Genomic DNA, 144179 nt, shown 5'->3' with positions numbered 1-144179 from the left:
ATTTATAATTTTTTTTTCATTATTTCTATTTTTTGTTTATTAATATCTAGTTGTGTTGTATATACTGAGTGGTTCCCAAAATATTAATATCGAGTCAAAATATTCACTTAAAATTTGACCTACAGAAAAATAGGAACAATACTACAGTCAAAAATTTAAAATAGTGAACTTCTGGAATTATGAATGGAAGTCACATCATTTCCATCAGTGTGAATTTTCTGTTGGGTTAATTTTTATCAAGTTACTATTAAAGAGTAAATGTTTTAAAAAAAATCATGAACAAAATTTGTAAACAATGAAAAAATCTACAAAAAAAAAATATCGTTCGATATTTGTATTTACATAATGAGTTCCTAATATTCGACAAATTTAAGGTTTTACCATCATAAGGAAGTAAATATTCTATAATTGGTTATTCGAAATACTGATTTGAAGGTTCTTTTAGTAGGTCCTGAAGAAAATTGAGGTTTTAACCGGATTTTGATTTATACTGAAAGATTGAAAAATGGATTTTGTTACAATATCCACTCTATATAGCATATCTTTTTGGCTACGTATTGTAATACCAATGACTTTTTTTAACATTTATGGCTGAACTGAATCCGTTGAAAAATTCAAAATCGAAATTCCAAATTTCCATAAATTCGAATCGAAAGTCGTAGAAGAAATTTTCATTAATATCAAATATATATTAAAACATATTTAAATTTAACTTTATAAATTCTACAAAAAGTGTAAGATTAAATATAAAACGATATATAAAAGCTGCATTAGAGCTTTAATATCTATTTAATAAGGTGGCTTACAGTTTATGTATTTTTCTGTAACGTCAAAGCTTCTTAACACATAGGCCGATTTTATTTTGTAAAATATTATTTGATGACTGGCTTAAACAGGATGTTATTACTTGTTTGCAGAAATTCAATAAGCCATTTGAAAGATGGTAAAAATGTGGCAGAGCGGGTATGTATTTGTGGTTATGGTACGAGAACTGGGGACATTTTAGAAAATTTTAGACAAAGGAATTTCGAATATTTTTTTCTTCTTGAAATTTAGTTTGGATTAGCATGTCATGTACGTGATTAACTACTCCTTAATGCGAGCTGGTAAACCAACCAAATTTAATTTAAAAACTGTCTTTGAATTATTTTAAAATCACCAATTTTCACAGCTTTTTTCGGCGATGTGCACTTATGAACGCAGTAAACACAACCGCTCCAGGGGGATAGATGCAATCACCTTTACCTTAAGCAAATAAATTATAAAAAGAACGAGATATGCCGTGGAATACCAAGTAGGAACTATATTCCTTTCGCACCTTGTTACATTATAAATGTAGCGCTTACATTTTTTATTTACAAGATATTTTTTTGAAGTTTTAATGTATTCATTTTAGATGTCAAATACTTATATAGCTCTTATAGCTACTTTTTGTTTTTACTATATTTACTATATTAATTGTAATATTTTTTTAAAAAAGACTTCTGATTTAGTACACAACCCAATATGTGGGTACATTACGATTGGCTTGATCAGGATATTTATTATGATATAACATAAATTATCTCTGTTATCTTTAACTTCTGATAACTTTCACAAGTCAATTTTTTCAAATGACATAAAAATTAGACAAAAAATACAAATTGACAATTATGAAATATTTTTGAATTTTCTCAAAGTTTTAGGTTCCTAGGTAATCTAGATAAGATAGTTTTTGGTATCATTTTTTTTTTGTTTTTTTTGTTTCACTTTTTTTGGTTTTTCCTCCCAACCAACAAACAAATCAGAACAATAACGTGCAATAAAGAACATAGTCACCTTGAAATTCGCTTTTGCGTGACTCTTATACCATTTTCAACGATAATTCCCAGTGTTTTGATGGATTGCCTAAGTACTCCGAAGATTTCTAAATTAAAATTCATGAAATAAATACTTAATTTTGTATAAAAACTTTGGGCAACAACCTATATGTAGTTTATGTTGTAGTATGTCAGTCAATGAGTAGGACGTAACTCTACCCAGTCTGTCTAGAATGATATGACTGTCTATCCTGTTGTAAAGGTATATAATACACACATATAGGAGGTACATAACTTTGTTGAAAAGTGTCAATTGATTGATTTATGTGCGTTCGTTCGCATACTGAAGGCGGAAAATTTTTTTTTTGTCAACTATAATTGATATGAATTTTTTAAAACATATTATTATGATTATTATTATTTTGAAAATCGGTTCTAATGTTTCATTAATGAATATGTCTATTAAACTAATGATGTGTAAATCAAATTCTATGTCAATGTGGTTTATTTATTAATATTCATCATGTCAAATTTTATATTCATGTTTTTTTTGGATGTAAGATTAAACGCAAATTATCAAAAATATAGTTTTAAATTGTCAAAAAAAACATTATTTTTCATTTATGGGCTAAAAAATAATATTCATAATTATGTAAAATTTATTCAAAACGCAAGGAGTTCATGTATTCTTATAATTAGTTTAGTAGAACAGATATCGAGCTATTAAAACGCATAATTTATACGAAAACTAAAAGAACTTGAGTATTACTAACTCAATCTATATTTTGAAAGTTTATGTAAGTTTAAGTCTAAAATAAATAAAAAAATTAATGAAAATAAAAAAAAATTTGAAACTATTGTTTTAATTAAATTATTTCTAATTATAAAATGGAAAAATATATTACTTCACACCAGGGGAGGGGTTTTCACAAATATGACCACCTGTGACAAAGACGGTAAGGAGGAGTCAAGAAATCATAAAATTTTTGTGACATAATTTATAGGTGGCCCATTTATAGGTGGTTTATCTTTATTAGTCTAAATTTTAATTGAAAAATTGTATTAGATCTTTCTATTTAAATAGTAAGTAACTAAAGTTTTAAGTTCCATAGATAACGCTGGTCAAACGAATATATCAAAAATTGAATTTTGAAAAAGTAATATTGAATAAAGCTAAAATTCTATGATTAGGTTTTTCTCTCTTTTCTTCGATTGTTTCTTCACTTTTAAGATTATGTTTTTCAATCTTCATGTTTTTCGGTTTTTGCAGCAATGCTAAAAATTCATTGACACAATACTTTTTTTTTCTTAATTTAAAAAAAAAATTCATCCAATTGTAGTACAATTTTAGCGCTACTAAGTCAGCTATAGACCAATTGAGCAAAATATCAAATTTACATTGTATTTTTTGTTATCATCACGGTGGTTGTGGTAGACTTGGAAGAGTGTTGGACTTCTAATCCATAGGTTTAGGGTTCAAAGCTCATGCAAGTCGGTCACTTTCAATTGTTCAATCAATACACAACATAATCTGGAATTGGTTATCTGAGGAACGCATTACTAAGGGCACTGATGGCACAGTTTCGATTCGTCTCGACGGTAGTACAAGTACGCTAAGAATAACCCGCATCAGATCATTCTGTGGCCCGGTTGAACAGCTGAATTGAATAACAGTTGACGAGCCGTTTAAGCGACTGTCTGATGTTGATAACTTCAACATCACATATAGTTTTAATTTTTTGAAAAAAATATTTGAATTATCAAAATCATTTAATATAAAAATTGAATAATTAACATTATTTATTGAATCAAGAATAAACATGTACAAAGTAGAAGCCCTTACGTTATAAAAGACAACGAAAATATTTATTCAATTATTCACGTAATCGATACTATTTTATTTATAGCCTTAGATACTAAAATATAAAAAAATACAGCAGTCAAAAATATCACCCTCAAGCACTTTTTATTTAGTTCGTATTACTTATAAATTATTGAAACTATAATTTTACTATAATTTATGTCAATAATACTACCTATTACCTGTACGCACAAACAGAAATACTGGTCACGATATAGTATAAATAATCAGGTATAGAATTCGAAATAAGCATGTATATCGAATTTTCTAGATAGAATAAAGTGTGGATTTATGTTTCAAAAATATTAAAATATCTCTTGCAGTTCAATACTTTAAAATATACATTTTTGCTACTATTATTCAAAAAGTGCGTAATTTATTTCACTATTAACATAAAAATTGTGTAGTTGAATTTGAGCCAACGAAAGGACCTGCTAAAAATGTAATGTGAATCAGACAAAATTCAATTTGATTAAATTGTGCAAAACAAAACAAGAATGTTTAATATTTATTATAAGGGTGAAGTATTTATCTAAGAAAACAAATATTTTGTTTGTATTTGAAGTGGAAAAAAAATCTGAGTAAAAATTGATTATTGCAATCAATCTACAATACATTCTAAGAATTGTATCGGTTTCTCCAGTACTATGTCGATTTAACGTTACTGAAGAAAAACAAAAGAAGAAGGAGAAATTGTACAGAATTAAAATACCTTTTAAAAGAAAATTTGATGATTTAGGTGAAAAATTAGATAATTTATTATGAATATAGATTCAATACAAAATAAAAATTTTTTTCCCAGGATCAAGTACTAAAGGAGCATAAAATTCACAGTAATAATAGACTATCGTTGAGTGTCTCATTTTCTGGCTAGCTTAATAATATATATGATTTAAAAAATTAATTCAAATTATATTTCTAAATTTTAACAAACATTAGAAATTTTTATTGCCCGTTAAAAATTAGAGTTTAAGGCAAAAAACTGCTAATTCTAACATTTGGTTTACATATAGTTTTCAAGGCTGACATTATTGACATAAATATTATAGAATTGTGTTTAAAATACTTCGAAATTTTTATCTAAATAACTAAATTTTCCGATAAAATTGCTTCTCAACGTTATAAGTACAAAAACATTTTAATACCTAACTTTTTACATTAATTAATTAGTTGCTAGACCCAAAATAAATAGATTCGACCTTGCCAAGTATATTGTCAAATATAGATCTTGTTTCTATCATCCCCCATACCAGAAAGAGATTTAGTCAAGAAAGCTTACGACACCACTGTGCACTTTTTCCATACTTTACTCAGTTCTTTTGAATTTATAAATAATTATAAAAAGGGGCATTAATTTCATACAAAAGAACATCTAATGAAAAATTTTTCTAAAACATAATTTTTTCTAAAAATAGTTACACAAAAAACTTAAGTCCATTGAAATATTATAATATCTTATTTTTTATTTTTATTCCACAAACGTTACGTAAAAATATATATTAGACTTTGTGAAAAAGAAAAAACTTTTTTTTTTTATAAAACTTTCTTAATGTTATGAAAATGAAATTACTTATCTTCAATTATGGACTTAAAAAGTTATAAATCTTTTTATGTGTATAATGTCATTTCTGTCATTTTTTATGCTTGAAAAAAATGAAAAAGATATCATATTTTTCCGTATATTAACTAGTTATTAGTTAATTAATTATTCTACTCATGTTCAAAACAAAATTGATCTTATATATGCATAACTGCGTAAAATTTCTTTGTTCTTCTAATTTGATTGCGTTTGTATAATTTGAAATGGTATTAAATAATCATTGAGCAGACACTATCGCAAATGAAATTTAAATTAAAATTTTATTTTAATTTGACTGTTATATATCGAATAGGCTCAAAAAAAATTTTTTTGTAATAATGGTTTTGATGAAAAACTCTAGGCAAATACTCAGCACTTACATCATTAAACTTACTTGTATCAACGAAAGAATCGCGGATAAAAGCCTTTATGGGTAGTGTTTTTTTTCTTATCCCTACATAATATTCATTAACTTGAAAATCAAAGAAATCATTACAAAATTCGTCCCAAAGAAGTTACATAATCTAGGTGAATTCCCTCTTTAGCATAAATAAAAAGTAAGTGACCACTTATTGAGAAATTTTTTAATTAAATTTTGTAATTAAGATTTCTCTTTTAATTAAATTTGACTAATTTTTTTATTCTACTATTTATTATGAATATTTAAATTTTACTAATATTATCTTTCCGGGATCGAGGATTATTTTCGAAATCTCATGTTAATTCGATGGACATTAAAACAAATATTTGTGATTTTCCTCAAATCATCGGTAAGAAACCCAAAACGCATTTTCCTTAAAATGAAAATTCAGTAAAGCTGAATTTTAATTAGAATCACATTTTTTTATAATTTTCTTTTAAAGTCGAATAGTTTATGCAAAAGAACCAGTAACCTTCTCGGGCGTTAATTGAAAGAATTTTCCTTTCCTTGATGTATCGATGGCTAGCAAATTTTAACAATATTAATTGTAAAGATGCAACCTCCTCTTTTCTATAAATTATGATTCAAATTTTAAAAAAGCAGTTAAATATGTACTATTTTTGCAGAGATCACTGAAAAGGAGTTTGCCATAGTCGACTTCTTACAAATTACCAAAAGATATCAAAAACTCACCATACGTATTTCATAAAATTTCTACAAACAGATAATCCAATAATTTCCGAATTGATAAAAATAAAACTGTTAAAAATGATAAGAGAAAACCTTCACAATTTTATAGGTAAATACATAAAGAAAACCCAACAATATTTTCCGTCAAAAAAGAACCCACTTTAAATACATTCCACAAAATAAGATTTTTCATTAAAATTCCAGTATATTTTTCACGTATACCAAACATATTTTCTTTTATAGGCATTATTATTCGACTCTTACCTCTATTTATTCGTAAACTTTTCTAACATATGGTAAACTCAAAACTTCTTATTAAAATAAAGCTCAACAATATTATTCTTTCTCATAAAAAAAAAATAATAATAATAATTTTTAATAACACAAATATTATTTTATAAATATTTTCACCAGAATATTATTTTTAGAAAACTTTGAAATTCATCACTTAAAAAATTTCCATCAATTAACAAACAAAAAAAAAAACTTATATTTCACCAAAAAAAAATTAAATGAATTCACCTTAAATTGTACCAAAGTATCAAAAAGCTGTACACGTTTTTTAATTTATATGAATTACACACTTTTTTATATTTCACATAATCACTTTAAATGTAATTAAATGTGTAATTTTATAAGTTTAAATATACAACAACACACACTAAATTTATTTATATTAAAAACAAGCTCCGTACCGTTCGGAGCTTTATATTTTTCAGAGTAAATAAAAAATAAGGTCAAATTTAACTACCGCACGGAAAAAACACACGTAAAAATAGGTAGAACAAGAGTAAAGACTATATTTATTCATATAATTTTGTAGTATATTAATATATACTACACACTTTTGGTGTGTACGAAATGAGAGAATACGATATGATTATATGAAACGTCGCGACGTCTATACAGTGCCGTGGCGCGCACACGAATGTTAACAACGATACAGGATTGCCGGCATATTAACCCTGAACCCAAGTTGGACGTTCATTCGTCGCGTTCGTATTATACGCGTGTATGTATGTATAAATACGTTCGAGTTTGCCTACTTATCGATAGTATACTACTAGCAGGATAGTATGTATATATATGAATGTTACTATTATAATCATACTAGCAGTATTTTTTGGAATTACTATACACAAAAATATAAGTGTAGCTATAAACACTACTATCATAGGCCATCATCTACCGTTCATTATACCCGGAAGAATTTTTACTTTAAAAAAAATTTTATTTCCCGTACAATTGTAAAAAAAAGAATATGTTTTACAGAGAAAAACATTTTCTTTACTTTATCATTGAAATTAATGAGTAAAAAATTTTTATTTGAATAGTTTTTGTAATTTAGAGTTTTACTATAAGTATCTCTAAGTATTTGTGAAAGAAATTATTACTAAATCGTTAGAGATTGAAAAAAAATTTTTAATTGCAATAATTTTCCCAAGCAGAGACTATCCGAAAACGTCCCTATATAGACATAAATTTTTCACACACTTCGATTTTCATTTGTACATTTAGTACGCGTACCAATTAGTTCGTAGACATCCTCAAAAAAAGTCGTTTCTAGTTTAGTTATTTCGAGGGGATTTTTCACAAGCCATGTGTGTTTAAAGAAAAATTTAAAAGGCGGTTTTTTTTTAAAGGTTTTGCTAAAAAAGAGGTCATACAAATAAATCCAACGTTTCGCCCAAAATAATGACACTATTTTTTAACTTCTCAGTATAGAAAATTATTGTAATAGGTTCCATTTTCGAAATCGAAATTTCCAACATATCTTTACGTTTCATGACTAAAGTATTTTATTATTAACGATAATATATTATAATTTTAGTTTCTAAACTAATATAAAGTATTAGACGAAAGTTAGAGCTTGAATAACAATAAACCTGAATGAAATTTCCCTCTACTGATAATATTCTTGTGTCATTTTTGTGCCAGAGTCAAATTTTTGGTTATACTCTTTTGGGAAAAAAAACAAATATAGAGTAGATCGTAAATCGCAATAGCTTACCAGATCTTATAAAACAAAAATTACACTATATAATTTATTAAATTCTCAAATATTACTAAAAATTATTAATTAAAAAGTAATATCTATATTCATATCCATATCCACATAATGTATTATTTTGTTTGTTATTAAATTGATGAATGATTTATGGAATAGATCAGAAAATTCAATCATTGTGTTGAACAAAACTTTTAGGTATATACAAAAGCATCATCATAGTATATTTTAAAATACTATATAGTATACAAATACATTACATTAGTATAGTTTCATTTTGGTAAAGAAAGTTATTCGATTTTCACATTTATAGATAAATATATGTTCAGGAGTTTGTTCTATCTATACATATGTGTACAAAATGATTTAAATGCATTGATTTCTTTCACCTAAATTACATCTACGTACCACTTTAACCCGTGGAAACACTTCGAAAGACCCTTGAGAAATGTAAAGCACAGGCATATTTTAAGAGAAGACAACGCTTTGCGCTCGATTTCGATCTTAGAACCTGGAAATGAAAATTTCTGCATTGTAATTATTATTAATATATTTGATGTTCATTAAAAGGTATCAAAAAAAACCATATTGGCAATTTTGATAAACCCAGTATGTAATCCTACTAAATTTGGTCATACTTTTCAAATTTGTGATCAAAATTAACCTAGCTCTAATAGGTTTCAAGAATGTGGAGTCCTGGTACCGGAATTAAGCAAATAAGTGATAGCCAGCTAAAAATTGACATCACCGCTGAAAAGAATGACTCAAAATTAGTGGGTTTCAAAAAAAATTCAAATAAAATCGGATCAAAATTGCCTGTGTTAACAAAAAATCGAATTTTTTAACTTTGTGACGTCATCAGAATCCAAAAATTTTAATTTTGCTCTTTCACATTCAAATTTTATCCAATTTTGATAAACCAAGTATGTGATCCTACTAAATTTGGGTCATACTTTTCAAATTTGTGATCAAAATTAACCTATCTCGAATAGGTTTCAAGAATGTGGAGTCCTGGTACCGGAATTAAGCAAATAAGTGATAGCCAGCAAAAAATTGACATCACCGCTGAAAAGAATGACTCAAAATTAGTGGGTTTCAAAAAAAATTCAAATAAAATCGGATCAAAATTGCCTGTGTTATCAAAAAATCAAATTTTTTAACTTTGTGACGTCATCAGAATCCAAAAATTTTAATTTTGCTCTTACACATTCAAATTTTATCCAATTTTGATAAACCAAGTATGTAATCCTACTATATTTGGGTCATACTTTTCAAATTTGTGATCAAAATTAACCTTGCTTTAACAGGTTTCAAGAATATGGAGACTTGGTCCCAAAATTAAGCATATTAGTGATAGCTGGCGAAAAATTAACTGCACAGTTGAAAATAATAACCCAAAATTAGTGGGTTTCAAAAAAAATTCCAATAAAATCGGATCAAATTTGCCAATATTATCAAAAAAATCAAATTTTTTAACTTTGTGACGTCATCAGAATCAAAAAATTTTAATTTTGCTCTATCACATTCAAATTTTATCCAATTTTGATAAACCAAGTATGTAATACTAATAAATTTGGGTCATACTTTTCAAATTTTTGATCAAAATTAACCTAACTCTAATCGGTTTCATGAATATGGAGTCCTGGTCCCGGAATTGAGCACATAAGTGATAGCTAGGGAAAAACAGACGTCACAGCTGATAAAAATGACCCAAAATTAGTGGGTACAAATTAATTTTCTTTCCTTTAAAACGTGTTAGTACTTTTGGATCAAAAAATGCACCATTCACAAAAATTGATAACCAAACAACAAAAATTGGTAACAGTTTAATGAATGACTTTCCAATTATAACGGATATTTTAGTAATTCATAAACTTTGCCTAAATTAAGTACTTTAATCATCTTGTAAGTGTTTATGAAGACAGTTTAGTTAGATTCGTAGCATTAGAATAATACTGTACCATCCCTATATTATGTAGTATCAATCCGTTCTTGTGGTTGCCTAATGTATATAGTTCGCACAATGGTCTAACAATAGTTATATGAGCAGGGTTGACCACTGATAGTTTTCCGAGAAAAAATTTTGTTAAGAAACTTATACAATGCAAGAATCTAAGAGGAACATTCCTGTAAATAGTTCTTAGACTGTATGACATGTGGTATTTTGCATTTACTCATTTGTACATAAATAATTCATAAAAACTATGGAAAGAAAAAAATATTTAAAACTATGGAATCAAGTTTACAAATTAATATTTTCGGCTGTCAATGCACTTCGAAAAATATAAATTTGCATAATTTCATAAATAATTGATTTAATATTTATTGACAACCCTGATTACTTAAATCGATGCATGTGGTCAATTTCATTGAAAACTATCTAAATAACTATCCATGTAATCCTTCTACACAATTTTATTAACTATCGTAGGTTTAGTTTAACATAAGGATTATTGATTTAACAAAATTATTTCTTTATTAAATTTTATGAAAGATATATTATGCAATTTGAAACTTTTATATTAAAAAAATGTTAATACATATTATATACAGTTCGAATATTCAAGAACCGTTTCATTTAAATTTAAGAATTTCTAAATAGCATACATAAAAATACTGTTATTTCTTTGACAGACAAATACAAGACAATATTTGTTTATAGCTCCGCACCAATTTTCAGAGAGTTTCTTAAAAAATTTACAATATACATGCCGTTCTTATATGCCTATAAACAAAAAGAAAAATTCGGGGTTTTCTAAAGGAAAATTTCACTTGAAATCGAAAATTTTCGCTATTGTTATATATGCACAAGGAAATATTCACAATCGAGTCGCCTTGAAATCAATTTTTTTGTGACATTGCCAGCTTATATTGCATTGCTCTTATAACATAACATAAAATATAACTAGCCAAAATGGATTCAGGTATGTTCAAAGTGTATTATACTTAATGTTATTACGGGATGTAAAAAATAATTTAACATCAAATTTTTTCTACTAAGTCCATTTTAGAAAGAAATTAGAAAATTTACGAATATTTGTTCAAAAAAGCTGGAAAACACTTTGTAAATTTTTCTGTGCAATTTTTTTCTTTCAAGTAATGAGGGTCACTTCCTGCGTAAGACATTCAACATATTCTTTCGGGACATTAATCGCTTGGAGGTTTGTGAGCGTTCTTACTGTTTCCCTTTTATATAGCCCTAAAACCCTACCATGTCACAAAGGGTCATTCTCACCATGGCTTATTTATTATTGACTTATTATTTATTTATACCTACATATATTTTAATCTAAAATTTTAAATAATATTATGTGTAAATTAATATAAATTCTTTATACAAAAAAGTAATTTATTACATATAAAATGACGTATAATCATTATAATATGCATTGCATATGGGTAGTTCCACAAACAAAAGAATTTTCAGTGTCTCAGCTATTTATATAACATACTTTAATTTTCACTTGTTTCTAGTTTATCCCCAAAAATAATTTAGAATTATCCTACAGTCTCCTCGAACAAAATCAAGCAATCATTTAAGCATTCTCCGAAAACACCATGCTTCGAAAGCCAGAAGCTTTTGTAACCCCCGAACCAAAAAAGGGGTAAAAGGAATGTTATAAGTTTGACCCAATTTATTAGAGAGTGTTCTTAGACATGTTTCAAATGCGAGTTTAGGGTTCCGTGCCCGAAATAATTTGTCGGGGGTTTTAAAATTTCTAAGTTTCACTTGTTATATTTGAATTTTTTTAAACCCAGGTCTCACATGCATATAACAGAGAGAGCCACATATACGATTTTAATACTTTTAGCCGTCTTTTAAAGTTAAGTTTTCTATTCGAAAGGAATACTTTTAACAGGCTGTACTGTCTCTTTACTGAAAACCCTGCAGACAGTTTTTGGTGGATTTATCTTTAAGCCGAATTTATCTTTAAGTACGCAACTAGATTGAACAAAAAATTTGGGCCAAAATCAGTCTCAGTTTTTACTTAGTTTGTAGAACAACTCATATAAGAGTAGAGCGTCGAGCGTTACGTATTACCTTCATTCATATACATACATAGACCATATACATACATAGACCATATGTAGACAGTTTATAGGTAATACATACAGTAAGTAGTATATGGTGTGTGTTTGTGGTCCTTAATATGACCATGTGGTGATACATATAGGAATATAACCCTCAATATAATATTATTACCACTGGATAAATATCTTATAATATATGGAGACAAAGGACATAAATATTTTTGGTTTCTATAATATAAAATATAGGACATTTTATTACAAATCAATATAATGTTTATATTTTGAATGTTTATATTTTAATTAAATAATCAAATCAAAAGTTTCCAAAAATTGTTATTAAAAATATTCTTGCAATAAATCTAATAAAATTAGCAAATATACTAGTATTTAGCCCGAAAAGTGAGCTAGGACTTCGATCAAGACGCCACTGACATCAATATCTACAATCTCTTCAAGAAGCACTAGCCTACTCCAATTATTCCCAATCATGATAATTCGAAAAAAAAAAATGAAATTTTAACAATTGTTTTTTACCACATGCAAGTGAAATTTACAAAATTTAAAAACCCCCGACCAATTTTTTGGTACAAAACCCTTAGCTCGCATTTGATATCTAAAAACACTCTTCATTAAATTTTCTTTCAAACAAAATCAAAAAAATTAAATTCGGTTCATCCGTTTAGGAGCTACGATGCCACAGACAGACACGCACATAGCGGTCAAACACCCCTTTTTTATAGTTCGGGAGTTAAAAATGAATTTTGTAATTGGATCTGATAAATGGCAACATAATTTTATACATACTCCATATACAAGATGGAGTAGCTTTTGAATTTGCATTTGTTTTTCAAATACTTGATATGAAAGTTAACAACAGAGAGGTTTACGTACGCCTTGAGGAAACTCTTGGAGCATAAAATTTACAGTTTTCGTACTCTACATTCAACCTCGTCTTTTTAACTCTGTGTATCAGAATAAAAGGTCAATAATTTAGAGGTCGTTAGGTACATCAAAAAATCATTTTAGTATATGTGTCCGGAAACGTCTCCTTCCGGAAAGAAATTTTACATGTCGAATTTCTGCCAAATCCGTTGGGTTTTCTGAAAATTATTTCGAACAAAAGTTGTTTATATTATTATGAGAAACATTTTTGCTATACAAAGTTTTACACGTTTTGTTAAATTTAACTTATGATCTTTCTTCAATAGTTCTTTAAAAGTTTTCCTATATTCCATACCGTCTGTTAAAGTTACAATAAAACTTTAAATAGCAAAAATGTTTTTCGTAAAATACTAACACCTATTGTACAAAATTCCAAAAGATTTCGATAAAAGTTAATCGATAGTTTTCCTATTTTAACTGTAACATTTACATCTACATCATAATATCCCGAGTAAAATAAGTAAATAAAGAATATTAGAGTTTTAGGTAACAAAATATTTGTTGTAAAACAAAACAGCAATTTGTAAAACATACATATTTATATTATATTTATATTATTAATATAATATGAACATTATATTATATTATACATACCTACCTATACACACTTATTACATGATCCTTATAATAAGTAGAAGGATGAGGACATTGTTGTTATTATTATTATTATTATTATCATCTCACTATGGTGTTGTTACGAGCATCAAAGATGAAATTCCATTGTTGTTGTTGTTACGATCCTAACATGATAGTAGTACCTACTAAGAAGAAGTGCTAGTTAATAATATAAGAGTATGGTTTTTTACAATCAATGTTAAAAAGACTCATCAAAGACGCATTGTCTTAATTCCATTTTTTAGCAAATTTTCACATTTTCATTTTTAGAAAATATAAATATATAGTAGCAATATTGATAATCAGTAGGGAGGGGAGGAAGTGTGTCCTTTTCAATGCCCTTCACCTACGATTTCTTCATTTGTTTCAGTATATATGTCTTATCTTTTATAGTTTTGGAAAGAACGGACACCAAAGTTTTCTCCTTATTTGTGCCCTCGCGAGTAAACAGTGATTTTTACGAAAGTGTAGTTTTTTTATGGGGCACATTACTTACACGTTGCTCATTCACGAACCCAAACTCAATTTTGCTTGATATATCTTTTTGTTTTTGAATTATTAAGATGACAGATGGACGTAAGGATGGACAATCAGACATACTGGGCTTATTATTTTATTGAAAATGTACTAATTAGGAGATTTTATGAACACCTATACCAAATTATGTTCTTATCATCAATATTTCTAAACGTTACAAAAGTGGGACTAAAATTAGTGTGCCTTGATATGATTTCATATATACAGAGTAGGAAAAGAAGAGGAAATATGACCTTAGTGAAACTGGACCTCTGCTAGTAGAGGTTTACTTGAAATATTTCTATCGCCGGTGTTTTTTTAAGGTATCGTTAGTCTTTTTAGGCACGTATGTATCAATTTTATTATTAAAAATGAGAGCAAGTTATATCTGGAGTCTGCCTAATATTTTGAATAGCATTGCTACTTCACCTCGTGTTCGGAGCTTCAGACACTGATTATAAAGTTTTTTGACTTCACTCATTGTAAACAATGCTTTAGACCATCGTAATATATAGAGCGTATGTAATAAATATATTGCAGACAGATAAAATTCCTTACGTTCCAATCTTGTTACACGTTATGGAACAACAAGCTCCCTATAGGCCATCTTTATAACCATCTATCTCTTGGTCACCCAACAAACAACATGACGCACCATAATCTATTTAGCACACACACACACTTTTATTGCAAATAGCATACAAGTTTTTCTTTTTTTTTTGCACATAATAATATCATAGCGAATAAATATTTTATTAATGGAAATATTATGTGCAATCTAATTCAATTAATTTTTATCTTCTAAATAAAATTTTATACTGATTCTTTTTTCATTGTGAGATACAACAGGAATGAAAAAGTATGGTAGTTTAAAAACTCTAAGAAGAACATAAAATTTATATACAAATAAATATATTTGAATAGGAGAAATTCAAATGGTAAAATGCCAGTCAAAAACCTCTGGAGGAAGAACTTTCAAAGTTGAAAATAGCGTACAAATATTTTCGATCCTAAGTACTACCTTAAAAAAATTTCCTCTGGGGTTGCAACTTTTCGAGCAATTGCCAAAATTCTCCGATACGCCACTGCCTCTCTTATTTATTATAAAAAAATTAAAAGAATATTTTTGAACAAATAAATTTACTACCATTAAATTATTGTAATATTTTTACAACTTTAAACACACATGTGCTTAAAAAAGAAATTGTATATTAGTTATGTAGGTATAACCTATCAAATATATTATCAAACGTGGTGGTATTAAAAAGTAAAAAAGCAATGACACGTGTGACTAAAGAGGCGTTAACTTTGTTTTTTTTTTTTTTAATACTGACGACGATGACAGTAAACAAACACAAAAACATGATCCATGTCCTCAACTATACTGAAACTTTACATATACGACTTGACTCCTCATATCTCACATGTTACAACAAACCTTGTCAATTTTTAAAGTTTCTTTGTACAATACCAAATAGAAATATATATTCACACATCTCTCAAAATATTGTAATAAATATGATATATATTATTAAAAACATATGTGCAGTTTTAACACTATACAAAATTTAAAAGAGTATTATACAGCAAATGCAAAAAGTATGTTTACGAATCATCTACACTCTTTTATTAACACAACATTTGAGTAGACTTTAATGCAAGAAGGAGACTCTCCTCCGTTAAAAAAACAAAGCAAAGCATTAAGCAAAATTCAAAAAGAGTTTCGTATGGCATAATCTATAGATATAAAAAGGAACCCCTATTTCTTCTGGTCATCGAATCACACGTGAACGGATGTAACAATTGCGCTAATTTATTTTTTTCTTGTGTTATTGTGTTAACTATTAAGCGGAACATTAGAAAATTTAAGAAAAAATATTAAATGCAATAAATGGTGGAAACGCATATAACAAAATTCATTATATTACCTTACTATATCCTTATGTATTTATTTGCGCTTCCACCATATTTATCTAGAATTCTGAACAGGTATTTGAATAGTATTGAGTTATTATTTATTATTTTTCAGGTATTGTGAATAAGTATTTCTTAGAACTATATGCGAGTGGAGCAAGCTCTACTATAAAAGACTTCAGCCAGGCCGACGGCCTAAGGTCTATCCAAGATATAGTAGTAAAATTTGTGTTTAAAGGACGGGCTAAGCAGCAGGTGAGCTTGCGGGTAGGCTTATAGACTTAGTATAGTTGCTAATAAATTGGAGCTGCAGGTTAATGTATATTAATTATCGTTGATCGATAGTTACAATCAAATAAATTGTAGGTGAAACGAAGTTCACCGTGTCATCTAGAGGTATCGATATCGAATTCAATAACTATTCAACAAATAAGATATCAAAAAGTTCAATGGAAGGATTACCTTTATAGATTAATATTGTTATCTGTCATAACTTCCAATTTGCTAGAACATCATACTTCACTGATAGTCTTACATTATCGAGTGTCGGCATTCGTCTGATATTGGAAAATAAACGCAATATTAGACATATTATAAACATATTGGCAAAAACTGGTGCTGTAGAAGATATTTTAATCTAAACGATCTTTGTCTTGCACAAATTATGCGGATTTATCTTACATGCTTTATTTGCTTCTTTCTTAATATTTCCTTTACTTTTGGAACATTTTGTATACAAAATATTAAAAAAATGAGTTGAAAAGAGGTACAATATTTCATATTTAATAATATATGTATGACAATAATTTAATTTTAACACATAAATTATTTCAAATTTAGAAATAACTAAATGTACATAACTAAAGTACATACATATTTGTACATATGGTTATAAAGTATTTTGGCAATGTATTTCATTAAAAAATGTTCTATTTGACATTTTTTCAAATGAAATGCTTTAATTATTTAACCCTCTGATAAATTCTTTCAATTTTCTTGTTTATAAATATTAATATCACAACAAATCAAATGTTAAAATATTCATGTTAGTAAGCAGTGCAGGTTCCACTAACTTTGGTAGCTTTAGGCAAAGTTTTAACAAAATCCTGTTTGAAAGCTTATTACACTGATTAACATTAATATATTTTTAATCACTTTTGCACTTACAAGGGCTTAGATTTTCGTGTCAAATATGGTAAAACTATGTTAAAATATATCCATGTCAGTAGACAGTGCAGGTTTTAATGCCTTTGAATGAATCGGTTTTTAACCCCCGAACTAAAAAAAGGGAAGTTTGATCTCTATGCGTGTGTTCTGTCTGATGAACCGATTTTAATTTTTTTGGTTTCGTTTGAAAGGTAATTTAACGGAAAGTGTTCTTAGCTATGCTTTCAAGTGCAAGTTAGCGATGCTTTCAAGTGCAAGTTTAGGGTCCCGCACGTGAGAAATTTGCTGGGGACTTTTTAAATTTTGTAAATTTCACTTGTGATGAAATTTGTTTTGAAAACACTTTGTATTCTGGAAATCTTATGCTAATTATATGCTTACTTTTTCTAATAGTTTCTTTCGATACATGTAACTATCTCTGACGCTAGACAAAATATTAAGAATCAGCCCTATTTGGCAATGAATATAAGGCTGAGTTTAAAGTTCAGTTTTCGGTCCAGTACCTTAAAAAATGTTACCCATCAGCCTGTATGACTGTGCAAAACTTCAAATCGATATCCGATATACTTAGAAGTAACGAACATATGAGAGTGTCTTCGTCTTAAATGCGACACAGTGTATATTGGTCATTATAACCCATATTTAGGCTATTATAATTACAATAAATATTGATCGATATGTGTTTATATAAGGACCTAGTTAACCTTCCATTTTATCGTTATAGCTGATGTCATTATAATCGGTTTTCACTCAAATCATTATATTAATTTTGAGAACTGTTTATTAAGAAAATTTGAATCGTACAGCAAAGAAGGCGTGTAACGGCTGATATTGTATAAAACCATTCCTATTTTCAGTGTTTTTGTTTACAACCCGTACAACATATACTATAAACATATCGTTATAATAATATTCGTCTCCAATTACAATATTCAAGCTCCCTCGTCTCTGATGATGTTCGCCCACCCATCATCAGTAACCAACATAGCCCATCATCATAATTTCATGATTATGTACATATATAACAAATATAATATGCATGATAAATAAACACTAGTTTAAATCCGTTTATATGGTGTTTATTACATATAATTATTATTATTATTATTATTATTATTACTATTGAACATATTATATGTTCACCATTTTCGTAAGCCATTGATCAAGTTTGAAATATTTATGTATAAAGTAATGTATTATTTTATCATAGCCAATGTGCGCGGGCATGGGGAGTAAAAATATTATCCAGGTAGCCTAAAAATAAGCCCCGGTGGATATGATCTTTAGACCTTGCAGGCAAGCTATTTTTAACATACACTGATCATCGATTCTCATAGATTCCCTCCATGCATCAAAACTTAAAAAACTCTCCTAAAATGACAAATTTGTCTCTGTAAATTAGAACTAGACTTATACAGAAAAAATAGCACAGTTTGAAAATGTCAATATTAGACGAAACATGCCATGTTTAAATTATTAAATTATTAAAATAAGTAATCTGCAATCAAACTGTCTCAGTTTGAAAATATCTATATTAGACTAAATATATCATTTTTTAATTATTTATATATTAAAATAAAATACAAATGGGCTAAACAATAAAAGTTTTTTCTTCAAATCTTAAATTATGGAATTCGACAAAGTAAAACTCTCTTCAATTAATGATCTTTAAATTCGTTATAATTGTACTTCAGATGATATCGAAGTTTTAAAGATTACCTACTTATTATCATAATTCAAAATTTCAAAACTATTTCATTGCCAGGGATTCTACCAAAAGCCAGAAATAATATTAAAAGTTAGTAATTATTAGTAACTGCACTCCTAAAGGCGAACTAAGAAAAAAAGAAACTAAAAGATTCATTTCCGTCTGTAAAAGCAATTTCCTACAACGGAATAGTCCTAAAATTCATAGCTAGTGGTCATGGCAAAATATTTTAGAAACAGAAAATGAATCGTCTGTTATGATCCAGTGTAGTCTGCGCTGAAACCAAATTTGTCAATATAAATATAGGCAGTAGATTTGAATTAAGGGTGTCGAGGCCATATATATATCTACGGGATCAGATGAAGTTTGCGATTCTCGGAGGCTTTTAACTACTAAATTCACAGTTTAACTGCAGCTAAAAATAGGAAGTTAGACACTTACATTTATCAAGAAAAGTAATCGTGCTAATCGTGCTATATCTTGGTGCCGCTACGGGAAAGTTAATGTTTTAAGATTGAATTTGTGAACAAGTTTCGTTTTGTAAGAAATTCGATCGAACCTCAGATTCAGTGGGAGATAGACCACTTTATCGAGGCAAAATCAACAGCTATCACCCTACAGACGTTTAAAAAATAATAATGCCTAAAGGCATCTTTTTAATCTATCATAATGAACATTAACAATGACTAATATCAGTTTTTTTTATACACAAATTAAATAATAAATATTTTGATATGACAAATATGTATTTACATCCCACAAAATAGTTAAAAAGAACTAAAAGCAGGACCACAACCCCTCTGAATAAAAAAAAAAAACGCCTATGGCTACTAACTCCATATAAATATATTATGTAGAACACCAACAAGACAGATAGTTTATTTTGTATATTATATGTAGTATGATGACGTAGTTAAAATATATGAAATTCAGGCGGGTAACAGTTTCATTTGACAGATGAAGTGATTCAATACCGCAACATATAACAATGACAGATTGTCCACAATGATTGATCTTTGTCAATATATATATAATAAATACCAATAATATTATATAATAGACCGGTTTCAAGGTCTAAAAATGAGCCGCGACTCCAATCCACTAATATGCCAATTTTGTGGAATTGCTTTAATTATTGTCTAATACTTGAAAAGTTGTCCCACAATTTTCAATTGCATTTACTTCTAGATAAAATAACTTCTGAAAAACACCATTCCTCTTTGTCGCCCGTGTTTTGTACAGTTATCTGTTCTTCAGCTTCGATCATAAGATGTATCCAGAATATTTCCACTGACTCTTCTTTGAACTGTATTCCTCGCACATCTACTTGATAATCTTTACGATTACTACATCTATTGCCTGGTTTATTTCACGAATTTCGATATAAATTGCTGTAACTACTATCGCAGTTTTTGCCTGGCTTATTTCGCTTATTTTTCTTATGTAACGCATTTAAAATCAAACACAAGTTGTTCTAAGATAAGCGCGTAGTTTTTTTAATTTATTATTCATATAAACGTTAGCTTGAGTCCCGAAAGCTAAGAGAAGCTACACATATATGTCTAGAACTTAAATTTTAAAAGCCACGGTCAAAGGTAAAAATTCAAAAATTTTTGTGCAGCCTATTCACACTTGATCTTCCTTATAGTTTTGATTCCCAAAATACTTAAGTCAAGGGCAGAACTTGACTTTGAATGATTTTATCCGTATTTAGCTGTCATCTCATTTTGTTAATCAGTTTTGCTGAAAGTTATTTCATCAAACACCAATGAAATGATTCTCAGTCATTGATATTTATGATATAAAAAACTGCCACGATCCATTCCTCGAGCTAGAAACCGGTCTGTAAACTCATCTCATCACCCTGAAGCCATTTCAAAAAAATTATTTAACTAAATTATTTCTTCTAATTTGATATCCATCTCTATTTAGTTTATATATTCTACATAATATACCCATCTTTATTTGATATAAAATATATTAGAAAGTTGACCAAAATGTAATTAATAAAACTGTCAATTTAGTCTTTTTTTGTAAACGTTTTTAGCTGCGGTTTATTTTATTTTATACGGATTGGTCTTTCTTGTTACATAAAATATTTCAAATGATAAATTTTCCCTATGAACGCTATTCTTACAAAAAAAAAATCTTTACTAAATTTAATAAGATCCGAAATGAAATGTGATCTCCCCCCCCCCGACTTTTTTAGATTTCCGATTATCTGTTTCCCTGTACACACAGTAAATATCTAACCAAGCAATGATAAAGTATTGCACTAGATCTTAGTTTACATAATATAAATTCATCCATTTTCAGTGCTCATCTTTGAATCTTTAACTGTTGTTACATAATTTACTCTAATGTGAAGAGTAAATAATATACATCTGTATGTAAACCCACGAGAGTGCATGGGACTTAGTTCTTGTATAAATATCTTCGTACGGCATTAAATATAGCATTACAAGTCTCTTATTCATTATCGAAAAATAAATCAATTTTATCTAGAAAATTTTTTCCTATACTATATCTATATTCAGATAATAGTTGCGTTTTTAATACAGAGAAAAAAGCTGTGAAAAGATAAGGGTTTATAATTCAAACAAAGTTGGCCTCTGTTTGGGGCATAAAAACGGGCAGGTAAAAAATATACTATATTTACTCATTCTCGGATACTTTTTTTTTAATCAGCCTGTATAATTTAATATTTACTCAACAGCTAATATCCTTAATAAGATGCTGCAAAAAAAGTCGATTGGAATACTTAGTTTTCGCGAGACGAGAACTTGGACCCTTTACATATTTATATTTTCAATCGAATTTCTTATACTGTCTACGACTACGATTTGTGTAGATTTCAAGTTGCCTTCGTTTTCAACTAGAAATAATGTATGTTATTCGCTTCGCTTTCTCAATTCTTATTACGATTATTATTGTATCCCACTAGCTATATACAGGGCGTCGTGAAAACACTTAAATTTTTTAGGGCCGATGTTTGATTACTGATTCTATTTTTATTGATAAAGTAATTTATGTATGTAGATTTATACTAATTTCGTGAAAGTCAACTTATGTTATCCTGCTACGTAATTTCTGCAATTAGCCTGCTAAGCTCAAAAAAGGCAGTAATTCATACAGAAAAGTTTAGATACAAAGAATTTTTTACACATTTTGAATACAAATAATCCTTCTTTTAATATAACATAAAGCAGCCAAAAAAAAATTGTAAAAAAAAACAATAATTTTGATTTCCATTTCTGTGGCCAAGTTTCTCCCGCACTTTTTTGGAAGTTGTAAATCACTTTTGATTGACCTCAATGTTTGAGCACAAAATCACTGTTTCTTAAGTCAAAATATTCGTAGAAATTTTGTCTAAACTCAACCAATTTGAAGATATCGAAACCAAAATTTAAAAATACAAGGAAAATTTTCCTTGCTATGAATTACAAGCAGTACAAACTTTGGGATGTAATGAAATTCCTCAGGTAGTATCTATATGCCAGATGAAAAATTTACCAAATCACGGATGTAAAATATTATATATTCAATAGCTAAAGAAGAATGTTTGAAAATTCTCTCGGTGACTTTTTTGTCTTGATGATGACTTTCAAGCAACATCTGGCTCAGTTTAGAAGAATCCTTCTGATCTAATTACCAAAAGTGGGAGGGGAGGGGTAAGTTAATCACTTCTCAAATTTCTCATTCGCTGTCCGTTGCTTGAACTGAAAGATAATACTATGATGAGTTTATAGTGTCTCCTATAATTTAAAAAAATTGAAAACTCAAAGAATTTACTTACACGAAATTCTAGTCAAACTGATAAGCCGTGTTTATTACTAATTTACTAATTTTTCACAAGTTTTCAATCACAACTTGATTTCACACTTGATTAACATCTGACTACTTCTTTCTTAATCAGAAATGATAATAAATTATTTTTGGTTTGTTCATATGAATTTTTTGCTTATTCTATCCAAAAGAAGATTCACCTTAAAAAGTTCCGCGTAAACATCCTGTATATTATAAAGCAGTATTTTATACGATGGGTAGGTATATTGCTTACGACTACCGATGAAGATGATAATGATGCAAATGTTGAATGCCTCCACAATAATTATAATCTATAAGAACTTAAAGTTGTTGTAGAAAATAAGTAAAGTTTATTTTCTAATCCTCTGCTATTGCTTGCATGCCTGCGTTCGTTTTCTTTCTTCTTGATACAATTCAACTTATTGTTACTGTATATTTTATTACATAGACATTTTACTGCGATTTAAATAATAATGACATTATTGTGAGTTACATTATCCGCTTATATTGTTATTTAAACCACATTAAAGCATATCTGATTCTTAGGATTCCGTAATTGAAAAGAAGTAAGAATTGTTATAAATGAAAAGATATAAAAATCGTTTTAAAACGCACAATGTATTGTTTTACGACCTGATAGACATATAACCGACTCCACAAGTTTGTTAAAGCAACTCTCTCTAGTAATAACAATTATTTTCAATCTATTGTGTTAATTTATAATTAATGGTCACCCACATCATAAATTTAATTGTATATATGAATGTAGTTAAATAAATAAAGATTAACAAATAACGATGTGGGTGGGCTCTGTTATAGGCATATATGTCAGAGAAACGGAGGTTAAATCCCATTATTATTATTATTATTATCAATATATTGTGTTTATTATGGAAATATGAGTAGGTTAAGGATTGGAATGAAAAAGTATGAATAAAACTTTTGGATATCTAAGCTTAAGTTTAAAACTCCGGATACTGAAATTTTCAATCTTTGATAATTTCGAAAAATAAAAAAAATATTGAAAAATTTTACTCTTACTTTTCATCTAATTTCGTCGTCGAAGTTATGTCACAATTTATCATAAATTGAAAGAAAATATACGAGCAGATTGCAACCTTGCTTGGTACTTTTTTGGATACGGAACCCTAAACTCACACTTAAAAAATATCTAAGAACCCTCTCCATTAAATTACCATTTTCCGTAGAATCTTCTACAAACTGAACCGAATTTGAGGATCATCGCCTTTTGTTTAGTTGTTCCGGGTACGAAACAAGTTCATCCGTTTAGGAGCTACGATGCCACAGACAGACAGACAGGCACACATATATAGCGCTCAAACTAATAATATCCATTTTTCTGGTTCGAGGGTTCAAAAGAGTTTCTTCAAGATTTTATCGAACTGTCACAATCAACTTTGCTAATGAAAAACTTCGTAAACTATACAGACAGCTATAAAGAAGTTCAGTTTGATTTGTGTAAATTGCATCGAAGTGTAAACCTAGCTTAATTTGATATTTTGTTCTTTAGTTTTCAATTTTTACATCAAATGAATATTTTCTTAAATTAGACTAAAATGAAAATTTATACAAAGAAAAAAGTACAATGTATTATTTATTAACATTCTTTATTGTCATAAAATATGAAAATATGAATTTTCTTTTTTCAAACATTAACAAAAACCAATAATTTGATGGGGGTAAAATATATATTTGTACGAGACGAAAGAATATGCTAAGAGCATGCTGACAAAAGAACGTCTGGCGCATTCTCCGATATATAATATGTATAATATACAAATTTAAATATATGCATGTATATGTATGTATTCCATAGATAACAGAAAAGTTTTATGCTTGCATTTTCTAATTACTGCAACATCGGGGAATTCCATTCAGTAAGAAAATTAAAATCACTATCATTCACCATCAGTAAGCAAGCAAGGCTCACTCACAAACATTCATCCATCCATCCATCGCATTACTGCGACCGACAACAACTAACTGTCAAGAGAACATATAAATACAGATTATATTCTTGAGAATCGAATATAGAAATCGATACGAATGTTGAAATTTTCCTTCGGCCAACGTACACCCTATTTTTCTGACTAGGGCTCAAAAACGGCTACCAGGAAAGTTTAGATGAGAATAATAATATTAGAGAAAACTCAAAAGAACAGCCTAAAAAAATATAATAAAAGTATCTATGAAAAGTAATAAAAAGTTACCAAAGATCATAATTAATAATTTGGGATTCCGACCTTTTGTAAAAAATTAAAATTTTTAAAGTTTTTTGCTATGGCAACTCAAATATTTTCGAATTTTGATTGTATTTTCAATAAACAGAAAAAAAAATTTGTTAAGGTCTGAGCAATATTGAAAAAATTGCATTTGTGTTCCATAAAAATCACAACTTTCTCAATAGAAATCTTTAAATGTTGGTGGATCGTCTTAAAATTTCTTCAGAAAATCGCTTAGGAAAGCTAAAATTCGAAGTGCATATCGAGTTTTTAAAAATTTTTCTCATTGACGTTTTATTGGCAAATGACAAGTGAAATTATTTGAAACTAGAGTGATACTCACCCACTTCGCTGGGTTTAAAAGTAAAGATTGCTCTCGCTTATCCCCTTTCTATAACACTCGAAATAAGGATAAGGATTGTTTTACACAGGTAAAATACATGTATGGTTTTCTATTTTTTTAAATAGAAAAATAGTTGTAATTATTCATTGAATATATCAGAAAAGATGGCCGTGAAATATCTTATATTGACTATTTTTACAGAAATCTTTAATATATGGTAATGTCAAATTAAATTAATTTAAAATTTTTTTTTATTAATATATCTTTAGTATGAGCTATATTGCTGTACAGTTTCATTAAAAACCATTCGCTTGTTTTAGCGTGAAAGCGTAACAAATAAACAAACAAACAAACATGCTTACTTTCGCATTTATAATATAATAGAGATGACAAGTAAAATTATTTGAAATATTAAATTATGGTGGGAGCGCAATTAAATTATCTAATATATCCATTCTTAACATATACTAAACATTTATTTGCGCTTCCACCATATTTTTGTAACTGACTTGTTTATAAGATACTAAAATTCAATGCTAATTATTTTAATATCGACTATCGAATTGTTTAACGCTTTTTTGCATCAAAATATTTCGATAATACGTACAATACCGAAAATCGTACTTATGTCATAAAACTGAAAATTATAAGTGATCTAACAGACAGTTTTTTTACATCTATTTGCTAAGCTTATAAACAGTTTTAAGAACTACATCCGGTAATATTGAACAAGAAGTAAAAGTATTTGCTTGTTTGATAATACCAGGAATGGGATAGAAGTTCTTATTAATAACTTACATAAGCATCGACAATAGAGATTTGTTGTTATAACACCCCCGTATTACAAATTCATATTATTAATAATATATTTTCTATTATATGTATGTAAGTATGAATATTGAAAAAATCTGATCGATGCATCATGTGACATATGTATGAAGACTATAAAAAATGAAAATAATTAACATCAAACAAATGAGTTTGAAACATTTGTAAAATACTATGGGAATTGGTTTTCCTTTTCATTAACCGTTTTTTATAACTACAAATCACGTTTTTTCTTGTTACACGTTTTCTTTTAGGCGAGGAAAAAGGCCGCTAAAGTAAGTAATCCAAAACAAAACTGCTGCTTGTGCAAGCACAATTGGATCGTGTGGTATCGATGGAAAATTGAGTCCACTTATATAAAATGATGGATCAAGTATACTTGTTAAGTTTGCATGAACGGGTGTAGCTACTTAAAGGTACATCCATATCATGTAATATGCTAGTATATGGACGTAAACATAAAATGTATTTCCAACTTTTATCTTAACTATAATATTAATAATTAGAAAGTAGATAGTCTTTTTTATGTAAGTTTAAAGATATAAGTTTTAAACTTATTTAACAGCGTAACTTAGGTACAAGATTCAGAGAAAATTATGGTCCTTAGGAAAATTGTAATATTAGAATTAAAAAATTGTAATTCAATATTAGAATAGACAATGTAGTATTTGTTGTAAAACAATGTTAGAAATAGAAATATTGATACAAATTTCTGTGATGTTAAAGCTTTCTGGAAGTGTTTCTTGAGATAACTAAAATCGAATGTGACTGACGAGTACGCACAAATAGAGGTACTAGCTAGAATTAGACACTTATTTTGCTTCAAGTAGTTACCAACGTTAATATTAAAATTTTTTCTATTCTGACATAGGAAAAAAACAATTCGAAAATTCGAATTTTTTCAATTAATTGGTATTTAAGTTTTTCTAATTTTGCATTTCTCTTCGAAATTCTTACTAGAAATTTAATTTATTTAAATTATAAATATGTATTTAAATTATTCCAAAGATGCTTCCCTTTTATACCAATATGTTTCATTTTCGAATTGAGTATTTCTCTGGTAAAATGTTAGGAGAAATAAATTAAAATGAGACAATTAAAATCAACGAATTTCTACCGAACCCAATTCAGTTTATGAAAAAATATTTCAAACAAAAATTGCTTGTCTTTTGCAATGAACAATTTTCTAATTTAATGTCGCACTGTATCAGTTGTGAAATAGATGCGGCTTTTCAATGACCCCGAAGGCTCAAGGTCAAAAATGGGTTTTCTATCAAAAACTTTCATTAAAGTGACTTTTTTTTTACTTAAAAATGACACTTTGTATACGGAGTATACAGGAGTGTAAGAACTGGGTAGTTAAATTATATGTATTATAATATGTAGGGAAAATTCGCAGTTAAAAATAGTAAATAATATTTGTAATAATAATACAAGTAGCACATCATTTTAATTTAATAATATTTCAAGTATTTAGTTATAAAATATATGTAACAGTAATTGATCTCAATTTTATATGTCAATTGAAATACATGGTTAATAATTATAGTTTTAGAAATATAAAACCCTAAATCAATGTTCCATAACTACCTATAACCCATTAATAATTTTCTATATAACCTAACCTATACAGATATTTTATACCAACACTATTTTGTAAATTATACAGAGTGGATCATTTTATTCGATATGTGAAAAAATTTTCAACAAAAGATGTTGAGCTAAAAGGGTGGCATCTTTTAGATGCCATGAATTTGGACTTGATTTTCACAATTACCTAAAAGTCATTTTTGGTTCCTTACAGATAAGAGTAAAATTCTAACTATACATGAAAATACAAAGCAAAGGAGTAAGCGATTTTGAAAAAGCTGTTAAATAAAATAATATTAATACTTCCAAATTAGTTTTACCGTCTTAAATAACATTAATAAGCATTTCCAAGAACTTCTACGAGTTAACTTTTCAATTAAATTGTAAATTGTGTTTGTAAATTGTGAATTTTTCTTTTGGGTCGGCCGGAAAAGGGGAGTATTAGGATAGTGAGGAAGACAGAGCGTGAAAGAAACTTTGCCAGAAAAATGACAAACTACAGTTGGAGCACGGAAAGACAATAGGTGGTTCGAATTCTGCGCCTGAAACATCAAAAATATGTACGCCTGAACATCAGTTACAATTAGTTAATTTTTTTGAATGATTTTTTATTTTAGTTAAAAATGGAATTTGTAATTCACTGGAAAATATAATTTATACATGCCTCAACCTTCATTATTATTTGTTTAATTTCTGATGGATTCTGTCAACTGGTGAGATATGAAGGAAGCTGGTTATAAAAGACTAACAAAACTTGCTGGAAACATTATATCTCCTCTGACTATCACAATTTTTTAAATTATAGATTAATTCGTCTACTTTCGCATAAACTTTCTGCTGATACCATTTGATTATCGAAAAAATGTTTCTAATTTAAATTGTTATTCGATATATTACCATCCATGAGGGAGAGGGAAGTTTCAGATGGTTGAGGTCAAATTCAAAGCGTCTATAAAAAGTTCCTCTTTGAGCCCAACTTTTTTGTTACCCATAAAAATTTTTCTGTATTTTAATTATCTTACACAGTTTTTTAACTTATCAATTAAAATAAAAAACTACCCACTCTGTATAGCTAGGTAGTTTTGTTATATTGATAGAGATATTAAATAAATTTTAATTAATTTTATCACAACAAAACAAATAATTTATTTAATATAATAATAAATGACATAATTTTATTAATAATAAATCTAAATTAGTTTCGATATTGACATATGTAATAATATTGAAATTTTCATTTTAATAATTTTTAATGTATTCTTGATATCCGTTGATCAGCTTAAAATAAACGCAAAACATTTGCAACCCTAAATTTTGCTAAATTTTACAAACTTCAAATAAATTATGGAAATCGACAGACAGTTGTAGATTTCTACATTGTCATTAAAAAAGTACAAAAAAAATGAATATGAATATATGCGAACGCCTACAAGAGTATCTCAACCAAAGGCCATGATCGAACTCCGTGACCGAAGGCCGTATCCGATATGAGAAGCCAAAAATCTAAACCTATATAGATATCCTAATATGAATATTCGTGTAGCGGAAAAACCAAAACCATTATGTATCAAAAAGCACTTCAATAAGCATAATATACAAATGAACACCCGTTTTCTTTATGTGGCATCGAAACACATGACTGGATTCAGCTAATTAAAAATAAAAACACGTAATGTAAACTTAGGAAATTGGTAAATGTTTGCACATCAATAACTCCGAAAATAAGTATACAAAAGCAATGAAATTTTCAATGCTCCATCTGAATATACAAGTGAAACAAAATTTAAAAAACAGCCTGCCAAATTTTTCGGGGACGGAACCCTAAACTTGCACTTGAAACACATTTAAGAACACTTTCCATTAAATTACATTTTTCGTTAGAATCTTCTCCAAATTGAACCAGTTTTGAGAATCATCGCCTATTTTTTAGTTGTTCCGGGTATGGAATCCTAAACTCGCACTTGAAACATAGCTAAGAACACTTTCCATTAAATTATCTTTGAAAGAAAAAAGAAACAAAAAAAAATCAAAATCGGTTCATCCGACAGACAGACGCACGCACACACACATAATATTTTCTTGGTTCGGTGGTTAAAAAATGGAAGGCCTGGTGAATATTCTCAAATAAATAAATTGTTTTTACATCTACTATACTTATTTTCAACGTGGTTTTCAAAACCCTTTAATGCTTTCGTTTTATCAATACTTTAGTTTTAAATAAAATTTTTGTTAAAATATTTGTGTAATCTAAATGTAATCCAAACTATTCCCACGATTAAAAAAATTTGTTTGTATGTACAAGATGTTCCAAAATAACAAAGACATTTTATAATTCATACCATTCTGTACGTTTTGTGGCTTCTAAACTTTGTCTTCATATAATTACTCCTATATAAAGAAATATTTTTGGAAAAATCAGAATATGGAACCATCAGTATTCATTATACTCTTGGTATTCTTTCCAACTTGACTCCCCCCCTCGCCTCCCTTAATGCAATCCTGGTGGCACCCATGCTCCCTACATAATCCCTAACGATTCAGTGTTTTCGTGATTATGTCGATGGCACGTATGAATAAAGACATTGGTTCTGTAAATTTTGGAACACTTTCATATTATTATAAAAACTAAAATAAAACAAGTGAAAACAAACAAATGACTGAGTTAATTGTTGAAATACCATGTATAGGCAGTGTTGATTACTCTTTCACATTACACATACATACATGTCACACATATACGACTAGTTCGATTTACATCTAGGCATATAAATATCGCGAGTATGACAAAGTACATGAGATTTGGATAAAACTTAGTATATAAGGTAATTTTGACCCAAAAAATTCAAAAATCGTATTCATTTGATGATTGAAAGCATAGTTTTAGAAATATCACTCATTTTCTCATATTTTGGATCGATATCTCCGAAACTAGTTTCCTAATCGTTATATAAATACGATTTTTGTAAATTATGGGTCAAAATTACCTTATAAACAGAGTTTTATCGAAATCGGAGCCAACATTTTTTTTTCGATTTTTTCGATTTTTGTAAAGGGGTACCCCTTAAAAAAATTCCAAAAAATCGAAAAAAATTTATGGTTTCTGATTTGGATAAAACTTAGTATATAAGGTAATTTTGACCCAAAAAATTCAAAAATCGTATTCATTTGATGATTGGAAGCATAGTTTTAGAAATATCACTCATTTTCTCATATTTTGGCTCGATATCTCCGAAACTAGTTTCCTAATCGTTATATAAATACGATTTTTGTAAATTATGGGTCAAAATTACCTTATAAACAGAGTTTTATCGAAATCGGAGCCAACATTTTTTTTTCGATTTTTTCGATTTTTGTAAAGGGGTACCCCTTAAAAAAATTCAAAAAAATCGAAAAAAATTTATGGTTTCTGATTTGGATAAAACTTAGTATATAAGGTAATTTTGACCCAAAAAATTCAAAAATCGTATTCATTTGATGATTGGAAGCATAGTTTTTGAAATATCACCCATTATCTCATATTTTGGCTCGATATCTCCGAAACTAGTTTCCTAATCGTTATATAAATACGATTTTTGTAAATTATGGGTCAAAATTACCTTATAAACAGAGTTTTATCGAAATCGGAGCCAACATTTTTTTTTCGATTTTTTCGATTTTTGTAAAGGGGTACCCCTTAAAAAAATTCCAAAAAATCGAAAAAAATTTATGGTTTCTGATTTGGATAAAACTTAGTATATAAGGTAATTTTGACCCAAAAAATTCAAAAATCGTATTCATTTGATGATTGGAAGCATAGTTTTTGAAATATCACCCATTATCCCATATTTTGGCTCGATATCTACGAAACTAGTTGCCTAACCGTTATATTAATACCATTTTTGAATTTTTTGGGTCAAAATTATCTTATAAACAGAGTTTTATCAAAATCAGAGACAAAAAAATTTTCTCGATTTTTTCGATTTTGTATAAAGGGGTACCCCTTAAAAAAATTCCAAAATATCGAAAAAACCAATACTTGTAATTTTGGAATAATTAATAATTTTGAATGGAATACGCAAAGTAGAGCTGCCTATTCGTTTAAATAAATTTTACGAACGGACGGACGGGCGGACGAACGGACGGGAGGACGAACGGACGGACGGACGGACAACCGGAAATGGACTAATTAGGTGATTTTATGAACACCTATGACAAAATTTTTTTCCTAGCATCATTATTTTTAAGCGTTACAAACTTGGGACTAAACTTAATATACTATGTATATTTCATATATACATGATATAATGAGCATAGATATAAATATAAATAAGTATTATAAACTATTTTATAAATGAAATAATATAGATATTGAAATTAGTGAAAACTGTTTGTTTTCAATCAAAATGCTTTAAATATTATATTACATACATAATATGAATAAATTTCATGCTGATAAAATACAATTTGAATGAACAGAACAGAACATATTATATAATATAATATAATAAATATACATGCATCAAAATTTGATTCAACATCATTCAATTTACATAACAAACTATACAAAACAATTAATACTGTCATAAATATCTACTGTACTGCACTGCTCAATACTATAGAATCTACAAAGTATTTCAAAATTGTTAGTAATACCATTTTTTTTAACTTCCCTAAAGGAATATTCATGGAATATGATTCTTAGGTGTCAAATATCATAAGTTAGTGGTGCAAATGTTTCTAATTGTTAATAAATAATATATTGTTAATTCAATGAAACGATCAATGTTAAAATTGATTTAACAAATTAATAAATAGGCAACTTGAATTACGTATAGATTATAATACATGTATGATAGTTTTCGATTATTTGACAAACACTTAGCATTTACGTCATACAAGTTGCCTATTTACCAATTTTTTAAGTGATGAACTTTAACATTGATAAAGATATTGCAAATATTTAATGTGTTCAAAGAAATGACAAAAAATTAATGATTTTCAATTAATGAAAGTACCTATTGAGGGGGAAATATAGCATTAGTGATAAAGCTCTGTTGCTTATGAGTTTTTTCCTCTAAAATTTTTAGAGATATTAAGCATGGACCATAGATAATAAATATTTATATTGTCTATGCATTGGACTACTGAAGGAATACATTGGAATTTTTTCTGCCAGGATATTATACCCAATGATCCTGTTACCATACTAGTAAGGAAATTTCCCCCAAAGCCAGCATGGCCAGCAGAATAAAATTTCTGTTTGTATAACAAAATGTTTTGTACGCTATCTTACCGACAAAATTATAAATAAATCAGTAGCAGCATGCCAAAGGCAAACTTTGTTATCAGTACAGAAATGTCATCAGTTAGTTGAATAATAACAAACCTAGATGTCAGTAGTTTGATAAAAATTAATAGATGTCAAATTATTTTTATCAATATCACATGTTGTTTGTAAAATAACATAACCTTATTAATCAACACGATGAATTTTCAATTTACTTAAATTTAGAAACTAAATAAATATTACTATTGAAAAGTTTATAAAAAATATTAAAAATGACCATCAACAAAAAGTTAAACAAACGAAAAAAATTCAGTAAATCAAAAAATGTTAAAAAAACGCGTAAAGAAATTCGGAAAGAAAATCGAAAACAGAAAAAATCAAAACGGAACGAATATTACATGAAAAAGAAAGGAAAATCAAATGAACATGATGAGAAGAACGGATCAGTAAAAAATACCGAACAAAAGAATAAAAAGGCACCGGTAAGCTAGTTTATGAATGCGCGTTTTAGGCGCTCTTTAAAGTTAGTTAACTAGAACTTTCGCATATTTGAACAAGATTTGTATCTTTTTTCTAAAAGACTCAAAATATGCGCTATTACCTCAACTGTAGCAAATTTCTCTACAATCAATCTTTAAATTTAAAAAATGCGTTTCAGAGATGCAAATGAGATAATTGCAAACAGATCAATGATACTGATAATCATCAAAAACTAGTTGAAATTTTCATAAATTTTATTTTTAGATTGAAATTAATGCTATAGATATGGTAACGAAGCAACGTAAAAAAGAGGAAAAAGAAAAGCAAAAATTGAAAAAACAAATGCAAAAACAACGTACAAAACAACTTTTGGAAGCGAATGAAAGTGAAGATAAAATCATTAAAAAATTAGAAAAACAATTAAAATTAAATAAAAAGAAATCTTCCGATTCTATAACAAAATCATTTGCTGGAGACGGTTTAGATTGTATCCTTTTCTACAAAGCATAACTAATATTTTTATTCTATAACTCAAAAAATCCATTTCTAAAAAAGTCTTTAAAGATTAATTTAATTTTCATTACTAATACTAATCGTCCTTTGAAAAAATCGGAAAAAAAAATTTCATTTACAAATTGGATGAAACTAAGTTTAGAAGATAATTTTAATCCATAAAATTCAAATATCTGGTCCATTTGATAATAAGAAATATAGTTTCGGAAATATATTCCAAATTATCTTATTAGCAGCACTTTTTCGAAATGAAACTTCACGTAGCCACTTGATTTTATTTATTAGTTTTTTTAGCTTTCTAGTATTGAAATCATATTATAAATATAAACATAAATGGGTAAAATTATAAAAATAAAACTTCATTTCATATGTCAGATTATAGTTAAAATGAATATACGTCTCTTGTACTAAGGATTTTTGTTGTATTTTGCTATTGGGAACTAATATGGAGGCGTGGCTTAAAAAACATGTCGGAAACTAACTTACACTTTTAAATGTTTAACCCATGTGATAGTTAAAAAACATTTTTCGTTTTCTATTCGTCTTTTGTTGATGAAAATTTATGTATAGTTAATGTGGACTTTAATGAAAATGACATAAATATTATGCTCAAAGCTTTAAAGTTGGCGTTTTTTGAACGTTTATTACATGAAGCGTGTTTACTCAAAAACAATGATCCATCAACTTCAGAATAATTATAAGTTCCTACTAGGTTTCCATGGAAAAAAGTTGCGACTTAACTTGACTGAATCCATATAGCAACATAAAAAGAAATAAACAAATTGAAGGCTTAAGTTGATACTTCAAACACATTCCTTGTCAGTTAAAAGATAGCTAAATAACGTAATTATATACTAGTACTTCCAACTGAAAAACGTTAGTAAAATTTAACTCGAATGGATTTTTTTAATTTAAACAATAATCAAATTAATCGTGATAAAAGTTTTTGTTTAAATTATCTTTTTATCAAGATATTTTTCTTAAAATGATTTCAAGATATTCTTGAAATGTGCGATTCAGAAACACGAAAAACAGTTGCCAGTGCACATAAAAGTTTAAGTCAACAAGATATTGAAGCAGAATTTGAAAACGATTTAATGGCTGTTGATAGATACCAAACTTCTCTTTCTACAATATATGAAGAAAGCGAAGAAAGTTACGAAGAATATAACCAAGAATCGGATGATGATGTAGATGTATCATCTTTAACACAGCCAAAAGACAATGATTCGGAACATGAATCTAATCCAGAATTAGGCCAATTGCCTGGTAAGTTTTATTGATTTTTTTTTTTAAAGTAATTTCAGCCATTTGCAAATTTTTTCGAAACGGGTTTGATTTTGAGTACCGTACGACTGGCTTAAATCGAAAAACATTATTTTTTTATTTAGGCGAATCTGATTCTGCTTCCGATGATGAATTGGAACCAAAAAAGAAAAAACAAAAGTTGAAGAAAAAGAAGAATCAAACAAATTATGATTCCGATGATGAATCCAAATCAAAAAAGAAAAAACAAAAGTTGAAGAAAACGAAGAATCAAACAAATTATGATTCCGATGAAGAATCAAAACCAAAGAAGAAAAAACAAAAGTTGAAGAAAACGAAGAATCAAACAAATTATGATTCGTATGATGAAGATGAAATTAATTCAGAATCGAACAAAAATGAAGATTTCTTTGATTCCGACGGATCTGATCATGAAGTCAATAAAAGAAATTTGAAAAACAAAAAATCAAGTAAGTCAGATTCCGATGATGAATGGAAACTCGAAAAGAAAAAACTAAAGTTGAAGAAAAAGAAGAATAATAAAAACACTAACAAAAATTATGATTCGAATGAGTCTGATTCCGATGAATTAATCCCAAATGATAGCAGTCATGAAAATTCTGAATCAGAAACAAAAGACGAAGCACCTAATGAATGGGAAGATATTTATGGTCGAAAACGTGATAGAGAAGGGAATATTATCTCACAGAAAAGTGCATATGTTCCACCAGCTTTACGAAATGAACCGTCTGACAAAGAAAAGACAGCAATTTTACGATTAAAACGAGAAATGAAAGGTTTAATGAATCGAGTTACAGTTAGCAATATGATCAGTGTTAGCCAACAAATGGAAAATTTATACAATCGTGGTGACCATAGTCGTCATAATTTAAATAACACTTTCTGTGATTTAATTAATGATGCGATTATACAATCAGTGATTACTCCAATACGAATTATAATCGATTATGCAATACTGATTGCTATACTGCATGCAAATATTGATACGGAAATTGGGGCAATTTATTTGGAAAAAATTATTCAAAAGTATGATCAAACTTTAAAAAATGGAATAGATGATGGTAATAAGGAGCTGGATAATATTGTACACATTATTTCAGTACTTTATAATTTAAAAGTAATCCATTGTACAATGATTCACGATATTTTACGTAATTTAATTACAAATGGTTTAACTGAGCGAAATCTAGAATGTATTTTATTAATGTTAAAAACGGTGGGACCCGTTTTACGTAAAGATGATCTGGTGTTAATGAAAGCAACATTGGAGTGTATAAATGATACTATTAATTCACCACCTGAGGATATTAAAAAGAAACAATCGTAAGTGTTAATTATTTTTTCGTATTGCACATATTACCATGCTTTTATGAGAGGTGGGAAGGTTCTAAATAATCGTTTAACAAAAATACTACTTAGCAGACTTTCGATTCCTTTACTGTGTTGTATTTTTATCTTGCTGTAGCCAGCTTAGACGGCGTAGCTAGGTAATCAAAAGCCCTGGTTCAAAAAACCTTGGGGGCCTAACTGAACTATATAGATTTTTATCAATTTGAATTCACTGAAATATATTAATTTTTCGATATTATTTTAAATTAAAAAAATTTTGTTTCAGTTCACGTTTGAAATATTTAGTTGACGTTGTAACTTCAATAAAAAATAATAACTTTATGAAAATTCCAAATTATTCACCAGATGATGTGCCCCAAATGCGGCAAGTTTTACGTACTGCACTTCGTCCAGGAAATCAAGTAGTACAATTAAATATTTCATTAGATGATTTATTAAATGGTAAGATAACAAATTAGCACAATATTTGAATCATTTTTTATCATTTTACTTGTACATGAAAACTAAGAGACCTTAAAAATAATTCAATTATTTTTATTGCAGTTAATAAACGTGGAAAATGGTGGATAGTAGGATCTGCATGGACCGGTATCAATGACGACGAAAATTCTAAAAAGGAAAGGTTAAATGAAAATACATCAAATACCGATCATGAAATAACTGAAAATGATCGTCTTTTAAAACTAGCCAAGAAATTTAGAATGAATACAGATAGTCGTAAACGTATTTTTGTAACGCTGATGGGTGCTAATGATTGCGATGAAGCCTATGAAAGATTATTACGTTTAGGACTTTCACATGGTCAAGAACAAGATATTATGAATGTTATATTACTTGGTTGTCTTCACGAACAAACTTTTAATCAATATTATTCTGTGTTGGCGTTGAAATTCTGCGACTACGATCGTAAATATAAGGTAATTTTTTTAAAATTTACTTCGATATTATTTTATTCGATTAGATTCGGAAATGAATCTTTAGGCTTCGCTCACACGAGCAGCGATTTAAACTCACATTTTGCGAACTTTAAAGTCACATTAGAATTACATAATGTTAAATAGAGCTGCAAGGTTATTTTACGTCCATGTAAAAAGATCTATTTTATACAATGGCTGTATTCGCTTTCGGCATCTCTTCATCTTATCTCTTAAACTTTTATTTTCGACCTATGTCAGAATCACAACCTTCGAACATCAATGATCTCTACCTGAATTTTTTTTAATTTCAGATATTTTTGAGGAACTCACTTTGGGATAAATTTAACGAACTCGACGATTGGCCGGTACAAAAAATCCACAATCTTGCTTTATTTTTAGTACAAATGTTTTTAAATAATGGTCTAACAGTATCTGTTTTAAAAACCATTAATTTAAGTGATTTAAATGTTCCATTACTTCGATTTTTACGAGCAACCCTTCTTGGTATTTTAATAGTGGAAGATACTGATATTGTAGCACGTATCTGGTCACGCGCAGGTGACGATATGAAATTTAAAGATGCACTTCGTATATTTATTGAGCAATTTTTATTACGTGCAAATGTTCTTAATGGATTAAAACCGGACAAAAGAGGATTGTTGGAGAGTCGTGGTCGTATTGCTTTAAAACTTCTGCAAAGAGATCGCCGTAATGGATTTAGTTTGTAAATATTAAATAATTTCAATAAAAACATAGTTTTTGAGTGCCAAGAACCTACCATCGAGATGTATATATGTGATGTACGAAATAATATAATATTTTTATTATAACTAAGATTTTACCGCTGTTAATTGTATATAGTCACCACTGGCGGATCGATTGAACGGTAATTTTAACGTTTCTATTCAAGTATTTTTAATAATCAATTTTAATTATAAAAAGTTTTCTAATCATGCATACTATTTTTCAAATTAATAGTTTCTAATTCCTATCGAAAATCTTACTATTTCTATTTCACCCCAGATTTTCATATTCTAGTGTCTAAATATTATTTTCTAGTATTTGAATTTCTTTCGAACTCTTTCATCTTCCAATAGTCTATTTTTGTTTTCCAATGAATTTTATGTTGGGAATTTTACAGTGTCAATCCAATTGTATTAATTACCATGTAACAATAAAAAATGAATAATCCTAATGCGCATATCATCAATTATATTTTTAGAAATTGATATTTTCCTCTATAATTTGCAAAAACAAAATGCAAGTCGTTGAATTAAGTGAATTCATAATAAGTTATTGAATTCCTATAGTTATTGCAAGTATTTATTTCGAGATAACAAATAAATTTTGCAAACAAAATTAAAATAAAAATAATTATTTCCATGTCTACATGTATACATAAGGGGGCGTAAAGAAATTTAATACTTTATTTGATAACAATGGTTTGTAATAATTGTATTGAATTCAATTAATTCATAAAGTTAATCATAGTTTGTTATAACAGTAACAATGGCTAAAAAATCGGTTCGTGGTTCTCGAAAACGTAGAAATATTAATGATGTTTTATATAGTGGTAAAAATTATAAAAAGGTAAGTTGATCTTTATTTAAATTTCAATTGATATCAAGTTCTATTAACATAATATTATGATACGACTTAGACCAAATGGTCGAATTTTTTTTAAAAGAGAGTATTGGAGTTGGAAATTATTGCAGGTTTATACATACCGTAAATAAATAATAACCTTGATAAATTTAGGAATTTTTGCACATTAATAATTCGAAAAATAACTATTCAAAAGAAATTAAATTTGGCAGGCCATCTAAATATGAAAAATAATTGTCCATGCGTGGAGTTTTTTGAGAAAAAATGTTCTAAATCCAAAATATATTTTTGTTTGTTTGTTCCATAAAGAGGGGGACTGCAAAATTTTCTACCTTCCTCCGATTTTTCCTCAACTTTATTCCCTTATGTCCCACGGTAAAAGCATCCCTATACTTTTTTGTAGAGCCATAAATTGATTATTAAAACATTTTTAACATCTATGATTCTATGGCCTAAATAAAAAAAAAAAGTACACCTGAGTTTTTATTATGAGCCTAGTATATATTAGGCATTGTTGTATTTCATATTTACTAAAATATAAAATTTGATACAAGGATTGTAAACCGGGTCTTTCTTAGATCTTTTCTAAATTTAATTGAAGAAAGCAGTGAGCATACAAAACTGTCATTAAATTGTCTGCTAAGATTCTCCCTTGAATACTGATTGAAAATGTCTAAGCGTCTTAACAAAGATTTTAAACAATTTAAGATCAGTTCTCAATATATACTATTCATTTTTGAGTGTTTGGTTCTTTCATTTTTCGAATTAATATACTCTCCTAGTTTTGCCATGTAATTTGAACTACTAAGAGGTCGCAAGCTCCATCTCAACTTTAAGACCATCTGAAACACCTGCATGAGATGTATATATTGAAACAAAAAATTGTTTAAATCAAAATGAGGTACACTGTATATTGATGTGAAAAATTTTATAACCTCCACTAGAATTTCGTGGTCTTGTTGTTGTAAACAACCTTATTATTAGCAATGCAAAATTAAATAACATAAAATAGTGATAAAAGTCTAGTTCACTTTATTGGTGAAAATGGTTTGTCAAACTAATACATTCAGAAACAGGCGTAACATAAAGAAAAAAAGGTCTGTTTTGCTGTTTTGGATTTTTCATCGATTTATGATTAAAAACAAAGACTATATCAATAAATAAAAATGTTTAAGGAGCATATTTATATTTTTGTATACCTACGTTTGTTTGTTTAAGTTTATATAATTATTATTTTGTATTTACTGAAACTGGACGTCCTTCAAATAAAACTATGTATACAATACTATATACTAATATATTACCTCTTACCTAATAAGTAAAATGCATTTTGTAAACAAAAATATGCAAAACTTAATAATTATTAATTAATTAATACAATTCGAGTTGGTGTTGAATCACTTGCATGCTGGCAGTGGCGTAGCTATCATAGAGTTAGGTGGTGCAGTGCACCGGGACCCCGAAGCTCGGAGGGTCGTCAAAGCATTGAAAATAAAGGAGCTCCCGAAGCAACTAACTCATGATATGTGACATCTAAGAAACATATTCCATTAGTTTTTAGCAAAAAGTGAGCGATTTATTTAATTTCCGTAATTAGACGATTTTTGTTACATCTTTTACTGTACTAATTCTAATAGTGAGTGTGTGATGTTCGTGCAAGGTACACGCGCCTCTAGATAAAATAAAAAAATCAATCCATTTATCTAATAAATTTATATTAGTGAGAAGCTTCATTACTTATTTATTAATATTAGTAAAGAACAAATGGCATATTCGTTTGGAAAAATTTTCGGACTTAAATTTTTTTTGTTCTTCTAGAAAAGGTTATCGAGTGTACATTTATGCAAAGATGTATTAACCTTTGGAAATGTGAAAGGTTAACCCAGACCTATTTTTAGATTAGTGCAATAACTCATTACACTCGATCGATCTAATATAATTTCGCACACACTTCCGTGCATAATTATATTTAGTGGCATTTCCTCTTTAATTTGCGATTATGGTTTAATATTGGTAGCTCTTTTAAATTTAGTTATGTATAATCAGGGCCGTAGGAACCGCCATATTAGTGGTAGGAAGTATGTAGAGCTTCCACATCTTTAAAATAAAAGTCTCCGGTTTCTAGCGTATGTAAGAAAAACTTTGTTAAATTTTATTCTAGTTTCAAAGTTTATTTTTAATTTTTTTTTTTTAAATAAGTTAATAGTACCTGGATGACCGAGCCTTGCTCGGTATTTTTAGAGTTAAAAAGACACAAATTTTATCAGTAATATAAGAATCGTTTAAAATGTCTCCATGCAAATGTCAATTTTAATGTCCCGGTAATGTACTTTATTTCGTTAACTACGATAAACACCAATAGATGTCAGGAAGAGTCATATTTTGCAGTGTATGCTTCAGTTTTTCCTGAAAACACGATTAAAACGACGATTCATTGTTATGATTCTAAAAACAAATTACCATCACAATTCTGCAAAGTTTAATTTTATTTATAATGAATTTGTCGAGACTGCTGTATTTTCAAAATTTAAATGTTAGATATTTTGTAATTTTCCTAACGTGAACGCCTATATGCCCTATGCTATATTGTTTCAATATTACCACAAATAAGCACATGATTTATTTATAAAAAAAATAAATAAATTGGAAAAAGTAAAACTGAAGTAGCGGCTATTTGAGAATGAAGTGACAACGACTAAAATAAACATACACATTCACAATACAACGTAAACCTAACCGAGGAAGAAACGGACGGGAAAACGGGTGTGTACCATCCTCTAATGTATAATGATATATCTATTTTGTTCGTGTTTATTATTAAAAATAGCTTTTTCCTACGTATTTTATTTTATTTTATTTATTTTAGTTTGTTATGATTTTAGTTTATTATTAGTTATACTTTAGTATAATTATAAACTGTTGTAATCAAATTAGAAAATTATCGGAACTTGTCTGCTTTTAAAACAGATAAGATATTTTTTCCGAATTTATTGACGAAAAAGTAATATTATATTTGTAGTACAATAAAAAACCGTTGTAATCAAATTAGAAAACAATTTGAACTTATTTACTTTGAAAATAGACAGACCATTTTGTGCGAATCTAATCTTAAATTCCCCAAAAAGAGTGTTTTAAATTTTTAAAAATTTAACTTTTTATGTGTTAGTGATGAGACGAATGCTGAATTTTGTTTATTTCCAATATTCGCAAATGTATATAAATTAGGTCTTCATTAGCGTTAGAGTCCCTCATATAAATACATTAAAAGCAAATTTCAGTTTGTTTTGATTTGAGGTTAATTTACTATTATTGCACTTAGCCAACAGCCAAATTAAGCTGCGATTAAAAAGTGATATTAAAATACTTGTTAGACCCGTGTGGAATTTCGCAGTACTCGTGGTTACAAGAAACATAGCGAAATAATATCTAGTGATAATTTACTTTCTTTTTAGTTATAGGCAATTTTATTACATATATGATATACAAACTACATAATGAATAAAATTAAATCTTAATTATTATTTCCTGTTTTTTCTAAGCGATATATTTTTAGGCCGTGTATCTATTTTCCAATAAGCTTTAACATGAGGGGTAAATCATAAAGGAATAAGAACTCCGTCGCTTACCTAGGAAAAAAAATACTAAAGAAATAATATATAACATGAGTAAAGCACATATTAATGAAGTTTGAAGTTATTTGTTTTGTCAAAAACATTCCCGAATGCGAATATTCGTCACATCACTATTATGTGTAGGCTTATAATTTTTGGAGCTCTACGAATGCCTTATTACAAATTTTAATTATAGGTACATTTGTAGGTAAGTACCGCGAATACCTACTAATGATGACATAAATCTATGACAAATAGACAATAATTTAAACATTTTCAAACAAAATAAATAACATATTATTTATTAATAAATATTAACAAAACATAAATTATTCTAGTACTTTCAAAAATAATATTACTTTACTACCTATGTCTATATCTATATATTGTTGTTGTTAATGTTAGTTCAATAGGTAAAATATTTTGAAATATTATGGATTCCACTTTTCAGTTTCTTATTAGTAATTTGGTTCATTGTACTGTAGTTATTGTTTTATTTAATCTATCTAAAATATTGTAAAATAGTAGCCTCTTTTTGCTATGTGCGTTCGTTACTGAAAAACGACCAACATTATCAGATCAATTTTTTTCTTTTTAATAACTCACTGATTTTTTAATTTCACTGAATATTTCAATTAAAAATCGTCGGTAAAATATTGTTTGTAGACATTTTGAAATAAGTAAATTGATATGATATAAATTAGACTTACAGAAGCCTGTTTTAGCCACACTAGCTCAAGTATTCTAAGCAGGAAGAACGGGAAACCAAAGAACAAAAAAAGGTTTTATTGATAGATTTTTATTTCGGGGAGGTGATAATTTTTAAAACAGCCTACGGGTGCAAAATTTTTTAATCCGCCTCTGGTCTTAAGTATCTAATAAAGTATACTGTGTTTTATGCATAGAATCCACAAGTATTTTCGAAATAGTTCGAAAATTGATCAATATTACAGTCATCTCTGATAAATTTTATATCATATTTGTACGCCAACACGCTTGCGAGTATCCGATCACACAATGTGTGGATGCCAAAATGCATGCGAGGGCAGAAGGCAAAATATGTTTATTTTATAATTACTTGTATATCTGTTTGAACTTTGCACCGGCAAAGGTAAAAAATTGAAACAGTGAAATGTCTAAAAAGAACTAAGGAATGAAATACAGGGAAAACACATTCTGTTTTTTTATAAATACCTAAAGATTTATAATTTTCGTTTTCGCGGGTATCAACTAGTAGCTAATAAATTTTCTAAATATTTGTATATCTATAAGAAATAAAAAAATTATAAAAATGTATTAATTAAAATTCTTTAAAAAGACAAAGTGATGATTAGATTTAATAAAACAATAACAGTATAGTAATGTTATTATTAATAAATGCAAGACTGTAGAGTTAATTTTTTATCACGTTTTTAATTACACATTATTTTTATATAATTACATACCTACTGAATTTCTAGTTATCCTATTTTTTGCATTACTTTGTTATTTATTATTTTTTTACCTTGATTGACCTGACTACAATAATATGAAATTATTTATGACTTTTCTAATGTACTAAAAGTTAATAGTTTGTGTTGGTTGATAAAAGTAGACATTGACATATTTTGTTCAAACTTCACTGATTCGTGTAACTTAAAGTTGTTTATTTCGATCACGTTTTAAAAAAAAAAATTGTCATTTAAAAAAAAAATGGAACACTAAATAACTTATTTTGGTATTATTTTCTATGAAAGGTATATTTTGGAATTGACAAAGGAAAGATCCTTTTCGTACTATTTGGTGAAACTAATATTTTATCACGTTTCTAGTTACATCGAAAATGAACATGTTGATTAATTATAAATTTTGTAGCATTCGATTTTTTAACATTCTTTTCGATATTCATCGAAATATTCATCTTCGAAAAACATTTATCCTTTTTATATACAACGGCTCAACGATGTATTTTCTTCTGGCTTGAAAAGGGTTGAATGAAGGTTTGATTTCAGTGTTAACCAGAATAAGAGACAGTTTGTGAATTCTGTGTAGCTAAATTATCGCAAAATTCACGTCCTATTTTCCAAAACAGTAAGGACTTTATTGTGTCTGCCACATTTACGGAAGCCAAGGGCAATTATAATATCAGGTATTGGAAAACGATATTCATCAGCAGACATAGAAATATTTTATTCTTATTTTTCGTCTACATTCATGAAGCTATAACAAAATTATCAAAGTTGAAATTATCAAAAATAATACTATTTTGAACCCTAATAACTGTTATTTTGAACTTGATTAATTTCATTTTGAACCATAATAATAACTATATAGATTATTAGGACCATAATTGTCATTGGCATTAGTCAGCAATAACCACCAACATGTCTACATATGCACATATTGTAACCCTTCTGACCTTTTACTAAAATCTTCTAACTGACAACTTCCTTAGCACATATCTTCCAACCTATGTAGTTTATATTTACAGATCCCATAATTAATACTAAAATATTTATCAAGAATTCAAGAATAAATAAATAAAAAAGTAGTAAATCTACGGTCTACTGAATGTGCTTGTATGCCTGAAAAACGTATCGTTATGTTTTACATACAAACACTAAATAAGTAATCTATTTACAAATTTATTTTAAAAAAAAGAAATACTTATACACCTTTTAAACATCAATTCTCACGATTCTTATCAAATGTGTGGTATTCTTTTAAGTATGCGTGAATTAAATACATATTCAAGAAACATAACAAAAGTCGAAAAAAAATTTATTAGGTACAATTTAAATACTATATGGAGCGAGAAATAAATACGTTGAGTATGTACAAAAACCGTTGAGCGTATATATTTCTTTAAAGATTAATTAAAAACAATTTCTTGATTATTTAATTTCGATTATACAAAGATCAGCGAGCCAATTCTTTTATTCTTGCCATGACAGTTGCATAAGTAAGAGCAAGAAAGGTGAAGGCTACAGCTGTTCTTTACTTTTAAATATAGCGAAATTTCATACGACGATTTGTGCTTACTCAGTCCCGCCTAGTTTCTAATCGAATAAATATTTTATGGTATTTTGATTCTCGTGTGAATTATGGAAGGGGTGTTGTAAGGTAATCTTAAATAATTATATCCCTGGTTAACATTATTATTTTGTGGCTGGCTAGTGGCTGCAACATAATGTCTGGTTTATAAGATTAAGGGATATTTAAAAATTCTCGTCAATCATTTCGTATGATGTAGGTCAGTGTGGATGTTCGTTTTAAAATCCAACTTAACTGAGTATTTAATTCTCAATTTAAGGAGTCAATTGTGCACTGGCTGGAAGTACATTGTGCATTTTTTTAAACTATGATTGGCGCTAAGGTCATTAGTTAAAAAAATAGAGAGATACAAATTGTTATGAGAAAGGCTCCAAGTTGATTAATGAATGCTGAAAAAAATATAGAGAGGAAAGGCAAATTTTTAGGAGAAGGGCCCACACAAGGTCAAGAGCCCCAGCTTGATTTACAAACATTTAAAAACAAACGACGCCGTCTGATTTACATGTTGCTAGAGGCTCCGGAGAAGACATTGCCCATGGGTCCCGGCAAGAGTCAATCCGGCACTGCTAACCTTCCACTATTTGTATATATAGATTGTTTCGCGTTCACTTTTTCGATAAATAATTGAAATTTTTTTGGATAAGGTACTACGCATCATAGGATTATTAGACCTTAATCTGATGTAGGAAGAGAGTGCAGTTAAACGTGCGTGTGGTTTTACAATGTTATGATGCAGATGAGCCTAGAATGTATTGGGTTTGAGTTTGATATTTCATACAGCAAGCATATCATTAATACATATTAATATGTATTATACATAACAATGCAATCGCTGCATTGAAGTTTATTCATAAAAATACAAAATAATATAGAATCATTTTTTTTCTTCTTGCAGACCACAAATAAAGTGTATTTGGTTTTTATTTGTCAACGTTTCGACTTCTTTTAACAGTCAATAAAATTATTCTGTTTTGTGTCCTGCATTCCCAAGTCACTAACTTATATGGTCCTCTTTGTTTAATTTGGAATTTTAAAACGTTAATATTTTGCGTACTTATAAAGTTTTTCTAAAACCAACTTCACTTTTCTGCTCGTGCAGTGAGAATTCTTCACCGGAAGTGATAAAAAGAAATTTAGTCAACATGCTTATTAGATTATTTCTAAATGGCTCTTCTTAATTCTTTTGAAACTGTTCACAAACAGTAAGATAATTTTGACGTCAATAAGTTTTGAATCAGTGATGTCGTCAAGGATTAGCTTATGGAAGAGAGTGAGTGTTTCATAACAATGTCTTATGTATAGGCGGTCACAGAAAAAAACTATGTTATCGTTTCTTCCTCATTTTTTTACTTAATGGAGGAATTCCGACAAAAGCCGTTATGTATTTGTAACAGGTATGGGTTTCTCTGCTTGGCTTAACTCTCAATATTTACCGAAACCCCTCAAATTATTATTATTCACTCTATATAATATCTGGAATATGCCTTATGGATTCTACTCTGATCATATTTATCTTGTATAAACATATAAACATTTCTGTTTTTTTATTATACTGGTATTTAGACGCTTAGGAGCAGTTTATAGCCTGCAAAAGATGCACATTCTTCCTATTTCTTTAACTATTCGGCTATTTATTTTCTCGGATTGTCGTCACACCCCAACAGTGAACAGTCATAAATCAACCAGTTTATCTTCTCTTCATACTGCCGTCAACTTGTTTCATGGTAAAATTAAGAGCTTGCCTCAAAGGTCAAGTGGATTTTACAGACGTTGTTACCGCAGACCTTTTTTACATCTTTCACTTAGCATTCCTTCAATGTGTCTTTACCAACGCAGTCTTGGTTGACAATTTTGTATTTAGATAGGTCACTCTAGTCTTTTTAATACTTTTGTACAAGCTGATTATAATTTTTTGTATGAAATCTATACGCTTATGTCAGATACTTTGACTTGTAACAACTCTCCATCCTACTTCATCACATCAACATCATCATGAGGAGAGTTGCAGCAAAAGGTATTATTTTACATAATATTACGTGAAGGCAATGCAGAGACGTGAAGAATATTATCATCATCAATACACAATATTTTTCAGGCAACACAAACCATACATACATACGTTTAGTACTCTAAAAAATGAAAGAAATGATATTTTGTTCGACAGTCAACAGTCAACCACCACTAACTAATGTTAGATTATAAAAGTTTTATATTTCAAACTATAATATAATAACAACCACATTATTTTGATCATTTTAATGTACCTGACTGTACTCCTCATATACAAAACACATACTTATGACTTAAAGAAATATGTGTATGTGTGATGTGTGTAGTTATGTAGGGTGACTGACCCAACTCAGGAATATTGAAATGTAATTTACCTTTTTTGAAGTATTTGTGTAAGTAGGTATATATTTTGGAATCTAATACCTTTTCGTGATATAACTGTCTGTCCTAACGTCTTTAACAAACTGTAATATTTCGAAATAGACCCGGAATTTTTAAATTATGTTTAAATATAACTATAAATATAAATTTATTATTTATTGATATAACATATCGTTTGAAGGAAATTTGATGCAAAATATTCAAAATCAAAGTCTCAAAGCCACAAACAGAGCCACAATTTTTTAACTACAAATTTGTTTCGACTCGTATGCAAATCGATAGAACGTCCATAAACTATATGGCTTCTTAAAGCTTGATGTTAGAGCTAAGTTATTTACTTTATTTGGCATAATAAAAACAGTGTGCAAAATATGTTTCAATATTTATGGAAATTTATTGTAGGAGTCAAAATATTCATAACTAAAATATACATAGTTTTGTACATTTTAAACTTTGATATACCCAAAGTATTTTAAAAAACAGTTTTGGTAAAGTTAAAGCTTAAAAATCTTTTTTAGGAAGGGGGGGGGAGTTCTTCTTTATATGCTATTTTTGTTTTGCTTAATCTCCTCTTACATCATCTATCCTTTCCATAAAGTCCATTAATCATCAGAAAATATAACATATCGAAAAATATTATTCATGATTCGCTTTGTTCACAAGGAGGAGGGGAGGGGGAATAACATGAATTTTAATGTCAGCAACAAATTTTGTCATAACTCCTTCCCATATCTCTCCTAATAGTGTAAGGGAGGGCGGCGGTGAAAAAATTAATATTTATCGAATAGCCTCTTTTGTTTGAAGAAATTTCCCACCAAATGCAAAAAAACGCATCTCTCTAGTATATAATGGAGAAAAGTAGTAGTTTGAAAAATCTATCTATCAATCTATATTTAGCAATAGTCTGTGAGTTTGTAAATGGATAAAATCGGATCCTACATTTCCTGAAAAAAATGTTCATTTAAAATAAATCAAATAATTTTTGTCATAATTTTTATTTGCAAAAATTAATAAATATCAGTATTTAAATAATTAACCCTGTTGTTTGTTAAATAATTAGTCTTCATCAAAGTAAACATATTGTATCCATTTATTGGACCAGCCACCATTTTGTGTTAAAGAAATCAACTCGCATAGTCCCAACAGTTTGGTGATCGCAACGCAAGCCAGTAGAGTAGAGAGAGAGTCGACTCAACACAGTACACAGATAGATCGTCGTCAACATATTCTACACCAGAAGAGTAGAAGACTGTTTATATTCACTATATTGTGTATTGTATATTTACGTTTCGTTCTATCAAAGTGGTTGCCCGGAATCTTGGTTAATCGCGCTGCTTGACCAAGTCAACACACACAGAAGAAGTCTGTTACATAGTTTTGTTCTTTCAACGATGAAGCAACCAACAACAAGGCTTTCGCTTTTTAAATATCCATTGTGTATGTGATTCAATAAAAAAATATTTTATTTAAATTTTGGGTCTTTTTTTCCAAAATGATTACGTGGTGATTTTGTTTATTATAATTTTATTGTTGTTATTTTTTTATTAATCCTATCATGTGATGTGTTTGTTTATTTTGCTGTGTGAAAAATAACTTCAAAATGTTTTGGTGTTTAATTGAAATTACTTAAAAAAACCTTTAGTGTATTTTTTTTGTTAGTTTTTTTCGTTCGAGAGTGTGAGATAATTCAAAAATGATGGACTCAATGGCTAATAACGTTATGACTAATGCTGCAGATATGCAGGTAAAGTTTGTTTAAGGGGTACCTGTAGTTGTTGGGTATTATAAATATTTAAGGCACCTGTATCTAAATATTCTAAAAGTTTATTTAAAATAGAGAAATCTTGTTTGTTTTCAAGATCGGAAATATATGATATTTAAATATTCTTCCTGTGATCTGAAGACAAACTTGGTTTGCATTTTTACACCAAAAAAAATCTTTGGTCTTTTTAATTGATTCTTTCTTCATACAATAAATAATATTATACATGTGTTTGAACCGGTTTGTAATTTAGACTTGATTTCAAAAACGTTGGCTGCCGTTTTGTTTGTCTTATTATAAAAAAACTGGCTACTAATTTTTTTTTAAATGAAAAATATTATAAAAGTTTCTTCATAATTTTTAATTACCTTTTCTGATTTTTTACTCTTTTTATTTTTTTAAATACAAAACTGATTTTATGATATTTTTATCATTGGCTTTAAAAAAGTAACAGGTGTTGGAATTTGATTTTTTGTGTAATAAAATCAGTTTGGCCTTCAAATGAATTAGTGACTTTTTGTATTTTTAATTTATTGTATAAGCGTAAAAAAGTCGGATGGTTTCGTAACTTTTCAAGCTTTTTACGACTATTCTATGAACCTGGTTTTATACAGAACCCATTTCGCATGCCGTACCATTTTTATTCATAAATTGTTATTATATCGGAGAAAGGAATTCTTTTGTTTTAAGGGACCCCCGGATAAATTATATTGAAATATACAATGATTAATTGATAAATTCTTAACAGAATTTATCAATAGCTGACATTTTATGATTAAGATAAATCGTTTTTTTAGTAACTAGAAAGTATATTGAATGAAATACTACAAAACATTTTCATAAATTCTAATTGAAGGATTTTTCAAACTTATAAATATTTATCTCTGTCAATTTGCAATTTTTTAAAGTATTATATCGATTAATTACCGACCTTATCAGCTTTTATTTATTATTTTCCGGTGTTTCATTACTTTTATTTACTTTCTTGTAGAAAAAGTTACTTGTCTTAATCCCGAAAATCAAAATGATAAAATTTTATGATATATTTTTAGGTTAATAGATGATCTTCGGCGTTTCCTTACTTTAAAATAGACAATTCTTTTTGTTTATATTTGTCAAATTTCCCATTTAGCTCTGTTGTCATCAGACAATTTCGATTCAAACTATTTTTGGCTCAATATTAATCATCAAAAAATATATTAATTACATGATATGACACCATTCATCGAGGGCTGGATTAACCATGCCGGGGCCATTAAGTTTAAATATTAGCTTTTTTGGGTACAAAATCATTCATATCATTCTGTAAATTGATCTTTTCCAATATATCATTTTTAATTGCTTCGAAAAAAGTAATACAAGATTATCTCACTAATCCGGCACTTTAATAGACCGATACGTCCAATAATCCGTCAAAATCCTCCCACGCCGAGTTTAGAATATGAATACAAATACATTATATTTTCTTTATGAATTTTTCTATACAATTCAATCATCGGAAAATTCCAATAATCCGACATCCTCTGATTTTTAAAAGTGTCGGATTAGTGAGATTGTATTGTAATACCTATTGTTCGAGGATCTAAATTTTCTCTCTATTAAACATTTTCAATTTCAATTATACCCGAGCGAAGCATTTAGCCATTGCGTAGCCCCTAGGCAGTTGCCTACTCATCTTAATGTTTAATCTTGTCTTGCGTGCATCCAACTGTTCTTCTTTATCAATTTTATTACGTGATTTTAATGATATATGGCTTAATAAATACATTACCAACATAATAGCTTGCATTCGTTTTTTATCCTAGTAGGTTGCTGATCCGTACAGTATCATACGGGTAATGCTGATACCAAATTTATATGGATTACCTGCGTGATATTTGTTAAAATAAGGTACAAACATTTGGCTTCTTATTGTAATAATGTATATGATGTGATAAAAGTTAGTAATCGCATGCACTGTAGGACATTATTTTATTAAAAAAAACTTGAACTTGTTGAATAATATAAAAAACTAATTTTAATATCAGAAAACGGAATATTAAGTTTTATTTTTCCTTTGTGAAAATAAATATGTAAATACGTGTTTTATGTGAGTAGCCAATAGTAATTGCCCTTTAGAACAAATTATGCAGAATAACAAGATTAAAAAAAAAGTGTATATGTAGGTAAAATATAATATTAAGTCTATAAATAGGTTTTCTTTTCAATATTCTAATAATGCAAAACACTATTAATAATTTAATTAATAATGCAAGGGGTAACAAATTTATTTAAAAAAATATATTAAAAAAATTTTATCGCTTAATAAGAATGGTTGATAATTAATTGTGTCCCAGATAAAATAGGAATCTTAACAACAATAAACTACCTATCTGTAGTACATCTTCTGCTCCCCTTAGCAGAGTCTTCTGATTAAATGTGTTGTTAATAAGCGTATATAAAAATCTGTCTACTTTCGAGGTCAAAGGCAATGCAGAAACTTCACAATCGTAACTACTATCAGAGTAGATGGATCCAATAATTATATGCTCAAATCTCTGTAGGTAGTTAATTTTATCAATACACGCCTTGCTAAAAGAAACAGCTTTCTTTTGTCTAATTCCCCTTCAAAGCTGAATGAGGCAATCCTAAGAACTCGGTTTGTGAAATATGATCGATCAGAGTTCAAAAATAGACAATTAGACACGCATTCGAAAGCTTAAATATCTGATTCACTGAAAAAACTTTATTCTATTTTATATTCTAGTAGCATGGTACCTGCCCGCTTCGCTGGGAAATTTATATTAGCCTTCACCTCCCTTGTTCTCACTTATCCCCCTTCCATAAAATTCGAATTACTTTTTATTATGAATCATTTAGCCTTTGCTTTTAGAATAAAATTCTTCGGCGAAGCGGGTGGATAACTGCTATGTTTATTTAATTATTGGTTATGTGTTATTCTGATGTGTGAGATATACCATTGTAAATTTTCTTTAACATTAATTGAGTGGTTTACGAAATCGTAAAATTTCATTCAAATCCATTCAGTAGTTTTTGCGTGAAAGCGTAACGAACGGGCAGACTCACTTTGGTATTTATGTTTTTGGGATTTTTCGAACAAACACAATTTAGGTGTAATGCTTTGAATTTTGTAGAAACATTTGATATTCTGCGTTTAGGAAGTTGCAAGTAAAAGTTTTGAACAGGTCCTGTATATGCAAAGAGGGAAGTAAGTGGGAGAGTTATATCTGGTATTAAATAACAGATAAAATGTGGTTATTTGATTAGAATAAATATTTTTCGTTACTGGTTTGGAACTAAATAAAAAAATTGTTGTGTAAATAAGAAGAACTAATATTTTGAATCTATATTTACTTACACTACTTTTGTACACTTAATTTAATTAAATTTTTAACCAATTTACGTGACTTATTTTTTAAAATGAAATTACTTTGTTCCATTAGATAATTAAAAAAAAGTATCTATACTATTTTCTAAATAATTTACCATGTGGTTGGTTTGTTAAATTTAAAATAATTTAAAAAAGCCCGACTACGGGGAAGCCATGCAACTTTTATTATGTTTTTAATTTTTTGTTGTAAAATTCACACACTTACTTAGTCATATATTTGTTGATCAATGATCAAATCTATGACAATTGTAGAGTTCAAAGTGTTATTCAAGGAAAAAAATGATTGTCTATATAAAAAAATGACCCAAGTTGAGGCAATCACGAGTCAGGGTGGAAAAAAAGCACTGAACTCGTGTGACGCTAAACGGTTGAACCTAAACACTAAAAATTTGATCTGATTTTAATCTGTCTAGTGGATAAGGTTGGTCTGTCATATTAACTAGTACGCATTCCGCGTTAATTTGACGCAACCGCTCTCAAATTCAAAATGTATTTCAACCTACTTAAGTTTAATGAGGAAAGAAATATGCATAATTCAGCCGACTTAAAAGAAACTCTTGAGGGGAATGTTGCGAAATGATCAATAAGAAAACCGTTAAGTTTTTCAAAATATAAGGAATGTCGTTTAAAATCAAACTACTCCTTTTTGTTAAAGCGGACATAAAATAAAGTAGTAAACATGATCGTAAACAAAAAAACTATAAGACCTTTGTTAATATTATGATAAAATTGTTATTGAATGCCCCCTTTTTTTGAATCACTCGGTATATTGTATACAGTGAAAGGTTTTGAATTTTATTTTCTATTCAATAAATTATTTCGTTCTCAGTACATTGTCAGGATAATAAATACTCAATATTAGGGTAGGTAACCTGTTCAAATTTTACCTTGAAAGTGAAAGTAATATTCAAACTTTATTTACATAAATTCTTCTAAAGCAATCAATTTTTTTACGTTGGTTCGGTTATATGAATACATAGGTAATGGTTAATGTACAAATTGATGACGGAAATATTGAAAGATTTTATTGTGGCAAAGTTAATTTTGTTTTTGTGGTTAAATATTACAACCATCTGCTAAAGAAAATTGTGGTATACATATATAAAAAAATAACATTGAATAACAACTTGATCTTTCATGATTTATATAATAGGGTGGTTTGATTTGAAAACTTATTGACATACACAATTCATCCAAACAGTTAAAACATCATCTTATAACTTCCATAATTAATATACACACTAAAAAAAATTACTGAATTAAATTAATTTGGATAACAGATAACATGTTTTTTTAAGTTGAATTTGCAAAATTTAATTGAAAATTGAAGTGGTCAAAACATTCCCATCGTAAACAATTCATTACTAAACAATTATCTTCAGTTCGTTTTTGTCTCAACCTGTCCACCTTCGCGCCCCATACATGTAATTGTTCGTTTACAAAATTCTTTAAATATATTTTTTTAATTTGTGGCACTCTATATATTCGATGCCAAAAGTGAATAGCTAAATGTAAATAGTTTTGGAAGCAGAGATTTTAATAAAGAAAAACTTGTTTTCGTAAACCTTATAATAAAGCTTTCCGTATGTAGCTAACTTAAGTAGACACCCTGTAAATCAATGACATTTTTTTATGTATACAAGGTGTTCTATAATTGTCTGCAGAACTATTCACTTCCTGAGTAAGTTTATAAAAACGAACGAAAAAGCTCTTTAACAAATTTCGATCTGAGGCCTGATTTTCGAGATAATCAAATAAATTAATAAAAAATCAATAAATTTATCTAATGGCCGAGCACTTAGAAATAGTAGGATGTCTTTATCGTTGCATTTTATGATCAAATTATCTACCTCCTTTTTTTAAATTTTTATATAACTCAAACTAGTAATTACCTTGGTATGTAATAAAACACAAAGGCTACTGGGTGGGTTTTAGTAAAAGTTTTCGTTCGTCTTTAAAAGCTTATTCAGAAACCAGAAACAGATAACTCTCTGATTTTTAATTATTTTCGTATTTGCACAGTCTGCATACAATCTGCGTTGTATTAATATAAGATGGAAGTAAGATTTAGTTCTTCTTTTATCATATCCTTATTCGGATCGTTATAATAAAAAAATTTTTTCTTGAAGTTGCAGCTGCATTGTAAAATGATTATACAGGTAATTATGACCTTGGCATTCATTCTAACTGATGCAATTATACAAAATCATCATTTTATTCTTTTGATTTTGTTTTATTATACAAAGTATTCCAAAACATCCAACCCACAATTACTAAAATTACAAATTGTCTTTAACTCTTATTGTTTTCTAAATTAGGTTGATGGTTTAGCTTTAGGATAATGCACAAAACCTCATAAGCCACTTTCTACTTTCTGTCAATATACTGCTCTTTATCTTAGTTGAATTAAACCTAGCTGAAAGCATTTCTATAATTAAATAATTTCATAAAAATCCATCAAATAATTTTAAGTTATATTCCTTCAAACATTATATAAATACTTACAAAAATAGATAATAATACAAATGTTTTGAATATAATGGAAAAGACAAATTGAAAAGGATATTCTTAACAATGGTGAAAATATAAGTATTGGTGATGATAAATAAGAGTTATGAAATAAATAACACGATTCTATTTTAAGTATAATACTTATATAATAATAAAAAAATTAATGATGTAGAAAACTTAATGAAATAATAAAAAATTCGTCGTGTAGAAGGTGCGTTAACTAAGCGACTTCCTTTTTATGCATTCTTAATTGGAAATAAAATGGTTCCTTGATAATAATAATTATGAATAACTTTTTTAATAATTAAAAAGAAAATGAGAAAGAAAACGCTGTTTTAATGTATTTCTTTGAACGATAATTCAGAAAGGGAAAAATTATTCTTGGATCAATAAGAAATTTACTTGGAGCAAGACATTTTTTCTTGTCTCAAAAGAAAATTTTCGTTTTTATCGTTTCTTCCTGCTAACGAACTTGGCTTTTGAAACATCTCAAAAGCAGCTTAGATGATATTTTCGATATCTACTCTAGGTATGATTGACGGATATTTGAATGCAATAATAAAATAACAAACTCAATAGCTCATATTCCTTGTAGAAGAACTTCGCTGAAAGTAATAATAAAGTAAGTAAAAATAAGTATATGAAGAAAAAACTTATTATTATGTATTTTTTAATTATAAAGAAAATTTATGTTATTGATACGGGAAGTAGGTACTATCTCTATAAAACCTAAGAAAATTTTTATTAAATTATTAATTAATACAGAGTTTCTTTATGTTAATCCAAGGGTGTATTTTAGTATCTTTGGGTTAGCAACACTCTTTTGTTTGATAACCGATTTGACAGCAGATGGTTGCTGTGTGTTTGCCAATTTAATAATGAATAGACTTGCACCAGAGCAACGCTTTCAAATAGTTGAATTTTTTTTAAAATTAATTCCTTGTAATTGATCTTTTAAGATTATTTTCTTTGGGAATATGTAACGTCCATTGTCTACGGTGATAAACCAAGGACGTTTCAACATTTGGAATATCCTATTCGGCGAGCTATTGCCGAAATACGACCACAATTGCTGTGAAAATTGGACATCCAGATTTTAGAAAACTTATCAGGGTCGATGGAAATTGAATTCACAAAACTTTCTGTGCTTTTACAAGAGAATGTTTTTAATTTCTGATAATGAATTTCAGCGTTAGGAGAAAATCTTTAAATTAGGTAAACTAGGTATTGCGACGAATTTGAAATTTTACTCATATCACCCAAAAAATTACAAATTTTTTAATATATTTATAAGTTATTGCCAAAAAAAAAAATAGAAGTCAAAGTCAAAGTCAAGGAAGGTTTTTTAAACAGTGGATTCTCTCTAATTCGAAATAAAATTGCAAATGTTATTGAACTGTAAATTTTCTAATTTTATGAGTCATTATTTTCATTCAAAAATAACAATGATAAAAAGAAAAAAAATTGGCAAAGCTTTATTTGATTCAAATTCAAACATCTGATATAGGTATCTAATAATAAACATAAACTACAGTGTTATTAGATTTATTGTGTGTACAGAAATATTGTGGGAATTGAATCATTATGTGATTCATAGTTTTTAAGTCCATTATTTTCCCGGCAAGAAATGTGGATTAATTAAGCTTCAACCGGAACGGCCGATGGTTTTCCAATATTCACAATATTATTGCGAACTTTTTGCTTTACAATTTTTTCATTGTTATGTCAATATTGTCTGATATATTCGAAGTTAATATCGTGAGTATTCGGAAACCATCGATGTTGCCGGTGGCAAACATCCAGCACAAATCGAATGCTTTCTATATTAAAAATACAATTTTTTTAAAAGAAATGAAAATCAAAAGAAAAAATAATTTTTTGTTTTTTAATTTTTCTATTAAATTCTTTTATGTGTACATAGAGGTTGTATGGCGTCCACCAAATTTTTGGCCTGTAAATACAGATCATAAAAATAAAAATGACAAAATTAGTTTCTTCTTCAGTCGACATGTTTTATTGACCAATCATTCATATAATTAGGACTGACGCCAAAAGTTTATTTGAATGAAAATTAAATTTTGGTTGAGTAGGCACATTCACAAATTACGAAAGATATGAAACACCTTTTCTAAGAAAATTTCTTAAAAATATATGTGACTTGTGAAATAGTAAAAATAACTAAATCGTAAGTTAAATGGAGCGGACTTTCAGGAGGTTATATCTCGGAAAATGTAAATTAAATCGATTTTAAGCCAGTGGCTCATAATAGTTCAATTCAATTTTAAGATTTATATCTTTTCAATCAGTGGAACCGTTCTGGTCCTAATAAGCCGTAAACAAAGTTTTCAATCAATTCAAATTTTTTCAATTATTCATTAAATTATTGAATTATTAAACTGAAAAATTCTCACTTTTAATTAATTTATATACTTAACGTATTATATCGATAGATCATTTTGAAAAAAATGGTATGTACAGTAGAATCTCAATAATCGTGACTCAATGCATGTAACCGAGACTACAGCATTTTTATACGTGATATTATGATGCTATTGTGTTTTTAGAATCTAATTAGATGTATACAAACAAACAATATCATTTCTGAATGACTGTAGAGAGCGTTATGAAAACTGTTGGACGAAAAGTGTTCCTTCCGATTACTGGTTTCTCATTATCGAATCTCCACTGTACAATAAAACTTTTTCATCCGTAACCAGAAGAACGTCGTGTGAACTATTAAAATAATAACTTTTAATAATTATTATTAATATACATACTTTAATTTTTTTCTGGTTTGACAAACTCACAAAAAACTTAAATTCGTGTTTACATGCAATTTGTTTTTTAATGTATTAAAGTTATTCATTTACTTAAACGGCATTTTTTTGTTTGTTCTTAAGCCATATTAAAATTAAGATATTAGAAAAAAACATATATTTTAAAGACAAAAAAAAAAGAAGTTAATAAGCATAATTTATAATAATAGACATTAAAACATTTAAATTTAAATAGAAATTAAATACCTTTAATTATGGTAATGTCATTGCAGAGGTACACTTTAATTCAAAAGTTTGAATTAACAAGTGAAAACAAACATTGACTGAGTTAGTTGTTGAAATACCATGCATAGGGAGTGTTGATTACTCTGTCACATTACACATAACAAATCTCCCTGCCCTATATATGGTAAATGAGTTATTTTTTGCGTCGGCACAGTCGAATTCAACTTGAAGCCTAAGTTTGCGCAAAAGGGTTGACTTTGACAAAATGACACACAAAAATTTGAATGTTGAACCAGAGTACATTCTCATCAAGGTACAACTCTCTACCTTGTATATGTTTATAACATTGGTGATCTTATTTTCTATATTCCACCATCCGCAAAGCCAGAAAATACCCTAACACCCATAACATACTACAAATTATATATTTTTTTTTTTTTTTTTGGTAAATGAATTAATTACAGCAGACAAGATTAGACAACAACTTAATATGACACAAGTACTTTTAAACGATGTGGTTTTTTGGTAAATAATTAATAGTCTGTTTGTAAGGTATATCTTGTAGTTAATTTGTAATTTATATGTTATATTCATGTAAATCAAACTGTATATATAATATGGTTAAATTAATTAATTTAAATTTATTTAATAATTTTAATATAAATATTATCAATATTTTAATTATATTGTACCTACCTAATCATTTTATTTATATTTTAACTTAAGAAATGTGTAAAATCATTAATATTAGCTCGATATTATAATTTTTATATCAAGGTCATGTCACCTATTATTTGAAAATTTTATCCAAAATTGTTTTTATATGTTTAATCATACATCTTTACATGTAATTTTAAATTGTCTTCAAAAGTGGGAATTAAATTAATTTTCCACATATTTTTAAATTTTAGTAATTTTTTAAATTTCGATATAAGAAAGTGTGGTGGAATCACGGTGGGGGAGGGACACTGAGAAGTATGTGCATCATCTATAAATTTAAGACGGATTTTTAAATGACCCTAAGATTTAGATCGAATTTAATTTAATTTAGAGAAACTTTTTTCGTAGTTCAAAACCTTTAATACGGAGGGGATTGGTGTTGAAATTAGGATAAATATATCAAAACTTGTCAGAAAAAATAGTTAACGATTTTATTTACTATTAACTAACAGTTTACTATTATTTTTCTATTTTAGAATTTAGCACAGTTCAAAATACTTTTTGTCTATGAAAGTAGCTGGTACTTTTAAATACAGTGGGTCTACAAAGGGTTAAATGAAAAATACTAAAATAAGTAATCAAACAAGAGTTGTTTGAACAAAGAGTTATTTATAAAGATCCCGACTCTAAAGCTAAACTATTTAAAAATATTTATATTTTTAAATTGATATACCCTCATCTATTAGTAAAACTAGTCTGGAATAAACTACAAACTATAATTATTAAAAACTATAAACAATTATTTTCAAGTATCAATTTCCGATGTAAATTAAAATAAGGGGAAAGAATCAGACAGAGAACGAATAATTAGAAGTAAGTGTTGTTAATAATTTAATAGTCACCAATCATGTAATTATATTAAAAACATAGAGAGGACAGCCGTCATTTTAATCCTATAGATCCGTTTAATGGCATTTAAGATTTGAACTGAAGCTAAAGCGACCGTTGCTTATCCGGTGTGTTAATACGGAGAGTTTGATTATTTTGATTCATCTCTGATCTACGTATCACACTCAGTGTTCTCTGACTAATTTTAGTATAATAATTTAATCATTATCAAGGATATGTACTAATAGAATTTATCAGAAAAATCTAAAAATCTAAATAAAAACACCTGAATGTTTGCTTATTTTTTCAATTAGATTGTCGTACTATCAAACTTTGACTCTCTTAAGTTCATCCTAATTATCCATACTGTAAGCACTGAAAAGCTCAGTTTCGAACAGTCAACTGCGTAACCTAAGGTCGATCTTTACGGATGAAAAAAATTCGATCGATTTTTTTTAAGCTAATGTGTTTCTTAACAATTAACAACATCATAAGAATACTATCGTAAAATTTCAAATCAAAATCAAAATGAAAACAAACAATTGACTGAGATAATTATTGAAAGACCATGTATGGACAGTGTTAATTGCGCAATCGTTTGTTTTTTTACGTCATGTAGGAAGAGAAAGATAGCCACACTTGCACGCAAAGTAATAGGAGTATCTTTCTTCTCACTTCCTAAGTAGATTTAGTATATGCTATAAATAAACAAACATATACATAATATAAACACATATACAACAATATCTGTATATACATACTATATAATGCTCTAACCTCAGCTGCACCCTCACGGGTAAACAGTGATGTTTCAAGTAAAAGTTGTTAATTTTTTATAAGGAACATTTTTTACATATTTAAGCTTTTGTTCTATCTCTAACGATTTACAGACCCAATTGACCTATGTTGTTCATTTACGAACTCGACCTCACTTTTTACGTCCTAAGCACGCTATATAAATTTCAGCTTGATACTTTTTTTCGTTTTTGAGTTATCTTGTTTACATTTTTATGAGCACGTATAAACATAGATGGAAAAAAAGATCCATTTTCGGCAGTATGTAATTTCTCTAAATTTACCCTTTTTCCGAAACGCAAGAGAAACGAGTCTTGTTACATTTCAGAAAGGTATCAAATGCATTTCGATTAGAAATTGTAAGACAGGAACAAATATAATCACATTTATAATGAGATAATAAATTATAGCAAAACTAATGTAGAGACTTAGAGAGAGAGAGTCCCCATTGGTTCATGTATGAGAGTGTGTTTATGTTTGTTATATGTCAGAATCAATTATTTAAAATGCAAATAACATGTTTATATTAAATTTATTATAATTTCTTGGGATTGGCTTTTAGAGTTTAAAAAAATTATAAGTATTAATAAAATAGTCTTGCATACATTTTAATGTGCACATCAAACCATTAACAAAGACTCATGCAAAATTTGCGAGTGAAATTATTCCATTCAGGCCAATAATCCTAGAGTCGCAATCAATGAATGTTTTTACTCGGAAGTCCTCAATAGTAGCTCCCATTCTGGTGATCTTTTTTTTAAAATGTTTATTTTTGTCTATTATTTAAAATCCGAAACTTTTCACCGAGGGAAAATAATCTGGAGGGGGGGAATGCAATGTCCCCACTGATATATTGACGCCTAGCCTAAATCGCTAATGATAGAAGTTTGAAATTTCGAACGGACAAAAGTTAAAATCCATTGAATAATGAAATTGCCATTTTTGAGTTCACTACGTAACCGATTTAAAAAATTTAGGCTGGGCGTTTAGATATAAAAATCGGGACCTTTTCCCTCTGTATATTATCCCGCCTCCCCTTTCTGAAAGGTTTCTGATTTTAAACAATATATAAATAGAAACATACTATTACTATACTATGGACCTTTTGTTAAATAGTTTCTGTTATAATTAATTTTATTCATGAAAATTACCTTCGGTTAAACTTTCCAAACATTTGGAAAATGTTAGTTTTGAAGAGTAGAACAAAAGTCTGGATGGTGACTAATATCAAAAGCTATTGGTTTTCTATATTTAGTCAAGACATTAAAAAATACATGTGCAAATAAGTTTTGAGTTTTGCAAAAGCTTGTTTTCATAACTTCTAAACTTTAGTCTCGAAAAAAAAACTTTTCTTTATATCATTGAAACTTCTAGAAATAATATTTTCCATATTTGTATTATGTTTTCCCGAAAAGCTTTAGCATAATGATAGATCATAACGTTAGTTTCATAAAATTTGTTTAAATAAAAAATTAAGATTTATTCATCAAAGAGCATTATTATTATTAAAAATTTGTTACACTTTATTTGACATTTAATGTATTATAATTAATCATTTTCTACTTGAAATTATCTCAAATTACTGCATAACTGCATTGAAATTGTGTCAATTAATCTATTAGCTAACTATATTTTTGAATTAAAATTTTTAAGAATATGTGTTACTAAATGGGAAAAGTTGATCTATTATATTTGACAACCTAATAAATAATTCATGTTTGTAAGATTATATTAAAAGTCAAAAGTTTGTAATGCTTAGAAATATTGATGATTCAAACAAAATTTTGGTAAAGATTTTCATAAAGCCATTTAATTAGGCCATTATCGGTGTCTGTCCGTTTTGATAATTACTCAAAAAGGAAAATATAGTTTTCATTTTCTCCGAAACTAAAAAAGATAGAATGTTGCAAATTTATGTGTTGTTTCGTATATTGGGTCCACTGATTCTTATTTTATACCAAAAACATTCGTTAATAGTAAAAAAGGCTTCAATTATCGAGGGAAAATTTGTATGTGACTTATATTTAATTTCATGGCAAACTGGTCAAATAATGTTTCTGGTTTATAGTGGATGAGAGGGGATTATTAGTTGTTCATTTTTTTTAATCTTTTATCTTTTAGACCGAAAGGGGTAAAAAAATTCTGTAAAGACAAAATTTATTTTTAAACTATTAGGTACTTGTAGATTAGGTGGTACTGGGTTTCAACCAGTTTTTTATAAACTGATATTTAGATTTTTTTAATTGAATCAAAGTTAATACATCACCCTTTACAACGGTATTCATTTTAAAAAGTATTAAAAACTTTAAACTTTCACTTTGCATATTTTTTTCTGAAAAATAAAAAATAAATAAATCAAAAATTTCTAAAATAATAAAAATTGGAATTTTTTAATAGAAATTTTAAAGAATTTGTTGTCAATATTTACAGAAATATTTTTTGAAATTTTCTTATATATAAAATAAGTTGATGGAACATTGAGAATTGGTGGGAAATAGTATTGTCGGTTCCAATTAACACAGCTCTTAATCAAATTATACCGGCCTGACGAATAACCGATTAAAGTATCATTGCATTGACAGAAATGAAAAAACAGACTGTGATTTTTTTCTTTTTTTCATTGTCTCTAACAAACTTTCTTTATTGAAATTTGAGTTCCTAGTTCTGAGTAGGTAAGATTTCTTGATCGACCCTCTTGCCTGTTCGGCTGTAATTTCAACTTTTAACGATCTGTGATAAAATTTAAATCATAATAAAATTTAAATTTATCGTAACTTAAAAAACCAACTGCAAAAAACAAAATTTTACAGTTAAAAAGGAAAACAAATTTCTTTATTTGCATAAAATTTTGGAAATTCATTAAGAGAAATTAACTGTTAAAGTTAATGTTTTTACCAAAAAAAGTTTTTCATTTTTATGCACAGTTCTTAATTTTGGTATGATTTTAAAGCTTAAAACTTGAGGAATATATATTGATAAAAGTTTTTTATATAAACGAAACTGACTAAAAAACCAACATTTATTACGACTTCTTCATATACCACCGTTTAAAAAGGACTATCTTTAATAATTAATTTATCGTAAACCGTATACAGAGAATCGACTTGGAATTTAAATAGAAGGCGTATTGAATACTCACTAATTGACATAGAAACAGTTTGTTCTGGTCGAAATGCCACGTTAAAAAAGCATTTAGGAAATGCTTGGAGTTAGGGCCCTTTAAATTAGAACGATACTTACTAAACACATCCTGAAATCTAAAAACCTTTGAACTCGTGTTTCTAGTGCCGGAAAACGAAGATATATTAAAATGATGAATCTTTTTATTAAAATAAATAAATACTTGAATTACAGAACGCAATTAAAATGTAATTAAGACATAATAGTGTATTTATCGTTTGCTAAAACAAATATCGAATATGATAGGTATATAAATGAGTTGACTGTGCGTCTGTAATTGTGGCTGTGGATAGGATATTGTAAATATTATAATTATGCAGTTTTTAGAATATAATTATTGTTTATTTTGCAATAATAAATGCTATTACTATTATACAGGGTGGTCCAAGTAATGACAACAGGATTTCATAAAATGGTACATATTTAAAATAATGACAAGTGTACAGAAGAGGTCTGAGCTGATGGACAGACGGACTCGACCTTTGAAAAAGGTCAGGGGTCCGTTGAACTTAAATAATAAATTGATGAAATTCGACTTTTCTGCTTTCAAATTAATGGGAATTTTTTTTTTGGTATGTACTTGTTCGTCGAAGTGTACAGAAAAAGTCCAGGTGCTTAAACAGACGGACTCGACCTTAACAAAATGTCTGAAGTCACTTGACCTTGAATAAACCGTCGTCTTGAATAAATCATTTTTCTTCAAAAATATCTTCTTTTTTTTCCAAATCTTAATGCCCTGTCCCTAAAATAAAAGGCTTTCCCGGCTATAAATGAATTGAGCAACTTGGTTCATCCTGTATACACTATACGTTTACGTTTTTAAAATCAAAACAAACTGTGTTAATATGTTAGTCATGAAAGAAAGCACTAAAGTGTATATACATGAATTACAGGGTATATTGTTGTACCTTGGATATATTGTACCATTGGCTTCATTCAAGGGCTAGTCGTAGCAAATTTCTTTTTGCTAACGCCGCCCCAGGCTGGATCCCCTTCATTCGCTGCATTTTTTTTTTCAGGGGATTAAAATGAATCCCCTTTTGTGTGGAGCGTGTAATATACAATCATTTATTTGTAATTACGGTCCCTTAGAGTCAAATTTACAAACACTGGAAAATTTGTCAAATTTTAAACACCATCCTAGGACCGACACTGAATTATCCTTCAGTGTTTATTTACCATGCTATATTTAAGTTTTAAACATAACGCAATGGAATAGTGTACAATCGAGGGACTTGTTTCAAGGTTTATGGGGAGGTCTTTTACCATGGATCGCATATTTATCATAAATATATTTTTATCGATTCCTGTATAAAAATGTCAATTTAGACCCAAGGTATAACATTTTACCGTACATGAAATGTACGTTATTAATACTAGACACGTATCATAGAACAATAAATAAATCCGCAACTCACTGCACGCTGCATTTTTATAACAACAAACAATAAACAAAAGTATTATTCTATTTGTTTGTTGGTTATTAAACCTTGGTTTTATCAATAAAGGTGGGTTTTTAATGATATACTGATTGGAAATGCAGTTTTTTTGATAAAACATTATATCAAGATAACTACATAGTTAGCTATTTACTCCCGGTGCAGTACAGCACGCTGATTTCGAATTTGGAGAGCAAAACCTGCATTAGTTGCAACGTCAATTGTTTATAACAATTTTTTACAAACTAATGCATTTTTTCATATTAACTCGGTTTTGCTAGTTTTTTGGATTAAAATAGTGATAGATATTTCAATAGGGAATATTCATGAAATTTAAATTTGGTTCAAATATTTTTCTTCCGTAACTTTAATGACTGGACTTTTTAACTAAACCATTATTTTAGTAATTAATATCTTTTTAATAACTTAAAATTAATTAATAAAAGTACAAATTCAGTGAGGGCATTTAAAAATTTCTAAAACGGAAATTCAAATTTTTATACGGACGTGATATCATAGGACGGGCTTGTCAAATTTTTTGACACACTGTATGATATTAATTACTTACATTTTATTAAATTATACTATTCTACGGCTTTTTATTAGAAAACTTAATAATAACGAGTGTAAATTCATTTTTTTAAGTGTAAATTATGCATTGAACTGTCACCAATTGACAGATCATGTACTTATACGTCATCAACAGAGAGCGCCAAAAAACTGCGTTTAAATATTTGACAATTATAATGTATTTTAAACATTTTTTTACACATAAATACAGCATTTTTAAGCAGTATTTATATTTTTTACTTTGTTATAACGGTGTAAACAATGAATTAAAAATATTTAAAAAAAAATACATGAATATTCCCTATTATGAACCAGATGTATTTTTGGTAAAAAGTTATTGCAAGCTAAAGTCAGGACGCGTCTCAATTTACCTAATAGGGGATCGGACTAAATTTTTTTTATTATTTCTGATGTAGAATTCTATCTTTACGAATAGAAAAGTGAAGTTGGTTTTTTAAATTCTTTATTAGTATGTAAGATATGAACGTTTAAAATTCATAATTAAACAAAGAAATACATATAAAACTTTGTTATGCTATAGAGATTACATATAAAACTTTGTTATGCTAAAAGGAGACGGACAATCTTTACATGCAATCTTTGATTGCTTATAACTTCTTCGTTTTTTATTCAATTTTAATTTCACTTTCAAATTTTGTCATGGTATCAAGTCTTGTTTTAAATTTTTATGGGTAATTTGGCCAATTCGACATCGCAGGGTTATCCCCATTCTAGTTGTTTGTTATCCAAATGCATTTGAGCTGGTACAACACTTTGCTGGTCTAGAAAATAAACATGCTAAAAGTTTATTTTTATTATTTTTATGGTTTTCATACGCATTTTTCTAAAAATTTCAAAAACAACCCATTTTTGGAAATTTATTTTAGAGAATACTTGTCTAATTTTTATTATAACAAATCGAAAATCTCTTGGTTTTGCGTAGACTACGAGAGTTTACCAGTTTGAAAAACGTAGTTTTCAGTAAAACGCGCTTTAAATTTTTTACAAAGCGACATTTTGTATAGAAACCAGTTCAAATCATGTGGCTATAACTTTTTTTCTACTTCGAATTTCTACATAAAATTACAGGAGAGTATTTCTATGATACTAAGGAATATTTTTCAAGTAAAAAAAATTGATTTTTTGTAAATTTGAGAATAAAATGAAAAATTCCACATTAGAGTTAATATAGTATTAAGTAATTTTCTTTCTATTTTAAATTGTATTTTGAAAGTGTTCTAAGAACTTTTCTCTGGAATATTTATATCCCTTGAGTAAATGATTCAAGTGACCCCCCGATAATTTACTTGTGTGTACATTTGTAAGTAATGCTTAAAGTATTCAAAACAAAAAACAAATTAAATATTAAAATAGAAAAAAAAAATGCAAGACATATCCCGTTACAAATTTATGGCGGTTCAAAAGATGAATGATACATTTTTAACAAATATATTTATTTTCATTTATAAGACACTGATCTTAAAAATCTCTTTAAGAATTTTATAAACATGTTTACTTAAACAATTTAACGAATTTTCAAATTAGGATTACGTACCTTTTTTTACCTTCAACTTTTATTTTCGACATCTTATGATATAAAAGCAAATTTTGGAAAATCATAAAATGCAAAGATAGTTTTGATATAATTTGCTAAGATAGACCAACAAACTAGTTTTAACAGTTTGAACTTTAAAAATCAAATTATGAGATTTTTAAAATATTTAAGAATGTATTCTAAAGTATGTCATTGATTTAGAAAGTAGTGAGTAGCGGAAATTATTCCAATCAAAACTTCCCTTCTGCGAAGGACTTTGTACTTTATTTCAATACTCCTGATTATTAATTTGTTTTTTCTTCTTTTCTAGGTGAGTCAAATTATCTTTTTGCACATAGCGGTCGGTACAACAAAATCGTAAGATATTTTTCGTTTAACAATAAGCAATGTTTGGAATAAACAACCGGCTAAGTGGCCGAGCAAGTAAAGGCGCAATCTCCTTTAATCGTCTGACTACTTAGCTTGGGATGTTGCGGGTTCGAATCCAGACAGCGGCAGTCTGATGGTAAATTGATCACACTGTCTCGTCGCTTGGATACGAAGTAACCGGCTCCATTCACATCATAAAAATTTAATTTCATGAATTCGGATGGAGTTAAAATAAATAAAGATTAAAAATTATGATATGGGTGGTCTCTGTTATAGATGTGTACGTGTGAGGAACGGAGGCTAAATCCTTTTATTGTAATATTTGGATGACTCAATAATACCCATATAATTGATAATATATGTTTTATTTTTCGAGTAGAAATAATTTTTAACTAGCAAATTCTCGAAGGTTTTTTAATAATATATTATATAAAATATTAAGTTGATTATAGAATCTTTTTGGTGTGGATGATTATTTCTCACTTGATCGATGTATTTTAAAATAACACAATAATTTAAAAAAAGAAATACAACTTCTTTTAAATTTTTATATGTCTTCTGGAATCTAATAAAAAAATTGTACATTCAGCTCAAGTCGAATGTATTTTTTGTTGTTTATAATCGTTAATTAGTACAGGCGCTGAAACATTTAGTATTATAATCCCTATAAATTTAAATTTTGTATCATCACATCACGAAGCTACAGAACATATCCGCAGACTTAGGAAAAGAAATCAACACCAGATGGCTTTTCTTTGGACTCGAACAAGAATCTTCGAAACACTTGTTGACAGATGAAATTTTTTCAGATTGAAAATAATCAGATGTCTGAATGAATACGAGAATCGATAAGAAAATGAGAAAGATTTGTAAAATAAGAAATAGAATGTGGGGCATCACTTCCGTCAGTTCATTTAAGTTTGTTCATTTAAGCTAACTTTTTTGTCAATAACTAAAACTACAGCATCCCTAATTTCAGTTCAAATCTTGTTAATCTTCAAAGTGACTAATATTTTGTTTCCCGAATCTTTTGAAACTTTTTTGGCAAAAGAATTCAATCTAAATTAGCATTCTTTAAGAAGTAAAGAACTACAGAAGAGGTTTTATTTTCCCTAATCATACTTATCTTATTATTTTGCCCTTAAGATATTTTTTTTACAATCCAATATAAAATTATTTGCTTATAACCCATTCTATACGTATATATATAAAGCTATACAACTATACTGCATACAACTAAGTTTTTACTGCTTACTGTAGTGTACCCAACTACCTTAAGGTCCTACAGTCTGTCATTGTTTCGGAGATTACTGTGCAAACTTTCAGAATGAGTATTTGCCGTCGATTTCGTAATCTGGCTTTTAGTGAGAGGCTTGACATTATTCAAATTAACCTAAAAATTGTTTTTTTTTACTTTGACCTTCAAGAAAATCAAAAAACCAAAGCCATAGAGTGAACAATTATTTTTCTTCATTGTTATCTTATTGCTGTCTTCCCGAATCAAAACTCCAGCTAAATAGAAAGTTATGTAATAGTAGTTAATTTTTCTGCAAATCTTAGTTCATTTTAGTCCCAAAACAGACTTTTAAAGGGAAATTATATTCTTTTATTTTTCTTGAGTGACGTGATGAGTTCCGATTCTGGTTAGGTTAACTATGTTTCGTTATTTACTATTATTCCAGAGATAACCCCAATCCCGTAAAAGATAGCTTACCATGAGCACTCGGCCTAGATGTAGGAAGAGTATGTTTTTACTTTTATAGAAAGAAAATATTATGATTGTAGAAATTGTCAAATTGCCAACATTATATAAAAAAAAACTACACTAAAAAAATTACTTGCAACATTAGTTTGTGTTTGTTTATAATGCTAATAAAAACAACTTTAGTGTGTATTTTATGTGAAAAGCTTAATGGCTGAGGCATGAGGTAGTTGTTAAACACAAGTGAATTAAATATTTTTCTTCTAGACTTGAGAGATTGGATGAACAATGAAAACATAATAAAATATTTTATTTACTTATTAATTAAGGAAAATGTGTCAAGATTCATCTATTAAATTTTCTTTATTTATTTTTAACGTTAAATGCGTTTTTCAAATAATAATTGAAGTTATATTTTCAACTTGTGGTGGCTTTAAAAATTTTTGAAACTAGATTGAACTGCGTCACGTAACCCTCTTCATGCTAATTCTTTATTGTTACTTTAATTTTGGAGAAAAGAGTTTGGGGGCTAACAGTGCAAGGCTAACTTCTTTCATTCGGATACGTCCAAAACATTGTAATATCTTAAAATCCATAACCTTTGTTTAAATATTTGAGCTTGAAGTATTTTAAACTGCATCCAAAGTTCATTACCTTTTCGCCACAAACTTTGCTTCTTCTTTTAGATGGCTTACAATTGTTACCTGTGAATTGTTTTTGTTTGGGTTTTCTGGTGTTTATTTATTTCAAGTGGTTAGCTTTTAAATCAAACTCTGAGGCAGGTTTTGTCATAAATTCGTAAAGTCTTCCATAGTCTTGTACTTGAGACTTGTAAGACCAAGACTAATGCGTGATACAAAGATGCACAACTCATTAAACTAAATAACAAGTGAAAATAAAAAATTTGATTGAGTTAATTGTTGAAATACCTTGTATAGACAATATTGAATATCAGTACTTTGTATTAATTTTAATACATTAAAGAAGTTAAAAAAAATAAACACATTGATGTTGATCTTCCAGCCTCCATTTCTTCTAGTTTCGTAACTATTTCGAAGTATTTTCTAAAAAACCTTTATTTCGTTTCCCAAGATTTTCATAAGATTCACTAGATGAAGCTACCTGCAAATTTCCAACTCTCTATCTTTTATAGTTTTCGAGATAATTGACACCAACATTTTGCCCTAATTTGCTTCCTCGCGGGAAAACAATGATATTTACGAAAAAATGTTTCAAACAAAAGTTCTTTATTTTTTTATAAGGAACATTTGTATTTAAATTTTTTTTCTATCTCTAACGGTTTACAAGATGAATCCTACGAACCCAAGTCTCAATTGATCTTTGTTGCTCATTAACGAACTCAAACTCACTTTTTATGTCCTGAGTACGCTTTCAAAAATTTCAGCATGATAAAATCTCTTTTCGTTTTTGAATTATCGCGGTGACGGACGAACAGGTGGACAACCCGAAATGGACAACTTAGGTTATTTTATGAAATTTGTGTGTAGTATTAATATTTCTAAGCGTTACAAACTTGTTACTAAAATTAGTATACCTTGATTTATATTTCATTATACAGGATATTCAAATATAAGAACTAATTTTTAACAGAAATTTTAAAATGACATGGAATTTTAAATAATCTTTTTAATATAACAGAATTACACAACATGGAACACTAAGGTTTAAAAATAGTTTTAAATATGATTATCTTTCAACAGAATGAATTAATGCTTGTCATCAAAATTTTTAACAATAAAAATAAATGTTCTATCGTATTTTTACCCGACGCTGTAAAAGAACAAAACCTAAGTGCAACAACAAAATTATAATCCTAAAGAACGTATCTTCGTAAGTTTTATCTCTCAAAAATGGGTGGTTTTTTCGTTTTAGACAATTTATTATCAAAAGAAAGTAAGTACGGCTATTTTCTTATATTGGGTTTCGAGAGAATTTTATTCATCACTTATTTTTAAGGTAGTACCAGCATGAAATCACTTTTCGACAGATTTGGCCGAATTTTTTTTCTCGGGTTTATAATAGCTTTATTTATGAATTCCTAAAATTTCATAATTTTTGGCCGTTTAGATCGCGAGATATTTAAAGACAAAGTTCGCGATTTTGAGGGTCATGTCCCATTTAAAGCATGTAAAATGTCCGGTCTCTCCAACTATTTTTTATGATATTATTATATATTGAAGAAAAAGTAGAAAAAAATGTTTATACAATACAATTCTAAAAAAAAAATTTAGAAATTAATTTTCACTTTCGAGATATTAATTTTGACGTAAATTGATCGAAATTGGGACGTTGGCATAATTATTTCCCATTTTAAACGGTCAAAATTTCTGAAACTTTGGGAATTAATAGTAAGCATTATTAAATTCTTAAATTTAATTTTTCGTTAAATTCTGTCGAAAAAAAAATTGTACCATTGCTTTAACATAGAAACTGCAAATACCATGCTGGAAATACCTTAATTTGTATTTTGAGAATTTTATAATTGTGCGCTGTACGAATATCAACTTTTTCATAGTTCAATCAAAACTGTATTCTTTGTATTGTACAAAAAGTTATTGATTCCGCATATTTGTAAGCATATTTGGCACATTAATAACATTCTAATTTTGCCTTTAAATACTCTGTAATGAAATTTAATGAATGCACGCCTAAGAAGATTTAAATTTAAATAAAAAAATTTATTTAAATTCTATTTAATTATAGATTCCTTTAAAAATAAAATCAATATTAAGGTAGTTCATTCGTGAAATTCATTTTCATAAAGTTTGATTTTAAAAATTAAGCAAAATCAAGTTCACATTGCTTTCAGTTGCAAATTTGTAAAGTTTCGAAAGTAAAGAACATTACCATGGTTGAAAGTGTTGCAAAAGACAACAAGTTTTCTCCGTTTGTTCATTTGCAAACGTTTGACTTATGGTTATGGTCTAAACTGAATGCTTTCGATGCGAATGAACTTTTTCCGATTTTTGCGGGATCAGTTTTCTGTTATTTATCGAAATGTTATTTATCAAAATGTTTAATATTAATTGCTAGCCCGAATCAAAGATTTTTGTCTATGAGCCAAGTTGGCAAAAAGTTACTTCGAAAGATACGCTATTTTTGCGTTTTCAAAATATCATTGATAACATGTTTTAATCATTGCAGTGTTTAAAAGGGAAGTTAACAGGGGAAGGTTGCATTTTTTGACGAAAGCTTGCCAAAATTTTTTATTTCTTTATCTGCTTGGTTAATTAAATAATTAAAAAGAATGTTTTTGGTAATAATTCAAACTAAAACCAATAACAAATTTGTTGCAAGAAATTAATTTTTAAAATTTGTTTAGCTTATAAAGAATATTTTTTGTCCAGTTAAAATTTTTGGCTATTTTGTTTCTACTCACTAATGTTTCGACTTATTCCTGTATCTTCTTCGATATCTTAAACGCTATTTATGACCAGTCATGTATACATCAAATTCTTTTATCGATTGGCCTATTTGCCAAGTTACTATTTGCTGACTTGCAATTATGCAAGTATTTTTGACGGTTAATGTACGAAATTCTGCGAAACCTTCGCAGATCTGGTATAAACATTTAAATTTAAAAAATATTACACGCTATATAGTTTATTTTTATCTTCGGTTTTCAAGAATTACTCGTAACTACCTTAAATAAATAAAAATTTATTTAAATTTTATTTAATTATAGATTTCTTCAGTTCTCTGCTCCAATCAAAATTTAAATCCTATTTAAATATTGGGTAACATGAGCAATATTTTAATGTCATTTGATTTTAAGAATATTAAATATATGATTAATGTGGGCATTAAAATAATATTTTGTTTAAAAATATAATATTTTTAGTTTTATTAATGGTTAATTCAAACAGTTTTCTATCGAAATAAATATTAATGTGAATTTTTTTAAACATTTTACGATTACAAAATCAATTTTAAGATTTTGTACGTTAAGCCAAATTATTCATCTTCAGATGTAACAAATTAATATTTCATATAATGTCGATTTCCTTTTTTTTATACCATGTATATGAAATATATACAAGGTATACTAAGTTTAGTCCCAAGTTTGTAACGCTTAAAATAAAAAAAATATTAAAATTTAATAAATTAGAGTAAAAATTTAAGTAAATTTTGGTATAGGTTTTCATAAAATTACCTAATTAGCCCATTTTCGGTTATCCGTCCGTCTGTCAACACGATAACTCAAAAACGAAAAAAGATATCAAGTTGAAATTTTTACAGTGTATTCAGGACGTAAAAAGTGAGGTCGAGTTTGTAAATGAGCAACATAGTTCAATTGGGTCTTGTTATAGATAGAACTGTTAGAGGTAGAACAAAAGTTTAACTGTAAAAATTGTTGCTTATAAAACTTTTATTTGAAAGTTTTTTTTTGTAAACATCACTGTTTACTCGTGAGGATGCAAATTGTATAGTATGTATTATATGGGAATATCAGTTATGTATGTATGACATGAATGTATGTGTAATGTGATAAGGGGCATAAACATTGTCTGTACATGGTATTTCAACAACTAACTCAGTCAATTGTTGAAATACCATGTATAGTCAGTGTTGATTACTCTATCACATTACACATATACCTATACATGTCACACATACATAACAGATAATCCCATATTAATACATACTATAAAATTTGCATTTAATGTGTGTCCTCGTGAGTAAACAGTGATGTTTACAAAAAAATGTTTCAAACAAAAGCTGTTTTATTTATAAGGAACATTTTTTACTTTTAAACTTTTGTTCTATGTCTGACTGTTTACAAGATGGGCTCTACGGACCCAAGACCCAATTGATCTTTGTTGCTCATTTATGAACTCGACCTCACTTTTTACGTCCTAAGTACGCTGTAAAAAATTTAGCTTGATACCTTTTTTCGTTTTTGAATCACGTGTTGGCAGACGGAATGGGCTAATTAGGTAATTTATGAACACCTATGTAGCATCAATACTTTTAAGCGTTACAAAATTGGGACTAAACTTAATATACTATGTATATTTCATATATACATGGTATAAAAACAAAAAATATTTGGACCCATTATTCATTAAACTAACTCATTTTATGTTACAGAAGAATCATTGAGTTTTTTATTTCCATTGTGTTTGAAGGAAGACATTTAAATACTCATGTTCAAGGTTACTTAAAAGAAAAAAACGTACTTAAAATATGTTTTAAATGTGTTTTTTATTTATAAAAAACTGTTATGTAAGTGGTTTCTTACTCTGATATAATTGTTGTTATATCCAAAAACGATTTTTATAAATAAATAATACCATATTTATATCCATCGGTATTTAACTATTTGATTTTAAAATATCTGTATCTCGGTACAGCGAATATATTAATACTTGCATGGTACGAATTTGAACCAATTTTTACAATCATCCAGATGACGATATTAAAAATTTTAATATCTATATTTTCACAGTTATTGTAATAATTAAAATAACGCTAAAAGTTAAGTAGATATTATATAAGTAATTCTGTATCATTCTACGATATTTGATTTTGAACAAAAATCTTGTATACTGTGTCCCATTTTGCTCGCCTTAGGAGTTGAATTTAAAAAAAAATCCTTTTCTTTATCCACAGCTTAAAGTACGTACTTTCTGATTCTGCTGGGAGGCAGAAAGTCCGACATTTATGCTTTGGTACCAAAGCATAAATGCGGAACTTTCGGCCTCCCGACAGAAGCAGCAAGTACATATTTTAAGCCGAAAATTAAGAAAACTAGTATACATCGAAGTGAACGCCATACTGATTTGACCTTTAAAGGAATAGTAACATTAGCAATAACTATGACAGACGAGTCAGTGCAGTATGGGCGTCATGCTCATACTGGTTGGCGATATGCACAATACTTCTGGTGAATAGCCCTATTCAATACAGTAATATAACTTATGCTACCATAGATACTTAAGTATCTTTCTCTATACTATACCAGCATTGTAGTAAACTCCAAACATTTCTTACAGTGTATATGGAACTTGATCAAGAAAAATTTCAAGTTTCTATATTCAGTAGTTTGGACTCTGACCTTTACTTAAAGAATGTCTTGTAGTAGGCCTTTTTAACCGACTTCAAACAAAAAAGAAGGAGGTTATCAATTCGACTGTTTTTTTTAATGTCTGTTACCTCAGAACTTATGACTGGGTGAACCGATTTTGATGATTCTTTATCTATTTGAAAGCTGGTGCTTCCCGTGTGGTCCCATTTCATTTGGTCCAGTTCTGACAACGGCATCCATAAGAAAACCATAAAAGTCATAAATTTGAATTAAGTATGCACGACAAGAGGACGAATAACTGAATATCACGCCAACCGATTTCGATGATTTTTTTTTAGTGACAAAGTAGTTAGTAACGTATAACTACAATATATTATAGTTTTTTTTTTTTTTTTTTACTTTTTACTCTTTTTAGTACATATTAATTTGTTTTGGAAAAGTTTTTCTTTTGAAGTCGGTTTTCTTTTTGTTGAAAGTTTTTGTATTGTCATACGATAAATTTTAAGGGAAATTTTTGTGTTAAAATGTATCTCGAAAACCTCTTAGTAATAATTGCAGTATAGAGTTGTGAAACGACTATTATTAACTTGTTAAATCAGTTTGATTCAATTATTTTTAGTAGAGAGTATACAAATTACAAAAATAAAACCACCTAATAAATAAATTTTATGTTTTGAAATCAATACATTTGAATATAAAATAATTAATTTATTATCACAACACAATATCCTGTTGAAAATGTGTAACAAAAAGTCATTTAAACATTTTATGTGACTCAAATAACATTTTAAAAGTCAGCTAAACTGCAATAATAATATTTATATTAGAAGTAATACCACATACTACCAATATCACTGCAGAGTGTAGTTCATATATTTAATATTTGTATCAACCTGGTTCCATAGTGTAGCGGTTATCACGTCTGCTTTACACGCAGAAGGTCTCCAGTTCGATCCTGGATGGAACCATAAAATTTTTTTTAAGTTTAATATTATAGAATGCATTAATAGTACTTAATAAAATTTTAATTTAATTAATATAATTTTAATACAAAAATGCATTAAAAATCGAAACATCATTTTTCATCTAGCCTTAACCATTTTTATACATAAGCATAGACGAGACTCTTAAATAATAAAGATAAATTAAACGCAATTTTTTACATATGTTCATTTGTTTTCAATCTCTCCAAATCTATTTTTATGCCCCGAACTAAAAAAAAGTGTCTTATAAGTTTGACCGCTATGTTTGTGTGTGTCTCTGTGTTTGTCTGACTGTGACATCGTAGCGTTAGGGATGAACCGATTTTAATTTTTTGGTTTCATTTGAAAGGTAATTTAACGGGGAGTATTCTTAGCTATGTTTCAAGTGCAAGCTAAGGTTTTCGTACCCGAAAAAACTAAAATATTGGCGATGATCTTCAAAATCGATTCAGTTTGGAAAAGGCATGACGTATAATGTCAACATATAAATAATTACTATGGAAATGAATTTTCAAATAAATCTGGCTAAATTCATTTCGAAAAATGGTAAAATGATCAGGAAATTCAAAACAATAATTCAAAAGAACAAACTCAACTCAAATATTTCAATTTCAAATAAAATATTTCCAAAAATTTATTCCAAAAAATGATAACTCTCTAAGTATCCTTTTCATCTCATCTGATATCCTTGACCATCACTTTGATATTGATTTCTGAAGAAGATAAGTTTAAAGTGTTTATCTGTGCGTCGTGTGTGTTTCTCAGTGGCATCGTAGCCCTTAAACGGTCAAACCGACTTGATTGAGAACATTTTTTAGCTATAAGTTTCCGAGAACATTTTTTAGCTATAAGTTTCCAAAAATCGGTTTATAAGGAATAAATCGCATTTGGGGGTTTTTTAAATTTTGTACATTTCACTTAGTGCTCAATAAATGGTAGAAATATTTTTTTAGTCTATAAATTTAATATTTCACAAAGAAAATATGGTCCTCGCGATACTAGTTTTGAGTTAACGTGAAAAATATCTAAAGAATTTAAAATATTATTTTAAAATCTCAGTATTTAATAATATGTAATTACGAGTATGTTAGCCTAAAAACATTAGAGTCAGCAGACTATGTATGCTACTGCACAAAGGAAAATAAAGATTAATTTACAACCAACTATTTACTAATATAAAAAAATTCTGTCTGTACCTTTACCAAAGAAAGGTACTTGCAAAAACACGAGAATGTCCATATTTATTTCTCAAAAGATGTTAATATTATTTTTTGTAAATTATCAAAATTTGTTTTTTCACATTTTAATGAAACTCACCACTTGTCTACTTATTGATCATAAAAAGAAAATTTTTGAAACAGGTGTTCATAAAATGCAAAGATAATGAACTTTTAAAGTAGTTTATGAATTGGAAAGTGTGAAATTGCTTCATATATCTTGGTGAGGTCCTAAATCAAATTGAATGTCAATTTTCGAGTCTTATGAAGTATTTCCGCAATTTCGCATGGTCAAAATTGTTGTTAAAATCAACAGAACTTTTTATTCAAACATTAAGAACTTGTCAAAATATAATTGCAAATTATACAAAAATATTTTTTTTCAAACATTCAAAAGATTTAAACCAAATAAATAAGCGGCAAGACGAATAGAATTTTACTAAGAGTACGTCCATGATTTTTTTTAAGATTGGATTAGTAGACAGAGATTTCTCACCTATTAAAAAATTATGAAATCCCTTTATTAGTTTCAAAATTTGTGACTGATCAGATTTTGATAAATATGAGGTGATTAAGTGATAATAGACAATTTCTGTCATGTCAAAACATAAAAATGCTTCCATGGCAAAAATCTGTAAGAAATATTTAATACATTTTTTTAAATAAATTTGCAAATATTTCAATGCTCATTTTCATGGTAACTGCTCTCTCACAATTCTTATTGGGTTGCCACAGATGCTTCATTTGCGTCTTCGTTATCGACGTAAATTAGGGACCATCACTCGCCAGTAATAGAAAACATAACCTGTTTTGAGGATGGTTATGTTATTTAGTGTATTTTTAATTAATAATTACTCTCTTAATTGATCGGTAAGGTACCCAAATTTTTGTTTTATACAATAATATGTTTCGTTAACTATCACATAAATTCTTATCTATCTCAGCATATCAATACAATCTTTCTTTTCACTTCGTCAATTGGATAATCCTTGTTTTTTTTATAACACCCTGTCAAATACATTCATTTTTTGTCTATTGCTGCAAGTAGTATATTTGAAAAGAATGGAATTTTTTCGTTGTCTATTGTAGTAAATGATGCAAGAAAAAATAAAATAATGGTTTGTATGTAACTTTTGTTGTATACACATATCTTTCTAATTCCAATTCGTTTCAGATCCACCCTCTGTCAACCTGTAAAGTATAATACAAAGATTTATACTGTATGGTTGACTCTATGTTTGTCTCTATTAAGAGATGAAATACTTACAAATATTGCCCCTAATACTATTAAATCCCTTTTAGTTATGGCCTGTAGATAAATATTAATAACCATTTGCTCTTTTCTATACTAGGTGTGTGAATTAAAAAAATCAAAAAACCCGATTGCGTTTAATTTTAACTGAAAAGAAAAAAGCAAGTTTACATTTAAACCTAGACCGACTAAAATCTTCCCAATACTTTCAAATACCTATTTAATGGTACCCCACTTAACATAGTTCATCGACTTTCCTTTTTTTCGCAATATGGCATCTGGTGATCGTCATATTGAATTTTCATTACTGCCATATCTTCTGTGATCTTCGCAAGATTAAGCCATATCGATTGACGTAAGAATCATCAAAATCGGTCGACGCGTTTAATCTTTAGTGTGCCACATAGGAACACACATACATACATACAATATAGATTGATAAACACATTACCACTTCTTTGTGTTACGCAGTCGGGTAAAAAGAGGACATAAAATGTTTTTAAATATTACACATTAAATCAAAAAATTAATTCTACATACTTACAGTGGAAATAGATTTTTGGAAACTGTGAAACAGTCAACAAATTAACGACGATTTTCATTTCGCAGGCGAATAATTACGCTTGGCCAATTCATTTTGATAATGTCTACATTTTAGTCGAAATACGAATTTATAATACAAAAATTGATCCACGACAATTGGAACAAATTTAAAATTTTATTTCAAGTATCTGTTGTTTTCATTAATCTTTCATATCTTTCATAATTTTACATTCTTTAGCTCAATTTCATTTTTCCTCCTTTTCCTTCATTTTCTGCTAATTTTATTTGTTGAAGGAATTGTAAGTTACAAAATTATTCTTTTTAAAAAACTAACTAATACCTTTAAAATTTTATTAACGAAGGAAGAATAAATGCTGGTTTTAAGTCAACAAGTGCATATAAAAACGTTACCGCAAGTCTTTAGTTTTATCATAATAATGAAATTAAGAACTTTCTCTGTCTAATTATTTAGTGAGCGATCCCAGTATCCAAGCAACCTATAATTAAACATTGTAAATATTCATGTTATTGAAAAGTAAAATTTAAAATTTTATATTTTTAATTTATAATATTATATATTTTAATTTATAATATAAACTATCAAATTTATTTTAATTTTTTAACATTTTAATATTTAAAAGTTAAAAGCCTGCGAGAATCAAAGATAGAAATTTCATCTGATTCCCTAGATAGATTGATGATCTCAAAAAGCCTAAATATGCTTAAAGTAGATGCTAAAATCCAGTGAAGTATGTAGATGTTTTTTAAAATATTGATTTTTTAAGGTGATTGTAAACCTACAGTATTGTAAAAAAAGGTTTTGGTTTATTGCACGGTACATACATATAAACCAAATACATGCTTTGTGGTCAAATAATGTGTTATTTTTAGCTTTTCAATATCACAGAACTACAAAAATATATAATATATTGTGTGAAAATGCTGCTTATAAATTTGATAATATAGATATCTCTCTTCAATCATCAATACTCTAACTATAGTCGTCTCTGTTCATCAAATGATGAATCTTCCATGAATTCATAATTAAATTAAAATTTTGTTCTTATGTCATCGACAACCTTATATTTTTATGGTATTATTATAAACTACAAGATTGTCTAAATATTTGGATTCTAAAGTGATTCTACCCATTATCTTACCCTGATAATTTCCACTTTGTTTTACGGTATCATGTGTAGTGTGGTTTTGTGACATGATTTAACAAATATTTTTAGCATTTTAAAAATGAAATATGTGATTTAAAAGAGATGTACTTGAACAAAGTAATAACCATTTTCACATACCTTACTTCTAAAAGTCTATGACATTAATCTTTTTAGAAATTTTTAAAAGTACATTTTTCAAATAGTTACTTTACTTACATTTTACTTCTTAAACTATTTTAAAATGTACTTTCATACAGTTCAAGAGAAGGAATTCCTTTTACTTTAACAATATTACTGGTTTCGTAAAGATTACCTTTCCTTAAAAGCGTAAATTTTACGTTCTCAATCTGATTTTCGCGTTTGTTTGTTCGTTTCAAAAATTTCTTTTCTTTGAATTTTTACAAATTTACTCCGTTTAACAGTCGTAAAAATTTAAACTCCGATTTTAGAAAAGCTGAATTTTAAGTTTGTGAAATTGATGAGTGAAAAAGATGTCGCTATCGATCCTTTTTATGGCACTAGAGATGTTTTAGGATATATGGATAGCTAAAACACATGGATCCTATAAGTTTAAATGGACCTCATTTTAATGCTTTTTTAATTTAAATTCGATAAATCGAGAAAATTAAATAAAATATTTACCGCTGCAATTTGATAAAAATTACGCGCATTTTATAGCCTTCAAGGTATTAACTCCATACAGCATACAATTGAAAATAAAAAAATCGAAGAAAGTTGCCACGACAATATCTTAAAATACATACATCATCAGGTTTTCATTCAAATTTTCGTAATTTTTGTGCTAAATTATCATTTAATAAAAGATTTTTATTGTTGAGAATCAACGCAATCAAGGCATCCCATCCCCTTAAATCACGCTTTAATGTTCAAAAAAGAACAGACAATTGTTATTAAAACTTTATAAAATATAATTTTTTTTATTTCTGAAAGAAAACATTGATTATTAATTAATCTATCCATATTAAGTGCTTTGTCCTGAATGATTGACTGACGGATCAACAACGCACCGCTTAAACCGCTGATCATAGACACTTGAAACTTGGATGGTGTGTTCTTTGTATGTTCTGCCTCTAGGGCGGTGAAAAACGAGTTTGTATGGGATTACGTGATTGCTTGGTCCAATCTACTTCAAATTTTGCAATACATTATTTTACTGTTTCCCGTTGAAGTGGGTCGTTCACAACTAATGTACAATAAGTTTGATAAGATAGTTTATTTATTTAACAAATGCCGCTTATTGATTTCAATATTTTCATTGTTCTTTTCTACTTATAGATTTTATAGTATAATTATATTAATTGTCGAATAATATATAATTGTCGAATAATTTATAATAAATAAATATATAATTGTCAAAAATTGATTGTACCACCAAATCTATTATCAATTATCGATAAACTAACGGGACTTCGATTAGCTTTAGACTCAATTAAATTATTCAAAGATGACCTAATAAATTTTGTACACGAAATATCAAAGTTGAAAAACCTTAATTATGAATAACAACAAAATAATTTTTTTATACCTGTAATCAAAATAATTCTCTGTTGACTGTTCAAAATAAAAACGTATCAGGTGTAGTTTGAACCCAACACATACTATGAGGTAACTATTTACCTTTGTGTAGGTTGTGTTCATATGGAGAATATATTTTTATGTTGCTGCTTAACTTTGTGGAATGGAATTTCCGTTTTATAATATTCATTTTAAAATTCAAAAAAAAAAAAATACAATTAAATTAAGGTAGTGCGGTAACGGATACCCTGTTGAGATAATGGATAATTTTTCATTAAAGTGGAAAGGAAAAATATTAATCCTATTTTTTACGACATCTTTAACATTGGCTGATAAGTCCCCGGTCTGACACATAGATGGCGTCGCTAGTATTAAATGCATATTATTTTTATATAGTACCAACCTTCAAATGATTCGTGTCAAAATTTGACGTCTGTAAGTCAATTAGTTTGTGAGATAGAGCGTCTTTTGTGAAGCAACTTTTGTTATTGTGAAAAAAATGGAAAAAATGGAATTTCGTGTTTTGATAAAATACTGTTTTCTGAAGGGAAAAAATACAGAGTCCGGAAACTCATTATCAAGCCAAGTTTTTGCTTCCACTGTATTTTTTCCCTTCAGAAAACAGTATTTTATCAAAACACGAAATTCCATTTTTTTCACAATAACAAAAGTTGCTTCACAAAAGACGCTCTATCTCACAAACTAATTGACTTACAGACGTCAAATTTTGACACGAATCATTTGAAGGTTGGTACTATATAAAAATAATATGCATTTAATACTAGCGACGCCATCTATGTGTCAGACCGGGGACTTATCAGCCAACCTATTACCTATTAAAATATCTAAAATAATTGCACAAACTTGAAAAAATTCTATAATACAATCAGATAACTTCCTACTGAGAAAAATTTAACACAACAAACATGGCCACTGTTGTTTTAAAGACTATTGGCGCCTATCTGAGCTAGGTCTAGTCCTAGGTCGTTGCGTACTTTGCCCTGCGCATTAGGCTATATTTTGTTTTCAATCAATTGAAAGTGATTGAAAAAATTGTTTTCAATCACTCAGACAGATTGATGCGCAGTACACAGTACGCAACGACCGATGACTAGACCCTGCCCAGATAGGCGCCGTAAATTCAGCCACGGGCGCTTTTAACTCGGGATAGAAGTCACGTCCTTATGTATATATGTTCTTTCTGTACATTTGGATAGACTGAAATAGAGACAAATGTCGTCTACAAGTAATGTTTCAATAACGTTATGGATTGTAGAGTAATTGTTCTGTGAGTTTTACTTTCGAATTTTGTTTTTAAATAAACATTTAAATATTTAGTCGGTACCGTAGTCGTACTACCTTAATTAGACTCATACAGATAGAGCAATATAAATTGCATACTACACAAAAAGACATAAATAATTTTACACATTTTAGTACCCTATAGGCTTTTACAAATAATATTTACAAATAATAATTAATAATATCTGTTAATATAATAAGTAAGTTTATAAAATGCATTTAAGTTATTTTGTAATTTGCATTTAATTATATTTGCAAATGTAATTCAATTAATTAGTCAAAAGAATATAGGCGATATAATTGTTTCAATTGAACGTTGTATACAATCTTATTGAAAAAATAATAAAATATTTTAAAATTCAAATTGAGGAGAAAAAAGTTAAATTGTTAAATAATCAATACAGTTCATAACATAGCGATAAAATAATAATCAATCTGAATTTATGAAATATATTTTTTCGGGTGTGTCCTTTGAAATCAAGCAATTTTTAAAAACCAGTAATTATTTAGGTGTACACAATTTTATGATTACTAAATAAACATATTTTTACTTTCTTATTTTTCAAAATAAAATATTAATAATTTTTTTATCGCCATGTATACATAAGGCATGTGGCTATGATTTACACAGCATAAAAGAATTACTGGATTGAGAAGTTAACACGTTTACTTGGCTGTTGATGTTCTCAGCCATCTGGTTCAATTTAGAGGCAAAGTAGTCTATGACACTAACTAAACCTGCGTACCGATTTTGAACCCTATCTCGCAACTTGAAGTCCAAAGTCCAAAGCTATAAAACGTTGAAAAGGCTGTTTTCTTCCAGGAAATGAAGAATGAGTTCGCAATTTTATATCAATGATCTGCTTAGTAAACAACCATATATATTGAATTTAAATTTTGCGACAGGATACGAACATTAATTTATACACACTCCCACCCTTCTCCGTAGACAGATACAGTGCATATATTTATATTTTCTGAGAAAATATGTCTAAAAATGTCTTTCAAAATTTAGTCTTGCAATTTCTCGGTAAAAACATAATTGCCTTCTACCAATAAATTAATTATTCAGTTCGTGTGAGTATATTATTATTATTATTATTATTATTTAATTTTAAATTAATATATTTTTTGATAAGCTATCGCAATTATTGACCCGTTGATAATTATTATTTAACAATTAGAAATAATATAATTTATATTATTTTTTGATAAGTAAGTGTTTTATGTTACTTATGCAATGCTCAACTACCAAAAACACTCAAGTAGAAAATTAAATTACTACGCCATTCTCAAGGGGGAATCTTTGTTAATATTTAAAATAGGTCAAAATTCGTTTATCCGAATCTTTCTTGTACCAACAATTAAGGCAGTATTTTTAATTACAAAAAAAATTCTTGTTTCTGATAAAGAAAAAACGAATATCTGGAAAAATTTTTTCTAGACATCAATTTGACACCTGATTTTGGGCTAAAAAATTTTGCCATAAATAAACAAAGTTGACTCTATTTGAATTATAAAAAAATAAATAATATATTTTCATTCCCTAAAAAGAATGGGCTGATGCGTATTTTTGAGTTTCCATTAGATTTTCCAAATTTATAAGGGTGGAAACTTTTTAAAATACCCTGTACAAAAATAATTTTCATATTCCAATACAAGTACAAATGAAGCCTTTTTATTATTTAGAGCTTATTCAGTTATATGCCCTTTGCAAAGAGAATTTCCCGAGTAGTAAAACTGGCTTCGTGTCAACAAAATTATCTTTGTTTTTAAGCCAAAAAGCTAGTAAAAAGCGTTCCCACACAGTTCATAGAAGTAGTTCCTTCAAACCTCACCTCGATGGCTTCAAACACTTGGTGTATGGAGCATTATCAAAACATACAATAACTGAAAGTGGTCATTTTAAATTTTTTCAATGAATAATTTCGGTGTTCGATTTAATCATAATATGAGCTATTAAAATATCTAAATTCATTTGAATATTATTTATATTTGATAAATTAATAATCGTAATCAAATTTAATGTAAATATTATAATTTTATTTTATTATTTATAAATTTATAACTGATAAAATTTCAGGTATTATTCATAATTTTTATAAATACTGCCGAGTCTTTAATTTTTATCTTAAGTTTAATTTTATTAATGTGGCAATGTTTTAATATTATTACTGCTTATCAGTTAACTATTTAAAACTTACTTTAAAAGTTGATAGGCGTTTGTCTTGCTCTGATTAAAACTTTTATTTCGTATGTTCCATACAAGTTAAGTAACTTACCGCTCACAATTTTAGTAGAATCTTCTACTCATGGTCGAAATTTTAGAATGTTTTGACTGTAATTTAAACGCAATTATTGATTTGCATACGGATCGTGATAAAAAGTTTAGCACATGTAAAAAAATGAAGAAGTCGCCCTATTAGCTCAGTTGGTTAAGGCGTAACCAATTGATTTCATTGAGTGAAATCATTATCTATGAATTATTAAAAAGAACACAATTATCTCGCGTTCTTAAGGAATTAAACGATTTAAAATTTGTTTACGAGTACTCGACATACACGTAATATTTTTACGCCATGTTATATAAAATAAACTCCACCTTTAAATACTTCTAAACTAATATTTAGCCTCTAAAGTATAAACTAATAATAGATATTAAATGATGATCAATGATCTAGATCAAAATCAATAAAACAATGTCACTAAGATCTATACGATTGATAAAATAACATTTATTTATAACTAATTCCAACGGATGTGCTGAATATACGATAAAAAACGACTCCATAATAATGATCATCGAGTATTGTGTTGCATTATTCAGGTTGCATATTATACAACAACTCAGTAACAAAAGGTAGAAATAATAACTGCGAATGTGTATACAGCTCAAAAAAACTTCTGTTGACTTCTGTATCATTTCCGATCATTTACTTTTTTGAAAATGTATTTTAAAATTGTATGTAATATTTGAAAGCAGAACTATTTAAAAGTACACTGAAAAAATAAAAATAATGGCAACCGAAGTTGGTCGTTTCATATTAATAAAGTAAAAATACTTGATACAAAATTACTGAAGTTAAATAAACCAAATTATTACTTCTACAAAAGAGATTGATTTTAGTTTAAAGTCACGCATTTTATTGATGGAAAATGAAATTGTAGTCTTAGTTGGAATATATAATCGTGCAATAAATAAAGCGAATCGATAAATTAAACTTTCTTTAAAAGAAACTTTAAAAAAGAAACTTTCTTTGCGTTTGCTTTAAATATAGAATTTGGTTATTACGAACACATACCTGTCATGTCTAGTCTATATGTGATTGTGTTAATTACATGAAGATTGTTGTTACTAACTTACAGAGAGTTTGAAATAAACTTATTGATCATTTTTATAATATATAGCATATTTGTGTACATATATAACAACCATCGGTTGCACAGTTGGTACAGCAGTGGACTTAAATCACTTAAATGAATTGGAATCCATGGTTTGCTGCTTCAAATCCGACTCGAAGAAGTCTTTTTTTAGAAATAAACCTAATAAACCTGCTCAAGTGGTTGTGACAATCACATCAGTATTTTGTTATATTATTTATAAGTGGTAGAATCAAGCAAAAAAAAAAATTGTTAAAACTATATTGCATTTCAAAACAACAATATTTGAAATTTGTTAGACAGTATATTTCTTTCATACAAACAACTCATGCGTTTGTGTCAACTTCACCACTCAACCCCGTACGGTAGTTGTTTCACATTCATGGCCCCATTTGTCACATTTGATCTCGCGATGAGGTTGAGACAACCTCATATCGGTTGATATTAAGATTTTTTCAGTGTAAAAATAATATTTTTGTAAATTTGAATCTACTACTGTAAATTAATTAATTGCAGTAAAATATGAAACTATTTCATAAGATAAGAATCAATTGAAGGTCACTAAACATAATACAATGAAAATCACCTCATTATATGAAAATAATGGAATTTGATATATTTTATTAATAATAATAAATCGTAAATACAAAGTTATGTCACTGAATAATATTTTATAATAATTGATTCTAATCTTTTAATTAATTATGATTCATTTTGCATAAAAATTGCACCTCTATTTAAAGACTGTTTAAAGTATGTTAAAAAGTTTTTTATATAAAAAATTGACCTTAATTTTTTCTTAAAATACGTAAACAGTTTATCTTAAAATACATAAACCGTATAACATTATAATCAAATTGATTTTGATAATTTTTAGATCTAAAATGCTTTTTATTGGATCGGGCACACCAAATTTTTATGCGTTTTTTTATCCTTGAAAACATTATGTTAGAACCTCAGAAGTGGAGGAAATCGTCGGGTGAAATCTGTCATCATTTCCCAGTCCAAAAAATTATATGATTTTTAGATGACAGAAGGTTTCTTTGAGACTATGAGTCCGTGATATCTTCGTTATTCCTTTATTAAATCCATGATTTATCCCTCATTTTAAAGCTTATCGTGCTGGCTATGACGAAAATTAGACCCACGAAAAATGTACCGCACCGATTTAGTGCGCACTAATTTGGCTATTCAAATATAATTATATTCATATATTATAAATGTGAATGTAAAATTTGATTGAAACTCTACAATAATACAGCTCATATATCAGATTAACACATGAGCTATAATTTATAAAGATATATTTAAAAAAATAATTAATTAAATTTAGTCTTAACATTTCACTGCGCGATCTACAGGCATCATTTTGAATTCTAAATTAAAGATTTCCGTAAAAATGGTAAAAATACAATTCATGACCATCTATTCTCATATACTCAATGAATTATGACTATTTTACATTTCATAAAAAAAATTAAAAACTGTACATATATTTTACCTGTGTAAAACAATCCCTATTCCTATTTTGAGCGTTATATAAGGCAGATAAGTGAGAGCAAGGATGTGAACTTAACACGATGGTTTTTACCAGTCTTTACTTTTAAACCTAGCGAAGCGGGCGAGAATCAAGCAAGTCTGTAATAAAATTGCCTATACACAATAAAATGAAAGTAAATTACTGTTGATGTATTGTATCACTTATATATTGTTTCTCTAGCCTTTTTTTAGTCAGGGGAACGCTGCGAAATTCTGCACGGATCGACTAGTTAAATTTAATAACATGCATTTTGAAATTTCTCGACTTTTGTTAGTAGAATAGAAATATTACATAGTTTTTTATACAAAAGTTTTAGTATAATAATTTATGAATTAGTGAAAGTATATAATTAATTAATACAATTTACTTAATCACGAAACTATTGGTCTGGACTCCAAAAGTCTAACGCATCCACAACTTGTTAAATACATCATACAAATACGTTCAAATGAACCTGATTTTCGTCATATTTTTATATCTATGTAAATATTTGATGTATTTAAACCCTTTTTATGGTTGATGTAGTTTTAAAAAAATGTTTAATTTATTAAATTCTTGTTTTATGAAAATATGCATTGTAAGAGTATTACCTATGTGTGTTTATTATTTTAAGGTGTGTCCCTTACTCGTACATATTTACTACATTAATCTGCAGCCATGTAGTAAAAAAAAAAACGTTAAGTGTTGATTGCATCAATATTTAATTTAACAATTATAAATTATGAAATATTTTTTCAAGTATGAAAACAATAACGATTTTTTTGTTGTAGTTATTATGATCAAGTAATTAATTTCTTGTTTCCCTTTCTATAGAACTAAAGGTAATTCAATTAGAAAATAAAAATTTTAATGATAGAAAAGTGAATGGGTTTAATTTCTATTTCTATAATAAAGGGGTATGTACGGAATATTTGTCTCCAGACATGCAGCGAATACCGGAATATTAAGTCAAGATCATTATCTTGAAGTTATATGAATCAAATGTTCTTTAAAATTTATCGACTCCTTCAATCAAAATACTTTTGAAACAATATGAATATTCCTACTCAAATTCTGACGAGTAAAATTTTGATTATTTTATTTGTAATTATTTGCTCTTGTTATCTTTGGCGCCATATTTGTTATTCACTCAACGAATATTGAAATAAATGCATGTATTTGTCAGATTTTCTTTCAAAGAAAATTTTTCTTCAATTTATAGTTCATTATTGATTTATTAAAGGATTGGGAAAGACTAAAAGAACTTGTTTGTTAGGGAAATTTGACCTTCCGAATATCAGAAGCACTTTAGAATATCCAATTTCATTAAAATCAAACCAAAGGTGACAGTTCAGTCAGTGTGCCAAATTCGATCTTTCGGGTGACAATTATATATCGGACAATAAATAACATTTGGTTAAAATTGTTCGGGTCTTTAGGCGAGGGAGACAAATATGTGCATATACCGATGACATCGGATTGATAGCACGACCCAAATCTAGTCTTGTGGAGTTATCCAGAAGCTTGGAAGAAAAGACTAAAGAAGTCGGTCTCATAATCAATGAGAAAAAAACACAATACATGATCGCGTCATCAGGTAAAACACAAAACCCAGTAGTCCTTGTAACTGATAACAGAACTTTCAAGGGAGTAACATCCTTCATGTATCTTGGAATTTTGATCGATTTCAATGTCAAATACAAGCTGGATTCAGATTAAACTTTCGGTTACTCAATCCAATACCAAAGGCTAAATCTTCTTTCAGGCGATTATCTAATAAAATTGATGGTTCGCTTTATGACTTGTTCAAAACAAATATTGAATCGCATATCAAAAAGGTTGAAAAACTCGTAATGTTAAAGAACTGCATTATTAGAAAAATCGTTGTTATTCTTGAAACGTACTACAAAAAAAGAATACTTAAACGTAACATAACAAATAAAAAAAAACGAATTCAAGTATAGAATACTTAGATATCGAATAAGAATAAGAAATACTGGTTAAACAACCTCACCAGCACCACTAGCATAATCATCATCATATTATTAGTTTGGTATCATTATTATTATCCACAAACATTCAACATTGATCCAGCAATGCAAGCGCAATAACCAGCTACATAATAAGTAATATTGGTGCAACTAAAAAACTGTACCAAGAAGAGAACGAATAGTACTTACAGTGGACCCAATGACCTCGATACAATGTAACAACATATTATTATTATTACTATTGGTTGTTGCTTATAAATATGTGTAATAAAATATAAAGTAACTACATTTTACCATTTTTTATTATTATTTATATCAAGTGCAGTAATAAAGTAGTACCGTCATTCATATACAATTGATTCCAATATGATTTTGGTGAAATGTTTCCGTAAAGCTAAGCTTAGATGGCAGCACGATTAAATATTGATAGAGGACATGCGCACACAAACAGAACATTTTGAAGTGTCAAATACTTACGATGTCATTTTTCCAATATTAACATCCACTCTAATCACTAGATGTCGAATCTCTAGTTAGCCTTTGAGATAATTCTACAGTCATCGCCGATCATCCTGTATGCATAGAAATGCGCAGTTAATAAGTTTTTCAAGCTGTATCTAGTCTCAAATTAGAAGATACCATGGTTACACTAGGTGCAGTAAAATTCATTTCTTAAGTAACAAGCTCAAGAGAATACGGGATAAAATAGGTGGAGAACTTGATCAGTCAAAAGGGCGATAATTTACTGTGGATTCTATTATGCATGTTAAATAGAAGTAATGCCCATTGTCGAGGTATCTGAGTGGATAGGATTGAATACTCCAACGTAAAATTATATTGCTATTATCTCCGACATCCAAGCAAGTATTAAATCTCTGAATATGGTCTATCTATCTTCTAAAGTAGCACACGATTGCTAGTGCTCTTTGAATAAGCTATCGACAAAGAAAAATCGGAAAACAGACTATGAGATGGCAATTAAAATTCACGATTATAGGTACAATTTTCTCTAAAACTTTCATATTTCTGGAAGTAATGGCAATCAACTTTTTTTTGGAAAGACCATTTATTTTACATAAATATAAAAAACTTATGCATATCTTTCTTAAATTTTAAGATCCCGTTATCCGATTTCAAAAATTTGATGTGTTACTGCTTCTGTAGGCGATTTCCTGGAGGTTCTCCAAAAAAAAAAGGTGTTCGGCGGTGAGCGCCATATCTCTGGTTTGGGTTATCTAAAATCAAAATATCCAGAAAAATTCTTTAATCGATAGATAAGTACAGGTATTTAGCGAAGGGATAGTCAAAATTTTGATTTTTGACAAAATAGCGGCTTCCAAAAAAAAAAAAATGAAAATTCTTCAAAAAATTTCCAACTTCAAGTGGTCTAATATATCGAAATAATTTTTAGAAATCTTATTCCTTCGATTAATACCTCGAGAAAATATCTCAGAATATTGTGGAAAAATTCAAAACCGATCGGTCGTACCGTTTTGGAAAAATCTTGCTCACCGACTTTGACTCTGTTTGGAGCAAAACGCGTTTAAAGTTTCAAAAGACGTTTGCACTCAGTTTCAATACACCCATTGTGCATTGTGCACTAAACGTCATTTTTATCGCTCGTATGTCTATGGTCTAAGGTTAACTACCTATAATAATATATTAAAATTACACGTAATATTTTCAATAAAATTGGAAACATTTGTACATGAGCATCTGTGTAAATGATTAATACATTTGTATTATTTAGACAAACTCTTTGGTATTTGTTGAATTAATTGTTAAGTATCAACATCAAACAACATAAATTGTAATAATTATCTATGAAAATGGTTCTATTATAATGTGATGTGATGTCGTAAATAAAATATTTAGTTTAATTTAATGTTAACTTAACTGTTCATTAAATTTATGTACGCTTTTAACTTATTTTTTATATCTTCTGTCAAATAAACTTATCATTAGTTAGATCTATTTAATTCATTCTTTTATTTGATTTTTTTGTCAGTGACAATTCATTGTCATTTAGAAATTTATCTAAAAACGATTGGATTACAATTCGGACAAAAATTAACTACATTAATTAATATTTCATTTTGAGGTTTACTCGCAAATTCATTATTATTTAGATTTTAATGAAATACACAATTTTGATTTGAGATATTTAAAACAGAATTCACACAAAACTTGCATTCTATTTTTACAAATATTTCCAATATGATAACTTACAATGAAGTTCCTAAGAATAAAAAATATCATAAATCTAATAACGTAGGGAGGTAGCAAAATATGAGAAATATGATTTGTTAAATGAGTTCTATATCTGAGACACAGAAGCCGATACTTCTCAGGGAACTAATCCATCCTAAAATGTTCTTTGGAGCATCCTGATCAAAAGCTCTCACAACCACAAAAATTTTTAACGAGTAGTTTTCGAGCTACGGCCTGTCAAAGCTACAAATATATTATATAATTTTAGTATATGACTAGGAAAATAGCTTTCTGTGAAACTTTTTCAAACCGCCCCCAAAATCTTCTTCAGATAGTTCTGATGAAAAGCTATCACAGCCACAAAATGTTTAATGAGTAGTTTTCGAACTACAGGCTATATTAACTATAATGTATGTGTAGCTTTGATCGCCCGCAGCTCAAAAACTACCTGTTAACAAATTTTGAGGCTGTGAGAGCTTTTCATCAGAATGATCCGAAGAACATTTTGGGGGCGGTTTAAAAAAGTTTCAGAGAAAGCCTTTTTCCTATTTAATATTACGGGGACCTTTGTATCTTTGTTCCAAGGTTTTATTCTTTATTTGCGTCATAATATTAGTTGTTACTCTTCTTCATGAATTAAATAAAACCCGGCACGCACTTCTCACTTTATTTTCCATTAAAATAATGTCGATAAATGAAGTTGATTCTGTCATCGATGAACAAAGTTTGATTAATTAATTACTTAAATTTCTTACTTCAAAAATCTCAGCAGGTCAAACAAAATGAGTTTATTTAGCGTACGATAATTTTCTGTTTGATTGAATTTTGATTAGCGTATTAAATTTAAAATGATGAACATTTTGCTGATAAAATAATTTAAAATTCGATTAGCGTAAAACTACAATTCTTTGCAATCTTGATTAGATAAAAATTTTCCGTATAAATAATTTACATAACGTTAAATAATGTAGTTGTAATAGAAATTTGAATAATTCTGAGAACTAAATCGTTTTATATTTTTGTATCAGATAAAATAGAAAACAAAAGAACGTAGTTACAGTAAATATTGTTTGTATATCTGGAATTAATTTAAATAATTTGATCAAATTAAACAATCGTGAGAATGTAATTAAAATTGAAACTAATTAAGTTAAAACCAAAAACTTAAGTTTTTTTTAAGGTAATTCACTTGTAAACTCACTTTTCTTAAAGTAGTCCGTAAAACAAAACTTTAGTAATTAGAGCTGATTTTGAAACAAATTGAATTTACAAAATATGCGTCAAAAAGATCTAATTATGGATTTCTTTTTTTTGATGCCATGAAATGATCGTTAATTAAATGAATTAATTCATTTTTTTTTTTTTTTTTCACAGGGTTGGGAATATCGTCAAGTAACTGTAACCCGAGTACCCGGATATGGTTTTGGTATTGCAGTATCAGGTGGACGTGATAATCCACATTTTAGTTCTGGTGATCCTAGTATTGCGGTCAGTGATGTACTTACACAAGGGCCAGCGGAGAGATTATTACAGTATGTAATAAAAATAATTTAATTTTATTAAAGAGTTATTTAGTTAGCGTATTGCATTTAGACTGGGTAGTTTGGGATTAAGCGCTGACGTTTCAAAGTAAATTCCATGTAAAAAATTTTAATTTCATTTAAACTTAATTTATAAAATAATTTTGAGCCAAAAGAGACAAAATTCGACTTTATTTGATGATTGAATCAATGTTTGATTTGACTATATATATGTTGAACCTGAAAACTTAAATCGAATTCGATATCGGTATAAGATGTGCCCCTTTAAAATTAATATTTTTCCTTTAAAGCATTTTCCTCGATTAACTTTATTTATCGAGTTTCAAACATTAAAAAGTCACTCTGTATATGGTATGAGTATAAAAAGGGGCAAATATTGTTATTACCCGGAGCGGTTAATACCTAGATAGGGCCCTGCATTTAGATATACCCGCTTCTGAATTAAATTCGAAATCGAAATGACAGTGCCTATATCACCTAATCTAATTCGATTGTATCGCATTAAAATAATTGAAATATTTTCCATTTACAGAGTTAACGATCGAATATTATCGGTGAATGGTATTTCGTTACAAAACGTTGACTATGCAACAGCCGTACAAGTGCTTCGTGATTCCGGCGATACGGTAGTGTTGTCAATCAAACGTCGAGTTTCTTCACAATCGAATCATCAACATAGTCATAGTGCAACTTATTCGTTAACATCACCCACACAAAATGTTAAAATTACTCTCACCAAAAATAGTAAAAAAGAAGGTAAGCAATATTGTTATTTATTTCTTTCCTTATTCAATGTTATTAATTATTTAATCCGAACTGAAAACACGTTTGATTAAAATATTTGTTTTATAAATTGCGATGGTCAGTTTCTTAGAATGTTATACAGGGTTGTACTGCAAGATGTTACAACTAATATGTATTTTTCTATCTTTCTATCTTTGTTTAACACACTGATGTCAGTGTTTCAAGCAAAGATAGCCAGTATAGATAGTTTAGTAAGATGTTACCATTTATATGTAAAATGGTAACATCTTACGAAACAACCCTGTTTATGGTGCCCTGCAAATAAATCCCAGATTAAAATTTTAGATAAATTCTAATTTGAATTATTATTGTTTTAGATTTTGGTATCGTATTAGGCTGTAAATTATTTATCAAAGAAATATCATCAAAAACTCGAGATCAATTATCAATGACAAATCAACATTTAATGGAAGGCGATTTTATTACAAAATTAAACAACACAAATTGTAACGATTTAATGTCATTAAAAGAAGCGAAAAAAATTATTGACGGATGCAAAGATAAGATTAATATATACGTAGCACGTGATGGAGCTGTAGGAGGCGTAATGCATCAACCACAAAGTTCGATTAGTACAACTGGTGCCGTTAACAATTATTACAACAAAGGTGAAGATCTTTTCGTGCCTAATCAAAGCTACTCAAATCAAAATCTATACGTTCAACCACCGACCCGACATTCCCATCAACATACTACCTCATATACCGAAGAAAATGCTGAAGACAAAAGTAATTTAGTCCCTCGTGGAGGACGTCTTCGTGGTCCTTTAAATGATAATGTAAATTTAAGTCGTGAATTAGAAGCAGCTGTTACAAATCGTCAACATTCCAGAGAACCTCCAAGACCACCTCCACCACGACCAGAAGACTATTACGCATCTCGAAGACAGTTATATGATGAAGATCCACTTTTAGGGAAATCAAAACAAACAGTTTTGGATGCCAGATTTATAGCATTTCAAAAAGAAGGCTCCGTTGGGATACGTTTAACAGGAGGTAATCATTCAGGAATATTTGTAACTGCAGTACAACCGGGTAGTCCTGCTTCGTTACAAGGTCTTCAACCTGGTGATAAAATACTAAAAGTTAACGATATGGATATGACGGGGGTCACACGCGAGGAAGCTGTTTTATTTCTACTAAGCTTACAAGATCGAATCGAATTAATCGTACAGTTATGTAAAGATGAATATGATGCAATTGTGGCATCACAAAAGGGTGATAGTTTCTATATAAAGACGCATTTTCATTATGAAAGCCCCGTTAAAGGGGAAATGACCTTCAGATCTGGTGATATATTTCACGTAATTGATACCTTGTATAATGGAGTTGTTGGATGCTGGCAAGTGTATCGAATTGGACGTAATAATCAAGAGGTACAAAAAGGAATTATACCGAATAAAGCTCGAGCTGAAGAATTAGCTACTGCACAATTTAATGCAACGAAGAAAGAAATGTCTGCGAATGAATCACGTGGTAGTTTCTTCCGTCGACGTCGATCATCAAATCGTCGATCGAAGAGTTTAGGAAAGGTAAAAAATAGAAACAGAAAAATATATTTCCTAACCGCATAAAAATTTATGTCCAAGTTTAATCTTTTATTAAAATAAGTCTTTTGATTTTATTCTAAACATACCATGACAGCCGTTTTCTCTGAAATGAAAACAAATCGAAAATTCAAAACTTTCGGTTTTCCTCTGAAGAATCAATTCCTGAAACCACTACTCGCAGGTTCAGGGTTTTAGTAATAAGATATCAAATATTGCTTAGAAAAATTCGATCTGTTTCATCTCATCATTAATTGAATTTCACCAAGTTTATACAGCCCTGTCTCTCCTTCTGTTTATAGAATTCAATCTGGCTCCTTAAGATTGCTCAAAATTACAAGCCAAAAGTGATAATTCTTGTGTTTAGAATGATTACATATATTATGATGGTAGGTTTAACTAGGACTAACTTTTTGTGACCATCAACTCGTTTAAATTTATTTAACTCATTCAACAAAATTTTAATTTATTTTTATTTTTACAGGAACATTGGGATGATATTCTCTTTTCGGACAGTGTTAGCAAATTTCCAGCATACGAACGAGTTGTATTACGACATCCTGGTTTTATGCGGCCCGTCATTTTATTTGGACCGATTGCTGATATGGCAAGAGAAAAGCTTCTAAAAGATTTTCCTGATAAATTTATTTCACCACGTATGATAATTAATTTTTCAAGCACTGAAAGATTATTTTTAAATTTTGTGTACTTGTTTTAGAATTAGAAAATGGTATGGATGAATCACAGAAGCCACAAAAATCATCACATATAATTCGTTTGAGTGCCATACGTGATGTGATATCTACTGGAAAACATGCACTTTTAGATATCACACCAAATGCAGTTGAACGATTAAATTACGCTCAATTATATCCTATTGTTGTATTTTTAAAAGCTGATTCCAAAATAGTTATTAAACAACTTCGGCAAGGTCTCCCAAAGTAAGTTGAATGAATTAGTTAATTTTACGGGTAGTATCACTATTTTAGGATCTAAAACGTATCCATACAAGATACACTCGTTAATGATTCAGGCATCTACTTGTTTTGTATCTAAAGGTGTGGTAGTTTGCCAATGTTCAAAGAATCTTGTGCCTTTTCACAGGAAAGAAGACATGATATTTCTTTAATTTATAGTGCCTTGTGAATAAACCCAATATTAAACTTGTTATTTCTTGTTCAGACTAGCACAAATCTTCATCGATTGCATTTTCTGATAATATTTTTGATCTACCTCAACTTCATGATAAACTACCATAACAAATTTCATTTGGCTTCTTTCCCTTCCAAGAATGATTTTAAGTTACATCCACACGGGAATAATTACTTAAATTTTTTGAGAGGTCATTAATCGAACTTCAAAGTTTTTTCTTTTTAAAATTATTAATTTTTCGTATTTGTTTTTTATAGATCGGCACATAAAAGTTCCAAAAAACTTTTAGAACAATGTACTCGATTAGATAAAGTTTGGAGTCATGTATTTGGTGCTACTATTACGCTAAGTGATTCATCCGAACATTGGTATCGTAAATTACGTGAAATTCTTGATCGCCAACAAGCTAATGCTTTATGGATGAGTGAAACTAAGGTAACATATCCACATTTTTTGTTTTTTGGTTCTGTTAATAATATTCTAGGTTTCAGTTTTCTAATAAAACAAACAGAATTACGTATATAAGTTTTTATCTATCATTTTGTAATAAAACGACGGAAGTTGGTCATACATATTTTTACTAAACATACTCAAGGCACATATTGACTTAACTTCATTTAATTATTTAATAGCATTCATCAGAATCAATAAGCGATTACCAAACGCTACGTAAGCGCTCTTAATAAGCGTTGAATTAGCCTGAATCTAGTAAAAAATAAAGTTTTTCTGTTTCAATAATTTTAACAAATGATAAAATTAAAAAATTTTTTGTATTTAAAGTACTTAAAGGAATTTTAAATTTTATCATTTTTTATAATTATTGAAACAGAAAAACTTTATTTATTGTTAAATTTGTTGTAAGGCCTTGAAAAAGACCAAATTGAGGTCGAAACGTTGGAAAATAAAAAAATAAATACACTTTATCTTTGTCTAACATTCCCAAGAAACCAAAAAATTATCACTTATAATAAGGAAAATAACATTTTTTCGAAATCAGTTGTGTTTTGTTTTAAAGATAGATTTTTGATGATTTTTAAGGTTTTTTGATTGGACAATATTAAATTGAAATTAATATTACAAATTAACACCTTTTTAGTTATACGTTTTAAGAGGTAAAGAACAGAAGTTAACAATTTAACATTAATATTTCAGTTACGACAAGACTTTATCTCCGACATCTATTTCCCACCACCTCCACCATTACCACGTTCAGCATCAATATATCATAGATATTCCTTAGGTTCTAGTTCCTTACCAAATCACTACTATCGTTCAACCTCTCAATCACACAATAATAGAAGAGCGCAGATAATGTCGTTTCCAACAAACATACCACCACCTCCTCGTAATAGATGTTGTAGTGTCTCTCATTACTATACACCCGTATGTAAAAGTAATTACAATTCAGTGTGTCCATATTATGCCAATTATTTAACATTTAACAATGATGTTAAAACATCCATTAACAATACACGTAACAATTTAACATCAGCTACAAGTCCTAGTTATAGTATTCATGAATCGATTAATAATAATAATGAAACGGATAACAATGAAATTATAACAACAACAGATGCCTTAATTAATTTTGATTCAAATGAGAAGTTTTTTAATTTTGAAAATATCGAGGATTTAAATAACAATAACAACGAACGTAATCATATTTCAATTAAAGAAGAATATTTTGGATGTATATGACATAAAATTGTTGCAATTTTTAAATATTTTATCGTGCCAACAATTTAAGTTAGTTCTCAAGAAAATACGTTTTATTACAACTAAACTGAAAGGTTGAATAGTGTAGCAGCAATTTTCATGTTTAAGATTTCGATTTTGTCTTAAATTTAGCACCCTTGGAAATTTTTTCTAAATAAATAAACGAATATTTTATTGTTTTTTATTCCTCCGTAGAATTTGTCCAACAAATTGGAGAAGAAATTTTATTTACACTCTTAGCGTTCTATAACAACACGCATTGTAGACCGAGTTAGACACTATAAATCTACAGCTTCTTTATATTAAGTTTTAATTCTCTTTGTGGTATTAAATTTGTAGATTTTAGATGTTGAAAATTTAGATTTTTAACATAATAACTAAATATTTTGTGCGAAACAATTAAATTTATTCGTTTTTCGATCATACTTTTTGGGATTTCGACCTTACTTTTGATTCTTGTACAATTTCATCAAATTATGAAGTCACAAATATTTTTTAAACTTATTTTCTTGAGAAAACTACCTTAATATTCTTCTTTTTTTTTTATTGATTACAATTTGGAAGTGAATCTCGTTAATTTCGAACTTTACATACGCAAAAAATTGTTATTTAAAATTTCAGTGGAAAATAAAATGTTTATTCGAATTACTCAGACAAATACTTGTTTTCACCTCCTAAAATAGGGATTGAATCGTATATTCAGCTTAGGTCCTGTACTTTATATGCACATTCCATATTCAATAGTTTTCACTTCTTTATCCAGAGATTATTAATATTCCTATTAAATTTAAACCCCCATCTGTGATAAAATTTTGTCATTAGAGTGATATTTATAGAGGTTAGAAGGGAAATAATAGGCCAAATTAGATCAGGCCTTTAAATGGTGTCCGTAGTAATATACTGATCATAAATATAATGTTACAAGTTTAGTATAAATTAAACATGTACATTATATAAAGATCGTACCAATTTTTTTTTAATTTTGGAAATGTTTCTTATGGAAATTTATGTGGTGTATGGTAAGGACCAAACAACATGCGACCATTATTTAAACGTGATCGAATACCCTTAAAAGTAAGCATAAACAATGCCCTCTAGCAAAGCTGTGAGTTACACTTGCAGTTTTATAGAGTTTTCGATCGAAAAAACTTCTTCGTCGCACAAACCGATCAATAAAAACACTGTGTTAACACATCACATCCTTGCAAAAAATATTTTGTTCCCCAGTGATGTTTAAAGAAGTTTTATTTTCATAAATCGATGGTTTTCTTCGAAGCTTGGTCAGCTATTTTCCTTCTACACTCACTGTATAATTTATACCAAAGAAATAAATCAATCTCATTTACATTTTGTGAGCTTTTTATTTAAAGTTGTTTTAGTATTTGCTATTTTACTTAACTAGCATTTTGCATGACAGTTTTTGTTTATTTATTTATTTTTATTTTTTGCTATTGTTTGTTTATTTTGATTTTTTTTGTTTTTATTTAGTGCTCTTTAAATGTACGCTAACCCATTACCATTTGTTGTATATGTATTTGTAGCCTGAAGAGTCATTGTCTGATGATTTCCTATTCCCAATGTCATCGTTACGCCTCTCTTATGCAAGTTCGCCCGAGAGTGACCTCGAACATAGTCCAGGTCCGCCAGGTGCTTCTGCTGTGGGTGGTGTTATGGGGAGCGGTGCACTAACCACGATGAATACCTCCCCGTCGGGTCGACTAACGAAGGCAAGTTCAGACCCGAGCATCAATCTTCCATCCGCAAATAGTCCTCCGTCTGATCATGATGTCCCACCCCCATATCAGGTACTAACTATTTATTTACTCATATAATAAAATTCATTTTTTTTTATATCAGTTTTCGAGTTTCGTCATTTATAATTATGAATCCTTTATTCAATTATAAATCTCTTTAGTTAATAACAGTGTATAAATAAAATTTGAAATTTATAGAAAGTTGCGTTCAGGATTTTTGTAAAACTATATGCAACATTTTGACCAAAAATTAAATTTAGAAAACTTTCAAATGCTCTTGTGAATTATAAAACTTAAATTAATTGAAAAATTGTTCTTCTGGTAGATTCCGGTAAATTTAAAATAATAAATAATTTTTTATCTAGGCCACATATGATAGTAAATATGGATTTGCTGCAAATAGCAAAAATGAATCTGAAAATAAACAAGGAAACTCAATAGAAAATAAAAAGATTCCATTAAATGAAAACAGTCAGGAATCTCTATCAACGCCAACGGACACAAATTATAAATCAACGAATCCATTGATCGGTAATGGTCTGTATGGACAAACAGGAGGGGCAACATCTCAACAAATCCCAAATGAAATCTCGCATCACGAACGCCAAAAGAGTAGCATACATGGTAGTAGTAATTTTACTACACCCACAAAAAGTAGTTTTAATCGAATGCAACCAGCAGATGGAAGTCCTAGTCGGAGTCCTCGAATCAATGAGAATAATATGTACGCTGCAGCTCCAGATTTACCACCTCGAATTGATAGAGGAGTGAAACCTTCACCTAGTGGAGGACTTACAAAGGGTGGTACAGCTGGTAGATCTGCCCATGAACGTTTATTTGGCACAAAAGCTCCTGGACACGATAATAACGATATGAATAGTTTACCACTTGATAGTAATTTTAAAGGAAGTCCATTGGAAAGAAGAGGTCCAGGAGGTGATAATTCAAAATTGGTAAGATATTAACATCATCATCTCATTTAGCTTATTCCATCACAAGAACTGTATTAGAAGGCAAAACAATGAACATTAAATTAAAAAAGCTTGTCCTCACCTGCCAACGTAGAGTTGAAATTAATGAAGCTAAAATCTTGAGTGACAAAATTTTTTTACATTCTGTCTCTGTTAAGTTAAGTTGAATCGTTCGGTCTACAAGGCTCCTTGTGGTTATGTAGACTGGATTCTTTTTATGGCTCAAAGTCGTTTGGACTTACTGTTGATAATCCTTGGCCACAAGTCGAGCTTTGAAGTAATAATTTTAATTTTGAAATATTTGTCCAGGCATTACACAGTCCTCAACCGCTCCTCTAGCCGTTTGCATATTCCCCCCTCCCTCATTTCTATCGTTAGAAAGCCAGCGTAGGTATCGTCACGTATCTAAGAAAATAATTTGAGACTTTCCAAGATTACTTACAAAATGGATATAGTAAAAATTATCTACGTGCGCGAAGTCCATCGGTGGGACATGCTAGTTCGAAATAAAAATAAAAAACATAGAAATGTTGGTAATGTGTTAATTGCCTTATTTTAGGGTTCTTATGATTCAATGTCTAGTTATGATTCTTATCATCATCAGCAATCTCATAAACAATCAAATATGCGTCTTGGACCAAACGCTCATGACGATTTGAAGTCAAGTATTCCAGACATGAAGCATGACAAACATCATTCATCTGGTAATAATGGTAGCAGTCGATATAGCAGTTCGCAGGAGAATCAACACAGTCCAAGAAGTTCATTAGAAATGCAATCTGAACATAAAATGAGATCATCTGAAAATATTCGACATCACGATATGTATCGGTAAGATTTTTTTTAAACTCTTCAAAACGTTTTCTATAATATGAATTATTTATTCAGGTACAATAAAATGCCCGGGAAACAGATGCCAAATAGAATACATTTCGAAACTAAGACTGATTATGGAAAATATAGGTATGATTTAATAATTCTTCATCAAAAAATTATGCTAAAATTTAGTTTAACTTGATCTGTGATATTTGTTTGTCTTATTGAAAATCCTTTAACATATTATTGGCAAAATTTTGTAAAATTTTAACGTTATGACTTTTTTTACAGCCGCAATAATTCAAATCAAGATTATCTACGAAAATCACAATATGAACTTAACAGCACAAGTATGAACAACAATAACAGTGGAATTGGTTTACCTCAAAGTGGACTCTTAACAGCAACACCGTCTATGCAACATTTAACGAATGGATTATCAAATAGCGATGGATTAACACCACATTCTAATACAAATGGAACGGGCAATAATAATTCTTATAAACCTATACCACCACCAAAACCAAAGAATTATAAACCTCCATTTAAGAACCCGCCCAATGGTGGAAATTACGGCGATGAAAGTCAAATGGGAATGCCACCATCGTCGCCGCCAATGTATCAACATGGAAAAAGTAATAGTCATCCTGCACAAATGGTGAGTGAATATCTAATTACTAACAAATAATTTTTGGCAGCCATAGATTGCAGTAACGTCAAATTGTTGTATTTCTTAAAAATTATCATTTGTTGTCATTAAATTTACTCTTTTTGGTAATTAAATTAAATTAATTAAAGAAATAAAGAGTTGGTTGTTAAAATGATAAAATTAGGTAGCATTTTAAACCTAACTTTGGTACTCAGTCACTTTGATTCGGTTTAATCTTTATCCTTAGTTAAATCTTCTCAACTATAATATAGTTAAGAAGGGCACTGAGACAGGACAATTTAGATTGAACTATCAACTGATGATTCCGTCAATCCCAAATATAGTGAGTCTTTTGTCGGGACATTATTAATTCAACTACTATATGTGAATATCTGACGTTCCTATATGCTTGAAGGATGAAGCAACTTCCACTTTTGTTATTTGCATCTGTGTTGCGTTTAAGGAATTTTTAATAAATATTTCGTAATATATTAAATTCAAGTATTAATTATATTCATTATTTTTCAACTAGCATATTAAGCGTCTTACAACATCTAATAAACAAGAACAATAAACAATTAGAACAGTGTTTAAATCGATTGTCAGCGGCACATGACCTACAGAATTATGCCCAACCCGAACGAAAATGTCAATTGGTCAAAATTTCTGTTTATATCAGAAAATGTTGTGTAGTATAAGTATAAAGCTTCTAGATCCATTATATACTATACTATACGCTTACTTATAGACTTCTTGATGTCTACATGTATTATGATATCACTCCTGTTATTCATTAGGGCACAAAAAAGTAACATCTTAGTACCTGATGAGCCAAAGAAATAATCCTCTACCTTTTACTCGAATAACTGATCAAACAAATATTCATTTCAGAATGACCAGCGTTCTCCAAATTATTACTATAACATACCACCATCAGCGGGTACTTGGCATGGCGGTGGAACCGAAACAAATGGAACACATTTCGCACAACCAATTGGTGGTCTCGCACCACCTTACGAACATCGGCATGCTGGTGATGGAATGCACTTCAATCAAGATTATCATCGAAATGATTATAATCGATTTCATTCGGGTGAAACGCCAGAACAGCATCGAAATAATATTGTTGATTTACAAGGGTCACGTGAACAACGTGGATCTGCATTTGAATTATACCGTAAACCAATTCATCATAATATGAGGTTAGTTTTTTTTTTTTAAATACACATTTATCTATTACTAACAGTAATTTAGTGGGTGCAAAAAAAATCAAAATTCAAATGGGGAAAACACGCTTTTTATTGAAATTTATTTCTAAGTATTTACTGAGATTGGCCTAGATTGCCTAAGAAAAATTTAAGAACATCGTTGAATTTCTGATATTTCAGTAAATTCAATTATTGAATACAGTTTCCAATTATTTTGCAAACTAAGCTTTAATATCGTGCTGGCTAGACGAAAAATAGACTCATAGTCTAAAAATGTACCACTTATAAAAACCGGAAAAATTTCCTCACGGGTCGAACTAATTGGTTCCTAATTTACTATCAAAACTAAAGCTTAGTGTCTAACTAAAGCCTGGAATTTGGCTTCTACATTCAATGTGTCCACTTTTTAACGATAAAAATAAGAAAAACTTGAGTCACATTGTGATTCGTTTAAAAAATATAAACAAAAGCTACATATAATTCGATTTTCTTTAATTTTTCTTTGAGTTGAGCGCTTTTTTTTTTTAAATAAGTATTGTGCAATTAGTCGAATGATGAACTATGAAACTATCACTAAAATATAGTGAGTGATATGTCATTTCTTCCTTCTCAGTTCAATGGAAATGGAAACCGATCATATAATGCACGTGACCACTAATAATTCTTCTCTATCTATCAATAACATGACTAACAATCATATATGTTCATCACAATCATCTCTTGATGAGCAATCATCAATGACAAATACAAATCACAAGCATCATGACCATCATGACAATCATCAGTCACAGTTACAGTCAGCATCACATCATCATAGTGACAATCACAGTAATGATCACCAATCAACTGTACCTGCTGTAGCACCATCCGATTATTTAAATGCAAACAATGATGTGAATGTAACATCTGCTACAGTAGATCATAGAGGTGGTCGACTTGAGAATAAATATTGGGGGGTATCATTGGATATACCAGAAGGTGCGATTCCAGAAGGAATTCAACAGCATATTTATTTTGTGATCACAGATCCAAGAACATGTGATAATGCACCACCATTAGATTTTGAAAATGGTACGCTTTTTCAAATTCAATATCAAATCGTTTTATTGACTTAATATTAACGTTAAAAACCAACCCAATGTGATGTAGAATTGCGGAACATAATATCTATCTTTCTTTGCTACTAATTTCTAAGCTGACTAAAATTACTTTTTTCAATTTTAACATCTTTCTTGAGTAATTTAAGTTCCGCAACTCAGCAGTCAAAGGGATTAAATATAGTTTTAAAGTAATTAACCATTTTAATTAATACATTTCTGCTAAAGTTGAATATTTTTGATTTACACAATTTATTGTAAATTGTTAATATGGGGAAACAAAAATTTTAAATTCGCACCCTAGATAAATTTTATCTAGGGTATGAGCACGATTTAATAGTATGAGCACTAATTGGGTTTGATATGTGCACGAGTATTGGATTAATTAACAAAGGTTTTGGCTATTTTTAAACTATGAAAAATTGTTACTGCATCCAAAATTAAATTAAATTATCTATTGTAACTAAATCTAATCTATCATTTAATTTTGTTATGTAATAATATTTGATTTCAGGTGAAACACTTCTATCGCCATTAGTGATGTGTGGACCACAAGGTATGTATTCATTCGTATTATTTAAATAAGGCGATGTAATATTAAATATCTCAAAAAGAAGGTAATTTTATCTAAATTAGAAACTTAATGAAGAAAAACAATCAATTATTTAATAATTTTTTAATTAATAAATTACGTCGAACAAATTGATATTTTGAATTACCAAATTAATATAATGTAAATTTATTATTGCTTACAATGGCAATAAAAATCCCCTTCGTTTTGAAATGTTCCTTAATAAAATTATATATTTTTTACAGGTTTGGAATTTAAAAAATCTGTTATTCTTAATATACCACATTATGCCCATACATTACCAAGTTTAGCAATCAGTTTGAAGGCAACAAATTCAGAACGTGATTTATGCACCGATTGGGATAACATTTTATTACCAAGTAACCATACAGCAAATAGTGTTGCTGTTAAAGTTGACCATTTTTAGAAATACTCTATTCAACATTCAAATAAGTTTAAATACATATAAAGAGGGGAAATTCGTTTCATTAGGTAATTATAGATACTGTCGAAGGACCAACCAGATAGTAGAATTCACTAGCCTAATAGTTTGATACGTATCAAAACCATCAAAAAGACTGTAGCAAGTGCATGTCTTTTTCTAGTCGTTAGAAAATTCAAGTTAGTCTTTACAAGAACAATAAGTCTACCCCTTTGATAATATATTAAAGTTTATAATTTTTTCTATTAAAAATATACTTGGCATTTCCACGCTTGGATTTCAAACGTGCGATAGGAAATTTCACCAATCATAATTCTTGTTAAAAGACATTTTGTCCGTCTTTTTAATGCAATTCATATTATACTGAATAAAAATATTAAAATTTAATATATCAAAGCTTCCAAATTACTGATTTCACGTTTAAATCTTTATTTTTCACATCTTGAAGTTTCCACTTTTTGGTTTCCCTATGAAAGCGATGCCGCATTATCTTGTTTTCGTATTATTACGATTCAATTATATGAAACTTATTGAAAAAAACTTAAATGTATCTATAATTCTCTGATTTATGAATTTTTCTCCTTTCTAGTTCATATCAGCCATATTGTGAATCCCCGCCATATTTTTTAAAAATATTAAATGTAAAAAAAAAAAAACTTCAAACAAAGTTTAAACTTACATTTTTCTTTTTTCAATTAAGTTTTTAAGTATTTTTTTAATAATTCATGAATTTTATCAAATTTTTGACAACGTATTTTGTTAAGGGCTACGTTTTATTTTATTTTTTAACCTTCTTCTGTCTTCCATTACATCTTGAATATAAAAAACAATTTTTTTTTTGTATTTGTATAGTTTTAAAAAAAATTTAGGCAATTGTTATGAAACTAAAGAAACACGTAATCTTTTAATCAATTGTTGATATTAAGTACGTAGCCACAGTATTTTATAGTTGAAATTCTTTGAACAGAAATCATTGATATTCGTAATTTTATCGTGTTATTATTGTCAAAATAAAATTCATCGATAGATTTAATATTACATAGATAGTTTTATATGTTTTATTTTATTTTTTTGTACATAAAAATAATTATTGTTCTTAGTAATTTAAGAGTATTATGTAAATTTTTAGAAAAAAAAACTTAATAAAATGATTTGAGAATAAAGAAACAAATGTTGTTTACAGCAATGTACAGAATTCATAAATATTTAATTCCTACAAGCTTACAAAACCGCTATTTGAAAACTGTACTAGTAATAGCGAAAGTTTATACAATTAAGAAATGCGCATACACAGTTCAGTGTTGAAAAAAACATATAAATATATGACACTTCCGACTATCAAGTCCATTAACTGTTGAGAGCTTTTACACCATCAATTTAAAATTTAGAAGAAAACACAAGTAGAAAAAATAAATCAAAATTATTTCTTTCTAGAGTTCTTTTCTAGGATTGAGGCAAGTGTTTTTAGAAACTTCGACCAATAAAATCTAAGATCCGAAACATGTGTCCATAAAAACATCACCATCGCTAGAAAAACTATTCTACACGCGATGCTCTAGCAGGTGATAACTGAATTGCTCTGCAGCAAAGAAGAGGAGGCGACAAAATATTCTATATTTTAATTTATGTAAAAAAATTTTAATCAAATAAATAATTATTTACAAAATTATACAATTCTAGAATGACTACTGTATTTGAATTATTCAAATTCAACAAAACTAGTAATTTCCTTTTTACACTTTGGACATTTACTAGTCTCAGTTATAAGTCGTGACGCACACACAGAACAAAAATATTTATGTCCACATGGTTTCAACACACATCTAGCTTCCCAATCATCATCTTTGCATACCAGACACACCTGAAATAATAAAAAAAAAATAATAAAAACCACTAAAAAGCAACGCAAAGTTATGGACAGAAGACTAAACTTACTTTTGATTCTACGATTGGTTCTGGAGTTTCAATTACAGTGATTTTAAGAGGTGTTACCGTGTTTATTCTTTCTTCACTTTTTCGTTTCTTTAATGTTGTGGCAAGTATATCTTCGGATTGATTTGTATACAAATGCCTATCAGGGGCTTGATGATTTTCCCCCAAAATATCTGTTCCTTTAATTAACTCAACATCTTCATATTCATCAATAATCAAACGAAATTGATTTTCAATTGTACGCACTATTTCCGAGGCACGTTCAAAAAACACAGCTGTTGGTAATCGACCGTTTTCAATCATGCGCCAAGCCCGATTTAATTTATCATTACTTGTTAATAGTTTTGTTTTACGTTCACGACCAATTGCGTGACCACCTAACAACAGCTCAAAATCACGGAATGTAAGACATTCCACTTCTTTTAATTTTTCAGTAAAGGTCCAGGCATTTGATACACCCCGAAATCGTTGACGGATTGTTTTATGAAACATATTAATATTATTGTTTGTCGTTTCTGGTAGATTGTAGCATGACATAATCGGGGCAGTTACACCATACCACCATTCATTTTCTAGATAATCCATCATTTTTTTGCACATTGTTGGTTGTAATAATTGTTTTGCATGTTTTTCGATTAAATACAAGCCAACGCCAATTTTATCGAATGGTAATAATGGTAAGGACATTATATGCCGTATTACATTCGATATTTCTGGTTTAATATCGGCTGCATTCACTACACCAAAACTTATCAATTTCTGATATATGTGCTAAAAATAAAAAATATAATAATTTGACCAATTAAACCAAATGAGAATATTTCTAGTGAAAGTGCGACGTAAATTCCCTAAATCAATTTCAAGTTGATTAGAAACAATAAAGGATGGCCCAAGAAGACAAATATTTTCATTGCAAGATACGGATTAGACATTCAGATCAGCTGTTTAAGCAATATGAATTTTTCGTGAACAAGATTGAATAAAATACTGAATATTCTACTTAACTCAAGATAACACGAATAAAAGTGCCGGCACAAAGTCATACTTGGTCTGATCAAAGAGAAAGGTATAGAGCAATATAATCTGGAAATTAAAATGTAACTAAATATGGAATTAAAAAATAATATTTAAAAAAAATTTGGAGATGCGGGGGATCGAACCCCGGGCCTTTCACATGCAAAGCGAACGCTCTACCACTGAGCTACATCCCCTTATACATACAATGTACTTATTTAAAAACATTTTGTCCACTGGCTTGGTAATAAATAAAAATGAACTCATGTTTCTTTTCTCTTCAATGGTACAGCTTTAGCAAGGTAACCCCCCCCCTAATCAATTTACAACAAACGTACTAATTTACAAGAAAGTTATGTAAAAAAAAAAAAAAAAAATTCGATTTCGAGAATGTATAGGAATCGGTTAGTTAATTATTTTAATCTCAATTAATTATAATTATGGTTAGTGATAGTCAGTTATCTCTATTAAAATTCCTACCCACACTATCGAAATCGAGTGGATTGAATTTATTACATTTTTGTACTTACTTGTAAAAAGTGGTAATAGCTACCACGTATTGTACTTTTAGGAAATGAATCTCGTAATGCTAAAAATAGAGCTCGTTCATAATCGCAAATAATATGTGTTGGTATAAGATTTGGAGCAATTTGCCGTAAATGTGATAATATCGCCATGTACATTGAATAATTTCTGTGACTCATTAAAGCGTATAAAATCGCATTTGACTATAAATATAAAAACATTAAAAAGTTAGTTTTTTTTGTAATATTTCCTTCTTATTTTATTCGCTTCCATACATTTCAAATTTTCAATGCATATAATTTAAGGCCTTATTAATTCGCAAATGATTGACATTCATAAACTAGACAAAATAGAATCAATAATACTTGACAAATTTTTCCGTTCAATTCTCGAACTTTTTGTGATTGTAAGACTTGCTTTACTTCGTACACGAAGTAGGAAAGGGAAATATAGATATCTTTGAAAAATGGAAATGTAAGAAAGTATGAATTCAATATTAGACTAATTACATGTCGATGCATTATAACATGCGCTGAAAAAAAATATCGACCGTCGCATAAATTTGGTTCCATAATATAATTAGCATCTACATGCAGTTCTGTAGCCGCTGAAATTTTATCAATAAAATCTGGATTACTAAAAATAATTGCAACACTCCCATCGCCACCTTCCAATGTTGTTGAATAAAACGGTCGACCACTAACTGTTTGAGAAAATCGTCGCCATTCTGAATGTGATATTAATTCACCATACTCTAATAGATTACTTGGATTTGGTGGCAGTGTTGTGGCACGAACTCGTCGTAAAGTTTGTTCAATTGTTTGAAAAGCCACCAATGCTGATGCATTTGGAAAACTGTAAAAAAGGAAATAATGTAGCTTTAATAAGCAAATAACTCGTAAAATTATATTCATCGTTTTATGTCTTATTTAACAAAATTTTTAAGAATATTTTGCAGTATTTATATGTTTAAATGTACCTAATTATCACGCGTGGAAAATAATTATAATTTTATAACACTCCAAAGACGATTTTATTAATAATTAAGGCCGTAACTAGGGCATGGCAATGCAGGCATTCATGCCCAAACTCATTATTTTACAATATTCTAAATGTCATAATTTGTAGAAAAAAATATTTGACGGAATTCTTCGAATATATTTTATAATACTCGCTTTGCTCGACCTCTTGACTCCCCGTGGCGGTCTTCGGCCTTGGCCCCGCGTTACAATTCCCCTCCAAAAATTTACCTCCATTAAAAAATAATTTTCTCACTGAAATCATCTCAAAAACTTAATTAATTATAAAAGGATGTGCCTCAAAAAGGTTTCATTATATTTCAAAGATATAGTTTAAAATAGAATTAAAACCTTTTTCGTAAAATGTAATGCTACAAAGTATTTTTCGATCTTCTCCTTATTAGAGTTTTTAAACAATCATCTTTTTCATGTAAAATTTTTTATTAATAGAAATTATTTAAAAAAACACTTACTCGCGGCATGTTTGATCATATATTGATTTAATTGTACCATTTTGATGTACAACACGATGCTTTAATTCATTTATAAAACTTGTACGTTCAATCAAATGAGGATCAGGTCCATGTGAATGTGGTTTCTTTAATTGTATTGATTTACTATCACTTTCAAGGGGCATACAAGCTCGAGCACCGCAACCTAAAGGAATACGTGATGCACATTGCAAGTACCTAAAATTTAGTATTTCAACATTATTATATAAAAAAATTCAGATATTATCTATTAATTTAGGTCAATGGGATGTGCAGTTTCTCCTTGTGAAATGAAATGTGACCAACTATATGTCTACTGGATCTTAACTAAGTGCGGAGATCATTTTTTGGTTGCATTTTTCAGTACCGAAAATGGAAGATTTAGATATCAAAAACTATTCACCTCCTTCCATTTTTTTGTCAATTTTCAAACATTGGTTACATTACATTACATTTTTGCATACATTGGTTACATTACAGCGAAAAATTATCTCCGCAAACAACCCTGGTAAATACAGTTGGTAGCTGTATTTTGCATAGCTTTTTAATATTTTCTGGCAAAGAACCAATAAGACAAATTTTAAGATCAACTAAGCTGCTTTTGACGCATGTGAGAATTGTTTTTATCATTTTTTTATTAACAAATTATTGAAAGATCAGAGAAAGGGGGGAAGGGTTGTGTAAATTGAAAAAAGACATAGAAAATGCAAATTGCAGCATAGTGGGCCAATTTTTGTGGTCATTGCCGTACTGTTCCTTCAAAACAGCCGATTGATTATATTTTGTAAAATTCAAAGAATCATTATAGCGCATACCGAACTTTATCAGTTGTATAATTTGTATGATAGGCAAAACCATCAAAAATAATTAAATTTGTATTCCGTCTAAGGCCTTCAAGTATAAAAGTTGGTTCTGGTTTTATATCCACAAATTCAGAAGTTTCTCCTAAATCACTTTCATGCTGTAAAATACATAAATATTTAATCAGAGCTAAAAATTTGTATATAAACTATTTACCAAAACAAACATATGAGAATCGTCCGTTTCAATTGTTTCAACAATCGACATTGTTGGAAGAAATATATTTTCCTAAAATGCAAAGAAAAATATGTAAAAAAAAAAGTGAACAAATTTTAAATCGTAAAAATTTTCAGCATATGAAAATTAAATTTCATAAAAAAGACTATTGGGGAAATATCCATTATTTAAAATAATTTATATTCAAAATTTGTTGTTAAAAATTAATGAAAATACGATCGCTTTAAAATATACATAAATAAATTTTGGGACAAATGAGGTAACATACCTAAATCTTTGACGTTCGATTTGATGATTGATTTTATTTTTATTTCAAGTTTGCACAGTGATTTTAAGTATGTTAAGCAAACTTCACACTTTACTACCAACCAAATTAGAAATTTAAAATAACTCATTAAATAGCATATACTGCCATCTATGAATAATCAGTCAAACTAATCACATTTCATTAAGTGGTATGTACTGCCATCTATCCATTGTCTTCTCAAACTAATAAGATTTTACTAAGTAGTGTATAGTGGCCTCTATGAATAACAGCCTGAACTAACATATAATGAAATGTATTAGTTTGAGTGCGCATTCATAGATGGCAGTATATACCACTTAATGAAATATTATTAGTTTGAGTGTGTATTCATAGATGGCAGTATATACCACTTAATGAAATATTATTAGTTTGAGAATTGAAAAAAAATAAATTATATTTATTTTTCTTTTATTAAAATTTTTTTTTATCTAGAATTAAATTAATTCTTTTTTTAGGACTTAGAATATATTACATATATTGTTTCAATTATTTTTAACTTTTGAATTGTATTTTGTTAATGGCTGTATGGCAATTGCTAAAGCTAATTTTTAAAAAAAAAAAGGTAAGTAAAAAGTTTATATATTACGTTATTGATAAGTCAAATATGTCAAATGTGGAGTAGTGGCTAGCAAGGTGGCCTACGGTATTAGACTACCGCCGTTCGTACCTAGTATTATCACGAATATTTTTTTTATTAAATAAGTTATTAAGCCGAGGAAATGTCACTTTTTAGATAATAGGTAAGTATTTCGAACTTCACGATAGGTAAGTATTTCAAACTTCGTTTGCTATTTTTTTTTTGTAATAATACTACTCAAAATTTTCCGAAAATGAGTTTTACTTTTTGTTATAATTTAAGAAAGTCGAAAATATAAATATAATTATTTATTAATTCGAATAACAGAGCCCTAATGGTATAATGGTTAGCGTATCTGACTTCGAATAATGGGTCCCTTGGTTCGAAACTAGGTGAGGACAAATATTAAAAAAAAGTTCATTAAATCTTTTAAGCAAAATCTGATTTTTATTTTCATTTTTTTTCAAATTTCCACCACAGCATGTTTGCCTAGTAAATGATGAAAAAATTAGTTTTTTTTCGTTCAAAAACTTCAATTTTTTTCACATTTCTACTAGGAGAACATCAAGGACGGACGGAATAAGTAGTACCTGATAGCAAGGTAATTGTTGTCACCTCATAAGTCAGAAAGTTAGTGGTCTGCACACCCGTGTTTGGTGAGTGTGACCTCTAGTGGGCAGACCAATAACTTTCTGCCAAAATAAAATTTTAGACTTTCGGGGTGAAAACACTTACTCACCTTTCTCCTTATCAGGAACTACTAATTCCCACTTATGTTCTCCTAGTACAAATGTTGAAAAAATAGAAAATTTTTTCGAAATTATATTATTTTTTGAATATAAAAAAATTAAACTGACCAATTATTTATATTAGCTGACCAATTATCAGCGAATGCTTCCCGATCGCGCATAGGTGGAGTTTTTTCAATCTTTAATAAAAAATTTTCTGATTCTGACCAATTAATGAGACCAACTGACCTTTTACATCAGGAAAAAATCATTTTTCTGAAAGTAAAACTGTTATCCCCTCTAGGGTACGAACCATCTTACCTTGGTTTCATAGGCAAGTGCTATACCCACCCAGCTACCCGGCTTCTTTGTAATCATATAATTATCTTAATACTTACCTTTACTAAATAATTAATTAGTTAATAGTTTTGTTCTGAAAGGAAAAATGGGATAGAAAAAAATAAAACAAAATTTAAAATATATAACGATTTTTACTTATTTATATTAATTTAGAAAAATGAAAACGTTATCCCGAAAATGGATTTTATACTGTATAAAATAACTATTATTATTCATTCATATTTATTTTAGGTGAAATACTTACAAATATATATAATAAAATATCCTTTTTATCAATTTTTCTGGTTTAATTATTAATATTCAATATTGTACCTACCTTTATCATTTATCCTTTACATCGATTTTAGGAATATCAAACAGAAGAAGAAATACGGAATGGGTAAGTAAAAGAAAAGGTCAGTAAAAGAAAATAAACACTAAGTTTAAGAAAACAACTTTATTGAATAAAGGAAGTAGTAAAAGGATATTTTATTGATAAGTATAGTATGTCAAAAGTGTAGAGCCATATCAAGCCATTTTTGTACATATTTTTAATATTTTGTAACAAGAGAACATGATTTTAAAGATTAAGATATTTATGATTATTTAAATTCCCACCCCCTGTTAGAATATTGATTTATGACATATGTATAATTGGCGTTATTTATAGCCAGAGGGCGGGTTATAAAGATAATTTAAATTATAAAAAGAGTGGAAAATTTAATCATCAGAAAAAATTCATTTATTTTAAAAGTAAAAATTTTAACCACACCAAGATACGAACTACCATACCTTGGTTTCATAAGCGAGTGCTATACCCACTCAGCCACTTGGATTGTTATTAGAAACTTATTAGTTATGTTATTAAAAAATTTCCTAGTGTCAATTGAGGTAAAATATTCATTTTATAAACTGTTTCTTGTTCAGGTAGTTTAAGGGTATTGAATTTTCAAATCAAGACAGAGGTTAGTGATGATGTATTTCTGAAAGTCTAAAGAACACGTAGAAAAAAGCCTTATTAATTCGACTATAACATTTACAAACAAATTACATGCAAACAATTGAAGACTAAATATATTTTACACGAAGACTATAATGTAACGAGGTAAAGAATTAAAGTTATATAAATTATGGTACAAAAATATATGCACACTAAAGTTCATCCCCTACGTTCTAGCCTACAAAGCCCTTGCGGCACACCCTGTGACCCATGTATTTATTTATTAAGGTAGTCGTGTCACGCAATTAAACTCTTAAGAAATCTACACTTTTAATATAAGTAATTAAAAGCCTGTGCATTAGGCTGTTAAAATTTATAGACAATTTTCCACGTCTAACCTTAATGTAAAAAAAGAGTCATAATTGTTAATTTCGAGTAACTTTTTTTAGTAACATTTTGTCAACTTTTAAAAACGAAGGGTAGTTTACCCAAAAAAAAAATAGTGATACCAAATTTTTGGCTACCCTGTACATTATTTAGAAGTTTTAAATATTCCTACATACTTTAATTAAAATGCAAAATAACAAAATAACTATAATGGGGACTAATATTAATTTTTTCTTAAAATAGCTCTATCCGGGGACACACTGTATTTTTACAATATGAATTAATTCGATTATGGCTAGCTAACTAAATTGGAAAGGACATTAGGACAAAAAAATAGGACATTTAATTGTTCTTCTGTATGAAATTGTTTATATCGAATTAAGCTGCTTTGTTTCGTAAATACACTTTCAAGTATCGCATGAAAATTCTCCTTTATGTTGTATTCGTTTATGTCGAAGTAAAGTACATCGTTGCGTAAATTTTTTATCACAAATATCACATGAAAACGGATATGTGAAAGCTCTATGGATTCGTGTATGTTCAACAAACTGGCTTCGACTATTAAATGATTTATTACAAATTTCACACGAAAATAATTTTTCACTCGCATGAAAATGTTGATGTTGAAGAAATTCATCTTGCTGACTAAATGTTTTGCCACAGATATTACATACAAATTCTTCAAGCATATGAATTCGTTTATGTTGATCTAAATTCCATGGTAGCGCGAATTTTTTATTACATACCTCACAGGAAAATACTTTTTGTCCGGTATGACTTCGTTGATGGCCAACTAAATGATTACGATATTGAAATGTTTTATTACAAATTTCACATGAAAATGGTTTTTCGTCTGTATGAATTCGTTGATGTTCAACTAAAGTTTTTCGTTCCGTAAATTCTTCACATGAAAACTGTTTTTCTTCATTATGAGTTCGTCTATGTTCCAATAATTGACTTCGATTATTGAATATTTTATGACAAAATTCACACGAAAATAATTTTATATTCCCATGAAGTTCTTTATGGTGAACTAATTCGTATTGCTCTCGAAATGCTTTGCCACAGATGTCACATGAAAATTCTCCGGTATGAAGTCGCTTATGTTGAACTAAAGTATATTCTACCATAAATGTTTTATCACATTCATCACAGGGAAATAGTTTTTCATCTGTATGACTTCGTTGATGTTCAACTAAATGACTGCGATATTCAAATATTTCATTACAAATTTTACATGAAAATGGATCACCTGTATGAATACGTTGATGTTCAACTAAAGTACTTTGCTGGGAAAATGATTTATCACAAATATCACATGAAAACGGTTTTTCACTACTATGAATTCTTTTATGTAGAATTAAATTAGCTTGATGATTATATGTTTTATCACAAATTTCACAAGTAAATACTTTTTCACCAGCAGCATTTCGTTGATGTTGATCTAATTCTTCAGTATGAATTCGCTTATGTTTCACTAAACTCCATGGCAACTCAAATTTCGCGTTACATACATCACAGAAAAATCCTTTTTCATGAGTTCGTCCATGTTTAACTAATTGGCTACGAAATTTAAATGTTCTATTACAAATTTCACATGAGAGTGGTTTTTTTCTTGTATGTATTCGCTGATGTTCAACTAGAATGCTTCTTTCCGTAAATGATTTATCACAAATATCACATGAAAACTGTTTTTCTTCACCATGGATTCGTCTATGTTCAACTTTATTAAATGATCCGTCACTACTATAAAATGATTCTAAGATTTCTCCTTTCTCGACATCTTCTTCCTTGATTATTAATTCAGTATTTAATTCCCGTTCTATTTTAATGTTTTCTTCCTCAATTAATTCTGGTTCAATTTTAATATTTTCTGCAATTGATATTTGTACATTTCCAATGTTTTCTTCTTCTGATTCGACTTTAATGTTGTTGTCTTCGATTAATTCTTGTACATTTTCTGCTTTAATTAAAATTTGTTCAATTTCAATGTTTTCTACCTCTGATTCAACTTTAATATTTTTATCAATAATAAATTCTTCTTTAATATTTTCATTTTCAATTATATTTTCTTCAATTTTAATATTATCTTGTTTAATAAATATTATGTTATTTACATCAATATTAGTAAAATTAGACATTTTCGTTTTAATTTTCTAAAATGTCAAAATGTCAATAAAAATATGACCATAGAGATGAACAATAGTTATCTATTTTCCAGGGCTGCCAGTAGAGCCAACTTATTTTATACCGCTCGGTCATTGAAATTATACAGAAGCAAATCTCATTATACAAAGTGACAAAATTGTTAAAAAATAGTATGTAAAAGTCACTTTTACGTTTACTTGTAATGCTAAGGAATATTACTCAGAGAGCGCCAATTTCAATTAGAATAGTTTTCGAAAGAGCGACAAGCGCATCACGCCATCTACGATTCAGAAATATTCGATCTCTCGTTATCTCAAATAATCGGTATTTTAACTCTCCAAAAATTTAATTCACGTTTGAATTTTTATTTTTGTATCCAATTACACTAGGCAATCTGCTATACAAATTGGATACATAAAATAATCATATTATGTACTTTTTGTATCCGATTATACAATCTGGCAGCCCTGCTATTTTCATACCATAAAGCATAAACATAAAACATAGAGAGTGTACTGACCAATCTCTACATAGATTGGTGATGTATATCCATAGAATATCTATAGTTCCCTATCCACCTGACCTCGAAAACGGAAACTTCCAGTAAGTATGCTCATTTAGATTTTGTAGTACTAACAAACCACTAAACACAAAATTTTTATTCAATCGTAAATGCCATAAAAATGACTTTAAATTTCGCATTTTCAATTGTCGCACGTAAAACGCTGGACGCAATTGATGCAATATTGCTCTGTGGTCATGACGTCAGTTGGCTGTAAACACAAATACGCTGATATTTTGTATGATAGTTTAAACTTTTAGTTTACACAGCCATATGACGTAATAACGTGTCGGCTACTATGTCATGGAGTTAAAAAAGAAATTACAAAACTGAAAACTTTGAATTGAATTAAAAAATTCTTTTTTGTTATTTTATGAACTAAAACTACCTTAAAATATATGTGCGTGAAAATTTTTTTGGGGGATGAATTATTTAATGAAAATATACATAAATGTAAAATTTTTATTAGTTAAAATGCAGTATGAAAAATCTGTACGTATAACAAAATTTATAATAGTTATGTATGAAAAAAGAACTTTTTGACAAAATAAGTACAAAGTGTTGCAAAACTAACTTACAATGAATTCAGAATCGTACACAAAAATGTTTATAACAAAAACAATGTAGATATGAAGTTAAACTTGCGGTCCTTTATATTAATCCCAGTATGATAAAATTACCATTGAAAAAGTTAAATACTGTGCTTGAGCTGAACAGCATACTGGTATTAGTAAAAGAACGCAAGCACTATTTCGACGTTACAAAACAATGTGAAAAAATTTGAAAAACAATTTTCGTTATAAAAATGAAGATAGGAATCAATTGAGGAGTTTTTTTACGCTGACCCACACGTAACGTAATGCGTTGAATACGTATTATCATACTTAATGTAATTATTTTTACTGTTTCACCGAATTTCGTCATTAATAATAGCTCTGATTCATTTATTTGTTCTCAACTGTCCACGTATTTTTAGTTATTGGGAAAATCATTTTGCAATGTGAAAATCGTTGGCTTAAAATAACGATAACTAGCTTAAACTGGGTTTCAGTAGCCGTTAAATAAACAGAAAAAACCACAGTAATTTACAATAATACTGTTCAAATGTTTGAATGAGTGCTGTTTTTGTAAGATTTAAGCCTGCTTGAATCTGCCAGATTGACTGCTTGACTTCATTGATGATTTTCCCAATAACCTAAATAAATAAATAAATAACAAAAGTTATTTAGAACATTTATTCGTTGTTTAAATCATATTACATGATCCTAATAAGATTAGGAAACTTTTAGGTATTGTAACTGTTGTTGTAGTAATTGAGTTGGATCCAATTTGATAGCTTCATCATATGATGGTGGAGGTGCTTCTCTCAAAGACTCGTAATCAGGTGGTTTACATATGGTTCCATCACCTTCAATTTGTATCACATGTATTCCGTCTCCAATCTATAAAAAAGGCACATTAATCCAAAAATGGTACAAATATGCCCCTAACAACTAGACTTTACTTTCATATTTCTCTGTGTCTTTCTTGAAAATAACTCACCCTTTGAGGGCAGAAATGCTCTTCGAATGACAAGTTCAAGACAGAAGGTTTTCACGAAACCCGAATAATCAAAACATACTTCCTGTATCCTTTTTTTGATTTGGAACTTATATCAGGAATCTCAGAATTTGAGAAACAGAATGATCCTCTGATTGTCAGACAGCCCGGCAAGGTTATTCAATGTTAGACACTTCTGGAGACAGCCGCAAAAGCGTATCTGACGTGAGCGCAGTTATTATATATATTGCATTTTTTATTTTTCATCAACTATGGATTAATATTTACCTGTTGAGACGACTCATTTTCATTCATGATTGTTTCAGTTGGTGCGTTTTTTGCCCAACAACACACAGCACCGACAATTAGTAACACACCAGCAACAATACAGGCAATACCAATATAACGTACAGGATGTTCGTAGTTCTGTGCAAATCCTAACCAATTAATTAATGCACCCATACACAATAATACAATGCCACATCGATATGGTCTTGCGGATTCGTTGTACTCATCTAACGGCATTGTTCTTGCACCCCTGCCCGTATTTATAAACGTTGAAAATTGATGTCTCACACAGGTTACATACCTTCCAAACTCAATTAGCCAAATTGTTTATTATAGAAGTTACTGAAATAAAACAAAATTAATTAACATTTTCGTTAAGGTTGTTTAAATAATTCGATAGTATGAAAACCGATTCATAGTTTAATTGGAAGAATCGGAATTGCTAATCGTCCTTTGTTCGAATCCCGGCAGATGTGTATACCATCAATATTTCACCAGAGAAGTTTATCTATGAAAATTGTTGGGTTAAAAGAATTTTATGAAATAAATGACAAAAATACTGATTTGCAATTAGTTTCTCCAAAAACAAAATAGATCATCAATTACTAGATAGGAACAACGTGTACCATGTATGTACATTTTTGCTTCACAGAGAAGATTAACATTAAGACATGCGGATTAATAATCATGCTCTCCCATTTATTATCCTTCTCAATCTTCTTTGAGAGGTGATTCCCACTCTGTTGCAAATCCTGTTACTATATTTTCAAAGAGACGAGACTTAAAAATTCGGAATTTATAGAACCCTTCATCGGGGAATTATTTGAAAATTTTTGTCTTATATTTACTATAAATAAAATAATTAACTATTTCATAAACATACGTATTGCAGTTGTAGTTGTAGAATATCGCAAATTTCTCAAAATTATATCAAATCACCAAAAATAATAAAAAATAAAATGAATAATAATCATAATACGCACGAATTAATTTTTGTTTTACTAAATAAAATAGGTAAAAAATTTTGAAATTTATTTTTAAGAATAAATAATTTATAATCGTGTGTTTTTGAAAACAGCTATCATGTGTATTAATGGAAGGATTCGTACCTACATAAAGATAAAATTATTTAAAGCTGTTTATGACGGTCAATTGTTGTTAATCCGTAGGTAGTATTATTTATTTCATGAAAATTGGAAAAGTTTATTTCATAAAAATTGAAAATAAGAGTCTAAATAGTGAACAAAATATGATCAATATTTTAGAATTTTGTAATTTTTTTAGGGTGATTGGTGAAGTAGAAAAATTTTTGAATCTATGGAGTGATTTTCAGATGCGTTATTGTTTAGCACAGAGATTATAAATGAATATGTTATTTCGAAAAGCACATCTTGCATGTTTTGACAAATATTTTTCATAACATGTACACAGAAAGGGAGCTCTAGGATTAATTTTAATGTCGACGACATAGCGCGTAGATAATACTGCAATGGAAACTCTACAAACGAAAGACAGTCTGCAGAAGAAGATTTTTAAATAAAGTTTCTTACGTATATTTTGTATAAGACAAAACTTGACACAAAAACAATCCGGTGACAAAACAGCTCCTTCTAAACAACCAGGGCCAAAAACAATTCGTGTTAACCCTGCGACTATGTTCACTCACTGATCCACGGATTGACCATGCTTTTAATGGGATCGCGTTAGCACGGGTCTACGAGTTTTTTGACCCTTGCGTTAACTCTGTGATTGCGTTCATTCACTGCCCTACGGATTGACCATGTCTTTAATGAGATCGAGTTAGCACGAGTCTGCGGATTTTTTCGTTTTTGGTTAACCCTGTGATAACGTTCATTCACTTATTCACCTGGAAGTCCTTTAATCCTGATTTGTTTTGGCCGGAGTTGATTTTGCATAAGTCAAAAAGACTTTTGACTGATTTTGCTAGTTAAAAGTAGTTTTAACTGGTTAACAGTAACATATACAATATCTAAGACTTTTAGTTTATAACAATTAATATGCCAAGGTTAATTTTTGCAACTTTTTTACTGTAATTGTAAATAAAATTAATGAATTTTGAATTTAGTAAAGTTTTAATATTTTGTACTAATACACTACCAACCTTAATATGCAAATATTTGATTTTTATAACAATGACGAAATGGAATTTTTTTTAAAAATAAATAAACAAACATAACTTTGAATTAAAACTCTATTTATAGAAAGTAATAAAAATTTTCTTATGGTTTTATCAGCTTTCCTATAGACAGGGTACCCTAGTTGGAAACCACGCACGAGGGTAAAACAGTATGGAAAATTTAATTTGCGTTTATTATGATTCTAATTTTCCTCGTTTTTTTCCGTTGCAAGCCTGCATCACCCTATTTTCGTATTAGTTTCAGGTTTAGCAATAAAAAAAACGCTATCATATTATATGACTAATTTTCTAAATAAAGTTTTTTTTTCATGTATTCCTTCAAATTTTACTGACTTTTTTTCTCTCGGTTCGTTAGTCAATTGAATAAAAGTTCATTTTCATGATTATCAGGCTAACAGTTATAACAATTTATTGACGTACGGAAGCAAAAATGTTTTTTAAAAGTTAATGTTATCTTGTTTTCAGAAAGGGACCTGTTCATCAAATTTTTATTTAAATCAGTAAATACTGTTGACTGAATGAAATGTAGCTCTGTAACGTGAGTTGAAATTGTTGTCAGTATGACCATAGAGTGTATTGCTAAAACGCAAGCTAGTCTTGACGCTAGTATGACCCAACCTTATATCATCTTGCCCAAATTAATTTTATTAGAGAAATTTCCAAAGTGTCAGGGAAGGAAACGTCATTAAGGAATTATATTTTTATTTCTTTTATCAAAATTCCTATTTAAAAAAAATTTTTTTACACAAACTAACTGCGCAAAAAACATAATTTATGTAAGTTTTCATCCAGATTAGAAATACTAAAGGTCCCAAAACACTTCCTGGAAGAACCCCTCTCATACTGTTGGTGAAGTAGATCAAAGCTCGTTGAACAAATGAGAAATTGATACATAATTTATTATCCTATCTCCTATGTTTATCGCTCATAAATGAATATCAACCATGTATTACACTGGACTTGTTCAGAATACACTGAATGCGCATTCTCCGACACAAAAGCGAATGGGTATTGTTATTCTGAACAAGCTCAATATGTGCAAAACTTAATATAAATAAAATAAATAATTACTTACGGTTTATCATCAAAAGATTGAAAATGATGTTGAAAAAAATAAGAATTCATATACATATGTATATGTAAACTATAACAATTTACTACAATCACCATAAAAGTTTTACTTAAACATTAAAGAATTACATCTCGAATGATTATTTTAAAAATAATTTAATAAGTTTTATTTAAATTTATATTTTTTTAATACTTTAAAAGTTTCAACTGTTTAAACATTTACGTTTTGAGCAAGCAAGCACTCAATGAATTTTATTTTTATGTATGAAAATGTATTTTCACGTTTGACAAAATAAAAACCACTATATAGAAAATTAAACATTATAGTTGTTATTATTATCAATGTTGTATGTCATAAAGATAAGAGGATTCAAAAAGGTGGTATATTTTATGGCTTATTATATATTTTTTTTTTCTTTTGTATATTTAGTATGCAAATATTGAAAATATTATTATATATAATTTCATCATTTCAAAATACGTTTGTCAAATGAATGATTTTATTTGTGATCATATGAAATTTAAAAAAACAAATCATGTTAAGTATGTATTTAAGACTACTTAATTGCGTTAACATTCAACCGTGCACAATAGATCCCAAAAAAAACACATGAGCTAGAACGCTAATTATGGGCGTACAAAGAGAGGGGGGGACACTTTGTGCCAAACTTTGTGGTTTATGCCAAATACTGTTAAATTTTTGCAATTTTTAGTCCTTGTTAATGCAAAGAATCCTGTATTACTTTCTTTTGGGTCAATAGATTGGAATTGCAATAATTGAGGATAATGATTAATGAATCAGCATATGTCCTGGAATGCCTTCAAAAGAGCATAGCATATTTATTATTAGCGTTTGGAAAGTGCGAAGCTATTGTCAGTAATCGATTTAAGTAATCTCTATTAGAGAAGCATGCACTATCTGAAGGTCCCAAAACACTACCTTGAGGAACTCCCCGTATAACGTTTTTTTAGTTTTTAGTATAGTATTATATTTTAGTTTTGCTTTACTATCATACGATTGTTTATTTGAAAAATGCTGAAATGAAGGCTCAAATCGTTATCAGTACGTGAAAATGGGAAGACACGTATGAAGACTGTTTCGAATTTCCAATGTGCTATAATCTACTCTCTGTAGAATAATTCAGAATAAAAATAAAATTCAATCACAATATTCTGAAAAACAAGGAAAATGGAATGCCTCTATAAGTGCGACAAATTGGCAGGTTCCTTGATATCTCACTTAACCAGATTTCACTGTAATTACTTTTTCTTTGGGTAGTCATATTTATTTATACTTTTCTTTGGGAGAAGAAATCGTTGTTTACAGAACAAGTTTATACGAAAATTGCCTTTTCCAGTAAATTAGGAAAATTTCCATTATTACAACTAGAACATCCTATAAATGTTATTCAACAGATTAATTCAAAATCATACAGTGCAAATTATATGCTAATTAAAATATGAATCATACTGTAGTGAATCAATAAAAGTTTGTATTTTACATTTTCATACGGAATACTAAAGAATCACAGTTACAAATATATAATGTAGTAAATCATTGAGTATGTACAAATATAGCAAATTTTGTATTTTTACCCATACGAAAAAATAAGCGAACAATGGTCTTTTGTTTCACAAGTATTATTTTTACATTTTTTTTTTTTAGAAATACTAATACTATTTGATCAATGTTATCATCTTTGCTAAAAACAGAATAATATATCTACGTAATTTGGGAAAGAATGAATTTCTATTCAATTTAGGGAGATCTTTATAATGATCTATGTAACATTGTATTATGCAACAATAGACGCAAATACGTCACGATAGGGAAGATTGGGGAGTTTGTCATCTTGTCACATGTTTAATATAAAATATTTCTATGCAACAAAAACGAACGGATTTACATATATCACTATGTAAATCTGTATAAAATGCTTTGTCCTGAACTATTGATGGAATGTTATTTTGATTGAAGTTATTTTGGGGGTGATTTGCATCGAAGTGAATATTCGTAATTTTTAAATTAAATACTAAACCGATTTTAAAAATTAGTTGAAATTGTCCAGCGGCGTGGGCGGATAACTGCTAGTAAAAAACATAAATACGAAAGGACGAATTTTTAGACAAAATTCCATACACTTATAACTATTAGAAAGAAGATAATACATGCAATAAAGTAATTGTACTTACTGTTTTCCATAAAACATGTCACACTTTTATGGTTATTTCTTCATTTTCAATGTTATATTTAGTCCAAATTTTTTTATGACGAACACGCGAATAAAACCCTTGTGCATGAGCGTAATCAGCTTTTGACAGTTTTTACGAGGTGCAAAATTTTATAAATATAACAGCACTTAAACAGAGACACGTAACTAACCATACAAATGTATGGGAAGTTCAGATTCAGAGATTGGAACTTGCTCACTCCTGGCCCTCACTAAATATACCCTCCAAATTGAAGTGTTCCACTATAAGAATAATTTGAAAGATAAAATATCTGCGTCAAGAAATTAGGGATCACATGTTATTTGTGTTCAGAAAAATCATTTGGCCAGAGTGTTCTAGCCGATAATCACTAGATAGAGGGAATATAATTTTTTTCTTTTGAAACCTTGTTGTTTTAAATAACCCATAAGTACAAAGAATCAGAAGCTGTTTGCGGATGTATCCGTTCTTCATTTTACTGCTCTATAAAATTGGATTGGAGTTAGCGTAATATTGTTGTAATGAAGTATTAAACTGTTTAAGTTAGTTTTCAATTTATCAAGGATCCATATGTTAAAAAATAAATGATTCGATGAAGTTTGAACATTTATTTACTTAATATTTATTTGTCTATATAACTTAATATAACAGCAATTTGAATTTAGATCATTCATAAATTTATTGAAAAGCTTCAATATTTGTTTAGATTTTTCCAACAATATATAGCTTTTATTTCTTTGCTGGCAATGGAAGCGTATTATCTTGTGATTCTAAATATTCAAATATAACATTTATCACTTTGATGTTATATTTGCATTGAGTTAAAATTTTAAGTACTAAAAGCTTATATGCTCAGATAATTTTTAGTTTAAATTTTTAGCCTAGGAGATGAAAGTCAGAATTTTAAACCAAAAAAATTCCATGTATAAATACTTTTCTATTCTGACTTCATACGTAAATTTTTTTTAATCAAAAGAATGAGCATGATAGTCTCACAATGTAAATTGACATTTTCACACAACTCCTTAATTTCCACAGCTCCTTGTATAATTGAAAATCATTCTTGCCAACTAGTAGTCGAATGGTATTTAATACTTCACTCCTCAAGAATAAAGAATAATCGTGCCAATGCTGTTAATAGGAAAAACTATGTTTAGAGTGTCGCCTTGTCGATTTTGATCCAACGAGAATTTCATCAAATGAAGTACATTTGCGTGGCAAATGGTCAAATATTACAATACTTAGTTCGGTTTAGTCATTTTAGATAGTGGAAGAAGTGGTTGACGACGAAGTATTCTTTCTACCGAGAACATAGCTGTTTCTCTGCATATATTGAAGCATATACCCTGGCCAAAAACATCAACTAATGAACCAAATCTATAACAGCACACGAAGACATCAGCAAATGGTCACTAAATCGAATAATAAGACTTACAAAGTGCAAACAATGCAAATGGGTTCGCCTGCTGTTCATCAATCTGAATTAGGGGAGCCGTTCTTCCCTATTTTTTCCTTTCCAAATAACCACTTTGCATTATATGCATTGCTTCCTGCTGTTAAAACACTATTTGACAATATCTTTGGTAATCTAAATTTACTTTGTATTGACGTCGACTTGGAAAGTGATGTATCTTTTCCAAAAATAAAGTTTGTCTATTTACACTATGAGTAATCCTAACAATCATCTACCTGACTATAAATTTTTCCATTATAAGTTCAGTAAATTATTATATAAATTTTCGAATAATTAATAATATTAAACATTTGTTTTAAAATTGTCATTTAGAAGGCACAAGTTTCAAATATATTTTAAAGAGGCACCACATAAGTACGAAAAATAAATAAATAATTAAATAAGTTTTTTTGTAAATATTTATCTAAAACAATATACGATCATATAATAACTTTACAAAACTTATAATGCTGGCAAAAATTAAAAATAATGAATTTATGTATCATTTTGTTCTTTTGACGATATGGCTTCTACAGCCATTTTTAATTCCATTGCCAACTTATAACCTAACTCTTTACGTCTATCACGTCCTTCAACCATTGCTTTCACCTCACTGGAATGTACAATAACGCCATTATTTTTAATAACTGTATTTTTTGTTTTTTCGATGTCTAGTAAATCGACACCTCGACTACAATCATCGAGTAGAATGGTTCGATATCCAATTGCCAACGCATCCACTGCTGTTGCACCAACACACACGTCATACGCAAGACCACAAATATAAATGTCTGTTGCATTTTTTAAACGTAATTGCGCACATAATGTGGTATCCGTTAATTTTTTATTATCCCAAAACACTGAATATGAGTCAACTTCAGGATTTGTGCCTTTGTAAACTTTTACGGCATTTTCCACAACCTATATTCAAAGAAAAAAAACGAACAGTTGTAGGCTAGAGGTTATTCTTTTTTTAAATCGCAAATAAGCAATTTTCACTTAAGCGAATTTTGGTTTCTGCATGTAGACTCTAGTATTGACATCATGCTGTATCAAAATTCGAAGTCCATTTTTTCCTGATACTAAGGGTACGAGTTTTCCTGATACTAAGGTTACACTGACTGAATAATTTAAACAGGTGAATAGTTATCGATTCAACGAAGGCTTTTATCTAGTGCCTGCTTTATAACAACGAAGCACAGATGTAAAAATCGTCGACAGATTATGCCTTTTTTTTTGTTACCGGAGATCATATTTTCTTCCTTTGCGAGATAGAACTCCTTTTTACGAGATCGTAAAAAGGAGTTCCATGTAAACTAAGCATGTGAGTATAATAATACCTTCACCTTTAAATCTTCATGTAATTCAGAGCCCCAGGTATCTTGTACACAGTGCTTCGGCCATAATCGTTGTTTCATTGGAGGATCACCAGCAAAAATAACCGTATCATATACTTTAGCATTTTCAGCTGTCACTGGACTGGAGGGATCCAATTCACGTTTTGTAACATTATCAATGAATGAGACATGATCACTTGGATGCCAATCTAACGAAAAAAATACTGCATCGAATTCAACTGTTTCTAATAAATGATTGATTGGTTCAATAACTTCGAAACCATTCTGTTGTGCTGAACATTTGCTTATGTTTAATGTTCCTGATATAAAATCATTTTGTACATCCACAATTAAAAAGACTGATACTGGGTGAACAATCTGTAAAAGATAAAAATAGTTCTCTTTAAGGTGGTAAGGGCGCCAAGGCAAGTTTAGACTTCTTGTTGAAATGAATGTAGACTCTATGAATGTAGACGAAAAATAAGAATAAAGTTTTTCGATAACTGTGATGGTTTTCGAAATATCGAAAGCAAAATAATTAAACAAAATTTTCAATATTCGATACTTTAAAAATTACTCAAGATATCGAAAAATTGTACTATTACTTTTCGTCTTATATTGTCAAGTTATAACATAAAACAGCATCAAAATTTAAAATATAATTAATACAAATTTTTTAAATTTGTGTCCCCACTACCGTGCTCGTACATCCTTAATTAGCTGGGCACAACGGGCTTTTAACTTTAATTAATTTAAATAGTTTTTTTTTTAATTTCCACCGACTAGTTTTGGAGAAATGTATGAAAACATATCATCCATCTACCGTTTTCCCATAGACCATTGCTAATAATGCCTACTTTTGAAGTCATTTATTTATTTAAATAATCGGGCAACAACCCCTCTTCTCCCTCTAAAATTTTCAGAATTAATTTAGACTTAGTCCAACTTCATATAAAAAAAATCATTTTATCCAAAATTGCCCTGGCGCACGTACGGAACATCCTTAAACAGCTTGAAAGATGTTTATAAAGATTTCAAACTGGAATATCTGTGTAGATATTCCCTTTACTTACAACTTTTATCCAATGGTTCCAGCAAAAAGCAAATTCTTCACGATCAATGAAATCGTCGTGATTTTTATCAAAAACATCAAATATTTGCTTCAATTTTGATTCTTCTAATTCATAAATTTCACCTTTCTCGTTTCGAAATAATGCTCTACAAATTGTACGAAATTCATCCAAGTTTAAAAGTCCATCACTGTAATTAAAAAAAAAAAAAAAAAAAAAACATTATAAAATTAAATTAACTTCTATTTCGGAATATAAAGCGACATAAATATTTTACTATCGCACAAAGAAAAAAAAAATTGTTTCATTTTTACTATTAATAGGTAAATAGTGAAATAATTAATCATGTTTTTTCCACAATAAAAACATAAACTTTAATGAGATTATTGAACCCTTTACAGGTTCGAAAAATATATAATTAATATTTAATAATTGTTCACATATTCATACATTTTCAAAGCAAACAGCTTATAAAAATTATAAAGTAATGAATCGATAAAACTCAATGATTAATTGTTTTTGAAATACTGAAAAAGCTGAAGCGATACAGACGATAAAATTCAAAGTTCCTTTCCGAATAATTAATGGAGACCTGTAAATTGGAAAAAAAGTAAAAGTAATAGATAGAAAAAAAGTGTTGTTGAAATAAAAAGTGTCGAATGTCAACGTAGGTGTTTTTATGAACACCTATATACCAAAATTTTGATCGTATTATCAGTTATTCTTAGCGTTACAAACTTGGGACTAAAATTAGTATACTCTGATTTTTATTCAGGGCAATATTGTATTGATTTAAAGGCAGAGTAAAATTAATTAAAAAAGAATTAAAATCATAACTATGCAAAAAATTCAAAATTGCACGTAACATTTAGATAATAACGTCGATAATGTAAGGAAATTCTTGCGTCATTCCTAAGCGAATACCTCAAGCAACGCTTATTGTCACTTTTATCAGGTACGGAATATAGTGAATAATAATCATTATCAAGTTATTTTTATTTCAAACGTGGAGGAATGTTTTCATTCGGTACCCAATTACTTATAATAATAATAATAAATATTTTCTAATAATAATACCATAGATAAGTGCTTGTTCACCACTATACTATAGTTATAGTACCTACATAAATAATTATTAATTAGGTCAAATTAAATGAATTCCGTTAAAAGAAAATTATTTAAACTTCATCATCTTGTCATTACTGTCAAAATTTATGACATAATATGCCTGTAATTTAGAAAATTTATTGCATTTAAAACATCTTTATAATATTTGCTGGCATTGTGCACGAATCACAAAATCGAATAGACAAATAACCAGGGGCGTAACCACAGTGAGTCAGTCTGGGACTGTTTATTTATTGATGTTCTTCAAAAATAGAAAATTATATGAAGTCTAAAAATTTTTTGCGGTGTCAGGCGATTTTGTTAGAAATTATACCAATATTAGTCTGTAAAACATGGCTTTAGACTAATTTTCGAACACCAAAGACGATGTCGCTGGTTATAATGCGATCCGATGAACGGTTGTTAAGGTAACACTCTCTGCATAGCTTTGGGATTCCAAATCCGAGGAATTGAAGATTCAATATCTTGAAATTCTTAAGTCTGGCAGACAAATAAATGAGATTTTCGTTATTTTTGGGTAAATTTTTTAAAGGAGTAACCTTTAAAAAAATAGCAAAAATTCGAGAAAATTTATTTCGAATTTTGATAAAAACATGGTTGAAGACTAATTTGGACAAACCGAAAACGATGCCGCTGGTTAAAATACGGTATTTTTTTACTAAAATTTGAGACTTCTAAATGATGTTCTCAAATCAAACAATAAATTTGAAAATAAAATTTTATAGACATTTAAACAACACTTTCGTACTCTAATTCGGAAATAATATTCTGATTATGGTTGAAATAACAATACATAGTATTTGCAAATAAATACATTTTCGGTTTTTTGTTTTTTCTCTCCCCTCTGAGAAAATTCTGCATGCTCCCTTGTATAAAACTGTCGCATATAATAACAATACATAACATTTAAACCCCCTTTCAACTTTATCAAATTAACTTTTTTTCTAAATAAAATTGCATGATCACGTTGACAATATGTCGCAGGAAATATCTTAAAAATAAATTTGCGCGATGTACAACTTAAAGTTATTAAAAATATTCCAAAATGAAATATAAAAATAAAAGTTCTCGAATATCCTAATAAATAAATAAAAAAACTGATTACTGTATGGTACGAAGTATTAAAAGGAGTGTAATATACAGATAGATAGAGTATTGTATTCAAAATAACAATACAAAAAGCTGTAGTGTATATGGTCTTTGGAGATAGAATCAATTACTTTCTGATTTATTAAAGAGCTCCGGATCTGTGTTTTTCCCAACCTGAGAAAGAACTTGATAAGCTAGGTTAGGTTAGACTGGCTGTCCTGCGGTAGGTCACACTTAGACCATAGGGTCCGTTGAGATACCAAAAACGAGTGGGCACATTCCCGACCACAACTCTATGAACCATTTGGAGCTGTTTAGAAACACCAGGAGCCTCTTGAAGTCAAGGGATTTTCGGTCGAAGAGGTCTTCAAAGAAAGGCTGGCTTAAGTGACAGAGAAGATGAGACATCGTCTCCTCCTCATCTCCACAGTGACAGCTCCTGCAATAGTCATGATACACTATCAAGCCCAGGCGTTCAGCGTGCCTGCCGCTCAACCAGTGTGCTGTAATAGCCACAACAATTTTGCAAATAGAGGCCCTTAAAAGCGGTATAAGATCTTAGAAACGAATAACAACTTTTTATTGGACTGCTGAGATAGAACTACAACCTAAAAAAGTTTTAAATATTTTCTTTGTAGAAAAAAATTAACCTTACATCAAAAAAAGCTCATGATAAATTCCAGAAAAATTGATATTCTAAGACTTGCTTTAAATAAATATTTCTATTTTACTAATATGCCGTTGAAAAAAGCGGTTTTTTCGCTGACAATTCGCAAACTTCTGAAATCAACCACCGGCGTTTATAACATCGTTCTAACTAGCGAACATAACGCTACATAACGAATTTAAAATTGTTTGAACTGAAGGGGAGAGATACCATTGATGTTTGATTTACATAGACTGAGTGTCAAACGATTGTAAGCGTGCCAACATCTGAGGTAATTGCTTAGATAAAATCCATTGTAGATTCGTAAGAAAAAATGTAAAGTGATACGTGATAAGTATTTTTTTTAAGTCAAAAAGCGAAAAAGTTCAGTGAAATCACAATATTTTATGTTAAACATTTTATGATATGAAAATATAACATTCAATGTATGTTTTTTTTTTTTATAAATATGCCTACGTATTTTTTTTATAAATATCCCTAGCTGACCTAAGCAATTACCTCAGATGTTGGCAAGTTTCTCACTGTACGGAAAGAAAGGCGATGCTTAGTCTATGTATAACTCTAAAGTCAATAAGAGATACCCAAAGAATGTTTATAGTTTAGTTTAAAATTCTTAATTAAAATTCTAAATATCATAAAACTTTTGATTTTGTTTTTCAGAATGAAAACAATAATTTTTTATCAGAAAGTCAGTAATAATAATACAATATGTAACAACTATTTTCAGAATCCTTGACCTTTCACATATAATTAGTTTTCTGCACGACCGAATTAGCAATATATTAGTATAATCATTTTATAATGATTATATACTACTGATTAGTTAAATTGTTATATTAAATGATAGTAAAAAATAGCTAGATATACCTACCCACTCATAATAGCTCCGATACACTTTGATTAACACCGATAATAATCACGCTAAACATTTATAATGGTTTTTATCGTAAAAGTAACACCCAGAAAAGCTTTAAGATAATTTAAGGTAGTGTATTCGTAAAGTGCGCGTAATTAAGTTGCTTGTAATACCTTAATAATAATAATAGTAAATCTGTATTTAAACGGTCAGTTATTACAGGGTTAGTGTCTTTTTACAAGTAGCACAACTCAAACAAATATTACAATTTCTAAAATAAGAAAAAAATTTGTATACTGAGAAAATAAATAACAAAAGAAAATACATTATGTAGTATGTTTTAAGAGTTGAGCACGATGAAGCAATTCAGTAATCCGTTGCAAAGCTGCGAAGCTTCAAAGCATTATTGCAATAATTATGTATGCCAATTGTTTACTCGATATTTAGATTTGATAGAAAATTAGGCAATATGAATCAACCCGGTAAAGAATTGCATATTGCATAGGATACATAGCTCCTGAGGATTCCATTATATATAATGCCATTGATATAATTTTACTTCTTACTCCCCCAGTAATCTCAGTTGTGCTATGGTCCTAATAAATTTTACTTTGAGCGGCAAATTTGATCCGATCTTATTGAAATTTTTTTTGAAACCCACTAATTTTGGGTCACTCTTTTCAACTGTGTTCTCAGTTTCTCGCTAGCTATCACTCATTTGCTTAATTACGGAACCAGGACATCATCTTCTTGAAACCTATTAGAGCTAGGTTAATTTTGATGACAAATTTGAAAAGTATGGCCCAAATTAAGTAGGATTACATACTTGGTTTTTCAAAATTGGATAAAATTTGGATGTGATAGAGCAAAATTAATTTTTTTGGATTCTGATGACGTCATAAAGTTAAAAAATTCGATTTTTTTGATAGCACAGGCAATTTTGATCCGATCTTATTGAAATTTTTTTTGAAACCCACTAATTTTGGGTCATTCTTTTCAGCTGTGATGTCAGTTTTTCGCTAGCTATCAATTATTAGCTTAATTACGGGACCAGGACACCATCTTCTTGAAACCTATTAGAGCTAAGTTAATTTTGAATACAAATTTGAAAAGTATGGCCCAAATTAAGTAGGATTACATACTTGGTTTTTCAAAATTGGATAAAATTTGGATGTGATAGAGCAAAATTAATATTTTTGGATTCTGATGACGTCATAAAGTTAAAAAATTCGATTTTTTTGATAGCACAGGCAATTTTGATCCGATCATATTGAAATTTTTTTTGAAAATCACTAATTTTGGGTCACTCTTTTCAACTGTGTTCTCAGTTTCTCGCTAGCTATCACTCATTTGCTTAATTACGGAACCAGGACACCATCTTCTTGAAACCTATTAGAGCTAGGTTAATTTTGATGACAAATTTGAAAAGTATGGCCCAAATTAAGTAGGATTACATACTTGGTTTTTCAAAATTGGATAAAATTTGGATGTGATAGAGCAAAATTAATTTTTTTGGATTCTGATGACGTCATAAAGTTAAAAAATTCGATTTTTTTGATAGCACTGGCAAATTTGATCCGATCTTATTGGAATTTTTTTTGAAACCCATTAATTTTGGGTCATTCTTTTCAGGTGTGATGCTAGTTTTTTAGTAACTATCACTCATGTGTTTAATTCCGGGAGTAGGACTCCACCTTTTTGAAACTTATTAGAACTTTGTTAATTTTGATCACAAATTTGAAAAGTACGCATTAAATTTAGTCTGATAAAATTTAGATGTGGTAGACTTATGTGATAGACAAAGACTTATGATGATGTATAAGCTAATTTGTGTACTTACGGCTTATGATTTATGGTATGACAAATTTCAACGTAAAATTTCTTTTTTTGTGTGTCTTTGCCGGCTGGTTGTTTTACTCTTGGCTTTCGTTGACTTTTAATAATATTATAAAACATTTTGATAGGCGTATAATAAAATTTAAGGTCAGTTTTTATGACCATATTCAAATATGTCGTTACGGATAAAATGATCCCCTTTATATACGCTAAAATGATCCCTTTTTTTGTGTAAAATTTAAAATGATCCCCCTATTATATGATTGGTCTTGAATGTGTTGATTTAGATGATTTTACCAATAATTTTTGTTTGTTAACAATTTGATAAGAAACGCAATGGGATCATTTTACCCATTATTCTTACAAGGTCATTTTACCCACTATTCTTACAAAACGATCCCTTTTGAGAAATATTGAATAGTTCTAAAAATTTGAACAGATCAAAAGAAATTGACATGCCAATATTGGAACATATGAATAAGGAACTCAAAAATATTTCGACGTTGTACATATGTCCAATAGCTTGGCTATAAATTACATTTTTTCTTAAGGGGGTCATTATAGACCACCTTCCTCTATTTAATTCTCAGAATTACCTAAAATTATATAATGATATTTCTCTAAAACCCACTCGAGTTTATAATTATGATAAAATTTTAAATTCAACATCTATTTTATATCCTGTTTAGTTAAATAAAATAATTCAAGCCGGAAATTACCTAATATAAATGTTTAAATTATAAAATAAAACCTACATATGTCATTAGTAGGTATTAGGTATAATTATTCGCGATACCGTGAAATTTGTATTATTAAATTTATTGATTTGTAAATATTTAATAAAGATAATTAATAATTATATACTCAAAGTAAAATATTTGAAATAAGTTATTTATTGACACAAAACATTTCCATTGGATTAACATTGGCGTTAAGCTCTATTTTTGTAAAACCATCTTGTGGGAAACATAAGGCGCTTCCGTTGGAAAAAATTTCGAATCAATTTCTTTGCATATTCCTGTTCGAAAGACGTTCTTTATAAAGATCAAGTGTTTGTCAAGTAAAATCTGATTGCAATTTTTTTTAAATTATGTTAAATTCTAATTTTTTAAAACAAATAAAGCTGTTTTTTTGAGTTATTTTACGTCCAAAAGGTCTCCTGTATTTTTGTCGTAAAGCTCACCGTTTCCTAGATATTAATGATTTGAAAAAGCTCTATTTTCAAAGCTGAAAAACAATACTAAAAAATCAATTTTTGAGTTTACAAACCATCAAATAATCTTTAAATTTCTCATAACAAAATAGACAATAACTTGTTCAATCATCTTTCATGATTAAGTTACACAATTATTTTTTTCTGTCGCTTGACGCTTGTCGACCATCGCTTTGGAGTGATTTCACCATCGGTCAATTAAAAAAGGAAATACTTTTGAAGAAGAAAATACACGTGCTCGAAAAAGCGGGTATGCAGTAACATAGTTATTAGCTATACATTAAAATTTTTACATTCATTATCGAAATAGATCGTCTTGTTGCAAAATATTACAGGTATATCAAATTATTAAAAAATTTAATTGCATACTTTTACGAGATGAAACCAAATATTCGAAAAATTAAAAAAAAAAAATTAATTATAATTAACAGCAAAAGCGATTAAAAAAATCATTTTATAAATAAAAAGAATTTTGGAGATCAAATATAAGTAAAACAGTGGAATTGCAAGTATCATACATAACATTCCGTCGGACAATATCCGAAATGGAAATAGTATTTAGTAGTATTATTTTAATGTCAATAATAGAGTTTTTATTGTGTTTGTATTTTTCGCGCCTTTTCTTAATACTATCTCTATTTATATTTTACACGTCTAGCATTAAAGATTTGTCTAGGAATATTCTTTTAATTCTCTATTATTATTATATAAAAATAATAAAAATGAAAAATAAATCAAATAAAATGCATCATTTTGGTTCTACGAGATATATTTATTTTTATAAATCATTTAAGTTGGTAATAATTTTAAATAAGTATGCAATTGTAATGAAATACTATTCTTATCGATAAAATTCGAATTCTGAGAATTAGATGCAAACAAGTGGCAGTAAAAATATAATAATTTCAAAATACTTTTTTTAAGAGATAATCAAAAACTTATTTAATAATGATTATGTTATGCACTTCAAAATGGTGAAAAGCTTGTAATTTCTTGTGCGATTCTACAATCGTTATTCAAAATTCTACATGTGCAAACATAAATACATGAAATTTTTAGGCCATTTTACTTACCCATCTCTATCAAATGCCGAAAAACAAGCATTCATTTTACTTAGAATGTTCGTACTATATTCGAACACATCGACACTAGAATCTCCTGGTGTCTGGATAAAACATGAAACTATATTGGTTATGTTGTTGTCGGTCATGGTGCCTACCACGAAATGGTACTAGTTTTAAGTGACGCACTCTTATTTTATACCAAAACGGTCTATTGTTCTGTTTCAATGCACTATAATTTTATTATAAATCGAATTCAGTGGCGTGTTTATAAATCTTGATTTATTAAAAACTTTCAATTTTCTCATGCTTAAATGTAATAGACGTTAAATGATGGAACATAGAACATCTATGATGATGAAGCATAATACGTATTATATATTCTATATAGATATACTCGAAGCTTTCATATATGTGCTATAAAACCCAATATCATATTAAATAAAAGGAGCTTTCTACAATATTAAATTATACATCAAAAACACGTTTCTTGAACGAATAACAGTTATTTTATATATATATATATATAACTTATTTTCAATTAACGATTATTATTTTTAACTTTTAACAAAATATCAAGGTTAATTTTTTTGTAAATAATATTATACATTTACACTTATAACAATAAATCGATATAGGTACCTAAAGATATAAATAATCAGTTAAAAAAACCCGTCTTCAACGGTATAATACATAGTTATAAATAATCATTGCAATTAATTTTTATAGGGTGGGACACGAAGACACATAAGCACAGAAAGTGGGATATCAATTGATTTCTTATTGAAATTGAGCATAGCGTTTTTGAACTAGGACGAGCTGAGTCACTCAATAACCAAAAGTGTGATAATATACAATAGTTCTTGTAATCCTGTTCAATTAAGGTAGTACGAGCGCCAAGGCAAGTTTAGACTTGTGGTTGAAATTATTAGTATCTTATTTTTAAGAATAATATCTGTCTTGGTTTTCGAAATATCGAAAGTTAAATAAATAAACAAAATTTTCAATTTTCCTGGCGCTCGTACATCCTAAAACGTGATTGGTAATGTGATTTGAAGTTACGAGAAATTGTATTTGTATATTTAGTGTAGAATCTTGCAACGGATATTAAAAGGCATGAACTTCGTAGATGAAATATGTTTTACCAACATGAAAGAAAAACTTGATATGGAAAAAAACTGTAAAAATATGAAACTTAGACTCGCCGAAACGTCAAATATGTATTATTTTTTATCAAATGGGACGAATTAGGACATTGTACAATATACAGGTCAAAAATGGTAAAATCATAGTGATTCAAGTATCATTTTTCTTTAAAATAAAGATTTTGATGGTGGTATATAATCTTCCAAACTGATCTTAAATATTTCATCTTTTTTTTTAATATTCGAGATAGTAATTTAAAACCGAGACTTTTTTTACTTATATACTGCATATAAGTTACTGTACAGAACAACAAGAAAAAACTTTACTAAAAATCTGTAAGCTTTTGGTATAAAGAACATCTTAGAGATTGGATAGAAAGGCAGAAAACTAAAAAAAAAAGGTCATGACAGTTAAGCATGCAAATAAAATCAAAGATAGAATACAGAACACAGGAAACCCGCGAAGAAAAGATGAAGGGAATATCCAAGAAAAAAGAATTAAAGAAAATGGGATAATATTTAGAGGAGAAAAATCCGAAACCGAATTATCGAAAACAGAAGAAGCTACAAATTCTTTTTGGAAGACCTATATGCTCTACACTCCTCGTGAAGTATTTTAAAATACTTCAACACATATGAAACTATATTGTCAGGTGCAACGATATCATAAAAGCCGGTTGCTATTTAGCTGGAAAATGTCCGCCAAAGCTGAGGAATATTTTTATAATTCCACTGCGGTATTGCAACCAATAGGAATAATAATGTCAATATTCTGAAATACTGACAGATTTGATCATGTACCTAAGGACTTCGGTTATTGAATTTCATTTTTTCATAAAATAATAATTTTGTTAAAATATTACTAGAAAGTGAACTTAAAAATTTAAAACACTTAACACTCTAAAATTTCAAAAAGATATCAACTGATTGACCACCCTATATTATTAGTAATTCATCACCAATGACACGGCAATATTATTTTACGACTCGTGACGGTTCAATTCCAAAATGCAGAGAAGTATTTTTTTATTTGACTTATTAAGCTTAAATTTTCTTAATTAAAATTATATAACTTTAAAATAGTTTTCAATGATAGTCAGTTCAATGTGATCGAAAAAATTTCCATGTTTTCGAATAATAAAATCAAACATTCTTGTTATGAAAGGTATAGGTATGTAAATTTATAGAAACCACATTAAACTTTTTAATTAAATGGAGGATATTAAATAGAGTAAGTTTTTAGTTAAACTGTAATGTTTATAAATCTATACTATTACGTGAATGTCTAAATAAACTACCTATACATTTATTAAAATGTTATTATCCTATTTGTTATAGATAATCGTATCGAATTCTTAACCATAGACTTATAATAGACTATCATCAAACAAAACAATAAAAAATAACAATTTATGGTAAGACCATAGTTATAGGAAAATTACTTCTATGTCCATGGATAAGACTAAAACAAGTCCGTTGAAATTAACATGCCGAATTACCTAATCACAATTTTTTTCATTCCGTTCCGTTTCCAAGCATTTCTAATGACTTTTCTCACTATCCTTATTATATGGCACTCTATATTAGTAGCGTTATTAGCCAAAACAAAAATTATGTCTAATCTGGATAATAACAAAAAATAATTAAACTAAATTGCAATAATCAGTCTGTAGGTACTATACTTCTATATACATTCAGGCACGGATTTAGAAATTTGGCGCCTCTAGGCAGTTTCAAAAATTGTTAAATTATTGAACTAAAACATGAAAATCAATTGTATCTCTCAGTATGACTTGCTCACGAGTCTTACGACAATATCAGCCATTTATAGCTAAAGAAGGCCCGAAAATTTGACCAGAAGACCAAAAATCTCCACCTACAAACCCAACCTCCCCCCTCCCTCCAAAAAAAAAAACATAAATCAAATCTTTGCCTAAATCAAGGATGGCTTGCATACGGGTCTAATGGATAGTGTTCTAGGATATGACACATAAAAAAATCCATGAATCGTAATTTTTTGCCGCGTGGTAAATAAACTACTGAGTCAATGTGGAGCATTTTTTCTCATAAGAGATTTTCTCATAGGAAAGTTCCTGCTCCTTGCCAAATAAGTTATCTAACGACCGCAAAAATGTTACGTAATACTAGCAGACATATTCCCCCTTCCCTTCGCGACTAATATATCAATGAATATCCTATGAGAGCAAATGATCCACATCAACTCAATTTTTTACGTACCATATCCCAGAATATGGCGTCTCGAGTACTAGTGCAATTGTTTACTCTACTTGTAGTCCATGTATTGTATGTCTATGATTTTAACCGTTTAACTGTTATTCTTCAGTCATTGTTTTTAACTTGGCAATTTTTTTAAACACGCAAAACTCGCTATAAAAGTATATATAACACAGGCTAATGTAAACAAATACATATAACAATATCACCAATGAAACTTCTTCTTATCTAAGTATTCGAAATATTTCTACATAATAAAATACCTTAACCACAGACAAAACAAAACACAAACTTACTTTGAAATAAAAACTTTTTACTGAATATTTCCTTTTATTTTTTATAGTAAAACAAATGATAAAAAATGAAACCTTCGTTTTTACCTCTATATATAAAGAGTAAAAAGTTTTAAACGCCAAAAATATGAATATCATGTTTCAGGAACAAAAAAGTTTAAGACAGTCAAATTTCAAATATATGCAGATTTTGAGATACAGTGGCCATGTACCATGAAAGTAGAAACGTCAAAGCCCTCTCAGAATTAGGATTTTACCATACTAAACTCCTAGATTTCATTTTTAATGTAGTTTATATTCAATTTTCTTTTTGAGATCTTCATTTTTGCTGTATGCGAACAATATTAATATCGCTGCTCAGTTTTGCAGAATGTTATTGAATAAATAAAATGTGCTGCATAAATAAACGAATATATTTTTCATAAATAAACGAATATATTAGTCACTTAGTTTGGATGCAGCTACTGAAGACCAATTTTAAGGGCTCAGCTTAATTAGCGCGACAAGTGACGACAGGCGTTAAATGTGGTAACCAAATGAATTTGCCGTTTCAATGACTCAACTGGAATAAAATCAACAGAGATTTACTACTCAGTAAGTAATATCAACAGAAAAATTTTTTGAACAATGGGTCTGAAGAGAATTTTTTGTTTGCGTATGGAGGTTGTGTGGTGTTGATACGAGATTTTTTAAATTCAAATTATGCAACGAAAATTCACAAAAATATAGTACTGGGAAATTTCGAAAAATAGATATTGTGAAGATAAAGAAACATTATTTGCATGTTTTTTTAAATTTACAAGAACTTATTTGAATATGCAGTTTTTATTATTCCATTTTTAGCCGAATATTGCATTGATAGGCCAATCATATAACTCATATATGGCACAAACGATGAAGTTCATTTACCCAATGTAACTATTTTTGTATCGTAATATAAAACTTCATGAATAAATCGGTACTCGCCAAGGTTATTTAAAAATATATATCGCAGTTACAATGTATTTTATTGATATAAAAAAATTGATTTATATCAACAAATTTAATCGTGTCAATATTTTTAGTAAGTTAAACTACAAATTGATATACTGTTTTTTGATTTTTTTAAAACTCATTATTATCAAACTTTCAAACTTTGTTAGTTGAATCATAGTATAAATGTTATTAAGTTCAGAAATCATTTTTATTAATTGACATCAAAATAATTAACTCTCCTTACGTAATAACGTATCGATGCATCTCGGTTTCAACCAATTGAAATCTTTTCTCTATAAACCTTTTCGTATAAAAAATTTTTTTAACCGACTTGTTCGTAGAAGACAGTCCAAGAGATTTTCTACACAAGTCTCAAGACTTTTTTGTTTTTATTCGAACTAGTAATTTCGAAAGTTCACAATCAAGATTTGTTTCCCTGCATGCTACAGTCAGGGTATCCACTAATTCGAATGACTTTTTCTTTGAGGAGGGAGGGTCCGATACCTTTTCTTGTAGAATCGATTCAAAAGTTTTAAGTACATATCCCATTTTGTCTTTCATCGTTTAGTGTCTAAGTTTTGTTTTATGTATGCATTTCATATACACACAGCTTTACATGATAAAATTGTACTCTTTTTTTAATACGAATTCATACAAAAACTCATTTTTTCGATAAATCCTGGTGCCTTTCCTAAGATGGCGTCCTCCGTTTTTTGGTAAAAATGAAGTAGAAGTTCAAAAAAGACTCCTTTAGAGTGGTAAAGATTTATCTGAATCCTCCTAATCTGTT

At 28.7% G+C, this 144179-nt stretch overlaps 6 protein-coding genes and 2 non-coding genes across 13 annotated transcripts; 3 read left to right on the top strand and 5 right to left on the bottom strand.

The window, feature by feature from the left end:
* Positions 1–33505: 33505 nt before the first annotated feature.
* On the top strand, positions 33506–38710 carry LOC123299589 (nucleolar MIF4G domain-containing protein 1 homolog). The gene is made up of 7 exons (XM_044881843.1): positions 33506–33811; positions 34074–34296; positions 35319–35591; positions 35714–36932; positions 37225–37400; positions 37503–37876; positions 38188–38710. Exons 1-7 carry the CDS (start codon positions 33602–33604, stop codon positions 38602–38604), a joined length of 2892 nt encoding a protein of 963 aa, XP_044737778.1. The 5' UTR covers positions 33506–33601; the 3' UTR covers positions 38605–38710.
* Positions 38711–50131: 11421 nt separating this feature from the next.
* On the top strand, positions 50132–108407 carry LOC123301657 (tight junction protein ZO-1). 6 transcript variants are annotated; one of them, XM_044884493.1, is made up of 17 exons: positions 50132–50260; positions 94865–95022; positions 95564–95787; positions 96153–97366; positions 97866–98037; positions 98100–98322; positions 98791–98968; positions 99686–99916; positions 101791–102054; positions 102369–102956; positions 103636–103805; positions 103863–103937; positions 104082–104448; positions 105331–105641; positions 106261–106718; positions 107259–107300; positions 107561–108407. In XM_044884493.1, exons 1-17 carry the CDS (start codon positions 50210–50212, stop codon positions 107740–107742), a joined length of 4908 nt encoding a protein of 1635 aa, XP_044740428.1. In that variant the 5' UTR covers positions 50132–50209; the 3' UTR covers positions 107743–108407. The 6 variants fall into 6 exon arrangements, with proteins under 6 accessions (XP_044740428.1, XP_044740427.1, XP_044740426.1 ...); XM_044884492.1 differs by having other exon boundaries at positions 103579–103805; XM_044884491.1 differs by having other exon boundaries at positions 103534–103805.
* Positions 77285–77357, top strand: Trnav-uac. The gene has a single exon. It is a non-coding gene; the product is annotated as a tRNA-Val (tRNA).
* Positions 108408–109442: 1035 nt separating the features above from the next.
* On the bottom strand, positions 109443–114055 carry LOC123300269. The gene is made up of 8 exons (XM_044882813.1): positions 114045–114055; positions 113756–113827; positions 113554–113699; positions 112721–112936; positions 111738–112083; positions 111234–111431; positions 109693–110460; positions 109443–109618 (listed from the first exon to the last, which is right to left on the bottom strand). The coding sequence occupies exons 2-8, from the start codon at positions 113804–113806 to the stop codon at positions 109457–109459; spliced, it is 1887 nt and encodes a 628-aa protein (XP_044738748.1). The 5' UTR covers positions 113807–113827; positions 114045–114055; the 3' UTR covers positions 109443–109456.
* Positions 110829–110900, bottom strand: Trnaa-ugc. The gene has a single exon. It is a non-coding gene; the product is annotated as a tRNA-Ala (tRNA).
* Positions 114056–117461: 3406 nt separating the features above from the next.
* On the bottom strand, positions 117462–120688 carry LOC123301062 (zinc finger protein OZF-like). Its single transcript, XM_044883789.1, has 3 exons — positions 120604–120688; positions 118048–119065; positions 117462–117993 (listed from the first exon to the last, which is right to left on the bottom strand). The coding sequence occupies exons 1-3, from the start codon at positions 120686–120688 to the stop codon at positions 117462–117464; spliced, it is 1635 nt and encodes a 544-aa protein (XP_044739724.1).
* Positions 120689–120985: 297 nt separating this feature from the next.
* LOC123299927 lies at positions 120986–124991 on the bottom strand. Its single transcript, XM_044882350.1, has 3 exons — positions 124825–124991; positions 121592–121933; positions 120986–121206 (listed from the first exon to the last, which is right to left on the bottom strand). The coding sequence occupies exons 2-3, from the start codon at positions 121826–121828 to the stop codon at positions 121039–121041; spliced, it is 405 nt and encodes a 134-aa protein (XP_044738285.1). The 5' UTR covers positions 121829–121933; positions 124825–124991; the 3' UTR covers positions 120986–121038.
* A 3912-nt stretch (positions 124992–128903) lies between these two features.
* LOC123300344 (nicotinamidase) lies at positions 128904–142300 on the bottom strand. Its single transcript, XM_044882908.1, has 5 exons — positions 142125–142300; positions 138754–139196; positions 130895–131081; positions 129831–130199; positions 128904–129405 (listed from the first exon to the last, which is right to left on the bottom strand). The coding sequence occupies exons 2-5, from the start codon at positions 138888–138890 to the stop codon at positions 128980–128982; spliced, it is 1119 nt and encodes a 372-aa protein (XP_044738843.1). The 5' UTR covers positions 138891–139196; positions 142125–142300; the 3' UTR covers positions 128904–128979.
* Between the last annotated feature and the right edge of the window lie 1879 nt (positions 142301–144179).

Source organism: Chrysoperla carnea, chromosome 5 (assembly GCF_905475395.1).
Source record: "Chrysoperla carnea chromosome 5, inChrCarn1.1, whole genome shotgun sequence".
In the NCBI taxonomy this organism is placed as follows: Eukaryota; Metazoa; Arthropoda; class Insecta; order Neuroptera; family Chrysopidae; genus Chrysoperla; species Chrysoperla carnea.
Note: the sequence above shows the minus strand (reverse complement) of the source record. Positions and strands in the feature narration are given on the sequence as shown.

Coding starts and splice junctions, on each gene's coding strand:
- LOC123299589 (XM_044881843.1), top strand. CDS start 33,602: ATGACCATCAACAAAAAGTTAAACAAACGAAAAAAATTCAGTAAATCA. Junction 33,812..34,073: donor AAAAGAATAAAAAGGCACCG/GTAAGCTAGTTT, acceptor TTTTATTTTTAG/ATTGAAATTAATGCTATAGA. Junction 34,297..35,318: donor TGCTGGAGACGGTTTAGATT/GTATCCTTTTCT, acceptor AATGATTTCAAG/ATATTCTTGAAATGTGCGAT.
- LOC123301657 (XM_044884491.1), top strand. CDS start 50,210: ATGATGGACTCAATGGCTAATAACGTTATGACTAATGCTGCAGATATG. Junction 98,038..98,099: donor TGATAAATTTATTTCACCAC/GTATGATAATTA, acceptor TACTTGTTTTAG/AATTAGAAAATGGTATGGAT. Junction 98,969..99,685: donor TATGGATGAGTGAAACTAAG/GTAACATATCCA, acceptor TTAATATTTCAG/TTACGACAAGACTTTATCTC.
- LOC123300269 (XM_044882813.1), bottom strand. CDS start 113,806: ATGTCGATTGTTGAAACAATTGAAACGGACGATTCTCATATGTTTGTT. Junction 113,700..113,755: donor ATTCTCATATGTTTGTTTTG/GTAAATAGTTTA, acceptor TGTATTTTACAG/CATGAAAGTGATTTAGGAGA. Junction 110,461..111,233: donor GCTATTACCACTTTTTACAA/GTAAGTACAAAA, acceptor TTTTATTTTTAG/CACATATATCAGAAATTGAT.
- LOC123301062 (XM_044883789.1), bottom strand. CDS start 120,688: ATGACGAAATTCGGTGAAACAGTAAAAATAATTACATTAAGTATGATA. Junction 119,066..120,603: donor TACGTTACGTGTGGGTCAGC/GTAAAAAAACTC, acceptor AAAATATTAAAG/TTGAATCAGAGGTAGAAAAC. Junction 117,994..118,047: donor GGGAATATAAAATTATTTTC/GTGTGAATTTTG, acceptor ATTGGAACATAG/ACGAACTCATAATGAAGAAA.
- LOC123300344 (XM_044882908.1), bottom strand. CDS start 138,890: ATGACCGACAACAACATAACCAATATAGTTTCATGTTTTATCCAGACA. Junction 131,082..138,753: donor TCGGCATTTGATAGAGATGG/GTAAGTAAAATG, acceptor TTTTAATTACAG/TGATGGACTTTTAAACTTGG. Junction 129,406..129,830: donor AATTACATGAAGATTTAAAG/GTGAAGGTATTA, acceptor CTTTGAATATAG/GTTGTGGAAAATGCCGTAAA.
- LOC123299927 (XM_044882350.1), bottom strand. CDS start 121,828: ATGCCGTTAGATGAGTACAACGAATCCGCAAGACCATATCGATGTGGC. Junction 121,207..121,591: donor AAAATGAGTCGTCTCAACAG/GTAAATATTAAT, acceptor CCTTTTTTATAG/ATTGGAGACGGAATACATGT.